The sequence below is a fragment of the Schistocerca gregaria genome, chromosome 2 (assembly GCF_023897955.1).
Source record: "Schistocerca gregaria isolate iqSchGreg1 chromosome 2, iqSchGreg1.2, whole genome shotgun sequence".
Lineage (NCBI taxonomy): Eukaryota > Metazoa > Arthropoda > Insecta > Orthoptera > Acrididae > Schistocerca > Schistocerca gregaria.
Genome location: NC_064921.1, coordinates 359,087,116 through 359,231,294, shown reverse-complemented (window position 1 = coordinate 359,231,294; position 144,179 = coordinate 359,087,116). Strand labels below are relative to the sequence as shown.

Here is a 144,179-nt window from a genome sequence, read left to right as displayed (position 1 = left end):
CGTACTCTGAAAGTTGTCACTAACTTAAAATAAGATCCGTATAACACAAATGAAATGACTCAGATTGTCGTACATAAATATTATCTACAGGTGCACCTTTCTCGAAATGTGTGAACTTTCAGCAAATTGACTGGGAAGCATGCAATTGGATAAACTACCTCACGAAGAAAGTGAAGCTTCCAGAAAAAATGGTCGGCTGTCAGCGTAACTTTGAAGATATATACATTATCGACGGGTATGTAGCGTTGTTCAGGCCGACGAAGGGAGAGGGACAGGAAGCCTCATGTGGGGCCCAAGTCTTTCAGGGATTCAGGCCTTTCAGGATGCTCATTCGGCAAATATCAGACTGATACTACAAAATAAATTTCGTATCATATAATAAAAGAACATTACCCCAACACCACCAATGGTAAGCTAGCTCTTGGTTTCCACGTCAGTTCTTCACTTGTATGATCCTTGCATACCAACTGCATACAATTCTATTTCGTGTTTAATCTTGAATGCAGAATATTCTCTTTAGACATTGTGCTCAAAGTCACCTTGCGATGGAGTGGAAAATGAACTTTCTTTATACATAGTAGTAAATCTCATAAATATTGCCTCGACAAATTTACATGGCAACAGCTGTGAAACGTCATTATAATTGAGTAAGAATACCAACAACATTCAGAGATATGGCAATTCTGATTCCATCACAAGGTAATTTTACACGAAAGATACAGAAAATATTTTGCATTCAAGAGTAAACACAAAATAAAATGTATCTATTTCAATATGGTCGTCCTGGAAGAATAGTATGAACAAATGAAAAGACATCAAACAGGTACATTGTAACGCTAATGCTAGGAATTAAAGACGAAATATTCTTTTTTTGTGCGCCCGTAGAACACCCACGTTCTATGGGAACTCTTATGTTAATTTAAGTGACATTGTTTCTTGGTCAAAGAGGCTTCGAACACGGAGGTTCGTCTCAGAAAACTGGAGATCCAAATCCAGAAACTTGGCTAGGAATATTAGAGTTCTTGAGTCACTATGATCTACTTCTTCGAAAATACATTTGCAATGTCAGAAACTGGCAAGAAGCTGTAATGTGTTTACAAGTGCATTATCACTCAGTTGCTATTCAAATGAATTTATTTCTAGTTGCACCCATCAGGTTAGAAGCAGTAACTTGGAAAAGAGAGAAAATGAGAAGTGTTATTGAATTAAAGTATTATTTATGCAGCTCCAGATACGAATAATGTTATATTTACTGCAATAAGGATAACCACAAATATGAAAAATTGAACGGTTATTGAAATTTGTGGATTGTAATCAGAAAACAGGAGTTGCTATTCCACATTTATTATGATCAGTACTCGAGAATGCCGCGAACGAGGTTATTACAACGGAGTAATATGAGTAGTTCTTTTACAGGAGCTCAAAATATCTGCTTCAGTGGAGTCCTCTTGCAAAATTTTCTCTGTGTGCTTGACATGTCCTAATATGGAGTACTTGAAGCGAAGGGTTGTCCTGGAAAAGATACTTTCTCTAAGTGATTCAAAAACTTTTCAACATATTCAGTTGGCGTCCACAACGATGGTAAATTCTGAAACAGTGTGTTGGGGGTTCCTTATATTCCATGTCCGGTATCCGTTGACGTCTAAAAACAGTTACTGCTCAGTTAGATGAGACTGCCGTTGTTGTTAAGAGTATCGATAAGTTAAATTTTCTATCAAAACTCGTGTCGCAGTACTAAGTGTTTTACATTGTGTGAGATCTTTAAAGTGTTTATTCATAGCATCAGTTTGGCGTAAGTTGGTACCAACTGGCAGCAGAAACAGATTACTACAAGCGCGATATACCCCGCACTGTTGTTGAGGTAAGACAATTTGAGAGCTTGTTAAAAGACTTAAAATATCTTTGCGAAAATTGAGACCCTCCGTCTAAAATTGTTGCGAGAACAACATCGATCCTGATTTTCTGGAGGTTCTCACTAAAAAGAGGAAGTCAGTTCGTGATGAAACCAGAAATGAATGACAAATGTGAATTCAAAAAATTTATCCATCATAAATGTTTTACGTCACTACTGACAACTGTGTCTAACTTGAAAACCTTACATGAAAACGTGAGGATTTTAGCTGAAACACTTACATTTCTATGCAAATTCTCAAAGAAGACTTGACGCATGCTAGGTATTATTAACGAATACCATAATGGCACCGCAACAGATTTAGAAGAAGAAATTCAGTATTTGAAAACAACTAATACTTCAAACTTTGAATACGTTATTTCGGAAACATACATTTTGAATTAGACACACAAACTTAAAATTTCAAGCTTACTGGCACTAGACATTGCTGCAACTCACTAATTAGTGTAATGATTAGTTTTTTAAGGTGAAGTGAAAATAAATTAAAGTAATTAAAATATTAAATTAAATAGTATGTACATTCATTTTACAATAAATCATTATTGAGTAGCTTCTGAAGTCGATCTTGTGAGTTCGTCAGTCGTATCAGTTTTCTGTCTTGCTGTGTAGGTCTCGGTCGAACTATCATCCAGTTCCGTATCTCTGGTGGTCTTGGGTTCATAATAAGTGCGTTTGTCACTACTTTACAAACCGATACTTATTACAGGCGTAAATGAGGCGATCGAAAAGTTTCCGTTTCAGGGTGTTGTTGCAGCGTACATGAAACGACCACAACTTTAATATGGGTACCGACATGTAGGCAAGAGCTTAATGTCGAAGTCATGTCTTTCCGACGTGGGTGCAGTAAGTGCGGAAACGTGAAGTGCTTTTTCTTGACTACCGAAGGACGAACACCGGTAAACATCAAGCAGAGAATGTCCTGATCTCCCATTGTGAGATTATCCGCTTTCGGTCCCTTAAGGGTCGACAGCCGTGGTGGACGAACATGTGCACCAGGGAGTTACGAGCTTCTTCACTCATTTTACCGAAGGTTATCTTCAACCTGGTGCGACTGTGGAATGCTTACATCAATACGGCGATTTTTCCTTACTAGCATACCGATTTTGGGCTGTAAGGTCTTCGAACGAAAGCTTTTTGATTCCCCCTTATGCTGTTCTTTCAGTCTCCTGCTCCGTGAAAATGGAGAGGTACTGGTGTTATGTGTCGTTATATTTAACCTTTGTATACTCATTCATGGTTCATCCCATTAGTGTGTTAGTTCATTCAAAGCCACTGTGGAAATTGGAGACATGGTTTACGATTACTTTTTATTTTACTGCATTCCAAATGATTCTAACATAATATTATAGAGGGTGTATCTCTTAACTATAGGTCTTTGAAACAACAGACGGCATGAAACTAAACATTTTTCCTAATAAAGCAGTGTCCAGTAGTATGTCGTTTTGAACTTGTACTGGGATGAAGAAAACTGTATATTGTAATAAAAGTACTGGAATGACTTCATTGCAAATGAATGTGGAATTTAGGGCACAATATTACCAATGGCATATCATGCAAGTGTGTTACAGACTGTTGTCTTTCTACAGAATCATTATAATCAAAAATAATGAAGTTTGCAAAAATATTTATAAATGTTATTTAAATCTGTACCTACCGCCAGCTAACCTAATTGTGATGACAAGTGTGCAAAACCACAAATGTGATTATAGAAAATGCACTCGAAAAAATTACGTTATGACGGCAGGAATTTTAATTTTCAATGTCAGTTCTGTAATTACGAAGTCTGTCTTTCCACACTTTCGTAGAAAAACAATGTTACGTATTTTAACACTTTGGAACTAAGTAAATAAATTTCACGGAATGAGTTCTGTTACGTATAATGACAAAGTAACTTGAGTAGTTCATTGTTTCTGTGGTAAGAATAGCACCTGAAACAAAAGCATTTAAAATCTTTGTGATGAGCACTGGCTTATGTAAAGAAAACGAATCACTTGCAGACACTATAATTCTGACGAGTACTGATTATGTGCATGACCTATACGACATCAGGAAACTGGGAACAGTTACCTTATAGAACTGTATATAAACTTTCTTCTCTGCGTCGGAATACTTAGCGCAATTTATTCGGGGGAATCTGCTTTCTAAATACAATGCAGTATCATGCCAGAGACTGTATAATTTAAATGAATCTTTGCAGGCTTTGTAATACAGACTAACACTTCATCCACTATGCAACCCAACGTATCGCTGGAGATAGTGCCTCGATGATTCACGTGTGTATACTATAGCACAAACTGATTCAACCTACTGCGCCACGAACAACCATTAGTTCGCTTTAATTCCGCCGGCAATATCTTGTGGAATGTATAGTATTGTCCATAAATTACATTTGTAAAGAAATGTTTAGTGTTTAATAAGAAATTGTAGTTATTCTATATCTCATCCCAATATTTATCTTTGGTATCTCCAATATTCCCCGAATTACGTTACGTTTAAGTAATGTTAGACCTTTAAAACAACCAAACGGGATTGCTTTGTTTGGAGAATGGGCCCAATCACACACCCTGGTCCGGGCCCAGTCTTGGCTCTCAGCGTCCCTGGTGTTGTTACTAGAGGTAGTAGTGTATCTAAAGGGAGTGAACAGCTTCAGAGGTTGAGTACCACCGCGAAGAGAGTCAATGCACTCTCCTGAGACAGCGTCATACGCACTTGAGTGAAAGTGGCCTTGCTGGCTGGCTGTCGAATCGTGAAACACCCTGATTTGTGAGATTTGCCTGATGATGGATTGCATGGGAAAGTGAGGGTTGGCTTACTTACTCTTCTTACCGATCCGATCAACAACATCAGATTATCATAAAGGTGGATAGCCGAATTATGCAACAAGCACGTCGTAACCCATTCACATCTGCGTCTGTCGTTCGAGAGCAAGTAATGGACACCCTGCTACATTCTGTTTTATTTCACACCATTGGTCTGTAACAAACAGCAGCCTGACTAGGAAATTAGTGTCCGATGAGAGGGCTGCCATTAATACCACAACATAAAAGGCTGCGTGTGGGCGTGGTGGTGCTGTGATGAGAAACATGGGCTGTTCATGAAAGACGGCGGACTGTGTTTAGTAATGAATCGCGGCTCTGTGCTACCATGGATGACCATCGGCGAATATGGTAGCGACTTGGAGAGAGGTACCATTCTTCCAATGTTTTCGAGAGGGACAGTGGTGTAGCTCCAGGCATCACGGTGTGAGGAGCCTTGGGGTATGCCTTAGATCTCGGCTCGTAATGACTGAGGGACACACGACGACACAAGGATGCATGACGGACATCCTTCTTCCTCACGTGCTCATGCGACAGTATCGTGGAGTTATTTTTCAACAGGACACTGTTCGTAAACACAGGACAGGGCACGTGTCTCTATGAACTGCCCGTGTGCGTCCGCAGGTCGTGGTCGTGCGGTAGCGTTCTCGCTTCCCGCCCCCGGGTTCCCGGGTTCGATTCCCGGCGGGGTCAGGGATTTTCTCTGCCTGGTGATGACTGGGTCTTGTGTGATGTCCTTAGGTTAGTTAGGTTTAAGTAGTTCTAAGTTCTAGGGGACTGATGACCATCGATGTTAAGTCCCATAGTGCTCAGAGCCATCTGAACCATCTGCACTGCCCGTGTGACACTGAACTTCTCTCGTGACAAGCAGCATCGACAGATCTGTCCCGTTAGAACCTACGTGGGAACAGCTCGGACGTCAGTTCCTTCTCATACCCACTGTCTAGCATATCAAAAACCAGTTAGAACAATTACGGGCCACCTTGCCTATGTAGTGGATACAACGTCTGTATGACCTCGTTCTCTACTGAATCAAGGCGTGCATCAAGGCCAGAGGGTATGTAACGTCATAGAGATAAATGGGCTCGTTCCACAAAGTTATTTGGAAATTTGGCTACATATTGTGACCACTGAAATAACATCACTCACCATTCCTACTTGTGAAGGTCTGTTTAGTTTCCTCCTCTCCATCTGGGTGCTTCTAGTTTTTGTCAGGAGTGAATATCGAAATGCAGTCACTTTACTTATCCCTATATTATTAACTCTCTTTTTCACTGCGTCGCGACTTTTCAACACATAAAACGCCTCTACTAATATAATAACACCTTAGGCCTTTTTTGGTCTACACCTGCTTTTAAGTAACTTTTCCCCTTCCTTAAATTTTTTGACACATATTTCGGAAAAGTTAGAGACACGTAAAGTCGGAAAACTGTCCAGATTGTAATTTATGTCTTTTGTACTATGTTATTCTGCGCCCAAAGGTTTGGCCTTCTCTGCAGAAATTGACGAAGGGTTTGCTCGTTGCCAAATCAAGAAAATATTCCATCCCATTAACGAACATAACCCGAGATAAAAATAACGACTACTGAGTGATATCGTTCGACATGGGTCATATTTCCTACAAGGCTGCCTGCCGGGTACACGATCCTCAGTTTCCTTCTGGAAGGGATCGTTAAGAGAACGGTCACTAAAATGCAACTTGAAAAAATCAAATATCTCGCCAGATACAGTGTTTAAGCACCAAAGTTTACATTACTACGATTCGTTAAAAATGTTATAGGTAACTGCTAAATAATCGAGAATAATTTACTTGTTACCGACGTTGAGAAACAACGTGACTGAATTCAGGCAATAATTTTTTTTAAAAAAAAGAAAAGAAAAGAAAAGAAAAGCAGGTAATCATAGATAGTAGAACTAGGAATTCTTAATGGACAAAGTTCTCGTGTTCTGTCTATAGTGCAATACGTTTGGTGCCGTTCTTTGAATGTCATCGCTATCATTCCGTGACTCACAGTACTGTCTGACGAAAAATGAAGAATGTGGCAGGTAGGATTGGTTGTCAGTGCCTCTTCGTACACATACACAACAACGACGGGTAAGTAAATGATTAAGAGCAGCAATTCCCAATGACAGATAGAACGGCCACCAGACTGCATCAGCGTTGTTCGTGGCCCGCCGTTGTGACCGAGTGGTTCTAGGCACTTCAGCGTGAAACCTCGCTGCTGCTACGATCGCAGGTTCGAATCCTGCCTCGGGCATGGATGTGTGTGATGTCCTTAATTAGTTAGGTTTAAGTAGTTCTAGGTATAGGGAACTGAGGACCTCAGATGTTAAATCCCATAGAGCTCAGAGCCGCTTGAACCATTTGCTGTTCGTGATTGGTGCTGTTACCAGGCCTGGCAGAATATATAAGGGGCGTGAACAGCGTCGGATGTTGAGTGATGCCTGTACAAGAGAGGGAGTCGCCACGTAATGGAGTAAGACAGCACTATCAGGACTTGATAGAATCTGAAAGGGGCCTGACGATGGGTCTCCATCTGGTCAGCTGGTCCAATCGTGCTATACTCAGATATGTGGGGCATTTGGATGTGACAATGGCTTAGTGATGGATTGCATGGAAAAATGAGGGCAGACATACTCATAGTCGAGTTTCAGATCGATCACGTCTGACGACCATAACGGAGTATCACCGTGTTGTGTATCGTAAACCATTCATATCTGTGCCTACCACCCGACAACACGTAATGTACTCCATGCAAACCCGGATGGTCGTCGTCAGCAACCAATGGAGAAATACCGTTATTCTAACGTTCTGTAGAGGCACAGCGGTGTTACTTCTGGCATCGTTGTGTAGGGACTTCGTGTAATACTTCTGGTAACAGCTGATAGTGCTCGATGGAGCTCCGACCAACAACAGTACGTCACAGACACATTGAGCCCTCGTGTGACAGTGACGTAGTGCCAGTTTTCAGGACAATGTCCCTCCCACATGGCACGTGCCTCTATGAAATGCCTGCATGATGGACAGATATTCCCGTAGCCAGCAAGATCCCCACATGTTCTCCCAATGGAACATATGTGAGATCAGCCCAGCTCCAATCTCAACTGAGTTCCAGTAGCCAGCCGCAGTGGCCGAGCGGTTCTAGGCGCTACAGTCTGGAACCGCGCGACCACAACGGTCGCAGGTTCGAATCCTGCCTCGGGCATGGATGTCTGTGATGTCCTTAGGTTTGTCAGGTTTAAGTAGTTCTAAGTTATAGGGGACTAATGACGTCAGAAGTTAAATCACATAGTGCTCAGAGCCATTTGAACCTTTTTTTTTAAGTTCCAGTATCTGGGATATCAAGGACCAGTTATAAAATCTGTGGGCTAGCTTGCCACTGGAGAGGATGCACTAATTTTATGACACGCTTATAATAGAATAAGTGCACGTCTACAGGGTGAGTCACCTAACATTACCGCTGGATATATTTCGTAAACCACATCAAATACTGACGAATCGATTCCACAGACCGAACGTGAGGAGAGGGGCTAGTGTAATTGGTTAATACAAATCATAAAAAAATTCACGGAAGTATGTTTTTTAACACAAAGCTACGTTTTTTTTAATGGAACCCCGTTAGTTTTGTTAGCACATCTGAACACATAAACAAATACGTAATCAGTGCCGTTTGTTGCATTGTAAAATATTACTTACATCCGGAGATATTGTAACCTAAAGTTGACGCTTGAGTACCACTCCTCAGCTGTTCGATGGTGTGTATCGGAGAGCTCCGAATTACGTATGGATTCAAAGGGAACGGTGAGGGACCTTAGGTGGAGAGAATGGAACAGCACATTACGTCCACATGCCAACACCGTTTTATTAGTCTTTTTCACTGACGCACATGTACATTATCATGAGGGGTGAGGTACAGGTAAACACGTGGTTTCCGTTTTCAATTACGGAGTGGAGTGGAGTGTGTCCCGACATGTCAGGCCAATTGATGTTCAATGTGGTGGCCATCATTTGCTGCACACAATTATAATCTGTGGCGTAATGAATGTCGTACACGCCGCAGTACACCTGGTGTAATGTCGCCGCAGGCTGCCACAATACGTTGTTTCATATCCTCTGGGGTTGTAGGCACATTACGGTACACATTCTCCTTTAACGTACCCCACAGAAAGAAATCCAGAGGTGTAAGATCAGGAGAACGGGATGGCCAATTTATGCGTCCTCCACGTCCTATGAAACGACCGTCGAACATCCTGTCAAGGGTCAGCCTAGTGTTAATTGCGGAATGTGCAGGTGCACCATCATGCTAATACCACATACGCCGACGCGTTTCCGGTGGGACATATTCGAGCAACGTTGGCAGATCATTCTGTAGAAACGCGATGTATGTTGTGTTTGTTACAACACGCAACTGAGCGTTGGAGATTTCAAGCGTCACCTTTAGGTTACAATATCTCCGGATGTAATTAACATTTTACAATGCAACAAACGGCACTGATTACGTATTTGTTTATATGTTCAGATGTGCTAAGAAAACTAACGGGGTTCCATTTAAAAAAACGTAGGTTTGTGTTAAAAAACATACTTCCGTGCATTTTTGTATGGTTTGTATTAAACAATTACACTACCCCTCTCCTCACGTTCGGTCTGTGGAATCGGTTCGTCGGTATTTGATGTGGTTTAGAAAACATATCCAGCGGCAACGTTAGGTGACTCACCCTGTATAAGTCAGAGAGAGTGAGAGCTCGTAGTGATAAGTAGGCTTTTACTACAAAATTTCTTTTTTTATCCAGATGCTGAACACTTATAAATTTATTTTTATACATATGAGAGTTAGTAACTTTCACTCATTACAGTAACAGATATTCTTCTATGGAATACACCATCACTGGGCTGTCCAGTGAAGTCTTTTGCCATCACGACCACGTGTCCAAGAGATCTATTTCTGTGGTAACATTGCATTCGAAAGGCAGGAACTGTCTAGAATGAATCTTTCTGTGTGCAGAGGAATGTACGCTGTTGTGATACACCATCACAGATGAAGACTGTGCACCGGACTGTGACTCGAATTTGGACCTTCGCCTTTTGCGAGCTTTACCCTTCCATGCTGAGCTGTCGAAAACGATCCGTCTTCACGTCTTCATTTATGCCGATACCTCTCTCCTACACTCCTCACTTCATAAAAGCTCACATACACACGTTGCTTGATTCGAAATCCAGGAAGAAAGGACTGAAGCAGGAGAGAAGTAGACGAATAAATGTAAAGCTTGGCCCTGAATGATGCCTGGGCGGCTCAGACAGTAAGAGCGTTGCCCGCGAATGGCAATGACGTCATTCTGCTTAGCTGATCACCGATCAGAATTAATGTCAAAGGCTTACTGAGGTTAATCACATTTTATTTATTTACTTATTTACTTAAACTGAACTGATTAGTACCAAGACGCCTTACATCAGATCAGAGTTTCACACATACGTCATAGTTACCTAAGAAATAACAATTTCAGTATGACAAATAGCATTAAAATGATTTGACTGCCTATGGCGACAACGTGAGTAAATATTTCTGACTATGAACTAATAAAATTAATTCTGGCAGATCAACTACTGCTACTGCTGCTTTCGCGGCGATAACCATTAATAAAATATTCTGGGGTTTCAAGCTGTTAATCTCTTGACGCGGTTTGAAACCAGAGAATATTTTATACATGATGATGATTACGAAATGATTATGATGACGATTATAGTGACGACGATGACGATGACGACGACGACGATTACGGTGAGGACGATAATGACAATAATAACAGCCATAGTGGTATATAATACAAGAATATACAGGTGTACGAAATAGGGGTTTTCTGATACTGTGAGTTCAGAGTAAAGGAAATTTAATGAGACTCCATCAGCTAAGAAGATTGGGAAATGAGGAAGATCTGGTTAGAAAGGATATACAGGGATAGCGACTGCGTACAATGATGAGCCTAGTCATTATTTATGCATCAGAAGAGATGACATTAACACTCCTCTGGAGCTGGAGACGTCATTCAGTTTTCTAATGCACCAGGGGAAGTTATTCCAGACTCGGATTCCTATTACTGAGAAGGAGAAAGTATGTGAAGGATGGAGCAGGACAGAAAGGACTTTGCTCTGATGAGAATGGGTATTTCCTCCATATTGTTCAGACACTAGGGTTAAGGTCGAGGAGAGACACGAGGGACAGTATATGTCGATAAAACAGTAGAGGAGACAGAAGGTATGGAAATATCTCTGCTTATCTGCACAGGATAGTTGTGAATATGACGGTGAAATATGATCGAAGGGTTGAACATTATCGCTATTCACAACCAGTTCTAGGAGCCGTGAGGTTTTATGGGAGAGACCTTGCAGGATGATATCGCTTTAATCAATAATTGGTAATATATTATATTGTACAGGTTTCTTTTTCAGGTCTTGACGGAAGAGGGTATAGAGAGATGCTGGTGCCTTCTTGCACAGCGCAGTTATGCGCTCATTCCAATTTAGATTTTCGTGTATATGTTGGGGAGAAGCTGCTATCTGTGTTTGTCCCATTTAGGGTGAAAGATGCTAGGGATTTCCGGTCTTCCGGTTTAATAAGCCTAAAATGATCAGTCACTTAGGTTGTGGATGGGGTGAGCTTCTATTTTGTGGCGCTTTTGGTGAAACAAACAAGCCAATACTGAGATTTTCTATAGCTGTCTTCAGGTTTATATACAGTTGGAGCTCATCAGCTCATCAGCTTATGTGTCGTATTTGCAATAGGACAAGACTGATGACACGTCATGACATACAATGAAAAGAGTATAGGAACGATTACGGAAACCTTCCCCGCATCTCGTGGTCGCGCGGTAGCGTTCTCGCTTCCCGCCCCCGGGTTCCCGGGTTCGATTCCCGGCGGGGTCAGGGATTTTCTCTGCCTCGTGATGGCTGGGTGTTGTTTGTTGTCCTTAGGTTAGTTAGGTTTAAGTAGTTCTAAGTTCTAGGGGACTGATGACCATAGATGTTAAGTCCCATAGTGCTCAGAGCCATTTGAACCATTTGAACGGAACCCTGGTGGGCGCCCGATGTGGGATACCATATACCATACGAGATACTGTAGAATTCTGTAATAGTGCCTCATAATAATGTAAAATGTGGTTGTGATTATGGAAGAAATGGGAAGCCTCAAAAGAAAATGCCGGAACTACAACCAGACAGATTGAAAGTTTTTCCGATTGCAGTATCACTTCAAGAAGATGCCTTCAGTGCAACAGAGGCAGAAAGCGACATCGGAACATCACAAAAATATTTATATACATAAATAAACTTAAAAATGAGAATTATTTCACGAAACGCGTTGACGTGTGCATGAAAAAATAAGTAATTTGTGGAGCTTTCCATTATTTAAATCAGAAATTAATCCTTGAGATACGTAATGTTCCATTATCGACTGACGTAATTCATAATAAATACAATTTTATCTACTCTTGTGGAAATGATCTCAAGGATTCAAGTTGTATGACTTAGTGGTTTTCAGTACAAAGATGAGTTAGATGAGATAATTCTGTATATAGTTTCCTGTAAACACTGATGTATACGATGAACAGAAAGTGAGACTGGAGTGAAAGAAGTGGGGTATAACAACTCTATGGTTAATTTTTATGATGATTTAACCATGCTACTGAAAAACAATACAGAAGCGAATATAGAAGCCATACCTCGGAGATTTAAGGCTTAACTTCTGGAGATTCTATTAATGTGTACTAAGCATATTTGGATGAACACTCAGAAATGAAGATGATAGGAACCCATCTCCAACAACTGTACGCAGTGTCCTCGGCGTAATGGCCAGCGCCTGCCGCTAGACAACCACATCGGCAGCAAACACGAGTTTGTGCGCTGACGTCTCGGCGTCTGTTGAGGTTATAGCTTTTTTGCTAAGTTACTGTTCGTGCTGCTCAGCGGGTGTTTCCCATTTAATGTTCACTTTGGAGAAAAAATAGACCCCAGCAAGTCTTAGCAAAGTATTAGTTACTCCATGATCTTGTTGATGCTGCAACTGTTTTTCAGTTAATGAAACGCCGTTTCACTTGCTTTTTTTAAAACTTTATTAAGTTTTGACGTTGCTTCTGTGTAGCGTAACTTTTAGATGGACTTGATAATGGCCTAATATAAAGGACGAAACCGGTCGTGCGAACTTAATAAAGTTCTACAAAAACAACTGGAACGCTGTTTCATTCATGTTAGCATATTACCTCTTGTCCTTGAAGTTGAATTTGCATTCTGAAAACTTCTTTCATTCCCTTCACTGTTTTTCTGTATGCCGGTTGTGTAACAGGGACTGTAGGCCGCATGTCTACCTACATTGAAAAATGAACTTGCCTTTCTTGATGTCGTAAGCTTAGTACTCACAACTGGTTTCTGGAGAAATTGTAAACTCGTCTCTAATTTATCCCCAACTAACTAACTATATAGAATTTCTTATTCCAGTTCCCACTGTCGAAAGCTTACTCTAGATCCATCTACGCCATGAATGACTTTTACTTTTTCTAACACAGAACTGGCAATCGGTCATCCTCTTCAATTAATCTTTAGTTTTCTGTGCAATATATATATATATCTGTGCCACTTTCAGCGCCTAGATAAACAGTGCTGCGTGGTACGGAGATGTTTTTAAGCAGTTACAGTTCATTACAAAAATCGATGTCATGATCATGTAATGCAGCTGATTAATTTCTGTTTCGATACGGTCGTTCAATTTCGGTAAACTTTTTTTTTTCATTTGTGGTACTAGAAGTTCAGAACTCAAACATTACTCACTCAAAGCAGTTCGACGCAACTCTCAAAAATTCTCGAGAAAATGGATTTCTAATTTTTTCGACCACTCCATGTTTAATACGCAAAAATAAGATAGGTTCTTCGACAAGCACTGTGACTGTAGTAGAACACTTGGTGTATGGGGGGGGGGGGTCTAGGAGAACCTTTAATAGGGTGTATGTACTACACTTCACAAAATGGACATCGTGTTCATTCAAGAAATGTTAAAAACAAACCGCTAACTTGTGCCATAATCACCGAATAAAAATTGGCACGTCACAGTGATCAGAAAGGTTCGCACCATCAAGATCTAAGGCTAGGTAGCTGAACGTCCTGCAGGGTTTTCGCTCCCAAGGAGAATGCATATAAAATCACACTAGTGCAACAGAGTGATGAGAACTGAATGAATGTGATGGCATGCAACCGAATGCGAAACAGTCTGTCGTGGAGATTATCGTGAAACGCTATCCTTTACGGAGTAGCTGCAGATAATGCTATAATATGTGTTTTCGGCACGGAAAAAACAAATATTCAGAGGCTAAATTTGTCCAGTGGCTTCCATGTGGTATGAACTGCAATGTCACACATTTTTCAGGAGGTGTAGTTTGCTCTAAAGGAGTATGATTTTGACCCCAGACTAGGAATCAAGCGAAAGCAAATTATTTTGACCAAATATTGCCCAAAAGGAGTGCTCATACTACAGCTGTTTCTGTTACACCCATTTTCCCACTCTTTCTTGCTGTGATGTAAATATTCCCTGTTGTCGTTGCAAGATCACGCACACGAGAAGGAATCTTAGGGGGTAGAGCACCTCCAACATCCGCAGCACAATAAAAAACTTTCCAGACAGTTTACCATCCAGATCAAAGCCACTACAATTATATACGAAGGTGTTAAGGCACTGATGTTAGTTGGTCTTGTTAAAACTCTCTTGATACCTCCAATTTCCAGGTTTCCTTTCACGTTCATTTCTTCTTTAAATCCGGACTAGTCAAAATTAAGAAAAAAGGCTTACAGAACGATGGGATAAGTTTGTTTATCTCGTCTACAAATTTTCGGGCCGACTCCGTGGCTTGCTGAAGTTGACGCTTTGTTTGCAATTTCATTATTTTACATCTTCCAGTTCTGCGGAACCGTTTGAAATTCCTCTGAAATCACGGCACTCTAGATAGCGGGAAATTTGATGCACACAATGTAGGTCACTATCATACACATTACATAAATTGAATCGAGCATCCTCGTCATGCAGAAATACCAGTATTTGTAACAAGTGCATGTCGAAATGTCAACTTCGGCAACTGTTGCTGTAGGTACAACGCAAAGTTTGCTTTGTTTATCGCTGCCAATGCTTTACTTTGTATCAACACCGCTTGCACTATTCTGAGTTACTAGTCGACTGAGCACTTATACTAAGCTCCGTAGCCTATTGCTGTGCTGCTCACCGCTGGATACCTCCAGTCCAGCCCCCCTGGTACCATTAGAAACCAATATTGTGGTTGTATGATAGACAATATGCCACAAACATTTCTGGCCTTTTGGGTCCTCGCACTCAAGGGGTTCCTTGCGAGAAACGGCTTTGTCAGAGAGTACAAATGTCGTACTTCCCAGAGTACATGTCGTTATTTCACGGTCAAGTGATATCATTGTGTTTAAAAATGAGCTGGTGATTTCGATTTTTATGATGAAGCAGAAAGGGAAGTTGCTTTAGTATTGATCACTGATTCTAGATCTGTGTTCTCAGACCGCAGGTAGAGAGGCCGATAACAGCCGACCACTAGTAATCGCAGGGACCTGGCTTCCGAGTGATGCATGAGACAAGGTAAAACTGGGTATCTTGCCACCACCAACTCGCTTCCTACAGCACTGTACTCTGGCATGAACATCGCTGACGTTTAGTATGCGCGACGTAACTGCTTATGGGATCTCACTTGAGCAACTCTTTGGAGTGTGAATATATGCTTACTAACAGATTTGCGTGTACATGGCTCTTTGGGTGTGTTCAGAACACTTCAATGGCAAGGCGCAGACTGATTCGATGAACTAACTGTCAAGTGACAACTGTCCATTCATACTTATTGTGTAAGTAGCGTTTTCCTTGTGGATTCACCTGCGTATGTGTCCAGTGCATATACTGAACATATTTTCTCTTCCTCTCTCTCGCTGTGTCCACCTCTTCCACCCAGTGTCTGTCAACTTCATTGTCCCACCTCTATCTTTCTCCTCCTCCCTACCTCTCTTCGTTCATTTCCTATACCCCCAGTCCCTGACCATATCTCACCTCCTCTCTCTGGCCATACCATATTCTCCTCCCCCTCTTTCTTTCCACCTTTGCCTCCCCCCTTTTCACCTGCCCACTGTCCCTCTACACCTCATGCATTTCCTTCTCCTCCCTTCTCTCTGTACATTTCTTCCTCCCCTCATTCTGTCCATCCCTTCCTCTACTCATCTCAACGTGTCCCCAGCCATGCTCATCAACACTTGCAGCCCCTGCAATAGAGTTCAGTGAAACAGTCCGATATTATTTTCACAACACACCACCCATGCAGATCAAGCTACACGCCAAGGACTTTAAAATCATTTATTTGTCTCTAATGTACAAGCCGCCATGCAAAGCAGATCAGTAATGTGGGCTGACACGCCAAGGACTTTAAAATCATTTATTTGTCTCTAATGTACAAGCCGCCATGCAAAGCAGATCAGTAATGTGGGCTGACACTTCTCTAACACAGCACACCTCCCATACAGGGCAAAATACACTACGCGATCAAAAGTATCCAGACGCCCCCAAAAAAGACCGTTTATCATATTAGATGCATTGAGCTGCCACCTACTGCCAGATACTCCAAATCAGCGACCTCAGTAGTTATTAGACATCGTGAGAGAGCAGAAAGGAGCGCTCCGCGGAACTCATGGACTTCGAACGTGGTCAGGTAATTGGGTATCACTTGTGACATACGTCTGTACGCGATATTTTCACACTCCTAAACATCCCTAGGTCCACTGCTTCCAGTGTGATAATGAAGTGGAAACGTGAATTGACATGTACAGCACAAAAGCGAACAGGCCGACCTCGTCTGTTGATTGACAGAGACCACAGGCAGTTGAAGAGGGTCGTAATGTGTAATAGGCAGACATCTATCCAGATCATCACACAGGAATTCCAAACTACATCAGTATCCACTGCAAGTACGATGACAGTTAGACGGAAGGTGAGAAAAATTGGATTTCATGGTTGAGCGGCTGCTCATAAGCCACATATCAAGTCGGTAAATGCCAAACAACGCCTCCCTTGGTGTAAAGGGCTTAAACATTGTACGACTGTACAGTGGAAAAATGTTGTGTGGAGTGACGAATCACGGTATACAATATGGCCATCCGATGGCGGGGTGTGGGGATGGCAAATACCAGCGTGTGTAGTGCCAACAGTAAAATTCGGAGGCGGTGGTGTTACGGTGTGGTCGTGCTTTTCATGGAGGAGGCTTACATCCCTTGTTGTTTTCTGTGGCACTATCACAGCACAGGCCTCCATTGATGTTGTAAGCACCGTCTTCGTTCCCACTATTGAAGAACAACTCAGGTATGGCGACTGCATCTTTCAACCCGATGGAGCAACTGTTCATAATGCACGGCCTGTGGCAGAGTCGTTACACGACAATAACATCCCTGTCATGGACTGGCCTGCACAGAGTCCTGAACTGAATCCTATAACACACCTTTGGGATGTTTTGGAAGGCCGACTTCGTGGCACGCCTCACCGACCGACATTGATAGCTCTCCTTAGAGCAGCGCTCCGTGAAGAATGGCCAACCATCCCTCAAGAAAACTTCCAACACCTGGTTGAACGTATGCCTGTGACAGTGGAAGCTGTCACCGATGCTATGGGTCTGGCAACACCATATTGAATTCCAGCACTGCTGATGGAGGGCGCCACGAACTTGTAAATCATTTTCAGCCAGGTGTCCAGATACTTTTGGTCGCATAGTTAATGTGTCTGGGGCGTAGAACCCGTTTTTTTGCCCCTGACATATTGGCTGTTCTACAAAGTAGGTTGATATGACAGACTGTCACTGTTCCCACACATATCATGCTGGTCATGCAGGGCAGCCTATATGCCAGGGGCTGGAAAAAACCATTGTTACCTGTATCTCTGCCCTTACTGGAGATATGAAGTTTTAAACCCCACAGTGCTGATACCTGCTGTTTCTGGCCAGGATTGGCACAGGGGTTTTGAAGGTCCTAGACATAGATACCTGCACTATATATATATATATATATATATATAGGAAAAAAGAACACATTGACACCGTTGTGTCAGACCCTCCATACTTGCTCCGGATACTGCGAGAGGGCTGTACAAGCAATGATCACATGCACGGCACAGCGGACACACCAGGAACCGCGGTGTTGGCCGTCGAATGGCGCTGGCTGCGCAGCATTTGTGCACCGTCGCCGTCAGTGTCAGCCAGTTTGCCGTGTCATACGGAGCTCCATCGCAGTCTTTAACACTGGTAGCATGCCGCGACAGCGTGGACGTGAACCGTATGTGCAGTTGACGGACTTTGAGCGAGGGCGTATAGTGGGCATGCGGGAGGCCGGGTGGACGTACCGCCGAATTGCTCAACACGTGGGGCGTGAGGTCTCCACAGTACATCGATGTTGTCACCAGTGGTCGGCGGGAGGTGCACGTGCCCGTCGACATGGGACAGGACCGTAGCGACGCACAGATGCACGCCAAGACCGTAGGATCCTACGCAGTGCAGTAGGCGACCGCACCGCCACTTCCCAACAAATTAGGGACACTGTTTCTCCTGGGGTATCGGCGAGGACCATTCGCAACCGTCTCCATGAAGCTGGGCTACGGTCCCGCACACCGTTAGGCCGTCTTCCGCTCACGCCCCAACATCGTGCAGCCCGCCTCCGGTGGTGTCGCGACATGCGTGAATGGAGGGACGAATGGAGACGTGTCGTCTTCAGCGATGAGAGTCGCTTCTGCCTTGGTGCCAATGATGGTCGTATGCGTGTTTGGCGCCGTGCAGGTGATCGCCACAATCAGGACTGCATACGACCGAGGCAACAGGGCCAACACCCGGCATCATGGTGTGGGGAGCGATCTCCTACACTGGCCGTACACCTCTGGTGATCGTCGAGGGGACACTGAATAGTGCACAGTACATCCAAACCGTCATCGAACCCATCGTTCTACCATTCCTAGACCGGCAAGGGAACTTGCTGTTCCAACAGGACAATGCACGTCCGCATGTATCCCGTGCCCCCTAACGTGCTCTAGAAGGTGTAAGTCAAGTACCCTGGCCAGCAAGATCTCCGGATCTGTCCCCCATTGAGCATGTTTGGGACTGGATGAAGCGTCGTCTCACGCGGTCTGCACGTCCAGCACGAACGCTGGTCCAACTGAGGCGCCAGGTGGAAATGGCATGGCAAGCCGTTCCACAGGACTACATCCAGCATCTCTACGATCGTCTCCATGGGAGAATAGCAGCCTGCATTGCTGCGAAAGGTGGATATACACTGTACTAGTTCCGACATTGTGCATGCTCTGTTGCCTGTGTCTATGTGCCTGTGGTTCTGTCAGTGTGATCATGTGATGTATCTGACCCCAGGAATGTGTCAATAAAGTTTCCCCTTCCTGGGACAATGAATTCACGGTGTTCTTATTTCAATTTCCAGGAGTATATATATATATATATATATATATATATATATATATATATATATATATATATGTATATATATATATTCTCCTGGAAATGGAAAAAAGAACACATTGACACCGGTGTGTCAGACCCACCATACTTGCTCCGGACACTGCGAGAGGGCTGTACAAGCAATGATCACACGCACTGCACAGCGGACACACCAGGAACCGTAGTGTTGGCCGTCGAATGGCGCTAGCTGCGCAGCATTTGTGCACCGCCGCCGTTAGTGTCAGCCAGTTTGCCGTGTCATACGGAGCTCCATCGCATTCTTTAACACTGGTAGCATGCCGCGACAGCGTGGACGTGAACCGTATGTGCAGTTGACGGACTTTGAGCGAGGGCGTATAGTGGGCATGCGGGAGGCCGGGTGGACGTACCGCCGAATTGCTCAACACGTGGGGCGTGAGGTCTCCACAGTACATCGATGTTGTCGCCAGTGGTCGGCGGAAGGTGCACGTGCCCGTCGACCTGGGACAGGACCGCAGCGACGCACGGATGCACGCCAAGACCGTAGGATCCTACGCAGTGCCGTAGGGGACCGCACCGCCACTTCCCAGCAAATTAGGGACACTGTTGCTCCTGGGGTATCGGCGAGGACCATTCGCAACCGTCTCCATGAAGCTGGGCTACGGTCCCGCACACCGTTAGGCCGTCTTCCGCTCACGCCCCAACATCGTGCAGCCCGCCTCCGGTGGTGTCGCGACATGCGTGAATGGAGGGACGAATGGAGACGTGTCGTCTTCAGCGATGAGAGTCGCTTCTGCCTTGGTGCCAATTATGGTCGTATGCGTGTTTGGCGCCGTGCAGGTGATCGCCACAATCAGGACTGCATACGACCGAGGCAACAGGGCCAACACCCGGCATCATGGTGTGGGGAGCGATCTCCTACACTGGCCGTACACCTCTGGTGATCGTCGAGGGGACACTGAATAGTGCACAGTACATCCAAACCGTCATCGAACCCATCGTTCTACCATTCCTAGACCGGCAAGGGAACTTGCTGTTCCAACAGGACAATGCACGTCCGCATGTATCCCGTGCCCCCTAACGTGCTCTAGAAGGTGTAAGTCAAGTACCCTGGCCAGCAAGATCTCCGGATCTGTCCCCCATTGAGCATGTTTGGGACTGGATGAAGCGTCGTCTCACGCGGTCTGCACGTCCAGCACGAACGCTGGTCCAACTGAGGCGCCAGGTGGAAATGGCATGGCAAGCCGTTCCACAGGACTACATCCAGCATCTCTACGATCGTCTCCATGGGAGAATAGCAGCCTGCATTGCTGCGAAAGGTGGATATACACTGTACTAGTTCCGACATTGTGCATGCTCTGTTGCCTGTGTCTATGTGCCTGTGGTTCTGTCAGTGTGATCATGTGATGTATCTGACCCCAGGAATGTGTCAATAAAGTTTCCCCTTCCTGGGACAATGAATTCACGGTGTTCTTATTTCAATTTCCAGGAGTATATATATATATATATATATATATATATATATATATATATATATATATATATATGTATATATATATATTCTCCTGGAAATGGAAAAAAGAACACATTGACACCGGTGTGTCAGACCCACCATACTTGCTCCGGACACTGCGAGAGGGCTGTACAAGCAATGATCACACGCACTGCACAGCGGACACACCAGGAACCGTAGTGTTGGCCGTCGAATGGCGCTAGCTGCGCAGCATTTGTGCACCGCCGCCGTTAGTGTCAGCCAGTTTGCCGTGTCATACGGAGCTCCATCGCATTCTTTAACACTGGTAGCATGCCGCGACAGCGTGGACGTGAACCGTATGTGCAGTTGACGGACTTTGAGCGAGGGCGTATAGTGGGCATGCGGGAGGCCGGGTGGACGTACCGCCGAATTGCTCAACACGTGGGGCGTGAGGTCTCCACAGTACATCGATGTTGTCGCCAGTGGTCGGCGGAAGGTGCACGTGCCCGTCGACCTGGGACAGGACCGCAGCGACGCACGGATGCACGCCAAGACCGTAGGATCCTACGCAGTGCCGTAGGGGACCGCACCGCCACTTCCCAGCAAATTAGGGACACTGTTGCTCCTGGGGTATCGGCGAGGACCATTCGCAACCGTCTCCATGAAGCTGAGCTACGGTCCCGCACACCGTTAGGCCGTCTTCCGCTCACGCCCCAACATCGTGCAGCCCGCCTCCAGTGGTGTCGCGACAGGCGTGAATGGATGGACGAATGGAGACGTGTCGTCTTCAGCGACCAGAGTCGCTTCTGCCTTGGTGCCAATGATGGTCGTATGCGTGTTTGGCGCCGTGCAGGTGAGCGCCACAATCAGGACTGCATACGACCGAGGCACACAGGGCCAACACCCGGCATCATGGTGTGGGGAGCAATCTCCTACACTGGCCGTACGCCTATGGTGATCGTCGAGGGGACACTGAATAGTGCACGGTACATCCAAACCGTCATCGAACCCATCGTTCTACCATTCCTAGACCGGCAAAGGAACTTGCTGTTCCAACAGGACAATGCACGTCCGCATGTATCCCGTGCCACCCAACGTGCTCTAGAAGGTGTAAGTCAACTACCCTGGCCAGCAAGATCTCCGGATTTGTCCCCCATTGAGCATGTTTGGGACTGGATGAAGCGTCGTCTCACGCGGTCTGCACGTCCAGCACGAACGCTGGTCCAACTGAGGCGCCAGGTGGAAATGGCATGGCAAGCCGTTCCACAGGACTACATCCAGCATCTCTACGATAGTCTCCATGGGAGAATAGCAGCCTGCATTGCTGCGAAAGGTGGATATACACTGTGCTAGTGCCGACATTGTGCATGCTCTGTTGTTTGTGTCTATGTGCCTGTGGTTCTGTCAGTGTGATCATGTGATGTATCTGACCCCAGGAATGTGTCAATAAAGTTTCCCCTTCCTGGGACAATGAATTCACGGTGTTCTTATTTTAATTTCCAGGAGTGTATTCGTACAATTCATTATCAGCTGACACAAACATGTTAACGCTGAAGCCGTGTATAAACTACTCCTGGGGTCAGACCTCACATTTGACTCTCAGGAAACACTTTTTCCGTATTTGTGACACCGTGCTAAACCATTTTCCACTCACAGCAACTACTACCACAAAGGACATAGATGAGGAACTTCTTGCATAACGAATTGGGACATATTCACGATGGTTGGCTAAATTGCCTCCCACCGCATTTCCTACCTGATCTTATGACACACTTTCCTCTCAAAAAAAGGATCCACACGGTACAGGGAGTACTAAAATTGACAACAGACAGTGACAGGTGCTGGGTGGTTATCCTGTCACCAATGCATTAAGATGTCGTAAACCTCCAGCATGTCGTCTTAATCAGCATTTCCACGCCTATCCAACGCAACTGAGCCTGTTGGAGTGCGTACGTGAGAACTTCGCCAGTCCACTCCTGCATGAGATGTGGCTAACTGTCGTTAACAGGTACTCGAAAGTCCCAGAATTTGCTCGAATGTCAAATACCATAATATCTTGCGTAAAATATTCACCATTGAAGGGCTATCAGAAGCAATCATTTTACAAATGACCCGCAGTCCTCAAGTCGTATTTCCAGGATTTCTCCTCTTGGATTCGCATAACGCACCTGACAACAGCATTGTTCCACACAGCCTCCAATGGCGAAGTTAAGCGGTTCGTCCACACATTTAAGATGCAGATGCATAAAAATGAAGTCATCTACACTAACATCCAAGGTTCTGACCCATCTCATGGCAGCGAACACATACCACTCTATGACTCAATGTGGCCGGCAACAACCCATTCTCAGCCCAACCATTGCTCCAATTGGGAACAGAGGTATGAGCTTGCACCTTCAGGAGAATTCCACAGTGGCTACCAGGTGTCATCAGAGCCACCTGATAGATGTTCACCGTGCATCAAGCCAATGGCACCAAGCTGCTTTTTTCTATTTTTTTCAATCGGTCTTCTGACTGGTTTGATGCTGCTCGGTGCAAAGTCCTCTTCTGTGCCACCTTTTCACCTCGGAGCTGCCCTTTCAACGAGCGTCTTCAATTATTTGGTAGATGTATTCCAATCGTCTACAGTTTGTACCCTATACAACTTCCTCTAGTACCACGGAAGTTATTCCCTGATATCTTACCTCATGTCATATCACCCTTTCCCGTCTACTTACCAGTGTTATTCACATATTCCTTTCCTCATCGATTCTACGGAGAACCTTCTTATTCCTTATCTTATCACTTCACCCAAGTTTGAACATTCTTCTGCAGCACCGCATCTCAAATGCTTCGACTCTCTAAAGTTTTCCCTCAGTCCATGTTTCACTACCGTACAATGTTGTACTCCAAACATATATTCTCAGAAATTTCTACCTCAAATTAAGGCCTATGTTTGATACTTGTAGACTTCTCTTGGCGAGGAATTCCCGTTTTACCTGTGCTAGTCTGCTTTATATGTTCTTCTTGCTCCGTCGGTCACATGTTATTTCGCTGTCTAGGTAGCGGAATTCCTTAACTTCATCTAATTCATGATCACCAGCTCAGAGTTTATGTTCCTCGCTGTTTTTGTTTCTACTACTTATCATTACTTTCGGCTTTCTTCAATTTTCTCTCCATCCATTCGACACTCATTAGACTGTTCATTCCATTCAGCAGATCCTCTAATTCTTGTGCACTTTAACTGAGGATAGTAATGTGATCAGCGAAACTTCTTATTGGTATACTTTCACATTGAATTTTAATTCCATTTTTAAACCTCTCTTTTATATCCGTCATTGCTCCTTCGATGTATAGACTGAACATAAAGAGGGAAAACCAACATACCTCTCTTCCACCTTTTTTAATCCGATCCCTTCATTCTTGGTGTTCCATCCTTATTGATCCCTCTTAGTACTTGACCGCATCGTATATTACCAACCTATAGTTTACATCTATTTTTCTCCGAATTTCGAACATCTTGCACAATTTTGCATTGTTGAACGACTTTTCCAGGTCTACTGATCCTATGAAAGTGGCTCAGTTTCTTCAGTCTTGCTTCCACTGTCAGCTGCAACGTCAGACCAGCCTCTCTGGTGCCTTTGCCTTTCCTAAAGACAAACTAAGCGTCATCCAGCGTATCCACAATTTTCTTATTCATTCTTCTGTATATTATTTTTGTCAGAAACTTGGATACATGAGCTGTTAAGCTGACTGTGAGATAGTTCTCACACTTGTCGGCATTTGCAATTTGGGAATCGTGTAGAAAACGTTTTTCCGAAAGTCTGACGGTGTATCGCCAGTCTCATACATTCTACTCTCCAACGTCAATAGTCGTTTTGTTAACACTTCTCCCAATGATTTTAGACATTCCGATGGAATGTTATCTATGTCTTCCGCTTTTTTGTATCTTGAGTCTTCCAACACTCTTTTAAATTCTTGATTCTATTACTAGAGCTCTTAATTCTCCCCTATCATGTTTCTTCTTCAATAACATCAGATTAATCTTCCCCCTCATAACGTCCTTCACTGTTCTCTTTCATACCAGCTCTCTGATCTGCATTTAACTATGGAATTCCTTTTGCGCTCTTAATGTTACAGCCCTTACTTTTCACCGGAGGTTCTTTTGATTTTTCTGTACGCTGAGGCAGTCCCTTTGAAAATCATTTCATTTTCGATTGCTTCACGTTCTCCAATCAGCCATTTCGCCTTAGTTTCCCTACGCTTCCTATTTATTGCATTCCTAAATGACTTGTATTTCTGTATTCCCGAATTTGCTGAATATTTTCGTACTTCCTTCTAGCGTCGATCAGCTGAAGTACTCCTAAATAAATTAAATTGCTAGTCAGTCTTGATCACAAGGATTTATTGAATATTAATAATCACACTTTAAGATGGTAACCCGTTTCAGTTTTATCAAAACTAGTCTTTAAACCGTGTCTCATCAACTGGTTAATAGAGACGATGGCTGGAGCATTTGTAAGTTTCGGAGGACACCACCCGTTACCTTTTTGACGTGTGATTATTAATTTTTAATAAATCCTTGTGAACAAGATTGATTAGTATTCTAATTATCTATCAGATCGCTGTTATTTTCCAGCAACATTTCCGAAAGTGATGAAGTATTTTTTCTGTTACTCTAGATTACTTCTCGGTTACCTTCCTTGAACCTATATTTTTCTTTCCATCTCCTGTGATTGCCCTTTTAAGAGATGTCCATTCCTAATCAGCTGAACTGCCTTTGAGTTACTCATTATCACAGTATCTATAGTCTCAGAGATCTTGAAACGTATCTCTTCATTCCTTAGCATTTCCGTATCCCGCTTCTTTGCGGATTGATTCTTCCTGGCTAGTCTCTTAAACTACAGCCTACTTTCCATCATTACTAAATTGTGGTCAGAGTCTGTATCTGTCCCTGGGTACGCCTTACAATCCCATATTTTATTTCGGAATCTCTGTCTGATCATAATGTAACCTAATTGAAATCTTCCAGTATCTCCCGGGTTTTTACAAGTATACCTCCTTTTCTTGTGATTCTTGAATAGAGTATTCGTTATTACTAGCTGAAATTTATTGCAGAACTGAATCAGACTTTCTCTTCTCTCATTCCCACTACCAAGCTCATGGTCTTCCGTAAACCTTTCTTTTCTTCTTTCCTCTACAACTGCATTCCATTTCCGCATGACTATTAGAATTTTGTCTCCCTTTACGTACTGAATTACGCAGTCAATATCCTCATACACATTCTGTATCTCCTGACATTCTGCAGGTAACGTTGGCATGTACACCTGAACTATCGTTGACTCTGTTGATTTGTCGTCGAATCTGATGAGAACAATCCTGTCATTTAACTGTCCACAGTAACTCACTCTCTGACGTTCCTTCGTATCCAAGACGAATCCCACTCCCGTTATACCATGATCTGCTACTGTTGATATTACCCTCTACTTATATGACCAGAAATCGTTGTTTTCTTTCCATTTGACTTGACTGACCTTACCCACTTATGAAATTTGTTATTAACAACCCATCACAATTCAAACATAACAGCGAAGTGCATACTTACAGCACTAGAAGAAAGGATGATCTTCACTATTCGGGATTAAATCTCACTTTGGCAGAGAAAGGGGTGAATTATGTTGCCCCAAAAATCTTTGGTAATTTACGAAAAGACAGCAAACCAAAATTTAAAAACAAATTAAAATAATTTCTGTATGATCTTCTACTCAATAGAGGAATTTTTGGACATGAAGCAGTAACTTAAAAAAATAAGTAATGTTAAAGTGATAAATTCCACATCATTACGAAATACCCTGTTCATGATCTATGGAACACGTATTCATGTATGTATGTAAGTACTATATCTATGTGGAGCCTTAGCATTTCCTTTTCCCGATTTTCCAGCTTACCTAACACGTTCAGACTTCTGACATTCTACGGCACGACTCGTGAAACGTTATACCTTAGTTGGATAAATCTTTTTCTCACGGTCACCTCTCCATTTGCAGTCAGCTTCCGAAGGTCCGAATGGGGGACTAGAAACCGGAACCTGTTTCCAGTGGAGGGATCATCATGACACCTTTTCGGTTAGAGGCCACATATCATTTGGATACACATTATGTGATTTCATTCCCTTTTGGAGCCTCATGCTGTTGATCATTGCAGCTTATTCCGCCTTGTGGGTACAGTTTCCTACCCCAGGGGAAAGCGAGTGCACTGAATCTTTGTTGGCTGCTCTTCCATCTTTGAGAAGGCCGTTGGCAGAATCAGGGTGACTTCTTGTGGCATTGTTTCTGACTATTTGCATTCAAAATGTAAGTGGTGCCGAGCTTGTTACGATTAGTAGTTACAAACGCTACCCACAGACCACAGGTGAACTGCCATGCTGGTGCGACAAATAAAAGTGCTGCACCCACAACCGCTGACTCTCACCTTGATCAACGATCACCAGCCATGGAGCCAGCTCGGTACAACTTTAGACGCCAGACGAACAGGCCAATAACCGCAGTTCCAGCGATGTTGAAGCAACCACTCCAAGCTATGAGTCCCTTTACCATCTCGACCATTAATGGCTCCCAGTAGAGATCCAGAGACCAGAATACCAGCACCGTTCGACTTGAGCATCATGGTGGAACGCTGGGAGCTAGCAGAGGAGACAGTGCAACCACAGGCAACAGCCGACGTCGAAACTGTTATCGAATCTCTAGGTGGCCTGCCCACTTACAACGCCCCTTTCCAACCAATAAGGTGTACTCCTACCGACAGGGATACTTTCCGCCCTACGGGATGTTATATTTGTGTCAGACAGCGAGATCGATTGGCTGCGATGTACGCTGCGAAACACTACAACTGCGGCCGATGAGAGGGCCAGTGAGCGATCACATGTGTTTAGCCTCTGAGATAACGCAGGAAATAACACCGAGTGCGTTGCCAGTATGAACTCATTTTCTATCGCGTTGTGCTCTGGTATCTACCTCGCTGATGCTGATCATACTTGACTGAGCTCCGTAGTGGATTCTATTTGGATAACTCTTTGGATTGTAAATATGTAGATGATGATGCACTTTTTTACCACAGAGTATTTGGATTCTTCTCTTGGTGTGTGCCTAAAACTACAAGACAACCTAGAGCAGAATGGTTTTGTGAATTGTCAAGTGGTAACTGTGTGTGTATCCATCTTTACTACATAATAGTATTTGACTTTAGTAGGCTTACTCGGCCACTGTGGCCGAGCGGTTCAAGGCGCTTCAGTCCGGCACCGCGCTGCTGCTACGGTCGCAGTTTCTAATCCTGCCTCGGGCATGGGTGTGTGTGATGTCCTTAGGTTAGTTAGGTTTAAGTAGTTCTAAGTCTAGGGGACTGATGACCTCAGATCTTCAGTCCCATAGTACTTAGAGCCATTTGAACCACTTTTGAGTAGGCTTACTAGCTATCACTCGATGCTTTTGTCAGTTAGCATCAGAAACTTCACTTACTTATACCGTAAAAAATACAGAGAACTGATAGACCAACTTTGTTTTGTGCGTAATAATTTATGTTCATAACGGGAAGTCTTTGTGAAATATTATAGCTCTTATTGTACACATTCTTCGCTGATTTTTCCAGCTGTTGTGTCATAAACTGACAACAATCTAAGAATCTGAAAATCACTGTGTAACAATACCAAATTGCTAAAAATCGTGGAAAATGTTTTATGCTTACGATGGTTATTGTTATGTTCTCCTCATTTGATTATAATTGGATGTGTTTTGTTCCCAAAAGAAGTAGGTTCAGCAATACTAGTCAAATTCTGCTATATTAATCACTAAACAATTTTTCAGATAACCACACTTATTCTCAGTCCATCAATATTTGGGTCGCACTTTCCTAAAGGGCAGCGCTAAATTTCACTTTAATTTGGAACAAAAACCACATACTGATGATAACAGTGGTAGGTAACTAACGAAAAAACAGGAATATTCACACTATCTCTTTATACCATTACTCATGGTTATCAACTTGGTACAGTGCCTCACTTTGAATTGAAAAACATTGGTAGCTCAGTAAATCATCACATCAACTAGATAAGAAAGTGGACAGCATAAGAAATGCTCTATGCTGGTTCATCACGGTTAGTTGATATACTGTTAGCTTTCAGCAGTTAACAAATGGTACACTGTGCCGTGTCGAGAAGCACATTTATTTCGCCCCCAGAGTTACAATTAGCAGCCTCGGCTGCCTGCGGACGTACGCGTCGCGAAACCAGTGCGACCGAGGCACAACGACCTGCAGGCGAGTTCCATCAGCTGGTGCAGAACCAAGAGCAGGTGGCCTCCTCCAAGTTGACACGCCAAGGGTTTGTCAACGGGACATCGCTAACGGTCGGTGCGGGGCTTGGTGTCTTTGTTAAGGTGTAACGTCAGCGACTCCAATGCGGGAGCAGACAGGGGTTTCCATATTATAAGAGGACACTAACTGGCTGCTGTAATGCCTGACTGCATTATTTTGGTCGGTCAAGTGACGCAATACAGTTTACAGTGAAGTGCACACGCTGTGCATTACGTATATCAGATGGTCTGTAATATTACATATGGAAGGTATGTTGGTACAGTGCATCGTGTCATAGTAGTCGTGCGATGGCGTAGAGAAGCTTTCCTTCAAAGCGACAACATATTGATTCTGTTATTTATACTCTGTGGGCGTGATTCGTATGTGCCACTGTACGCAAAGTGATATTATGCTGTGAGTGTTGCCGATGTTTTGTGCCATTGTACTTAAAATTATGTTATTGTTTTACTCTTAGAAAGTGAAGTTTTTTGTAAGTTATATTGAACAGAAAATTATACCGCAAATTTGCATAGGTAGTCCTGTAGATCAATGATACTAGCTTTGCTTTAGTGATTAACCCGTGACGATTGTCGCCGTAGATCTATATTTCGTTGACTGATAATTCTGAGTAGCCTTACTTAAATACGATATTTGTCTTGTACTTCCTTGTCCTGCAGTTAATTGCAGCAATTAACTTCACCATGATTCTTCTGGCCGTGGCCATGGCCAGATATTGCAATCCATTATTGTTAGCTGTTACTGGGCCAATTCTACCTCCTGGAGTGAAGCCTGTTTAAATTTGTTTTCATAGTGCCCCCTGAATTCAAGAACTGTATTGAACTGTAGTTAATTTCTGTTTTATCATCATTGCTCTGTTATCAAGAAGAATATATTCTTTGTAAAATTAAGCGCATGCCTGCCCAATTTCCAGTCTAAGAGCCACCCCACCCAAATCCTACGCTGCAAGTGCTATCTAGACTTCTCCGTAGACCACTGCTTCTTGACTAGCTTTAATTTACAAAGGTCTTCCTTATTTTTATAATGACTGTTAAGAGAACCAAACTAAGAGCCAGCTCCCTCAGACTAATACACTAAGCCAAAGATATGCAATGATAACATGTCTACCAGTTAAAAGAAATTGAAGAATAATAGTCCATTATCACCAAAATATCTATGTAGCACCTCCAGATAACCAACATAAGACAGCAATACACAACATTCTTCCTCAATAACCAACAATATACACAAAAACCAAAAATGAATGAAAACCAGCAAAGGGTACAAGTGTTTAATTTTCTCTTCAGACACATCCCACAAATTCAATAATCAATTAACCATGTTACAACTTTAACCAAAAGCAGGAGGAAAACAATTTTAGAAACGTTAAATGTTTCAGATTTCCGCATATAATGTTCACTAACACCTGATGTCTGATCAGAACACAAAATTTTTCAGTGCTAAACATCAACTTTTCTCGGTTAATAAATTCATATAAATCATGAAAACTATGTATTCCAAGGTGTTTATTACTCAAAATCATGCTTCAACTAAACCACAGGAGGGGCAAATCACTCTCCAGCTACACCATAAGCGGGGAAAGGGAGGGGACCGCGAAACTACAGTGTTCACCGAAGTTACTACTGCTCACCACAGCTAAGCAGAACCACTGAGTAAGTATGCAAAATGACTCCTAACTTTTCACTACAATGAAATTATTTGCTTCAACAATCCCCTAGAGCTCAAGTAATAAATGGCACTAAAATATTTAAGTAACTGACTGACAAAATGTAAATAGCAAATCCACAATTGCACTTCACACCACAAACAATACCACTGTATCAGTATAATAGGCTCAGTCCTAGATCTCATACTACACAGATATATTTACACTGTCGGAAGAAGATCGCAACGCCAAGAAGAAGTCAGAAACGAAATATGGTAGGCGTCTTTCGGCATCTGAAGGATGATATCTCTACAAATTTCACGATAATCGCATAATCGCAAGTAATGCCGCTGTGAGGATGGAAATCAGGTTTGCTCTAAATATACGCTGTAATGGTGGTTACTTGCCTTTGAGACTGGACGTTGTGAGTCGATATTAGTCCAGAATCCCTTTAAGGTGACAAAGATGCCATTATCAACACCTCACTGCGTTTGAAAGAGGTCGTGTAGAAGGACTACGACAAGCTGTATGTTCCTTCTGTGGTACTGCAGAAAGTCTTGGCAGGAATGTAAGCACTGTGCATGATTGCTGGCAGCAGTGCTCGCGAGACCTGCGGGTTCGCAAAAAAACCGGTCTCCGGACGGCCACATGAAACCACCGAGAGGGAAAAGCATCGTATTCGGCGTCTTGGTCTGACGCACCGTATTGACTCTGCAGCACCAATTTGAGCAGCAGTTGTCACCACAATGACACAACGACTGTTACAAATAGGTTACTTCAGGGACAGCTCCGAGCCAGACGCCCTGCAGCGTGCATTCCACTGATCCCAAATGACCGTTATCTGCGACTTCAGTGGTGTCAATCGAGAGCTCATTGAATGGCAGGGTGGAGGACTGTTGTGCTTCTCATAACAGCTGGTTCTGCCTCGGAGCCAGAGACAGCCGTGTACTGGTTAGGAGAACGCAAGTTGAGGGCCAGCAACCAACCTGTCTGCGGGCTAGGCACTTTGGACCTGCACCTGGCTGTATGGTCTGGGTTGCGATTTCGTATGACAGAAGTAGCACTCTCATGGTTATCCCACGCACCCTGATTGCAAATCTGTACGTCAGTCTCGTGATTTGAACCTTTTTTTGTGCTGCCATTCATGAACAGCATTCTAGCGGTGTTTTCCAAGTGGATAACCCTCATACACACACCGCCATTGTAGCTGAACGTGCTCTACAGAGTGTCGACATATTGCCTTGGCCTGTTCGATCATCAGATCTGTCTCTAATAGGCACATGTGGGACATGATTGGACGACAACTCCTTTACATCAACAAAGAGACAAACAGGGTTAACCATCCCTGTATTGGCCGATCAAGTGCAACAGGTTTGGAACACCATCCCACAAACAGACAACACAATGCATGCACGTTTGCATACTTGCATACAACATTCTGGCTGTTACACCGGTTATCAGCGTACCAACATTTCACGTTTGCAGAGGCTTATCACGCGCTTACATTAATCTGTGATCTTGCAATGTTAATCACTTACATGTTCATTTCCATACTTCCACTACTCTACATTAATTATTTAGTGGTGTTGCGATTTTTTTCGTCAGTGTATAATGATAAATTGTCTTTATAGCATGACAAAAAAGATTCCCAGCTTTAACTGATGCACAAGAAAAGCAGAAAAAATTTTCAGTTCACTCATCCACAAACTTGGCTTTATCAAACACTCTTTGGAAAACGCTTCTCACCAGTCGCGAAAGCAAAGACACATGTCAAGAATGAATTGATTAATAAGTGTATACCACAGAACAAATATAACTCTGATCTCAAAAAGTGTAGAAGATCATACTAAATATGCGTAAATTATTGGCTCTGTTCGCTAAAGTGTATTCGCAAAATGAAACAGTATCTTCACTTTCTCATCAGTGACATATAACTTGCAACCATTTAAATAGCACACACAAGTAAGGTGAGTTTCAGTTTACAATGAGCAAATGCTATGGAAAAAAAATCAAGTGGAGTAAGAGATTATTACTGAGCTTCATGAAATGTGTGAACAGATATGTCAAAGAATGAGTTTTTCACTCTGCAGCGGAGTGTGCGCTGATATGAAACTTCCTGGCAGATTAAAACTGTGTGCCCGACCGAGACTCGAACTCGGGACCTTTGCCTTTCGCAGGCAAATGCTCTACCAACTGAGCTACCGAAGCACGACTCACGCCCGGTACTCACAGCTTTACTTCTGCCAGTACCTCGTCTTCTACCTTCCAAACTTTACAGAAGCTCTCCTGCGAACCTTGCAGAACTAGCATTCCTGAAAGAAAGGATATTGCGGAGACATGGCTTAGCCACAGCCTAGGGGATGTTTCCAGAATGAGATTTTCACTCTGCAGCGGAGTGTGCGCTGATATGAAACTTCCTGGCAGATTAAAACTGTGTGCCCGTCCGAGACTCGAACTCGGGACCTAGTTCTGGAAGGTTCGCAGGAGAGCTTCTGTAAAGTTTGGAAGGTAGGAGACGAGGTAGTGGCAGAAGTAAAGCTGTGAGTCCCGGGCGGGAGTCGCGCTTCGGTAGCTCAGTTGGTAGAGCACTTGCCTGCGAAAGGCAAAGGTCCCGAGTTGGAGTCTCGGTCGGGCACACAGTTTTAATCTGCCAGGAAGTTTCATATCAGCGCACACTCCGCTGCAGAGTGAAAATCTCATTCTGGAAACATCTCCTAGGCTGTGGCTAAGCCATGTCTCCGCAATATCCTTTCTTTCAGGAGTGCTAGTTCTGCAAGGTTCGCAGGAGAGCTTCTGTAAAGTTTGGAAGGTAGGAGACGAGGTACTGGCAGAAGTAAAGCTGTGAGAACGGGGCGTGAGTCGTGCTTCGGTAGCTCAGTTGGTAGAGCACTTGCCCGCGAAAGGCATAGGTCCCGAGTTCGAGTCTCGGTCGGGCACACAGTTTTAATCTGCCAGGAAGTTTTATATCAGCGCACACTCCGCTGCAGAGTGAAAATCTCATTCTGGAAACATCTCCTAGGCTGTGGCTAAGCCATGTCTCCGCAATATCCTTTCTTTCAGGAGTGTTAGTTCTGCAAGGTTCGCAGGAGAGCTTCTGTAAAGTTTGGAAGGTAGGAGACGAGGTACTGGCAGAAGTAAAGCTGTGAGAACGGGGCGTGAGTCGTGCTTCGGTAGCTCAGTTGGTAGAGCACTTGTCCGCGAAAGGCATAGGTCCCGAGTTCGAGTCTCGGTCGGGCACACAGTTTTAATCTGCCAGGAAGTTTCAGATATGTCAAAGGTTTGTTACACTGTCCTGAAAGAATAAAAGAACATAGCTGGTTGTTCACACTGAAAACTGTATTTCACAGAAGATGCACCAGCAAAGAATTTATATGCAATGCTTCCTTAACAAGTAAATATTAAACGCTTATTTTTTTATTTTTATTTATTTTTTGTTTTGTTAGCAGGAGGATCTATAGAGGGGACAGCAAAGCGAAAAGTGAATTTAAGCGAATACAGATAACTATCAGGTATCCTACCAAGCATAAAGATGTTTAAGCAACATGACTTACAGGCATTTTTTGTGCATTGGGACTGTGCTTCAAGACTTCGAATAAAGACACTTTCTCTATAACAAGCATTTCTCTCTGTCACCTGCATCTGCACCAAAAGCGATCTTGCCTGCCCAAAACATCCACAGAAGATTGAGGCACATTATTTGTGGTGATTACTACTATTATTGAAGTTAACTGCAATGAGATAGTCTAAAATTTCTACCACTTGAGGTATCCCAGTAACACGTTTCTTATCAAATCATTGGGTACCAAATATTCGGTACAAAGCAGCCCAATTCTTTTATATAATAAAATGAGTGGCAAATAGAATTATTGTATAGAATGCTTAAACGTAGATTCATCTATTTGATCTCAGAAAAGTGAATAAGTCGCAACGACTCACGTACCACTCATGCTTAGAGAACACGTGGCACACAGATAGCCACAGTGTAATAAAAATCAAGTACGTTCCAATATAAATCGCAAAACACTGTCCTAAGTTCACTAATAGACAGAGAAGCTAAATTAATTGTTTCACCAATCGCATGACTTAGTAGTAAGCAAATTCTGCACCTATCCTCGAAACGTCTAGCGTCACGAAGACACAAAGAACGGGCAACCAAATGTGAGAGGCGAGTCCAACGCGGACACTTTATAGCAATTTGAAGATGCGAATTAAGAACAAGTTAAGCATGGAGCAGACGTATGTCGCGGACTGTTAACGAAAACACATTGCTAGTGTGCATTTCCTGCACACAGCCGAGCTATTATACGTTACCAGCTCGCCGTGCAGCGATACACCAAACACGTCATCTCGCCACACAATGGAAGACAAGAGCAGCTGTTCAAACCCAGCGTTCTCAGTGAGGGCAGTGAACTCATTGTTTCACTAACCCGGGACAGAAAGAAGAATTCCATGGTGCCTCCCAGACTAATCCCAAAAACAATTCTTTGTAGTCAGTACTGGGTACGGAACTACATCTTTGCAGAAACCCTGTAGGAACTGGTACGTAAAAACAATTGAATTGTAAAACAGCAAATTAAATAAAACTTCCTGGCAGATTAAAACTGTGTGCCGGACCGAGACTCAAACTCGGGATCTTTTGCCTTCCGCGGGCAAGTGCTCAAGGACGACTCATGCCCCGTCCTCACAGCTTTACTTCTGCCAGTATCTCGGCTACTACCTTCCAACCCATGACTTGTTCTTACTGTATTCGTGCCGTTTTTTTCTTGTGTTCTCGTCGAGTTGAGCAAAACCTCAAGATAATAAGGTTGATTAATAGTCTGACGTTCTAGAACCCAGTGCAGGTACACAGGTCCATGAATATCTAAAAAAAAAAAAAAATCATCATCGCCTTGAACTCTGATTTGCTCATTCAAGTTTTTGCGCTTGCTCTGAAGTTGAGCCGTTCCGGTACATGGATTGGCGCTCAGTTTCTGGATCATCAGTGAAAAACCAAGATTCGTCTCATGTTATCACTCTTTCCAAGAAATTTTGATCATTATGAATGGTATTAAATAGTCGGTACAACATTTTCGGCACCAGTTTTGCACACTTTTCCCATGTTAGATTATTTGAAATTTCCCTAACACATTCTTTGTCAATTCCTACACTTTCAGCAACCGAAGGAATACATAACCGAAGCGACCGTCAGATGGAATCGGATTACCTACTTATTGGATATTTTCACCCATTTTTTATATTTTAGGGCGTCCGCGGCGTAAGTCATCGTCAGCGTCTTCTCTGCCATCTTAGAAATGCTTGCCGCGCGGGATAAGCCGAGCGGTCTAAGGCGCTGCAGTCATGGACTGTGCGGCTGGTCCCGGCGGAGGTTCGAGTCCTCCCTCGGGCATGGGTGTGTGTTTGTCTTTAGGATAATTTAGGTTAAGTAGTGTGTAAGCTTAGGCACTGATGACTTTAGAAGTCAAGCCCCATATGATTTCACACACATTCCTTGAAAATGCTTGCACGACTCAAAATCTCGTGTACTTAATAAACAGTCTTCGCCATACACTTCTTTTAGTAAAAGATAGGTTTCAATAGCATTTTTTCTAAGTGTAATGTGAAACTTCACGACAATTCGTTGCCCTGTTATTGCACTTATCATTTTTACGGCAAAACAAAATAACAAATCTTACACAAAAAGTGGCCACATCTACACTGATTCGTGCATAGATACAATAGATGCCGATTTGACAGCTAATAGTCGTTCATCTTTGTCGCATACATACTTAGACTGTGACAGTGTCATCCCCGTGATTTGATAGGCACACATCGTCCCTCTACGAGCAACTGCATCAGATACATTTATCTTCTAGCCTCCCTTCTAGCGTGACAAACTTTCACCCCTGTGTCGACGGTGATTGGCAAGGATCGCAGGAGGTGAAGAAAGCGTTGGATAACCACACTGATCTACGAGCAAAGCCCTTAATACACAGTCCTGGGACTGAGGCGTGAGGGCCACAGACCGTATTGAGGTCAGGTGCTGTTGCAGCCTCATTAACACTTGCTCATCTATGAACTTGTAAGTTCGCTATCTAGTTTTGTAAACGGATTACCTAGAATAGCAAGTCTGAAATGTACAAACAACGGGGCTTGTAGCGCCGATGTGTCTAATGTGCGTTATGCACCCACAGCATAGCTTACAAACACATGAAATAAAATAGTCACACTTGTTACTATGAAGAACTGCAGTTCTGCCAGCTGCGTCAGACTGCATTACCTACCTTTAGTGCTGAAAAATACATACACAGAACAACGACGTGTAATGTTCATTGTGGTTGGTGTAAGACTCGAGATTAAACTGCGAATGATTTTCAGATAGAACTATCTATGCTTCCAGAATGAGCTTTTCACTCTGCAGCGGATTGTGCCCTGATATGAAACTTCCTGGCAAATTAAAACTATGAACCGGACTGAGATTCGAACTCGGGACCTTTGCCTTTCGCGGGCAAGTGCTCTACCATCTTTTCTTTGTTTTTTTTTTTTATGACGTGTAACAGCGCTTCTTCTGAATGGGAAAATAAGTATTGCCCTTCTGTCCTCTTTTGTTTGGAACATGGCTTGAATAAAAATAAATATAAATTCTATATATGGAAACGTAACTGCATATATAATTTAAAATTTATTCTGAGACACTTCATGATTACAAGCTCGCGTAACAGACCCTGTGTGTGCCTACCAATTCCACTGCCGATGTTGACAATCCCTAACTTTGTTATGTTAAGTTTTGCTTTGTTTCTGTTTGTAGTGCACTCTCTACTTCAGTACCATTCACGGCTGGGGAACCAACATCATCAGCGTACGCCTTACACACGATCTTTCCTCCATTTATTTGTAGTCCTTGTAGATGTTTCACAAGGGAGGCAAGCAGGGGTTCGATGGCGATGGCGAAGAGTGCCCCTGACAATGGACACCCTTGCCTATTGGAAGTGGTGACTTCAGTCGGGAGGCTTATGTGTCCATTGATGACAAATCTGGCTGAGTTGTTTGTTAGTGTATTGCTTACTACTGCAACGAATCTAGGTGGAAAACCTATTGCGCCCAAGGTCCGAAGGGGAAAACGGTGATTAACCCTGTCGAAGGCCTTATCAAATTCGAGTGAGATGAGAGCACATTTTATTTTGCAGACGTCGGCCGTTGAGATTAGGTCCTAGTAATCACAGAGGGCCTGGAGAACTTCCCAGTCTTTGCCCACACTTCTTTCATAAGGGCCGGTGACGCTGGGCATTGTGGTTTCCAGCCTGCGAACGAGGATTCAACCAAAGATTTTGTAATCGCTGTTTAAAAGCGTATTGACCTCAGAGCGCTTACAGTTTTCATGTTGGTATTTTTTGGCACTAACACTACGTGTCCCTCTCAAAATTCTTTCTGGATGTCATTTTCAGGGTTTAGTAGTTCGTTGCAGATGAGAGTAAACTTGACTTTTACGAGGTCACTAAATTTGCTATAAAATTCTGCTGGAATTCCATCTGCTCCTGGAGTCTTATCTTTCATTCTTCCATATATAGATTCTTCGACATCATCTCCAGTCACTTGCGAGATGAGCGTTTGTGCTTCCCCGTGGTATACTTTGCCTTGGAGGTTAATCATTAACTCGTCTTGAAGCTGTTCGTCAACTGGTTGACTAGATATTAAGGATTCACAATGCTGTACTATTGCCTCTGTAATCTCTATTTGCTTCGTCAGCTTCCTTCCACCATCAGTTGTTATTCAGATAATATCTTGTGAGACGCCCTTTTGCTTTCACGAATGACGTGATTAATGGAAGTGACTTCGTGTTGTGCTATATTCTGAGCACGCGACATTATTTGGTAGCCTTTCAGTTGTTTACACCGAAGTGCCAAAATTGTTGCTTTAATTTTGTTAATTCTTTGGTAGTTGTCCACAACTGTGGCATGGGACTTATACAAATCCCTTAGACACTGAAAGTAGAATTCTATAGTTTACTTGTACAAAACGTTTTTGTCTTTTGGGTAATTTATGAAAAAAAAGGCACTCCGTCTTCAGGCCACGAGTGGCCTACCGGGTCCATCTGACCGCCGTGTCATCCTCAGGGGAGGATGCGGATAGGAGACGCTTGTGGTCAGCACACCATACAGCGTTATGATGGTATTCGTGGCCGAAGCCGCTACTATTCTGTCGAGTAGCTCCTCAATTGGCATCACGAGGCTGAGTGCACCCCGAAAAATGGCAACAGCGCATGGCGGCCCGGATGGTCACCATCCCAAGTGCCGACCACGCCCAACAGCCTTAACTTCTGTGATCTCACGGGAATCGGTGTATCCACTGCGGAAAGGCCGTTGCCCAACTTATAAAAAACTTCCGTATTTTATGTTTGGCATGTTTCAGCAACCAGTCAGTGCCAGAGTTGTACGAGCTATATTTGCTTTCACACTCTCTCCATACTTTGTAAAATGCCTCCTGACAAGCATGGTCTTCCAGATGTGACACGTTGAGCTTCCGTGTGCCTCTGCCTCGGTAGGTCCCCTGTTTTAACAGACCTATTGTGCACACGTTCGCAGCATGACCCGAAAAAACGGTAAGCCATACTTCGGACTGCAAAATGAGTTGTTTCAAATTGTGCGTTACGTATATCCTGTCTAGGCGGCTCGCTGTGTGACTTGTGGTGTAGGTGAAGCCAGGAGCTGCAGCGTGGATATGCTCAAATGAGTCTATTAGTCTTAAGCCATTAATTATACGTTACAGTTCAGTACACTTGTTGAAATTAGGAGTTTGGTCTTTGGCATGAAAAACAGTTAAAATCTCCTCCCAGAATAAGGTGTTCATACCGAGTTCCAAATAGAGAGGGCTCCGCTCATCGGTGCCTCTTGCTGGATCCTGAATGGGGATATACGTTAATGAGTCGTATTTTATTTATTGTGGTCGCTATGTCTTTATTGTTTGGTGGTTTTACCACATCTTGCACTACTATGACCCCCTTTGTGAGCAGAGCTGTGCCCATTTCCGTTCCATACCCTGGGTTTGTTATGGCGTTGAAGCCGAGCTCAATATCTGTCACTTCTTATAAAAGGATGATGTCACTGTCAGAATCATATGTAAAAACTGTTAAGTTCTGTAATTTAAAGGAACTATGAATCTTACTAAGGTTTACTGTAGCGATCTGGTTTGGTTTGTATGTCAGACATTGTTCGTTCTACTTGATCAAACTTTAAAAAACATTCTTTCGTTCTGTATCGCTAGAGTCAGCTTTAAAACGCATTTTAATAATATACACCGGTTGCAAACGTTTCAGTGGTGTGTCCCTGTTCTTTAGAAAGTTCGTTCACGGAGACGTATTCGCTGAAGAAATCAGCCTACTTTGGGCCTGGTGTACAGCCTGTTTAAGTTTCGGAAACTTCTTTCTTTTCTTCATCCGCATTGTTATGGTTGCTTCCGTCTGCCCAGCTGGTTGAATTTGTCGTCGTGGGTAGGACGAGTGAATCTTCAGGAGAGTGGCTCGTTTCTTGGAGGTGGGTGGATGCTATCTTTGTTAGCTGTCCTCGGACGTCTCGTTTTTCCAGCGCAGAAGGGGAACGCTCCTCAGAAACTGGTGTCACTTCCGTGTTGTTATCTATCTGTTGGCTTAAGCTGCTTCCTATTCCCCCTCTTTTTGTCGCGGTATGGGGGCTGTCTCCTCTGCACCTTTGCGCGCCAGCCGGCGTTTCTTATTTTTCTTTGGAGGATTGCCTCAAGACGGACTGCATTCAGTAGCCAAGTTAGTTTTGCTTTCCTGCAAGGTGTTTCGGTCTTCAACTTCTGCTTCCTTTACAGTTGGAGGTGCCTGTTTCGGTGGAACTTCGACGGTTTTTGTAGACTGGCGGGACTCTTTTAGGTAGTCAGCTATGATGGCACTGTAGTCCATCGGAATCTCAGTGTCTAGAATACTTGTATTTGGCCGGCCGGGGTGGCCGAGTGGTTCTAGCCACTTCAGTCTGGAGCCGCACGACCGCTACGGCCGCAGGTTCGAATCCTGCCTCAGGCATGGATGTGTGTGATGTCCTTAGTTCAGTTAGGTTTAAGTAGTTCTAAGTTCTAGGGGACTGATGACCTTAGAAGTTAAGTCCCATAGTGCTCAGAGCCATTTGAACCGATACTTGTATTTGCACACGATTCAGGGGCTGAGGAAGTAGTCGGCCGTGCGCGTGACACGGCGGCGTAAGTTCCCGGCAGTGTTGTCATCGCCGGGGCCTGGCGGCCTCGCCGGCCGGCAGCTGCGCCACGCGCCGCTGTATACATTCTGCGCGGACGTGCCCAGGCTTGTTATAGGCCGCATAAGTTCGCGGTCGGTCGTCATAAATTACAATCCCTCTGTACCCGCAGACATTGATGTACGATGGGATGTGCTTTTGTAACTCTACTCGAAGCTGCCGTACTCCGTTTAGTACTGGAAACTTGTGCGCTCTTGATCATTTCTCGGCAAAGTTGCTGAGGACTTTCCCGAAGGGTGAAATCACGGCATTTATTAGTTTTGCTGTAATCTCAAACGGCAAATCGAAGATTCGAACTGTGCGAATGTCGAAACCAGCATGTGCAACGGTGACTTCACCAACGTTTCCATCAAAATGCTTAAATTTCATGACACCTCCGGAAGACTTAACTATTTTCTCGCACAATTCGGCACTACGCAATTTTACAAGCACAACACAAGCAGCAATCGACAGGCGGATTCCTATTATATCATTAAAGGAATTCTCTACTTCTCGAAGCGTACCGCAAACAGAGCTATAAGCTGGAGCAAGCGGAGTACTTATCACGCGGAAGCACAGACGGCACAGCGTACACCACACTACGGTTTACCTCCACGCCGTCCGCCGGCAAACTTGCCATCTGAGCTACCCAAGCACGACTCACGAAGCGTCCTCACAGCTTCAATTCTGCCAATACCTCATCTCCTACCATCCAAACTTCACAGTAGCTCTTCTGCGAACCTTGCAGAACTAGCACTCCTGGATGAAAATGGAAGAGTATTGCGGAGGCAAGGCTTAGCCACAGTGTGGAGGGGGGGGGGGGGGGGGGGGGGGGAGGACAGATGTTTCCAGAATGAGATTTTCACTCTGCAGCGGAGTGTGCGCTTATATGAAACTTCCTGGCAGATTAAAACCATGTGCCGGACCGAAACTCAAACTCAGGACCTTTGCCTTCCGCGGCAGTTGCTCTACCATCAACGCACACTCCGCTGCAGAGTGAAAATCTCATTCTGGAAACATCCACCAGGCTGTGGCTAAGCCATGTCTCCGCAATATCCTTTCTGCAAGGTTCACAGAAGAGCTTCTGTGATGTTTGGAAGGTAGGAGACGAAGTACTGGCAGAACTGAAACTGTGAGGACAGGTCGTGAGTCGATACATGCTGATCGCAAAGTACTGCACCTTCTATCTAATGGCGTTGTGGGGTGCAGCTCGGTCTGAATTTATTTATACGGAAAAGTGACGGCAAGGAAATTAGATTTCAGTAGAACAGCGTATAATTACTTATCACATGTAATTACGCCACGATAGCACAAACAAAATTGATGCTCTCAACACTTGGTACAAAAAGCTTCAACACGCGAGAATTTGAAACAAAATAATGAGAAACACTGAATAGAGTTCATCGGCAGTGAGGTATCGTCCAAAGATAGCGAGCCCACACCAAAGTCAGCGAAGTGCTTCGATACAACAGACATTAGAGATGTCTGGCTGCAATTCGACTCCCTCTCCCAGCATCGCAATGCCATCCTACTGAGGTTGATGTAGAGGCAAGCATGGACTCTCTCTGCCGAGTCCGTGGCCTCTGATCAAGCAGTCAGCATCATCTAGTTCGGGCACCTATTCAGCTGTCATCAAGTGATGCTTTACTGTTCAAAGACAACTGTAAACATTCGGTTCATTCCTGTGGCAATGAACTGTCGAAAGTCAAGTACATAGTTTTATCATTCTTGTAATGAAGTGAGCTGATGTAGTTCTGATCATTCCTGTCGCAGAACAAAGACCCAAACTTATGCCCTCACAACTGTAATTTCGTCAGGTCGTAACAGGCAAGAAACGTGACGAATGTAAATCCCTACCATTGAGATGGATTAATAGCAAACCGATTCTGTACCGTGCATCGAACACAAAAGCACAAACACAGCATCTCCACGCAAGAGACACCTTTTACAGTTAGGAAAGATTCGTTCGATTCTCCACTTCTAACCTCGCAGTAAGTAAGCGTGAACCACACGACGTCTGTAAATGAATAACAGACTCGTATTCCAAACGAGCTCATTCTCTACACGGGCAGACACGATCTTACCAAACTGCAGTGCCCTGTAAATCTAACCACACCAACACACAGACCAGGTCATGACACCTCCAAATAACTCCACACACTTGTGTTTTAACCACGCTACCCACATAACGTTACGTTACGTTGCATGAATCTCATTGGCTGGAGCAACCGGAACTGAGCAAGTCCTTGCGACAAAGCTTATTGACGTCGCAAAGGCACTTACGCTTGTAAAAATCGACAGATAGGTACAGATGCGCATCTTTGCGGTGATTCAGCAGCTTAAGTACAAGCATAATAATTTCAGCAGCGAAACCACTCAGACACAATTTGGACTTGGTTTGGTGAAGCACTGTGTACCTGAAAGGACAACTGACTGCCACCTGCTCAAGCAGAGCCAACGGATCCACCTGATAGTACAGTAGGATTCTGTACTACTATGTGAGGCAGGCGTCTCAGTGATCTCGTGTAATCCCAAGTGAACACCCCCCACACGAGAATACGTCCATAACCTGTCTGGATTGTGTTCTGTTGGCAAGCAGAAATGCTTATATCGATTGGTTTTCTTACCATCGACATGTACGAGCCGCAAAACACCAGTTCCAGAGCGTCCAGTTGCGGTATTTTTGTGACCAAGCTAATCTCTGTGCCACGAAACGAGGATTGAAGTGGGGTACAGGTATGGAACTGTGGATTCTGCACCCAACAGCAATAAAGAAGTGTGTTGACAATATGGTCTGTCCCCAGTTGTTGCTGCCAAATATTGTCTTCGCGAATGGTTTTCTGCTCTGTGTACTTTGTTTTTGCTTTTACAATAGATAACAGTCGACAGCGACAACCTGTCATCAACGTGTTGTTGCCACGGTTGTTGACAACGGTGGCGTTGCCTTCCCTTGATACGCAATTGTAGTCTAGTACCGCTTTCGATCCTTAAGATGCGTCGGGCACCTACGATCTGACATCCGATGCACTAACATCACGCATTTCTTCTTGCTGATCGTGACTGTGTTGCCGACGACCAGCGAACCAGTTTAACATCAAAGTCATGTGACAGACTGAACTATGAAATTCTCCAGCCTCACGGAAGCACATTCTCTTCATCAAGGCATTTATCTCTGGTTGAGCTACCCGTGAGTGTATTAGTTCAGCTACCCTGATAGTCTGACTTCATTGTAGAACTTCAGCTAGTGTGTGTTTCGATTGGTACGCGCTGTATCGTCTAAACAACTGATTTATTAATAACCATACATGTCATAATATGTGTGAAGTTATAGATGGCTAACGCCCGTTTAAAAGGACCCCGTCCTTTTGCATTGTATTGGTCTTATTGTCTCTGCAAACAAGTAAGTTGTTTCTGTGGTGCTAGTCCAGGTATCTCTAATGTCTGCAAGCGGGTATCTAGTCGGATGAGTATCATAATATTTACATAACACCAACTACAAAGACAGCAAGTACCTCAAGGTTATGCAGTGAGAGGGACGCCATAGCAGACAAAGGAGAAGGAAGTAATTAGAGGTCTATTATGCTTCCTCTGTCAGTCTAACAGCAGGAGTCATTCTAAAGAATATGACAGAACTAAGATATTTGCCTTTAAATGCAAAAAAACTCTAGCTTACCATGAAGTAAAAATGCACTATAAAACAAACGAAATCCATTATATCCTGAGGAAACTATAAATTACTTTGCCGGAGAGTATGAATTTAAAAACCGTTACGAATGGAATCGTGTCAAATGACTCATTACACATTTCGCATATTTTAAAATTATCTCTGATGCCATATTAGAGTTCATCCCGCATGTACTAGAAATACACGGGAACTCTTCACCTCGCTGGACACGTTAGGTCGTCCAAACTCCTGATTATGTGAAGCAGCATCAGTGGTCAAAATCTACAGGTAAAATTTAAATAGTCAATTTTTATTGAAAATTTACAATACTCATTTATTTACATATGACATACTCGTGTATGACGTACAACTAGTAAATGAAAACATTATTACAACAGGAACAGTCATGTATGAATAATTCTTTTTCCTATTCTTCATCCGTTTACAGTTATTGCAAGTGCGAAAGGATAAAGAACGCTCTTTGGTACGTATTTTAGATTATCATTTACGGGACTTAGGTGCTATAGGCGTACATGTGTGCATGGGTAATGAGGCGATGTGATAGTAATATTGAATCAATGATTTCAAACGCTTTAGCAAAATGGTCATTACGTATTTCCGTAAAAAGGTAAAACATCTTTTTGTAACATTTTGCTTTAGAAATATACAATATTCAATGATTGATGTGGAAACGATTATCACCAAGCTTCCTCATGGTACAACTAATTGTAAGACTCTGCTCCTTGGTAGCGTGAATTCTCTGATTATTTCTTCGTAAGAATATTTCAGACTCAACGAAGAAATGTGGTAACACTTATCATTCAAATGGGACGACGTTTGTGTAGGCATCTTTGCAAAGAAGATACCCATTGCATAGTTGCAGTATCTCACAGCATATCTAGAAGCCATATTCAACGCCTATAAACTTTACCAGTGGCTGGACGGTAATCTGCAGCGAACAGTCTGAAGCAATCATGTAAATAAGTCTTCCGTAAATCAGTCAATACGAGATCCGTTGCAGATGTCGCAAGCAAAGCGTAAAATTAAATACATACAAGAGTACTCTTATCAGCCAGAACATTATGACCACCGACCTACTACCTATATAAACCCGTTCAGGCTACAGTAGCCTCACCACTAAGGAGCTACCTCTATTCAGACGGACGTAAGGTGCATGTGGTATCAGTGAGCCTGCTGTCAGTGTGTAGAATGGAGAAGACGCGCCATCTGAGTTTGAGCGAAGGCAGACTGTGAAGGTCCGTAGGCTCGGAATAAGCATTTCGGAAACTGCACGACTTGTCAGGCTTCGAGGGATGCTGTGGTGAGTGTCTTCAACACGTAGAAAAACCAAGGTGAAACAGCATGCAGCCCTCGTGGGGTTGGACGGCCACCTCTCATTACATATGTTGGACATCGTATGCTGGGCAGACTGGTAAAACAGGACAGGTGGCGGAACTAACATCAGACTTTGATGCTGGGCAGAGTAAAAGTGGGTCTCAACACAAAGTGCACCGAACTCTCCTAACGATGGGCCTCCGCAGCCGACGACCCATGAATGTGCCAAAGTTACACCGCAGCGTCGGCAACTACGACTGACATGGGCACGTGCCCATCGGCACTGGACCATGGCGCAGTGGCAGAGTGTTGCATGGCTCGATGAATTCCATACCTTCTTCACAATTCTGATGGAACGGCGTGAATCTGTCGCCTTCCAGAAGAACAGCTCCTTCACACCTGTACTGCTGGACGGAGCCAAAGAGGCGGTGGCTCTTTTATGCTCTGGGCGTGGGCGTTCATGGGTCCAGTGGAGCTCGTTCAAGGCACCATGACGGCCAGGGAGTATCGTACACCAGTTGCAGACAACGTACACCCCTTAAAGACGATCATGTTTCCCCACGGCAATGGCGTTTTTCAGAAAGATAATGCGCCATGTCACAAGGCCGGCAGTGTGATGGAGTGATTCGAGGACTACAGTGGTGGGTTCCAATAGATGTGCTGGCCCCCCAACTCGCCAGATCCAAGATGTGATTGAACATGGCATCAGAGCTTATCGTCCCCCTCCCAGGAATTCACGGGAATTAGGTGACTTGTTTGTGCAGATGTGGTACCAACTCCATCCAGCGATCTACCAAAGCCTCACTGCTTCCATACCAACATGCGTCGCAGCTGTTGTCCGTTGTAAAGGTATACATACCCGTTATTATGTAAGTGGTCATAAAGTTCTGAATGATAAGTGCAGTTGAGTTTTGAATTTGAATTTCAATGAAAACACAGAGAAAAATAAAAGATTAGTGATTCTCGGCACTTTTTTGATCACGAGCGATGTTGCATGGCAAACGAACTAAAAAAAAAAAGCAATTGTTCGTCACAAACTACCGCCTGCTGCAATGTAAAAGCTAAGTATGGCCACGGAGGCTAAACTGGCTAATGACGATTCGGGATTAAACGGGAACATCGTCCTCGCCAACGGCAGCTATCGACTCCCGCCAGAGGGCAGCCAGATGTCGAGCGGGATGTGGGTGAAGATCTGGTTGACGAGGTCGATGAACACCTCGCTGAGCGCTTCGCCCAAGGGTTCCTCCAAGTCCGCCAGCACCTCCTGCCCGTTCTTGTTGAGGAACGTGTTAAGCGTGTGCCCTGCAACAAGCCGGTGATGCGTAACTACGTGACCTCTAAGCCGGAGAGCAAGATTTTTTGCATCTCTCTGTAAAACAGCATTGCAACAATACAAATAAGAGTGTGAGAGACTTGTTCTCGGCGGGCACGTACAAAGTCATACGCGCATGAGGCAAAGTGGGCACATTTGTGGTGTCTGTGAGCCAAGACAAAACATAACCCTAGAGAAGGTGAGGTAAGGTGACCTAAATATGATACTAAACACAAAATCTGTATTTTTAAAGTAAAAGAGTAACTTAAAATTGTAAATATTAGAGAATACAAGCTGCTTTAAAATGCATTGCATCTAGTTCTTTAAAGTTACTAACGTAGACTAGAAAAAATAAGCGAAAGTGTATCATTTGGTACTGAAATTCTTAAATATGATACGCCCTGTTCAAAATATGATTCTGGTGCAATACTGTAATGTACACTGAAGATACAATGTTAATGTCTTGTAAATCAAACTCAGAGTAGTCAGAACAATACATATGAATAAGTACGATTTTTCTGTGGGGTATGTTTCTAAGACATTTATGGCTTAAAAGGTGTGTTGCAATGAACTAAAGAAATTTATTTAGCCGATTCTCCTATTTTTAACAGTATAAAGCCAACCAGTAATGAATAAGAAGTTTTTTCAATTATATTTAATAAAGGGCACTAATGCATGAAAGGGGAATATTGTCTTTTTTCTTTTCAAGAACATCAACAGGATCGTTAAACACAAAGCAGATTCATCGTTTGATATGTCGCACCTCAGTAGAAATTTGAGAGTTTGGCAGTTTTCCTGTTACTGATTTGAATGGAAATCATTGAATTCCATACGTATACGTAATGTTCACAATAAGGACTGGTTAGACAAATTTGTAATGGTAATAATGATGCTCTATTGCGTTTTTTATTTATGGCTATATCATTGGAGGAAATTGTTAGGATAATTTAACGCTTACAGGCTCTGCAAATGAACCACGATTTAAGGTGAATGAGTGTTCATATGGCAACAAGTTATAAAATATATTTGTTTCTTCGCTCTGATTGTGATATAAGAAACGAATTACTGCTAATACATTTACTTACAGACGGCCACCATGGTCGAATGGAGACGGCGCTGTAGCTTAGCGTCACTGCTCTTTGTAATCAGAAACTAAGTGAAGTTTCTCGTCACTGGCATTTAAGAGGTGTCGTGCTCCATCCGCACAGAACAGCTCACTAGAGCTGCACTCTACCAAAACTACGGTACACTACATAAATGAGGTAGTAAATGGTAGGATTACCCATAGTATTGGTACAACGGGTTGGGGAGGAAACGTAAATGAATGTTTAAGAGAGAAAATGGAAGCCGATGACTTCTCTTTGTGTTTTGTTTGTTTGGTTGTTTGTTTGTTTTGCACATAATTAGAATCAAACATCAGTTGGTGTTAGTCCATGTGTATTTTGTTTCCTTACAGAATATAAATTGCATTTTATAAGTTATAAAAACTAGATGATCTCGTAACTCTTGTGGTTTTATGATGTAAGCAAAGCAATTACTTTTGATGGAAGGAGAATTTCATTGCACAAATACAGCTGTTGTTACTTTGTAGTCCATAGAATTTTTTTCATCATGATCAATTGCAAGAGTTTTCTGATAAAAGCGAAAGATGCTTACGAATAACAGAAACGTGTTTTACAACATTTCAATGAAGCTTTGTGCCAATATTAGTATGTATTTGGTCAGCGTTCTTTTTTTATCTTTCTGTTGAGAAAATAGCGTTTTCTAGCGCTATCTGGTAAATCTGTATTATTTTCTTTATTTTTACCACAACATCCCACTGTTTCACCAATTTTCGAATAGAATCTCAATTAAATATTGACAGTCTCAGTTTTACTATAAATACTGTTTGTTCTCAAGTAAATGACCGGAGGACAACCATGCAGCACAAAAATTTCCATAGATTACCCTGTCCATTATATATCCTCACAAAGTTTGTAGATGGCTCGTCACTTCCGGCTTTTAGGGGATTCTAGTAAGACACTGATCGCATACGCGAATAAAGCTATCGTTATAAGATAACGCGCGATAGGAATGCAACACACCTAACATACAGATAACATGAGTACGTCGTTAACTCACCAAAGCTGCTAGGAAAACTACCGAAGTAGCATCAGAGAAATTATCATTCACTTTTCTTTTCTCCCACATGTTTGTGTTTCATGAAGGATCAGTCAATTCTCATATCATATGACTGTTCTTTACAAGCATAGACAGGTGGACTGATGAAGTAAACAGTACTTTCATCACGTTGTCACGGAGCAAGATAATTAGTGACTCACCTAACACCTTGTTGCCGTTGAACAGGTTGTAGAGGTGGATGTGCATGGATGCGACGGTGAAGTCGACCTTCATGGTGACGATGCGCATCACATCGCGGCCACGAACGCTATCCACCACGTACCTCGTGGACACCGTCGTTGTCGTATTGCCTGAAAGAACATAGGAACCTGTTATTTCTATAGCTTCCCGTCAGTCTTTGAATAAGAAGCACTGGAGGCGGACACTGCACACAAAAGTTACACTTGTAACACATACTTTGTTCGTGAAAGAAGACTATACGTATTTGTCACGTTAGAAACACATAACACATTTTCAAAATGCTCGCCGCTCGCTTTCACACATGCGTGTAGTTGTCTGGTGACTGAGTGTTCCATCTTTACAAAGGCCTGTTCCGGAGTCCACACTTTAATGCTACGTTGAATGTTTTCCAGATAAACAATTGCTCTAGGTGACACTCCAAACAATCGAGATCGGGAAGCGTGCTATCTATCACCAAAGACACCTTTGATTACGCAACTGAAATACTCTGGATCTCTGCTTTACACAGAACACGAACTGCTACTTATTGGGAAGGGCAAGTTTCTCTGTTTTGTAGTCTGATCTGTAGCATAAGGATTTTCAGCTGGCTACCAATAATGACTGAAAAAATCTACCATTTCATCTCTTCCAAATGTTGGCTCATCTGTACATAAGACAGAAGATAAAGTTTAATAACAGCTCATGGGGGAAAGTTCTCCAATGGATCTCGCACACACTGAAAATTAGATGGACGAATGAACTGCCCGTAATGTGCTCTCCGTGCGCTACTATGATATGTATCGCTTCCTATAGCGATGTGTCGTTTGTTGATACACACCCCATATTCTTCGTCAGTCTGCAGAACGCACTCTTTCTGGTCACGAATATGAATGAGTTTTGATATAACTCAAACCATAATTTGTCGTGCTATCAACCAATGTCTCAGTAACATATGCAGTGATTATTTTCGATGCGTACGTAAATATTACATGTTGAAAGTACGGACAACTTGCAAAGGAAAATTCGTCTTTTTTACCGACGGCCGAGGCAACAATTAATAGGAAAGTTTTCTTGTATACAAAAACAGTTTTTGGGCGGAAATTTCATGCACAGTTATCGAACAGACAGTCTGAATAAGCAGCCGTGCGCGACGAGTCTTGATAATTTGTTTAGTGGATATGGCAGGTGAGTGTTCCGTGACGCATCACAACGCTCTCTGCTAGTGAATGCAAACCTGAAACTGGAAGAGGAAATCTAAGAAACAGAAGGCAAATATCGTGTTCATTTGTTAATAAAGGTTTACGTGTAATCTTTATCGAACTGAGTTACTGGTTCTTCACTTTGTCATATCGTATGAAGCAAACACCAATTACTTGGTCACTAGAAATGCCGCATAAGTAATCCTACATCACCGTATCTTTCTGCAGAGGCGTGGGATTCCCCATTTACCAGATAAGAGCATCGTGTGCATTGGAAAAACCATTCATGTGGAGAAGCCGCTTCATCAGGAAACATGACTTTCTTCGGCAATGAGCCACCATTAATGTATGATTGTCAGATCCATCTGAAGGAAGCAGAAATTAATTTGCTTTTCAGAGTCTACAGGCACACGTTTTAGTAGATCCTGCCTATGATACGGATAGTATTTTGTTTCTTTTAGAGTGCACCGAACAGAAAACGGGGTCCTCTGTATCGATTTGATATGTTTCAAATGCTTGCCCGTTGTTCTTCCATACCTGGCATGCCCTCTTCTTTCCTCAGATCCGCGGCTTGTTCGTTGTAACATCACACGGGGGATTCTTCCTTTCTTAAACATATACCGACAGAAAAATGTATCATTTTTGGAAGCCACTTCCTTCTATAGATGAAACGCTGCTTCGCAATTGCCGTCAACCAAACGCACATGTGCATGAATGTGCACTCCTTACTTGAAAATTTCGTCATAACTAACGTCATTTCACGATTACTGGAAACAACTTTTGATGTGGAGCTCACTACATCACCTTCCTGCAGAATGAGACAGGCGAAATACTGATTTCGCCCAGGAGCGCTGCCGGCCAAGCCTACAGGAAGTTCAGTGTTTCTAAGGTTTCGAGTCTCTTTCGAAGGTTATATCATTGACACTTTAAGTGTAGATTGCAGTTAACGTGCTTTGTTTAGAAAAAGCAGATTCATTATATCATGATAATGCGATCGCTACACGTATGAAATACTTCATTTTATGTTCTTGCTACATGTCATTTGTGACGTACATAAAAGTAACAACAGCCGCGTAAATGTTTCTGAGACTTGGTACCAACGAAGGCAGGATTGGGTTGCGATTGTGGGCTGGACCAAAATCAATTACTGTTGGTTAGTTTATATTTCAGTCACAAACACTTTACTTGGAAATAACAACAAATGAAAGGTGACAATAAACTAATAAATGTTCCACGACTGAAGACCTTAATGACAACAAATTCAAATTCTTTCTCAGCTGAAAGCTCCAATAGTGATAATTTAAAACTGTTTCACGGCTGAAGGCCTGACTATCAATCCTTTTAAGAACCAGTTAAACATCTTAAAATTTGAAATGACAGTCATTACAATATTAAAAAAAACAGTCATCAAATCTGACCATATTAAGAGAGGGGGGGGGGGGGGGGCGAGGCGCAGACGTTGCCCTAAGGATCGACCTGGTTGAGTAACTCAACTTCGAAAGCGATGAGACAGGCAGCCAAGAGTTGCAGTCACTTCACGAGATGGTAACTCAGACTAGAGGCAGTATAAACGCGTGACCATAATCATTTGCCGATCTACCTAACGTGCGATGACCAATGCAACGATGGAATAACACACCCAAGCCGGAACCAGTGGTCGGCACTACGTCTCCAGACTCCGGTGTTTAGAGCATCCACTACTACCAGAGTAGGTAAAAAATAAAAAAAACACCACCTGGCCCAGAAATCAAGGAATATCTTGACCTACACGCGTCACCGGACAGCAAGGGCAAGGCGAGGAAAAGTACACTGCCGTAACATACACTAAGCTCCAGGTAACTGGAGCGTTAGCGGCCACGAGGCAGGAAAAATACCACTGGTTGAATTTTACAAATAATAACGTACAGAATGCAACAATTAATAATAAGAAGTTGGGGAATGCTAATTAGGTTGGCCTTCCCCAAAGGCTCAACTCACTCCTCTTTGTCTCGGTGACACTGCGAGCAGCAACACGCAAGCAAATGGCGAGGTCTCACATTGGTGGAGGTTTCACTACTTGAATTAAGGCCCACTCAACTTGAACCTCCTGGGTCCGGTTGACAAAGAGGTTGTACCCCTTGCCACTACAGCCCTTCCATCCGGCAGTGCATGCATGCCACCAGTGGTCCCGGCTTGTCCTCGCGCTGCGCGGACCTGGCTGCTCGTCCGTCCCTAACCGAACTGCCGACTCACACGACGCGGGAACACCACAACGTCGCCCCCAAAGATAGTACCACCATTACTGCTGTCACTAGCGGAGAGAAAAAGCAGGCAAACGGAGAGGCGCCACTGAACACAAGAAGAAGACGACAACCGTAACTGTACCAACTAAACGATGCCAACCTAGCAATGACACCAACGCGAGCCCCAGCACAGCTCAGTTGCTTTGCGTGGTAGATGATCCATGGGTTTTCCATGATTTTTTGCGTCTTCTGTACATAACTGATTGTCCACACAAACCAAATACCGAAAAGTAATAGAAAATTTTAAAAACTCGTGCCGTATTAGGGACTCGATTCTACGTTAAGATCTCCCCTTCACAAAGACCGATGAGGATCTTGTAGATAAACAAGTGAGATCGCAGGCCCTGCTTCCAGTACTTCCTCGGTGGAGGGAATTGACAGAAAGTCACTCAGTCTCATAACAACGATTGACAGAGAAACAGTGGTCTGGCTTAGAAGACATAGAAAATGCGACTATGCTTATCTCCTGGCTCTCTTGTATCACGTCCAGTAAGTCAATAAGCAGAGTGGACTGCCGGCATCATGACGGTCTCCAGTAATCTCTACAGTGTTTAGATATTTGGAAATGGGTATACAGAATATTGAAGAGTGACATTAGTACTTTTACGAAATATAATTTAAGTCTGATTGTTAGTAAAACTGTGGAGTTGTAATACGGGGTCGCACAGGGTACAAGAGAATGACAGAGACTGAGAAACACTACTAAATGTCATAGAGGTAGGAGTCTCCCCTATCAGCTGTCATCCTGCTTTCTCTGATGACCTTAAAAGAAAGAAACTGTGGAAGAGGTAATTCAAATACAAAGGGCACGCCCCAAAGTGAACTAACTAAAGTCTATTATTAAACAGTAGAATCGTGTCTATGAGCTGCGTTTAGGTTTACAAAAAAATAGCTCTGAGCACATGGGACTTAACATCTGTGGTCATCAGTCCCCTAGAACTTAGAACTACTTAAACCTAACTAACCTAATGACATCACACACATCCATGCCCGAGGCAGGATTCGAACCTGCGACCGCAGCGGTCACGCGATTCCAGACTGAAGCGCCTAGAACCGCATGGCCACACCGGCCGGCGTTTAGGTTTACATTTTTACTTGTCCTGCGTAGGATAGTCATACCTACTGGTCTGCGCTTTACGAGCATGATACACTAAACCACGAATTCTCTTTCGTGCAAATTATTCCTCATGCCAAAATTCAGTTTTAACACCGTAATATTCTAAGACGCATAGTCCTTACGAGGTATTGCACCAAGCACTTTAAATGGCAGAAAGAAAATAATTTTACTACGGCCCAGATTTGGTCCCAAAATTTTACCGACCTGAGACTTACAGCTACATACAAAACTATCATTTGTAGGGTTGCAATAGCATGTTTAGCAAACAAATAAAAGACGAAGCAATTGAAAGAAATTTCTTATTTTAGACAACGCACTATAACAAGTCTCAAATTCCGTATATGTAGGGTGCGGTAACAACTTAAAAACTATAATGATATTCATGACAAAATTATTAAAGTTCAGCACATGTATGGAATTATAAACAAAAACTTAGCAAGTAAGATGAGGAAAGACACGAGATTAAAGTTTAAAAGAAAAACGACTTTGCCTTTCTCAGTGGCAGTCTTGAACTGAAAAACGAAAGACAAAAGCAGCGTACAGTCGGCTGAAATGGTATTTTTGAGATAAGTCAAATGTTACTCAAGGAGGGATCTTATAATAAATAAGAAATACGGGAAGAAATAAAAATATTTAAATTAGCCGACAACGTGGAAGCAACAACCTATAGAGAAGACAGAATTCCAGTGAATGTAAACAACTACAAGCCTTCAGGAAAAAAAGACACGTTGGAAGACCTAGGAAAAGGTGATCTTAAAATCGAGAAGTTGGAACAGGCATATTGCGTAATTTTTGAAATGAAGAAGAAAGTAAACATGATGATGAGCTGCCATACTCCGAGGAGCGTAGGGGACGATGCGGGAGACCCGCACCACCGGCTAGGCACGGTCCTAGGAGAAGTTTTTTGCCATTACCTTCCTCCGACCATAACGGGAATGAATGATGATGAAGACGACACAACAACACCCATTCATCTCGGGGCAGGGAATCGAACCCGGGACCCCGTGCGCGGAAAGCGAGAATGCTACCGCAAGACCAAGAGCTGCGGACATGAGGTAACATACTCGCCCCATACTAGTTGCAATACAAGATTTCCTTGTGATAAAAGAAAATAACCAGAAGAGCGGAATGTGAAGAAAAAGAAGCAAATACCATTGTTTACGTAGTTCATTGGGTAACAAGTAAAGGAATTTCACCGGTCTTTCCTCTGAGTATTTCCTCTTTCATTGTAAACACGTGTAGCTCAGAGTATTACGTAATGGAAGAACGGCGTAAGCTACACCCTTGGTATTCCACTTAGATACAGCGGCATGGATCTAACTGCAGATTGTATTTTTGGGGGTGGTTGGAAATTGCGTTTATCGTATTATCTGTCGTCGTGGGCGTCCTGTAAACTTTAAAGACGTCGCAGTGATAGTGTTTTCTTAAGGTCTCTTGTTTAATGTGCTCGATTTATTTCTTTATGAGTGTTTTAATCAGTTCTGAGGTTCATCTTCCAGCATACTATGTCATTCGTTTCTTCTACTTGGTTCGCTGTTCGAATAGTATTCTTGAAATAAGTAAATCCAGAAATAGAACTTCTTCCTGAACGTAACAATCCAAGCTATATTCAAAATCCGTTGAGATACCAGCTTCAGTACTTAAGATTTACCATACTGTTTTCTTCTAAATGTTTCATGATTACATCAAAAGCTACATAGGCTACAAGCTTTCTTCGTCAAAGAACAGCCGTGCTGTTGTTCAGGAAATTTTAATGTCTTATGAATAATTTATTAGCTGAGTAGTGTTTCTAACTATTCTGTAGTCACAAAGTCTGTAATACCGGTTGAAAAGCATTTGCTTTTGTTTTACCAAAAGGTATGTAGGGGACTCCCTGAAATTAACTAATGCAGTGATTAGTTTGTCTACCTCAGGTTAGCATGTTAGGTGTTTTGTGTTACTTTAGTGCAACTTTTTATGTTTTCATAAACTACATACCTGAGGGAGATTAAAACCGGTGCGGAAGATGATATTTCAAGCAATATTTACAAACAAAAAGCACATCCCAATGTACGCAGGGAACAAATGACGAAAAGAACACTGACAATAATTCGGTAAATGAGTTGTCTTTGGACCTTAAACAGAACGAAATTGTAAAATACGTGTTATTTTCAGGAGAATGACAGTTTAACTGTATAAAACGAAACCCGTATGGTGCACAAAAGAGGGAATTACTATCTGCATATTATAGCGTTTTACTATTTGGGGTGTGGAATTTCAGAAGTTTGAAAGTGGTAGGGAAGCTAGAAAATCTGGAAAAGGGAAGTGCTATGGCTCAATATAGATATAGCGACGGACAGTGAAGTGAAATGGAAAGAAGAGAAGGATTTCTGGCCATATGAGTATAGGGTAATATCTAAAGCAGCAGAAAATGGTATAACGGAAGTGGGTTTCATTATGAATACGAAGGTAGGGCAGAGCAAACCAACACAGACAAAGATAATTTAGGTGTTCGTGCAGACATCGCAAGCCGAAGATGGTTTTCATCTTCACCGCACTCGCTGCACAAGTATGCTGCGACAAAATTCTGGCACGAATATTTTCAGCACATATTGCCACTAATCTCGCTGGTCTCTTTTCCCTCATAACACAGAAGTAGCATCTTCCATGATGACTGGTTTCTTTTAGTGCTGTAGGAGGAGATTCAGCTTTCGGTAATCCCAAAATTTCCGTGGTACAGATGTTGATGTTTGTTGGAGTATTTAGCTAGTTGACCTTCAGTGCCAAATAATCATGCAACAGTTTTTTGGTAAAAACTTTTACATAGTCTTTTCTGGGAATGGTTGAACAGCATGGAAGCTATACTATCACTGGAAACAGATGCCAAGACGGCACAGAAAACATGCGCATAAGACCCAAATATAAGATCAAGGAATCTAACTGGGAAGAACTCCATTACTGGGAGATAGAATAGATCTTAAAGTGCAAGAACTGACAGTGGCTATACACAAAGCAATGCAGGCATCTATACCTATAAGCAGAGATTATTCTAAAGGAGTACCTTGCATATGGACAGAGATGTTGCAGAAATTAAGACGCGAAACAAAAAGAGCTAGGAAGCTATATCAGAGGAGCATGAGTCAAGAAGAATTATAGAAGACAAATGTAATGCGAGCCTCCACGAACTTGAGGAATGGTGTCGAAGTGTTAAGTTGCCACTAGCACCTCACAAAACAACGTATCCCCTGCTGAAAGGTAACCTAAAAAGAAACCCTAAAATAAAATTCCCCCCCTCCCCCCATGAACCAAGGACCTTGCCGTTGGTGGGGAGGGTTGCGTACCTCAGCGATACAGATGGCCGTACCGTAGGTGCAACCACAACAGAGGTGTATCTGTTGAGAAGCCAGACAAACGTGTGGTTCCTGAAGAGGGGCAGCAGCCTTTTCAATAACTGCAGGGACAACAGTCTGGATGATTGACTGATCAGGCCTTGTAACACTAACCAAAACGGCCTTGCTATGCTGGTACTGCGAACGGCTGAAAGCAAGGGGAAACTACAGCCGTAATTTTCCGCGAGGGCATGCAGCTTTACTGTACGGTTAAATGATGATGGTGTCCCCTTGGGTAAAATATTCCGCAGGTAAAATAGTCCCCCATTCTGATATCCAGGCGGAGACTACTCAGAGGACGTCGTTATCAGGAGAAAGAAAACTAGCGTTCTACGGATAGGACCGTGGAATGTCAGTTTCCATAATAGGGCAGGTAGGTTAGAAAATTTAAAAAGGGAAATGGATAGGTTTAAGTTAGATATAGTGGGAATTAGAGAAGTTCGGTGGCAGGAGGAACAAGAATTTGGGTCAGGTGAATACAGGGTTATAAATACAAAATCAAATAGGGGTAATGCAGGAGTAGGTTTAATAATAAATTAAAAAAATAGGAGTGCGGGTAAGCTGCTTTAAACAGCATAGTCAAAGCATTATTGTGGCTAAGATAGACACGAACCCCATGCCTGCTACAGTAGTACAAGTTTATATGCCAACTAACTCTGCAGATGATAAAGAAATTGATGAAACATATGATGAGATAAAAGAAATTATTCAGGTAGTGAAGGGAGACGAAAATTTAATATTCATGGGTGACTGGAATTCGAGCGTGGGAAAAGGGAGAGAAGGAAACATAATAGGTGAATATGGATTGGGGCTAAGAAATGAAAGAGGAAGCCGTCTGGTAGAATTTTTGCACAGAGCAGAACCTAATCAAAGCTAACACTTGGTTCAAGAATCATAAAAGAAGGTTGTATACATTGAAGAATCCTGGAACTACTAGAAGGTATCAGATAGATTATATAACGGTAAAACAGAGATTTAGGAACCAGGTTTCAAACTGTAAGACATTTCCAGGGGCAGATGTGGACTCTGACCACAACTTATTGGTTATGAACTGTAGATTAAAACTGCAGTAACTGCAAAAAGGTGGGAATTTAAGGAGATGAGACCTGGATAAACTGACTAAACCAGAGGTTGTAAAGACTTTCAGGGAGAGCATATGGGAACAATTGACCGGAATGGGGGAAATAAGTACAGTAGAAGAAGAGTGGGTAGCTCTGAGAGATGAAGTAGTGAAGGCAGCAAAGGATCAAGTAGGTACAAAGACGAGGGCTAGTAGAACTCCTTGGGTAACAGAAGAAATATTGAATTTAATTTATGAAAACAGAAAATATAAAAATGAAGTAGGCAAAAAGGAATACAGACGTCTCAAAAATGAGATTGATAGGAAGTTCAAAGTGGCTAAGCAGGGATGGCTAGAGGACAATTGTGAGGATGTAGAGGCTTATCTCACTAGATGTAAGATATATACTGCCTACAGGAAAATTAAAGAGACCTTTGGAGAAAAGAGCGCCACTTGTATGAATATCAAGAGCTCAGATGGAAACCAGTTCTAAGCACAGAAGGGAAAGCTGAAAGATGGAAGAAGTATATAGAGGGTCCATACTAGGGCGATGTACTTGAGGACAATATTATGGAAATGGAAGAGGATGCAGATGGAGATGAAATGATGCATACGATACTGCGTGAAGAGTTCGACAGAGCACCGAAGGACTTGAGTCGAAACAAGGCCCCCGGAGTAGACACCCTACCATTAGAACTACTGACAGCCTTGGGAGAGCCAGTCCTGACAAAACTCTACCATCTGGTGAGCAAGATACCCTTAGACTTCAAGAAGAATATAATAATTCCAATCCCAAAGAAGGCAGGTGTTGACAGATGTGAAAATTACCGAACTATCAGTTTAATAAGCTACAGCTGCAAAATACCAACGCGAATTCTTTACAGACGAATGGAAAAACTGGTAGAAGCCGACCTCGGAAAAGATCAGTTTGGATTCCGTAGAAATGTTGGAACACGTGAGGCAATACTGACCCTACGATTTATCTTAGAAAATAGATTAAGGATAGGCAAACCTACGTTTCTAGCATTTGTAGATTTAGAGAAAGCTTTTGACAATGTTGAGTGGAATACTCTCTTTCAAATTTTAAGGGTGGCAGGGGTAAAATACAGGGAGCGAAAAGCTATTTACAATTTGTACGAAACCAGATGACAGTTATAAGAGTCAAGGGGCATGCAAGGGAAGCAGCGGTTGGGAAGGAAGTGAGACATGGTTGTAGCCTCTCCCCGATGTTGTTCAATCTGTATACTGAGCAAGCAGTAAAGGAAATAAAAGAAAAATTCGCAATAGGTATTAAAATTCATGGAGAAGAAATAAAAACTTTGCCATTGTAATTCTGTCAGAGACAGCAAAGGACTTGGATGAGCAGTTGCACGGAATGGACAGTGTCTTGAAGTAGGATATAAGATGAACATCAACAAAAGCAATACGAGGATAATGGTATGTAGTCGAATTGAGACGGCTGATACTGAGGGAATTAGATTAGGAAATGAGACACTTAAGGTAGTAAATGAGTTTTGCTATTTGGGGAGCAAAATAACTGATGATGCTCGAAGTAGAGAGGATATAAAATGTAGAATGGCAATAGCAAGGAAAGCGTTTCTGAAGAAGAGAAATTTGTTAACATCGAGTATAGATTTAAGTGTCAGGAAGTCGTTTCTGAAAGTATTTGTATGGAGTGTAGTCATGTATGGAAGTGAAACATGGACGATAAATAGTTTAGACAAGAAGAGAATAGAAGCTTTCGAAATGTGGTGTTACAGAAGAATGCTCAAGATTAGATGTGAAGATCACATAACTAATGAGGAGGTATTGAATAGAGTTGGGGAGAAGAGGAGTTTGTGGCACAACTTGACAAGAAGAAGGGAGCGGTTGGTAGGACATATTCTGAGGCATAAAGGGATCACAAATTTAGCATTGGAGGGCAGCGTGGATGGTAAAAATCGTAGAGGGAGAGGAAGAGATGAATACACTAAGCAGATTCAGAAGGATGTAGGCTGCAGTAGGTACTGGGAGATGAAGGAGCTTGCACAGGATAGAGTAGCATGGAGAGCTGCATCAAACCAGTCTCAGGACTGAAGACCACCACAACAACAACGAAATAAAATTAAATTATATAACGATTAGAAGAAGCGCAGTAACTAGATATCTAGGGGTATTTCTCGACGAACGTCGTAACTTTGCACATCGTGTAGAAGATACAGGCAGGAAAGGTACCAGTGTAATGAATAAAATTATAACCATTGCAAATATCCAACTTCGGCTTCCCTTGAAGACAGAGTATATGACCAATCTATATTAGCATCAGCAGTAGGATATTAGCTCATAGACTGCAGCTTGAGAATCCAGCCTCAGTAATGAGAAGAGTTTAACGAGGCGTGCTTCTAAGCACCATCCCGAATGGTTAGTAATTGTAGGAAAATGTCCACTGGACTTGGAAATTACGAAAAGGGGAGCCTTTATTGGTTATAAAAGGCAATCAAATGGAAGTACGAAGGCTGCTTGGAACTGAGGCCAGTTCGAAAAAGGCAATAAAAGGTCGTATATTACAACTGTGGAAAAATGAATGGGCTCTTCAGGCACTGGCAGGAGAACATATGAATTTTTCCCTGACGTCAGGGAGAGATTCAAAATGGGATTTCTTAATCCATCGAGTGGGCTGATACATTACATGAGTGGCCATGGCCCTTATGTCACGTGCCTGTACAAAATCAGAAGACTGATGAATGACAGCTGCTGCGCCTGTGGCAGTGGGGGCCCACAACACACACATATTGTGGGACTCCGCGCTCTATGAAGATGCAGCGGGTAATGGACATCAGGTGACAAGGATGTCGGATCCCAAAGCACCACTAAGGAGTGAGTCGACCTGGCGCATTATCGACGATACTGTAGCCGCAGTATCCAGGAAGGCCAAGGAAGACTTCACGATGCATTCAACCGTAAGTCGTCACACTTCCATCTTGGCTAGACAACATAATCTGCAGATGGAGAGAAGATGACTGAGGTTGGCGACCACCAAGTGAAATCCTGTACCAAGAATCCACATTGCGTTGATGCAAGTGATCATGGAAGTGTGGACTTTAGGAAGTAACAGTGACAGGTGGAATTACTCGCTACAGTGGAAGCGCTGATGTCGTGCTGCCCGACGCCCAAGGAATCCATCAGACTATCGCTGTTGACTGGGGTACCATGAGGGCGGATCCAGTAGCGGGAACAACGACGCACAAGTTAAATGCACCAAAATAACTGAAGAAACAGAGAACAAATTCTAGTGCTTGAAGTAGATTAGTACTTGGGTAATTCGTTAAGGGTTTTAATGTAGTTTTGCAGTAGCAGAAGTAGTTGTAGTTTTTTGTAATCTCTGTGTTTAAAAAAGAATTAGGTATTAAAAGTAAATAATTAATAGGTAACTTATAACTATCCAAGGATATGTATTTTTATGTCGTATTTTAGCTGTTTAGAAGAATAAATGAATAAAATATTCAGATCAGGAAAGGAAGGTCAGCTTAGTGTCCTTTATTTATTTTGTTTGGGAAATTGAAGTAAATATCGGTCCTAATTACTTAATTAATCATAAATATCGGGCCTAATTATACAAAGCACTGTACTCGAATGCGCCCAGTCACTCACAACCAAATATTCTACAGATGCAGTGCATTAGCTCTATTTTTGTATGTCTGTGTCCATGAGTGTGTTGGGAGTGGCTCCAATAAACCCGGCCCAGTCCTCTCGCTGGTGGATCCACCACTCATTAATACCCAAAACGGTGTGTAGAGGGTGATACGCAATGCAGTACATCTGGGATACGGTTCGAAGATGGATATCCTAGCGAGAGGACGCTCGCCTAGACACACACATGCAGAAAACAAAGGAAATACACTGCATCTGTCGAATATATGATTGTGAGCGACTGGGTGCTTTTGACTACAGTGCTATACTACATCATCCGACAAATGTGGCGTTATATCTTGCACATAAGAACATGAGAATAACACTCACGAAGGACTGTCTCCTTCCATCCAACGGATATCTATCACACAAAGTAGCGGAATTGCGATGATTATGTACTGTCACTGTCGATCTTTAAGAGTATAAAAGGCGACGTGATAGGCGCAGCAGGATGCCTTGGTTTCTTGTTATTACTGTAGAACTAGGCAATATTTTTACAAAATGACGGTAATATAACTTCCGTCGAAGATTTTATCCTTTTTAGTAGGGTGAATTTAAATGTGCTTACATCCCGTACGGAATGGATTTGCGAAGACCCTTTCTCTATTTGCGGGACTGTAGCACTGTCGAAAATAACGTACAAACCGCTGAAATCCAGACTTCACGATTGGTAACATATATGCATAGTCTCTCTATGTTTGTATGTAGAGCTGTCAGTGGCACACGGTTGCGGTTCGAACGCATAACTTGCTAACTGTTCGTCTATAAATTACTTTGCCTGGTGTGCGCACTCTAAAGGTACGGGGAAGGGAAGCTCTCACGTTCCAAAATGCTAATTGCAGTTGACACACTGTCTACTAACGAATAATTTATCACTAGGATAAAAAAATCAAATCTAAGTTTGTAGATGTCCTGACATAGTTGTGGGAATGTATCAAAGTTGGAAGCTGTAAACAAAAGTAGCGAAGCTCATCTGGCAAGCAATAAGAGCACATACGTTTGAGAAAAAATATCAATGCAGAAGTAGAAATCATGTCTGTACATATATCAACTCCCTGTTGCAGATCCCTACATGGGACAACCTCTCTGTTGTGTCGTAGCAATACACGAATTTGTTTCCAATCTGCACCACTCCTTGAATCTCATCTAGCTATGAGGTGAATGATCTTCCTATTCAAAATGCATGCATAAGATTATCAGGAGGATGGGAATTCTTAGGAGTTTTAATAGGCTGTTGTATAGCACACGCAAATATCGTCATATACAATTAAACAATGCATGAATACGCCAGCAATATGATCATACATATACGGAAATATAGAAAAAATGACAAAATCGGAAAAAATCGAGGAAAAACTGGTATAATGATGACAAATTGATGGGAAATACGTAAAACTGAGGAAAATACGACGAAATATGGAAATCACGGAAAAAACGTGGAAAATTACGCAAAATCAAATGAGAATAAACATAAAATTAAAGAGAAAGTACCATGAAATGCGAGGAACTGAGGGTTGGTGTACCTAGACATTGAAGACTGAAAAAAGCTGAAAAATTATGCTTTGGCTGCATTCAGTTTTAACCCTCCCCCTTGAACTGAAGCGACATAAGGATTACACAGAGGCACTACATTAAAGCAACCGAAACATATGTATCCCAATCCATAACTGTGTTCTTGAACATGCAGTTAAATATATACACTGCTGGCCATTAAAATTGCTACACCACGAAGATGACGTGCTACAGACGCGAAATCTAACCGACAGGAAGAAGATGCTGTGATATGCAAATGATTAGTTTTTCAGAGCATTCACACAAGATTGGAGCCGGTGGCGACACCTACAACGTGCTGACATGAGGAAAGTTTCCAACCCATTTCTCATACATAAACAGCAGTTGACCGGCTTTGCCTGGTGAAACGTTGTTGTGATGCCTCGTGTAAGAAGGAGAAACGCGTACCATCACGTTTCCGACTTTGATAATGGTCGGATTGTAGCCTATAGCGATTGCGGTTTATCGCATCGCGACATTGCTGCTCGCGTTGATCGAGATCCAGTGACTGTTAGGAGAATATGGAATCGGTGGGTTCAGGAGGGTTATACGGAACGCCGTGCTGGATCCCAACGGCCTCGTATCACTAGCAGTCGAGATGACAGGCATCTTATCTACATGGCTGTAACGGATCGTGCAGCCACGTCTCGATCCCTGAGTCAACAGATGGGGACATTTGCAAGACAACAACCATCTGCACGAAAAGTTCGACGACGTTTGCAGTAGCATGGACTATCAGCTCGGAAACCATGGCTGCGGTTACCCTTGACGCTGCATCACAGACAGGAACGCCTGCGATGGTGTACTCAACGACGAACCTGTGTGCACGAATGGCAAAATGTCACTCTTTCGGATGAATCCAGCTTTTGTTTACAGCATCATGATTGTCGCATCCGTGTTTTGCGACATCGCGGTGAACACACATTTGAAGCGTGTATTCGTCATCGCAATACTGGCGTATCACCCTGCGTGATGGTATGGGGTGCCATTGGTACACGTCTCGGTCACCTTTCGTTCGCACTGACGGCACTTTGAACAGTGGACGTTACATTTCAGATGTGTTACGACCCGTGGATATACCCTTCATTCGATCCCTGCGAAACCCTACATTTCAGCAGGATAAATCACGACCGCATGTTGCAGGTCCCCTACGGGCCTTTCTAGATGCATAAAATGTTCGACTGCTGCCCTGATCAGCTCATTCTGCAGATTTCTCACCAACTGAAAACATCTGGTAAATGGTGGCCAAGCAACTGGCTCGTCACAATACGCCAGTCACTACTCTTGATGAACTATGGTATCGTGTTGAATCTGCATGGGCAGCTGTACCTGTACACGCCATCCAAGCTGTGTGTGACTCAATGCCCAGGCATATCAAGGCCGTTATTATGGCTAGAGGTGGTTGTTCTAGGTACTGATTTCTCAGGATCTATGCACCCAAATTGTGTGAAAATGTAATCACATGTCATTTCTAGTATAATATATTTGTTCAATTAATACCCGTTTATCATCTGCATTTCTTCTTGGGTTAGAAATTTTAATGGCTAGTAGTGTAGATATTACCAAATTACAGTTGGTTTGCACAAGCAATGTTATTCTTCGTAAGTGTTAAGGAGAAGAATCAAAGCGTTTATCATACTTAAGGCATTCCCTAGAATGTTCTCTGGAGAGGGGACCGATGTCACACATACCACCTCTAATAACGTGAGGAGGGTGTATTCGAGAGACGTAGTGGTAGCATAAAACTGCTGTGTTGTTCTACACTTGAATACAACTACCTAAAATCAGACCAGGACTTTCTTGTGCAAGAGGAATGCTACCAGAGCCGCGGTGATGCTACTGTAAACAGTAATAAGTCTGTTACTTCTCCTCTGGCTACTGATTGTGATGCTCACTCCTTCTTAAGAGTTTGCTGCTTCGTCGTGGAAATTTTGGTGCAGCAGGGCATGAGTGGTACCTCAATGTATCAACCACGGACAATATTCATGTCGTTTTCTCCCCGCTCTATTTCCTATAGAGACATAGTCGCATCTGTCAAAAACGATACTACGACTAATAATAAGCACGACTGAGGTGGGACGTATGATTGAAGGTACATAGGTTTCTGACTTAAAAAGACGTATAAAATCCATTAATTTCCTAAGGTACAGAACAGCAATCTCCTGATTTCGTTCTAGCTGGCTTATAAGCAGCTCGAGTGGCTGATATACACTGACTATGCCTTCCTAGAACTCCAGAATAGTGTAGATGGAAGTAATTTTATCATTTTAAGTTCTCCCATTTGGATGGTCATTGTATTTATGATGTTGGACAAATATATCCTGTATTAGCGTATTTAGAGCGTTGCATTCTGCATGACTAATACTTCGGAAACCATATGGCTTTAACAATGTAGCAGTTTTTGCCGCAGAACCGTGTAGCCATAGATGTGTGTTTATGCTCTACAATCATTTGTCTCATCCCCGGATCTTCCTGGTACTGACTCCAGTGGAATAATACTTCAGAACTGATAGCACAGTTGATTTACCTGTAAAGTTTCAAACTCCATCCGTCTGGAGCTCCATCATGTATAAGCCACACGTTTCTTCTTCACTGTCTGTTGTATCACCGCAACACTCTCATGTCTACTATACACTGATAAGAGGTCCTACCCTCCTCGAAATGCACGGATCTGAAGAGATCTTGTCCATTTGGATGGGTGCCGTAGGTAAGATTGGTATACAGGGAGGATTGGTCAAGTACAGCGTTGGAGACGATCTGTCAATCTCTGACTTTATCCTACGAATGCGAGAGTACTCTGTGATGGCCAGCCGTAATCCTAAATTCTGAACTTTGATGAGCTGGAAATATGTAGATAACATAATTGCACCGAAATAGGAAGCTGCCTGGTATACTTTGATGTATATGACCGAATGTACGTACTGTACAGTCATCTATGTGCATTCTCAATCTAGTATATGGTACTTGCAAAACAGTCGACGGGGGATTTAGCAATCTGCTGTGTCATTGGCTGCCGTTGAAATTACGGAAAAACTGGTAAAATCGCTAAAATTGATCCTTCTATGAACTGCGGTGCGTATTAAATCATCTCGTATCAACGGTGTCTTTCCCATCCATCTGTCAACGGGTACATTGTTGATTACCACGTAATGACTGACTGACGCCAGCCGTGGTGGCCGAACGGTTCTAGGCACTTTAGTCCGTAATTGCACTGCTGCTACGGTCGCAGGTTCGAATCCTGCCTCGGGCATAGATGTGTGTGATGTCCTTAGGTTAGCTGGGTTTAAGTAGTTCTACGTCTGGGTGACTGATGACCTCAGATGTTAAGTCCCATAGTGCTTACAGCCATTTTCACCATTTGACTGACTGACACCACTTGGTTGAGATGGTGAGAGTCTTGACAGAACATTGGGTATCTGCTACTTGTCACTGTGGCGCATGAGATTAAATGTAGAGATCACCATTTTCAGACAGTTGTTTGAAAGCATTTCTCAATGCTGCAGGCTTATCCTATTTATATAGGCTGATATGCCTTACACATGTTTTTTTTCACCAATAAGTTAACAGTACCTCTTTTTATTTCTTCTGCAGAGTGTATAATAATTATGTATAGTAATTATGTCTTATTTATGGTTGTTCAAAGTAGAAAAATAAGTAAAGACTTATTATAGGTTAAGTGAATATTTTAGAGACGATGACACATTTAGCCACAATATTCGTAAGCAGCAGCAGTCTAACAAGGAAGGCTGGCATGTGTGTGTCATTCATCATGTTTCTGCCCAACTACGGAAGGCCGATGACGGGCGGAGTTTGCACAGCAGCATTGCTGTTCGCACATCAGTGGTCAATGTTCCAAGAACTGTCAGCATACTGAACTCATGTGCATGATGTATCTGGTGACGTGGAGGAGACGAGAAGGCATTGCCTGACCTTAGGAGGATCGAGGTAAAACAATGGAAAGCCGGCTCTGGTGTCAACATTGGTCACATTTCTGTCCAACATGAGAAGCATAGATCAGTGACCAAAGAGTCAGTCGCCGCCCTAGAAACTTAGCGACGTGTCAAAATCACAGAATAAATACACTCCTGGAAATGGAAAAAAGAACACATTGACACCGGTGTGTCAGACCCACCATACTTGCTCCGGACACTGCGAGAGGGCTGTACAAGTAATGATCACACGCACGGCACAGCGGACACACCAGGAACCGCGGTGTTGGCCGTCGAATGGCGCTAGCTGCGCAGCATTTGTGCACCGCCGCCGTCAGTGTCAGCCAGTTTGCCGTGGCATACGGAGCTCCATCGCAGTCTTTAACACTGGTAGCATGCCGCGACAGCGTGGACGTGAACCGTATGTGCAGTTGACGGACTTTGAGCGAGGGCGTATAGTGGGCATGCGGGAGGCCGGGTGGACGTACCGCCGAATTGCTCAACATGTGGGGCGTGAGGTCTCCACAGTACATCGATGTTGTCGACAGTGGTCGGCGGAAGGTGCACGTGCCCGTCGACCTGGGACCGAACCGCAGCGACGCACGGATGCACCCCAAGACCGTAGGATCCTACGCAGTGCCGTAGGGAACCTCACCGCCACTTCCCAGCAAATTAGGGACACTGTTGCTCCTGGGGTATCGGCGAGGACCATTCGCAACCGTCTCCATGAAGCTGGGCTACGGTCCCACACACCGTTAGGCCGTCTTCCGCTCACGCCCCGACATCGTGCAGCCCGCCTTCAGTGGTGTCGCGACAGGCGTGAATGGAGGGACGAATGGAGACGTGTCGTCTTCAGCGATGAGAGTCGCTTCGGCCTTGGTGCCAATGATGGTCGTATGCGTGTTTGGCGCCGTGCAGGTGAGCGCCACAATCAGGACTGCATACGACCGAGGCACACAGGGCCAACACCCGGCATCATGGTGTGGGGAGCGATCTCCTACACTGGCCGTACACCTCTGGTGATCGGCGAGGGGACACTAAATAGTGCACGGTACATCCAAACCGTCATCGAACCCATCGTTCTACCATTCCTAGACCGGCAAGGGAACTTGCTGTTCCAACAGGACAATGCACGTCCGCATGTATCCCGTGCCACCCAACGTGCTCTAGAAGGTGTAAGTCAACTACCCTGGCCAGCAAGATCTCCGGATCTGTCCCCCATTGAGCATGTTTGGGACTGGATGAAGCGTCGTGTCACGCGGTCTGCACGTCCAGCACGAACGCTGGTCCAACTGAGCCGCCAGGTGGAAATGGCATGGCAAGCCGTTCCACAGGACTACATCCAGCATCTCTACGATCGTCTCCATGGGAAAATAGCAGCCTGCATTGCTGCGAAAGGTGGATATACACTGTACTAGTGCCGACATTGTGCATGCTCTGTTGCCTGTGTCTATGTGCCTGTGGTTCTGTCAGTGTGATGATGTGATGTATCTGACCCCAGGAATGTGTCAATAAAGTTTCCCCTTCCTGGGACAATGAATTCACGGTGTTCTTATTTCAATTTCCAGGAGTGTATCTTTGATAAACGGGCATGTTGTGATCCTTTGAGGTGGTTCTTTGGAAGGTCTTTTGAGGGGAGAAAGAATACATGAAGAAACGTCACCTGGATGGACAGACCGATGGTTGTTAGCGGATGTCATACGCAACCACAACAACGTAGCCACTACGCCGCTCAACAGAGGAAGATGTCAGTACCATGCCAATAGGTCAACGTAGGAGATGGCATTCCAGACGTTACCAGAAAGAATTTCGTGTGGCACTTACCCAGGTGGCTGGTGAAGACAAAGGGACTGAGGCCTCATCAAATGGATCACCTGTGAACCTAGGGGTTGATGAACTCCGCTGGAAGACGCTGAACCTGAGAGTCAATGGTTCGATTCTGGGACAGAGCACTCCATGCCTCGCTTTAGTCGCTAGTTAATAACGCAAGGAGCGAATTCGCAAGGAGAAGACCACACCCCTGCCTCAGTGAGTCACGGGAACTATACTGAATAGAAGAATAAGCCACCAGCGCGCCGCTGCAACACGAGCCGTCGCTGCATCAGCTGTCACTGGAATATGCATGCTACGACTCTGACGCTCCGCTGCTGTGAGGGACTGGGTGAGTTGAAACACAATGTATTAGTCTGTTTGTTTAAATGGTCTTATGTCTCAGTAAATGTCAGTCATACCTCACCCAGTGAGCCAAAGAAAGAGCGCACTCCACCACCCACAAAGTGTCACTTCTTTCGCACCATCCCTGGCAAAATAATGTCCTTTCTCCCCTCTGTCACTGACACGCAATATCTAGTGTCACTAAACCCTAAACCACTACGCTATTACCTCATGCATGATGTGAACAGTACCTTCCAGCGATGGTCAACACTGGAATGGTAACCATGTAAATTACTGCAAAATGAGAAACAATGCTCTTCGAAACAGAAAACTGAGACATCTGCTACCCCATCACTGTGGAAGATGAGATTAACTGTGTAGGTCATCACCTTCAGAAATGCCCTACAATGATGCACTCTCTTCCAGTTTCCATATGTTGGGATGTCTTCCACAGTTTTGTTAATGAGAAACATTGCAGCCGCGTTTTATTTCTTGCAATCTGTGTGTTGTGGGATCTGCATAGTTTACGCCATGTGATTTTCAACTTTCTGTGCAAGCCAATGGATCGAAATGTGTTAATGTCGGTTTAGCATCTGACACAGACCTCGAACTCATGGTAGAAAAACAAAATTTATAGCAATGTACAAAACTGTTGGCATACACTACTTAGATGTGTTACAGCTGAAAAAACAATATATTAAGCTACTTATAAACGAACAGTACAGGAACCCCCTCTTGTGATTGATGGCCTGTTGGATGTGGTCTTCCGCCAGTACAGTCAACAAAATTTTGTGCTGGTCTGTGCAAGCAATTTCAACCACTGACCACCTGCTCCAGTGGAACGATACATGTATGTCTAATATGCTAGATGTTAACAGTTTTTAGACATATTGGAAGAGAGAGAGAGACATGATAAAATCTTGTAGAAGGTTCTGTTACAGTGAGTGGTATAACTGGTTAAAATTTGGATGCATATAGGTTTCTCGAAACCACACAGATCTTGCTCATAAAACTAACAGAAATCAGCTGTACTTATTCTCGTGGAATCATAATTGTTTTTATTATTATCGTCATGACTGCATGTTTAAAAAGAGGTGTTACCACATTTCCTATGTTATTTCATACCTCATAACCTCTAATTATAGAGCAGATTGAGTAAAACAGGTCATGATGACCAAATTGCTTGAAAAACTAGAACGCAAGGAGCTGCTTCTATTGCGAATTATTGTCTGTTCTATGACAGAAACTTTAGAGGCAGGTCGGTAGAGGGGATTTGTGAAAGAAAGCTGTCAAATGTAATCACACAGACGGTATCTGTTTTCGTTGGATCGGAAGAGAAAAACGTGGTAAAGTTTTCCACGAGGTTCTCACGTAAGACAGGCTCGTAAACGCCACTGTGATATAGCATCGCACTAGTAAAACGGGACCTGCCCTAGTGTAGAAAACAGCCAAGTCCTCTTGAATAATAGGTTGTTGTTGTCGAATGTAAAACAATTGTGTTTTTTTCCGACATGTGAACAAATGGCATGAAAGGCTGTATTCTGTAATGTTATTTCCCATGTCTGAAATGTTTGTAATATACACGTGCATGACATTTATCTACACACATTGATCTGAACGTGAGAGAAGCTCTCAGGTCTTGTAATTTGTCCATCAAGCTGGAAGAAATTGCTTAACAAACATGTTTTTTCTTTGGAGTCTAAATTCTCACTTTTGTCTTAACTCTGATGATGGTTTCAAAATAACGAGGAGCGGTGTGATCGGTAGTCTTTGCAGAAAAATAACGATGGAGCATGTACACACTCAATGCTGATGTCCACCAATCGGTGTCTGGTTACTTTTGGCAAGGTAGTGTATGTTAGGCTAACAGCCACACGAACATCGCTAACCGTTCATGACAGTAGTCACGTATGCTGCACTAGATGTTAATGGCATTTGATTTAGCAGAAGAATCTCAGTTTGAACTAAAAAGTGGTGGTAAGATAATTCTGATTTGATGAGAAGTTGTAATTCATTACGATAAACCGGTATTTCGAGGAAGTGCCTGGGGCATCATTCATTCTGTTGACTCACAGACCTTTACATCTTCCTATGTGGTCTGTGGGTGATACGATCTATAGATAGGTTATGTGGGACACATAGACTCATCAGTAGACCTGTGTATTGAATGATAATCTGTCCAACCGTGAATGAAAATCTTAAGAACAAACAATTCAGTCTTGTGAGTGGCTAGCTCGATTTCCCGATGCTGATCTTGTATAGTGTTTTTTTTTTTTTTTTGTTACTCTTGGGACACCCATTTTTCCACACAGACTTTCTACCCAATCCTTTGACGTTGGAGTTAATTTGTAAAAAAAAATAGAATTCACTTCCTGTGGAGTTCATAGACAGGATCATCAACAGCATACATACAACGTTGTCTCCAGGAACATTACTAATAGTGTACCAAATGTACAAAATTTCGTACTATTCTAATGTAAATATTCTTCAATCTCAGAAATAATTTATTTGTTTGGCGATTAGGTATTATGTTTTGTTATGAGATTATGATTTGTGCGTGTCATCACATTCGATAAAAATCTTCTTAAATTATTACTTTTGTAGTTTATCTTGTTGCGTTGTATCCATGACTGAATTTTATCAAGATCTGACGATATGCGCATTAACTACGAAAACCTCATGTTACTATTAATATTGCCTGCAGGGCCATTAATATACAACATGAGCAAGAAGGATGCCACCACACTTCCCTGGGAACACCCAAAGTTACTTCTACATCTATTGATGACTCTTCATCCAAGATAACCTCCTGCTTCCTCACTACCAAGAAGTGCCCAATCCAATCACAAATTTCGAATGGTACTGCATGCGATCCTGCTCGCTTGATAAACATAAAAGCAGTACTGAGTCTAATGATTTTCGAACATAGAGAAATATTGCATCTTTATGACTGCCTTGGCCCATGACCTTCAAGATGGCATTGAGAAAAGTGCGAGTTGAGTTTCACAAGACCGATTTTTTCGGAGTCCATGCTGGTTGACATGGAGGAAAACATTCTGTTCGAGGGAGCTCATTACATTTGAGCTCAGAATACGTTCTAAGATTCTAGAACAAATTTATGTCAAAGATACCGGACGGTAGTTGTGTAGATCACTTAAGTTATCCTTCTCTTAGATGGGTGCGAACTGTGCTTTTTCCAACTATTTGGCATGGATTTTTGTTCGAGGAATTATCGTTAGAAGATGAGCGAACTCAAAAGGAAATTTTGTCAAGAATTTGATAAGTGTTCCATTGTCCCCTGAAGCTTTTTCAGGTTTACAGTTTCAGCTATTTCTTCAGAACACTGTCAGAAATTTTTCCATATTGCAGAAGGAATTGTCAAACAGATATGATATCAGCTTGTATTTGAAGTTGATTTTATTAGCCATTAATTTCTTTGTATCACTGGGTTAATCTTCAACGATTTTTATTATTAAGTAGCACACTGACTTCTGTGCCACAGTAAGGCTGGATAATGTAAATCATTTCTCCTTCTAGTATTATACTGTATGTATGAATGTTAGTGTGGTTTTTGTAAGTGGATAAAAAATTGGAGGATTAACCCAACTTTTATTTAGATTTTCATCGTAGTTTCAAGCCATTAGGATTGATAATACTTACATCATCAGCAAAGAGAACTACTTCCACTTCTTTAGGTGTACAAGGTGTGTTGTTGTTGTTGTGGTCTTCAGACCTGAGACTGGTTTGATGCAGCTCTCTACGGTCGCAGGTTCGAATCCTGCCTCGGGAATGGATGTGTGTGATGTCTTTAGGTTAGTTAGGTTTAAGTAGTTCTAAGTTCTAGGGGACTGATGACCACAGATGTTAAGTCCCATAGTGCTCAGAGCCATTTGAACCATTTTGATTCAGCTCTCCATGCTACTCCACCCTGTTCAAGATTCTTCATCTCCCAGTACTTACTGCAACCTACATCCTTCTGGAGCTGTTTTGTATATACATCTCTTTGTCTCCCTCTACGATTTTTACCCTCCATGCTGCCCTCCAATGCTAAATTAGTGATCCCCTGATGCCTCAGAACATATCCTACCAACCGATCCCTTCTTCTAGTCAAGTTGTTCCACAAACTCCTCTTCTCCCCAATTCTATTCAATACCTCCTCATTAGTTATGTGATCTACCCATCTAATCTTGAGCATTCTTCTGTAGCACCACATTTCGAAAGTTTCTATTCTATTACTATCCGAACTATTTATCATCCATGTTTTCACTTCCATACATGGCTACACTCCATACAAATACTTTCAGAAACGACTTCCTGACACTTAAATCTATACTCAATGTTAACAAATTTCTCTTCTTCAGAAACGCTTTCCTTGCCATTGCCAGTCTACGTTTTATATCCTCTCTACTTGGACCATCATCAGTTATTTTTCTCCCCAAATAGCAAAACTCCTTTACTACTTTAAGTGTCTCATTTCCTAATCTAACTCCCTCAGCATCACCCGACTTAATCCGACTACATTCCATTATCCTCGTTTTGCTTTTGTTGATGTTCATCTTATATCCTCCTTTCAAGACACTGTCCATTCCGTTCAAGTCCTTCCAAGTCGTTTGCTGTCTCTGACAGAATAACAATGTCATCGGCGAACCTCTAACTTTTTATTTCTTCTCCATGGATTTTAATGCCTACTACGAACTTTTCTTTTGTTTCCTTTACTGCTTGCTCAATATACAGATTGAATAACATCGGGGAGAGGCTACAACCCTGTCTCACTCCCTTCCCAACCATAGCTTACCTTTCGTGTCCGTCGACTCTTATAACTGCCGTCTGGTTTCCTACAAATTGTAAATAGCTTTTCGCTCCCTGTATTTTACCCCTGCCACCCTTAGAATTTGAAAGAGAGTATTCCACTCAACATTGTCAAAAGCTTTCTCTAAATCTACAAATGCTAGAAACGTAGGTTTGCCTATCCTTAATCTATTTTCTAAGATAAATCGTAGGGTCAGTATTGCCTCACGTGTTCCAACATTTCTACGGAATACAAACTGATCTTCTCCGAGGTCGGCTTCTACCAGTTTTTCCATTCGTCTGTAAAGAATATGCATTAGTATTTTGCAGCTGTGGCTTATTAAACTGATAGTTCGGTAATGTTCACATCTGTCAACACCTGCTTTCTTTGGGATTGGAATTATTATATTCTTCTTGAAGTCTGAGGGTATTTCGCCTGTCTCATACATCTTGCTCACCAGATGGTAGAGCTTTGTCAGGACTGGCTCTCCCAAGGCTGTCAGTAGTTCTAATGGAATGTTGTCTACTCCCGGGGTCTTGTTTCGACTCAGGTCTTTCAGTGCTCTGACGAACTCTTCACGCAGTATCGTATCTCCCATTTCATCTTCATCTACATCCTCTTCCATTTCCATAATATTGTCCTCAATTACATCGCCCTTGTATAGACCCTCTATAAACTCCTTCCACCTTTCTGCTTTCCCTTCTTTGCTCTAAACTGTTTCTCCATCTGAGCTCTTGATATTCATACTAGTGGCTCTCTTTCCTCGAAAGGTCTCTTTAATTTTCCTGTAGGCAGTATCTATCTTACCCCTAGTAAGATAAGCCTCTACATCCTCACATTTTTCCTCTAGCCATCCCTGTTTAGCCATTTTGCACTTCCTGTCTTCCTCATTTTTGAGACGTGTGTATTCCTTTTTGCCTGCTTCATTTACTGTATTTTTATATTTTCTCCTTTCATAAATTAAATTCAATACTTCTTCTGTTATCCAAGGATTTCGACTAGCCCTCGTCTTTTACCTGCTTGATCCTCTGCTGCCTTCACTACTTCATCCCTCAGAGCTACCCATTCTTGTTCTACTGTATTTCTTTCCCCCATTCCTGTCAGTTGTTCCCTTATGCTCTCCCTGAAACTCTGTACAACCTCTGGTTTAGTCAGTTTATCCAGGTCTCATCTCCTTAAATTCCCACCTTTTTGCAATTTCTTCAGTTTTAATCTACAGTTCATAACCAATAGATTGTGGTCAGAGTCCACATCTGCCCCTGGAAATGTCTTACAATTTGAAACCTGGTTCGTAAATCTCTGTTTTATCATGATATAATCTATCTGATACCTTATAGTATCTCCAGGATTCTTTCATGTATACAACTTTCTTTTATGATTCTTGAACCAAGTGTTAGCTATGATTAACTTTTGCTCTGCGCAAAATTCTATCAGATGGCTTCCTCTTTCATTTCTTAACCCCAATCCATATTCACCTACTATGTTTCTTTCTCTCCCTTTTCCTACACTCGAATTCCAGTCACCCATGACTATTAAATTTTCGTCTCCCTTCACTACCTGAATAATTTCTTTTATCTCATCATACATTTCATCAATTTCTTCATCCTCTGCAGAGCTAGTTGGCATATGAACTTGTACTACTGTAGTAGGCATGGGCTTCGTGTCTATCTTGGCCACAATAATGCGTTCACTATGCTGTTTGTAGTAGCTTACCCGCACTCCTATTTATTTATTCATTGTTAAACCTACTCCTGCATTACCTCTATTAGATTTTGTATTTATAACACTGTATTAACCTGACCAAAAGTCTTGTTCCTCCTGCAACCGAACTTCACTAATTCCCACTATATCTAACTTTAACCTATCCATTTCCCTTTTTAAATTTTCTAACCTACCTGCCCGATTATGGGATCTGACATTGTTCGTTCCGATCCGTAGAACGCCAGTTTTCTTTCTCCTGATAACAAGGTGAATCAGAAGGAAAGGTACACACTTTGAGGGGTGTTAGTATTAGTGGTTCTAAACAAGAACTTCAAATGGACATGTGCCCCATTCCGAATTGTTTCCCAGAGAGTTCACAATTAAACCTTGCAAAACCAGTGAGGAGTGGCGTACTTATTCTCAACTTTTGAAAATGTAATCTAGTCAGATATTTTATATTTTAAAATTTCTAAAAGTATTTATTGTTTTTCATGAATTTTTGACAAGATTTCATACATTTTTTTAATTTTTCAGTTTAACTTAACCCAGAAGTTTGAGTCTTAGTAGCAGATTTCACCGTCCCTAATATCTTCCCCGTTCAAGATCTTACCTACATAACAGTAAGTCTTTTGAAAAGTATGTTGCGAGTAAAAATCAACTGCAATTCACAAAATATGTATTTTTTAAATTTATTTTACGTTAGGCATGAAGTCTACATCTACATCATATACATGATTACTCTGCTATTCACAATAAAGTGCCTGGCGGAGGGTTCACTGAACCACCTACAAGCTGTCTCTCTATCGTTCCACTTTCGAAAGGCGAGCGGGAAAAACGGGCACTTAAATTTTTCTGTGCGAGCCCTGATTTCTCTTATTTTATCGTCATAATCATTTCGTCCTATGTAGGTGCCTGACAACAGAACGTTTTCGCAATGAGAGGAAAAAACTGATGATTGAATTTTCATGAGAGGATCCCGGCGCAACGAAAAGCAGCTTTGTTTAACGATTGTCATTCCAATTCATGTATCAGGTCTGTGGCTCTCTCTCCCCTATTTCACAATAAATACAAAACGAGCTGCCCTTCTTTGAATCTTTAAATTTTTTCGATGTCAACCGTCAGTCGCACCTGATGCGGATCCCACACCGCACAGCGATACTCCAGAATAGGGCAGATAAACGTGGTGTAAGCAGTCTCTTTAGTAGACCTATTGCACCTAATGAATCGCAGTCTTTGGTTTCCTCTACGCACAACATTATCTACGTGAACATTCCAGTTTAGGTTATTTGTAATTCTAATCCCAAAGTATTTAGTTGAATTCACAATCTTCAGATTTGTGTGACTTATCGCGTAATCGAAATTTAGCGTATTTCTTTTAGTACTCATGTGAATAACTTCACACTTTTCTTTATTCAGAGTAATTGCCACTTTTCGCACCATAGAGATAACGTATGTAAATCATTTTAGAATTCCATTTGGTCATCTGATGACTTAACAAGACGGTAAATGACAGCAACATCTGCAAATAATATTAGAGGGCAAAATCTAAAAATATGGAATCAGTTTGACATCCCCTGTCGATAGCACTCATTACTTCATGAGTATAAAGAGCTAGTTGTGTTTCACAAGAACGATGATGTTTTCTGAATCCGTGCCGACTATGTGTCAATAAATCACTTTCTTCGAGGTACTTCATAATGTTCGAACACAGAATACATTCCAAAATCCTACTGCAAATCGAAGTTAGTGATATGGGCCTGTCATTCAGCGGATTACTCCTACTTCCCCTTTTGGGTATTGGTGTGACATGAGAAATTTTCCAGTCATTACGAACCGATCTTTCTATGAGCGAGCGGTTGTTTATAATTGCTAAATATGGAGATATTTTATCAGCGCACTCTGAAAGGAATCTAACTGGTATACAATATGGACGTGAAGCCTTCCCTTTGCTAAGTGATTTAAGCTGCTTTGCTACACCGAGGATATCTACTTCTATGTTTCTCACCTTGGCAGTTGTTCTTGGTTGGAATTCAGGAATATTTACTTCGTCTTCTTTGGTGAACGAGTTTCGGAAAACCATGTTTAATAACTCTGCTTTAGTGTTATTGTAATCCGTGACTTCACCTTTGTTATCGCGCAGTGACGGTATTGATTGCGTCTTGCCACCGATGTGCTTTATGTACTGCCAGAATCTCTTTGAGTTTCCTGCCAGATTCCGAAACAGAGTTTCGTTGTGGAAATTATTAAAAGCATCTCGCATTGAAGTAGGCGCTATATTTCGAACTTATGCAAAGCTTTACCAATCTTGGGGATTTTGCGTTCTTTTAAATTGCTCATGCTGTTTTCATTGCTTCTGCAACAACGATCTGACCCGTTTTGTGAACCATGGGGAATCAGTACCATCACTTATTAATTTATGTGGTATATATCTCTAAATTGCCGTCGACACTATCTCTTTGAAATCATTCCATATCGTTTCTACGCTTACGTGATCAGATCGGAAGGAGTGAAGATTGTCTCTTAAAAAGGCGTTAAGAGCGTTTTTATCAGCTTTTTTAAATAGATATACTTTGAGTTTCTTTTTGATGGTTGTAGGAGTTACGGTATTCCGCTTAGCAGCAACTGCCTTGTGGTCGCTAAACTCTGCATTCGTCATGATAGTCCCTATTTGTCCAGGATTATTTGTTGCTAAGAGATCAAGTATGCTTTCGCAAGCATTTACGCTTCGGGTGGACTCATGAACTAATTGTTCAAAATAATTTTCTGTGAAAGCATTCAGTACAATTTCGGATGGCGTTTTATGCCGGCCGCCGGCTTTAAACGTATAATTTTTTCAGCATATCGAGAGTAGATTGAAGTTACCACTGACTATAACTGTATGGGTGGGGTACCTATTTGAAATGAGACTCAAGTTTCCTTTGAACTGTTCAGCAACTATATCTTCTGAGTCGGGGGGGGGGGGGGGGGGGGGTTCGGTAAAACGATCCAATTAATAGTTTAGTTCGATTGCGAAGTATTACCCTCTACCCATACTATTTCGCAGGAACTATCTAGTTCAATGTCACTACAAGACAAAGTACTTCTGACAGCAATAAGTACTACACCACCAACTGTATTTAATCTGTCCTTTCCGAACACTGTTAGATTGTTTGAAAAAAAAATTTGGCTGGACTTATTTTCAGCTTTAGACAGCTTTCAGTGCCTATAACTATTCGAGATTCAGTGCTTTTTATTAGGGCCTGGAGCTCTGATTTTTTCCCAGTATAGCTACGACAATTTACAACTACAATACTGATCGTTCCTACAACTACCTTACTGTGTTTTACCCGTCTCCTTTTAGACGGATGCCCTTTCTGGAGTTTCTGCAGACCCTCTAAGATAAAAAAAACCGCCCAGTCCCTTCCACCCAGGGCCCGCTTCCCGTGCAGTCACTTCTTGTGTGTAGTGGACTCCTGACTTGTTAAGGGGAATCCGGAAACCCACCACCCTATGTCGCAAGTCAGGGAATTTGCAGCCTACACGGTCACAGAGCCGCCCGAGTCTCTGATTCAGACCCTCCACTCGGCTATGCACCAAAGGACGTCAGTCGGTTCTATCGACGATGTTGTAGATGGTGAGCTCCGGCTTAATTTCGCAAGCAAGACTGGCAGTCTTTGCCGTTTTCGCTAGCCGCCCGAAACCAGAGAGAATGTCCCCCGATCGAAAGCGACACATGCCATTGACACCGACATGCGCCACAACTTGCACTTGGCTGCACTCTGTAGTCTTCATGGCCTCCGGAAGCACCCTTTCCACATCCGGAATGAGTCCCCCCCCCCCCCCCCCCAGTATACTCAAAGAGTGTACACTGGCCTCCTTCCCCACCTTGGCAGCCATGTTCCTCAGTGGTTCCATAACGTTGGAACTCCCAACTATCAGCAAACCCACCCTCTGCAAATGCCCAGACCATACGGGCCGAAAAGCTTCCTCTGGAACAGGGTGGACGACTGCATCCGGCTTAGATACTTCGTCAGCCACAGATAATGCCCGAAACCTGTCCGTCAAACGGACCGGGGAAGCGGTACCATCTGCCTCTCCCATTCGACCATGGGTGAAGGGTCAACCTCAGTGCAGGCAGAACCGAGGGCGGCCACAGCAGTGGCCGATCGGGAGACACGTGGGATGTGCTCGGCCTCCCTACCATCCCCTCTTTCTACCCCCCCCCCCCCCCCCCCCCACAGCCTCAAGCTATGTGACAGGAGCCAACACAGCCTGAAGCTGTGAACGAAGGTTCACCAACACAGCTCGCATCTACAAACAACAATCACAGTTCCTATCCATTACCGAAGTTGCTCCGGTTTCAAGCTCGTAAAAATATGTAACAAACGGACAGTGTACTCGCCTCATTAGTAGCAGGAACTTGGCGGTATAATCGTTCATAGTCCATGTTATTTAAAGTGCATTGATATCGCTAAGAACGTGTTAAAAACATTTTCTGGTTCTAGACCCTACTCTCAGTTTCGCTTTAAAAAGTGTGCTGTTAACGTATATCAACAACAATTAGCGAATTTTGTTTTCTAAAGTGGGCACAAAGTACCCCCCCCCCCTTTCCCAGTCCCCCTTGTGGTAGTACTTGTTACGGAAAATATGTTGGTACTGAAGGCTTAATATCACTTTCTTACGTTTTACTTGAATAACTCGAAAAATGCATCCTCCAGTGAAAATGTGCCGTAATATTGAATTAAACAACCTTAAATCTCCTACAAAAAAAGTCCTGTTAATTTTTTCTCTGGAAATAATAGTTTTCCAGGAAAGAGCTTGAGAACATTGCAAATCTCTCGCGGCGCGGATGCGCAGTAGCTTAGGCAGTTTCTGTAGGCCAGTTTGAGGCAGTTTACTGACTTTATAGATCACACATATCCTGTGTAACATTGTTCGTTTCAAGTTCCTCAACACTACTGTGATGGATTGTATACAATGTCTGAATTATACAGAGAACAATTGACAATGTACATTATTTATGTTCATAATCACTAATACTATCACCCCTCAGCGTGTACATTTCCTCCTGACTCACGTGCCTGTAGTGATTATTGCCTGTGCTGAAAATGCTGTTTCCTTGCGTGTACTCCATGAGTTCCCTAATGTACCATCGTACATTCTTTTAGTTACCAGCAACATCTCTAATACCATAATATTTGAGTTCCTCTAGGAGAATTCTGCAAACTGCACTGTCGAGTGCATTTGACAAGTCACAAACGATACGAGATAGGAATTTTTTGTTGTTCAGAATTTGTGTTGTCTGGTTAGTTAATTGAAAAATAGCATATTCTCTGAAGAGATCCTTGTGAAATCCAAATTGAGGCTGACTGAGAACTTTATTTCGTGAGAGGTGTGTTACAGTTCTTGCATATATAGTTGTTTCAAGCGCCACGAGGAAACATAGATCAAATGAGTAGCTGCATTTCCTCTGTAGCGAGAGTGCCAACCAGTCGCCGATGTTTGTGTCATATGACTATCTCTACACCAATTTTAAAAAGATTCAGTCAATCTGATAACGGCGCCCCCCCCCCTCCCTACAAATTGGTAAGAATCGTTTGATGTGTTATATGTCAGAATGAAGCAAACATTTGTTCAGTTTTTAGTCTTATTTGCTGAACTCTTATAAACAGTGGTTAGCTTAATTATCAAATTGGTTTCAACCTGTCAACGGTTCCGATTTCAGAGTTCTTTGAAATTAATTACAAATTTTAAATTGAAAATATTTTCCTTATCTACTTTTTATTATTTTTATTAATTTATTAATTTAATTTAGCTTATATGGTAACGGACAAAACTATGCCACTAGTCCTTGAAATAAAGCGACAATCGCCCTAAGAGAAGGTAAAATTACTACGTTACAACTGCACCTGGTAAATTACAGAGAGCGAGAACACAGAAGCAGCTCTGCGAGGAGACATGGGTCAGCTTACCGAGCCTGAGGGTGGCGCGCCCGTTGCCGACGAGCGGCAGCAGCAAGATGTGGCCCTTGAGGTCGTAGTTGCCTTCCAGGCGCAGGTCCGGGATCTGCAGGCCGAACTCGAGGCGTTGCTGCTCCGTGTCCAGCCTGTAAACCACCGCCACACGTACATCAGTGACATCGACAAATAAGGCTTCGACGCTGGTTTGGGATTTACTTTTTTTAGACAGGAGGTCTGCAGTACACTCAACAATTGGTCTGCTAACTTTTACAGACGATGCATTGACTGCACAGAATCTCAGAGAAAAGGAATCTACAAGGATTAGGATTGTAGATTTTCTACACTGCGGCACACAATTAAAGGGTAACTTTTTCGAAACACCGTAATTGTCTCCCATTGCGACTCACAAGTTTTAAATTTGTCTTAAACCTGCATACAACCTGCTGTGTTGTTCGAACAAGGCACAGGCTGGGCAAAAGCGCCACAGGTGGAAATATTCGGTCTGGTGCCAGTGTGAATTCTACCATCGCCGCCGGCGGTGCTGACGATGGAGATATCGACTACAATCTGCCAATGACCGGACGACAACGGTCAGAAGCCCACTGGGAAGACAGAAGAGCTGCTCTCGCCCACTTGGTTAAAGATCATCGTTAAGGGCTGACTTAGACAGGAAACTTCATTTAATGAACTCTTAGAAGTGAACAGACAGTTGTTGTAAATTGCATTTGCTATTTCGGCTGTTGTGGCGGAGCGGTTCTAGGCGCTTCAGTCTGGAACTGCGCGACCGCTACGGCCGCAGGTTCGAATCTTGCCTCAGGCATGGATGTGTGTGATGTCCTTAGGTTAGTTCGGTTTAAGTAGTTCTACGTTCTAGGGGACTGATTACCTCAGATGTTAAGTCCCATAGTGCTCATTTGCTATGTACTGTGATGTTTACCTACGAATATTTGCACCTAGCCATTGAGGGCCAGCTTGTGTTATAGTACATGAAGTGTTGCAGACTTCATTATTCGACAAATCACAAAGATAAGTAAACCTTTTTATCTCTTTTTTGTGACTTTGTTACTAATTTGTGGGAGCTTTGTAGAACCTTTGTTCTCCTATCCCTGGGGGATAGCAGTGTAATAGCGTCAGGGAGAAATCGTCTTAGCAGCGTACTGCATCAGAAGTCGTTTCACGAAATCACAAACTCGGCGTACTGTAACAACAGTGGCGACTCGGCCTTCACAGTAATAGCGACGAGGCCTTTACAGAACTGGTGACGAGTCTTTACAAAGCAACCCACCTCTGCAACGGTGCAAAAGCTTGGCCCGCTGCGACGTCACTCTCGGGCTACGTGACGCTTCAAACAGAATGGTGTCGATACGTACGAAACAAAAGCCATAGTTCAGTTCAGGTGAGCAGTAAGGTAGGCTATTGATGTCACACTCGCACCATATTTCACTAAAATTCTGCTGAACGCCACGGTGGACGTGTCACAGCTACCTTAACCACATTGCAACCGTTCTTTCGATACTTTTGCAAGGGAGAACAGAAGCGCGACATCCAGCGTTGAAACCGCACAGTTTTCTTATGGATGGCCTAGGAAAAAAATTTCAGAGTCACCACCGTTCAGTACTGAGACGAAAAGGTCTCAGGGGGTGGCGTAAAGGGAGGCAATGAAACCACAGCTTCCCTTGGGACGATGACTCCCACACATTTCGCGGTCGAAAACGACAATTATCAGCGCGACATCGTCCTTGGACACATTTGACAACGCTGACACCCCCGGAGGCTCTACCCTTCCGCTACTGACATCATCAGCATGCAGTCACATCTTTGCTCTGGTATAGAGGGTGGAGCCACTAGGAACCGCTCAAAATCATTCGACGCAATTTTAACGTGATCCGAAGCAGCAAAGTTGATACTTATTCAGCCCTCTTATTTCGCACCCTCCTGAGGCATGTTGTCGGGGAGATGAAGAGAAGGGTGGGGAGGGGGGGGGGGTGGTTTATAGTGCGACAGTGCTGCATGCGTAAACAAAACCCCAAACGGGTCCTCTAAGACCTCCCCCTGCCCCCCCCCTCCCCTCCAACAATTCACCACACCCACCGTGACACCCGAGCACCTTTGTTCAGCACTTTAAAAATGTGCCTGTACAGAGACACGTGGTCATTGATCACTAGGCGTCGATGTGACAGGCAACGATTTCGACACACCTGAGTTACGTCGCTGAACTAGGGTCAGCTGGCCGCATGCTCAATCGCTACTGGAGTACACGTTATTCCTCGCCTTTTACCGTTACTGTTAATACATAGGGCCTATCGACAAAAAGTACAGCGCATTAGACTGTGTACGTAACTACGTCAACGTCGGACATTGCTTTATATTTCTGTAGCAATCGCTGATAAGAATTACGACATTCTTCGGTAAATGTGTGAGACACGATTCGCTTCCTGTCTTTTGTCATCACTTCTTCTTCGTTTACCTTCTTGCTTGCGGTAGAATTGCGTGTAAGCATCCGTATACTAGCTTATAACGAGTTCAGCTGTAGTAATTGTAATCTATACCTTTCTCTTTGTTTCACTGTCAAAGCAAAGTGCTAAACCTTATCAATAATTAGATTTATCTTATTCAGTGTAATTGAAATTGGAAGGAGAGCGATTTTGTGACGTATCGATTAGCGCACCAACTACGCACCATCAGAGGCAGATTTGCACACATCAGAGAAGTCGAACTTTTGCAGTCTAAATTTGCTTGACGAACTCCGCTTTACACTATTCCACATAATGCAAAATTATTTGTCGCATCACGTTTAATACAAACACGGTCCAGTGTCATCAAACACATCTGCTAGCCAACAAAGGTTGGGCGCTTGATTACCAGCACATCCGGTAAACGAAGCGACAAAATTTACCATTCTCAGTAGTAAGTTTAATGTATCAGCATTGCTTGATTCAACTCTGATTTATGTATTTCATTCCTGTGTTGGTCATTGTGACCCATACCGACTTTCAAATAAGCAATTTTAGTTTCTTCCATATCTTCTTATTGGGATCGGTTATAACTAATATTGGACCTCTCTATCGAATAGGCACGTCAAATTCTCGTTTAAATATCGTTTTGTTTGTAATCAGAACCAAACTGACGTTTTGCGTTGGCACTGGGCGTTGCATGAACCATGTTGTGAACAGTAAGTGCTCGGGGTGACTCCAGCTACACATTGCTAAAACTAATTGCAAATTCCTCAACTGCAGAAAAAATGAGCCTGACGACTGATAGGTGGGGCACCCGCCATATTTCCATACATGTTATAAAAATTGATTATATGTGTGTGTTTGTGTTTGGATGTTCCACATCTCTTCTAAATCAGTGGACCCATTCCAACTATACTTGATACACATATCCCTTATGTCGCCAACAATCGCTGTAGGAGTAAGAACCACCTATCTGTCATAGTTCTGGAGATAAGATGTCATAAACACTGAGATGTACGAAAAACTGCCTCATTGTGCACGGCGTTTAAATTTATTACTTCTTTTGCTACTAACTCCACTCGCAACATATTTTGCTGACCGTATCCACATATGCCGCTGAATGTACCTACACAAACACATCGCTGTACGACACATAGTTCAAGAGATATGACGCCATAAACAATTAGATGCATGAAAAAATACTGCATCATTCACGGAGTTTTAATACAGTTATTCTTCACAGCTGAGACACTGCTACAGTCGTTTCAGCTTACAGAAATCCCTGACACTTGGCAGCACTTTTGTCAGCAATGCGCAGACGGCTGCAGGCCATAACGACAGCCGTCTTTAGAGCTAATGGCTCTGAGCACTATGCGACTTAACTTCTGAGGTCATCAGTGGCCTAGAACTTAGAACTAATTAAACCTAACTAACCAAAGGACATCACCCACATCCATGCCCGAGGAAGGATTCGAACCTGCGACCGTAGCAGTCGCGCGGTTCCAGACTGTAGCGCCTACAACCGCAGGGCCACTCCGGGCGGCTCTTTAGAGCTATGAAGAGGTGTTGCCGTAAAGACATTTACAAAATCGCTTTGTAGCTCCTGGGCATGTAACTAGAAATACTGCTTGGAATCACGTTTGAGTTAAATAAACATTACAGAAAATTTGTATTTTGCACACTACGTTTCTTAATTTGGATATTGTACTTAAATGTTTGTATGTTAAGCATGTTTCTCTGTACCACTGTTCTATAATTTGAGAGGTGTTTACACAAATAAGTGGAAATGTTTCCGATTTATAATACATACAACACACCCATAGTTCATTTTTTTTGTTCTTCGGTTCGGAATTTGTCACCTAGTATGTACATGGTGTTTACGTAAGAGCAAGAATGTAACAGAACATAGAGGATGTCCCACTGAAAAATTTGAGGTTGGGAACCTGGAATCGGAGAAACCAGCTGGAGGAGATAATAGGAATAAAATCACATTACTGTGTGACTATTTATTTACATTAGATACAGTTAACTGCAAATACCATCATTGACGCATTGAACACACCATTTGTACTGTATGTTATAAAATGTGCTGAAACTGACGGCTATGAATCTAAATACAAGCATGATATCGGCGAACAGGATTCTGAAGCACCCTGAAAAATATCCTGGTGCCTTTCGAGTCACATCATAGGCAACCGCAATTCTGCCAACTAATTCCATCTCCATATCCACTGCGGACTCATACACAAGCGATTTTTGATATCCGGATTGAAAATAATCAAGGCGATTCACGTCACGCGACCTGGCTGGACATGGAATAGGACCTCCTCCTCTTCCAGTCCAGTGACCAGAAAGTATTGGCCGGTACTGCCCCATTGTATTGTACTGTACACCTCTGAATAGCAACAGTAATGAGTGGGTATGTCGTTGATTCATAGAACGTTCTGTTCCAGTACAATGTAAATACGATACAACAGAGCCACCTTGCGGACAAGTAAAGCAAACAAAACCTGCATCATGACTTCCTGCTAATCAGCCTCGTCTTCATTGTTTCCTTGCAGGAAATAAACAATGTGCATGTAAATAAACAGCACAGTACACGCAAACTTGCACGTATGTTAGTTTAAATGCTGGAAAACAGTAACGGAAGGCAAAATGGTAGAACAGTTCACTTACATATCTCCTTAAGCTGGCTTTTCCGAACCCAGGGCCGGCCGCTATGGCCGAGCGGCTCTAGGCGCTTCAGTCTTTAAAAGCGCTGCTGCCACAGTCGCAGGTTCGAATCCTGCCTGGGACATGGATGTGTGTGATGGCCTTATGTTAGTTAGGTTTAAGTAGTTCTAAGTCTAGGGGAGTGATGTTCTCAGAGCCATTTGAATAGCTTAGAGCCATTTGAACTTTGCACGACACAAAAGTTTATGCCTCGCCTGTGCCAGTCAACACTGACATTGGGCTGTTGATGACTAAAACATATTAGCTGGTCGGACAAGTTTCGTTTCATATTGTTTCAAGCGGATGGACGTGTACGGGCATGGAGACAACATCATGGATCCATGGACGGTGCATGTCAGGAGGAGACTGCTCAAGCTGGTGGAGGCTCTGTAATGATATGGGACCTGTGCAGCTGGGGTGATATGGGACCTCTGATTCGTCTAGATACGACTCCGACAGGTGACACGTACTTAAGCATCCTGTCTGATCACCTGAATCCAGTCATGTCCATTGTGCACTCCGGTGGAATTTGGGCAATTCCAGCAGGGGCAATGCGACACCCAACACGCCCAGAATTGCTACAGAGTGGCTCTAGGAACACTTTTCTCTGTTTAATTACAGTCCCTGGCCACCAAACTCCCCAGACATGAACATTATTGAGCATATCTAGGATGCCTTGCAACGTGCTGTTCAGAAGAGATCCCCACCCCCTCGTGATCTTACGGATTTATGGACAGCCCTTCAGGATTCATGGTGTCAATTCCCTCCACCACAACTTCAGATATTAGTCGAGTCCATGTCACGTTGTGTTGCGTCACTTCTGTGTGCTCGCGGGGACCCACGATATTAGGCATGTGTACCAGGTTCTTTGGCTCTTGTGTATGTGTGTGCCTTTCATCATCTGGCACCTAGGATATTAACACAAAATGAGTAAAGTCATCTATACATCCATCAGGGTTGGAAATACAGAGTGAAAGATACTTACACATGCTGTAGTAGACATACTGTAGTGACGTGGCTTTCATAGTGAAGAGAATAAACGTTTCGTTACTCTTCTCAGCTAGTGTACATCCAGAAACATGGAGGGATCAACATTAAGCTTTCATACTTTTATCCGAGGTCATCAAGGTGGCCGGCAGGCATGCACGCTGGAATCAGCGCGGCGGCGCGCGCAGCTCTCACCTGCCGAAGGTGGTGGTGGCGTTGGAGGGCCCCCGGACGACGATGTCGGAGAAGCTGCCCGAAATGAGCACTGCGCCCTGGCCCTTGCTCAGCGCCAGGCGCGGGATGCGTAGCGGCTCGTACGGCGCCACGCCAATCTCGGGAATGCCTGCCGACACCGTAACAAGCGGCCGTGCTTACTCGTCTATCGATCGGCATAGCAGTGCGAGGGCTGCCATCGTTCTGAAATTGAAGTCACGGCGAGTCACTGCTCTTCTCAGCGAGCTCGTTCCGGGGCGGTAATGATATCAGTAGCAGCCATCTTGTGATACACTTCCCCACTCTTCTTCTCGATTTCAACCACTCGATCAACTTCTGGCTCCTTATTCACCGTACACTATAGTTCGACGTATTCAAAGTTGTTTCGATGTGGCATACGAGGATCGTTCGAAAATCTTGCACACTGTGCATGGGCACATCTTCTGCGGCCTCCTGATCTTGCATCAAGCTACACTGGTGCTACTGTTCACTTCCTTATTTCTACGAATTATACAGTTATCACTACCGCCTGGTAGCAGCAACGGTTGAGCTTAGTTTCCGACACTACACAGAGTTGTCAGTCCTATGAGTATAAGGTCTTTCTCGGTCACACTATGTCATTATCTATTCTGCGCTACCCTAAAAAAGTGCTGAGGCCGTCTAGTTTCGACACCAGGTCCCTGAGTACCATTCCCTACAAATTGCTGCTTATAGTGGCTCGTACTTTTCATTTAGTCACTCAGACACACTGTACGACAGTAAAAGTTTAATTTGTAAGATTTTTATTCCTCACTTATCATTTTGGTGAAGAGGACAGCAATCCCTTCCATTTTTAGGAACATGATTCGAATTTAATGTTACTACTTAAATATTTAATATTAAGTAAATTGGATAATGGTACACCACGCAAGATAAACGTTTCGCCAGTCCTTTTGAAAAAGAAATGGCAACTGCAGAATATTTTATATCATAAAGAACACTATGTATAACTAAATGCTTGGAACAAACGTTTTGCCTACTTGGAAAATGGCCATTGTGCGTGTGAACCTTCTATCCTACATGACCTGCAGCCGAGAACTTTGTGTATAACCGAAATTACAAATATTTTTTACTTTACGAATCTATAGCTCTTGGTTACAGTATTTCATACTAAGAGGCGAGCCGAACATTGTCAGTTTCATATTAGCTACCAAGATGATGTGGTTGCGAAGAATGGGCCGCCTACAAACTCAACTAAGTTATGAACAGTTCAAAATTATAACATTTTATGGCGCGTTTTGGTTCAGTTATGTGAATAAATCTTTATAAGATTTTTAAACCCTAATTAAAAATTTTTCTTCATATTTTCACCACACCCAAATTTTATATGTCACATGTTACACGTAACCCAAATTGGCAGAAGTTCAGCCAATGTGTCTGTAGATTTCGTGTCAAACTAATATTAAGGTATTATTTTCTGACGTACACGTACCTTTTGCTAGATAAGGAAACATGTGCTGGAACAGTTCCCTGATGCAACCATTGGCATTAGGATCCTTCCGTGGACACGGGCGAATGTACTCGGCTGAAAAAAGAAGGTAAGCAAAGATTACTAAACAATTATTTCCAGGAATAAAATGAGATAAGGCATCTTCGACACTCCTAATGTTATTTATTGTAGTGTTCGATTCTCAGCCTTCTCGGCTGTGAAACGCACAGTACTTCACTGTAAGTTTGCCTCCTTGCTTTTTCTAGCAAAGAGACCGATGTGTAACTATGGAAGGCAGTTAGAGGAAAGAGCAGTCTTAAACAAAAATAGTCATGGGGACGGTATGGATAAAGGCATAAAGAAATCAGTAACAGAACTGTATTTCAGAAACCCAAAATAATTAAGGAGAGTCAAAAGTATTATATTTTTAATACTTGAAAAATAAATAAATAAGTAGCCTTCAAAGCTATTAACAGGAACCGATGACCTCCGCAGTTTGGTCCCATAGCAAGTTACAGCCTGCCAAAAGCTAAAAACCATAGAAAACATGAACACAAAGAGAAATTATCGTTTCTTCCGGGATAAACACGGCCAATGCAATTACCCATATTGATTATTGTAAATTATTTTCATGCGGAAGCTCAAACCCAATAACAGATTCAAGGGAATAGGCAAATTATACAGTTTTTCTACATACAAAATTCCCAAAGAATATAAATGTTGCATCGCCATAACTAATAAATAAGAATTAATTCAAAAAGATAGTTTTAGGAAAGATGCACAAAAGTGACAAGCGTGAGTTGTTTGCTTGAAAATAACTTTTCAAATATCAACAAAGGTACTGTCGCATACGCTACTGGACTAGCAACTCCACCAGGAAAATATATTTGTTTAGAGAAGTATGTAGCAGAGCCAACAATGGATGTAAAAAGTAGAAAAGCATTATTACATAAATTCGTTAAGAATTGTTTGCAAGCCTCTGAATTCGTATCTCTCTCCAATGCAATTTCAATAACAGGCTATTAAGATCAGATATGTGAAGTATACGAGAAAGAGGAATTAGCGTACTGATGGTTCGTACGCAGCTGCAAAACTGGACTTCAGAAAATGAGAATGTTTGCGACTTGGAAACGAGGGGAGCGAGGGCCAAATGCAGACAACAGTGTTGCTGCGATTCAAGAAGACATTTTTGGCAGCGATGACAGTTATTTTTCAGAAATTTTACAAATAGTTACCATTATAGTCATAAATATTCCAAAAATGAAAGAGTATAGAAAATAACTGGAAAACGCTCACTGAACTGTGTAATAAAGTCCATAGCTATTATATGAATTTAACCATATTTTTATTTTAATGGTCCTCAGTGTTTGAGTTACTGACCTAAGAGATAATACAATACTTTGTAGTACCGGTACTGGTAAGAGTTAAATCGTGAGATGTCCTCTGTCTTGAAGCAAATGATAGAACGCAGTCTGTTTCATTAGGATACTGTCATAAAGAAGTTGATACTCCCAAGAGTTTCCCGGCATCTTGCCGGGAGAGAGAGTGAGGTGTCCTTAACGACGTACATACTTTCTCCAGAAACCTTCCGCTGCGACACGCGCGTTTTCGTGCATTGTCCTTCCGCTCTCGCCACTCATTACACGCAGGCGTCCTGGCTGACCGCCGAAAGCGTGTGACAGTCTTCCCAGGCCCGACTGCGTAGAAAACTCAAGCAAACGCCTGTGTATCTCGGTCTGTGAGAGCCGCATTTCAAACGACATTAAGTTTGGTAATGGCAGAAGGAACACGACACTCTTCCATTACAGGCAGTCTAAAACTGTTTGGTTGATTTTTTCCCTATATAAAAGCTCCATCTGAAACTATTCATATATAAATTGCATCCAGCGCTATGTATTTGTTGTTAATAATAACAAATTATCTTTATTGTAAGTGTCTTTAAAAATATCAATCCAAAAAAGACAAGTCCATAATTCTGATTTCACATGGCCATTGTATTTATGAACTCTGAAGGACTGTCTAGGGTTAAGCCAGAGAGTGCTTCATATCGAGACCGCAGGTATATGCACAAGTTTCTGTGTTGTTAGCCAGAAAGTGTAAATTATGCTCCTCATTGCCACGTTTTCGAATCAGAAATCAAAATGTGACTCTTCAGTACAAACGTATTTCACGTTATGGCTCCGATGTATCTCAGGCGAAAGTTTAACTGAAGGGAAAGTTCGCATTAGGCTATACAGTCACTCGTAGTAACGTCTTCGTGATGAAAATAGGTACACAAGAACTATGTGTATTAGAATCAGAATCAAAGTTAGAATTCATGGATAAGGTTACAATAATTTTTGTGTAGCTAGCTATCTCACAAAACGTAATGCGAAAAAATATTCTATAAGAATTATTCAATGATTTACTAAACGGTTTCTTACTTGTTATGACAATTTGGAAGATTATAATTATTTGTCTATAGTTTTATGAAACAAAAACTATGTGAATATTTCATACTGATGCTGAAATAGTCTTCCAGCGCAGTCGGCAGTACTGGGGATGATATGTTACATCTTATGAAATGGTCAATTCGAGCCGAAGTTATCCCAGACGAAATAACATTGGAGAAAACATCAGATTTCTGGTATCTTTCGGGGCAGTGTACATTTCATAATAAACATTAGAGGAACATAATGTAACATAGGATATCATTTACGGTTGCGGAAACAAAGTGACGAAAGACCCCCAGTAAAATTCCATGAATAATGAAATCTCCATTTTCTCGTGTGTCAAAGCTTCTATCCCCAAAATAAGGAGTTATTAGGCGATAATAAGGATACCTGCAACCCTCCGCCCTCACCACCAGCCCTCACACCCACCCCTAAGTCCCGATTCTTTAAAGAATATAACTCCTGTGTGCAAAACAGCTTTCAACGACTAATTTACAAATGAGCGATCGTGTTTAACATTTCAAATATATTTGAGGTTTTGTTTAAACTTTGTATGAAGTCTCTAAGTGCTCTCATGCACTAATACTTGATGAATATAGTCTGGGTAATTTGTGCGCCGTGAGTTACGCCGTCTCAAGACATTTACCGTTCCTAAACTTTAATACATGGTTTACTGAGTTAAACATTTTATCGTAAAATTAGACATTTTAAGGAGTAGATTATGACTGCATCTTGAATTTTTAAAGTCGGTCATTGATTACATGAAACACTGAAAGTCAAATGTTTGGTTGCCCCTGAGAGTATCTGTCACCGGATAATGGTTTTAGGTGTTTAATATTATAGATGACATTCCTGGTGAGAACAACGTTTGAAGCAGAGCAAACAGAAATCAATAACATTTACTTAGGCTCATAACTATGCAGGACACATTAATGTGACCGCCGTCTGTGTTCGACGTCCAAGTACAATAACCATTCACAGATGGCAGGTGACAGCACTAACAATGGAGAGTATTTTATTCATTTAGAATATGGCTAACACAGACATAACAAAAAATTAAATTACATATACATATGTACGTATTTCCACACAATGAACTTAAGTTTGTCTTTACAACTGAATATCCAGTCCTTCAATCCTGCGCACTGCATCTGGAGTTGCTAGCAGGAAATCCTCTTCGGCACCGTGATAGGCTCGAATCCTGCATTCACAGACAATGTGGTGAACAGTCGGGTATGGAGCCCCGCAGCCACGTACTGGATCAGGCAGCTTCTTCCACTTAAAGCGAGTATCCTTGCATCGGCCATGGCTGGTACGGATTCTGTTGAGAGTAGTCCAGGTCTTGCTTTGTAGGTCGAACCCACTTTGAAATCCTTAGCAACCATATCAGCAGCATCGCACAGAGTTGCTCACGTCCGTAGGTTTAACCTTAAAATACCCTACACGTGCCTCCTGGGTGGTGCTAATTAAGCAACACTGATTACAGGCAATGACATGTCAACTAATTAGCAGAATGGAGGGTATACAAAGCGTGTTCGAAAGATGCAGGAAACAGTGCAGCCGTTGTAGTAATGCGGGAACTGAGAGGTTTATCTGACGTCCAAATGGGCTTGATCATTGTCTTTCGGCCCATGGATGGAAGAATTTTCGGAACGGCTAAGTTTGTAAACTGTTAGCGTGTCGCCGTGGTTAAGAGTATACCATGCATGACAAAAAGGCGCTATCGGAAACCGGCGCAGAGCCAAATGTGGTGTACGAACGGCCGTAGATGACAGGACTGAACTATGGCTGCGGAGATGTGTACAGGCGAACAGATGAGCAAATGTTGAGCAGCTGACGGCCCAAATGAACCAAGGGGCTACCAACAGTGCCAAAGACCGTTCAGCGAACGTTGCTGTTATGGGCCTCCGCAGAAAGCTCCTGGTTCATGCACCCACGCTGACTGCTGTTCATCGGCGACGAAGGGAGGAATTTGCACCCCAAAACCGCAACCGGACGTGCACTGTGTGGCGACACGTGGTCTTTTCAGACGAAATGCGTTTTATGTTCCATCTGATATATGGTTGCTGGCGTATACGTCATGAAACTTCTGAAAGTTAACATCCTGCCACAATCGTATGAAGGTTCCTGGCCGGAGACTATTCACTGGGAGATCTCGTCATTACGGAAGTCACAATGGACCCTTGGAGACGATGTCCACCCTCACATCATTTTTATTTTTCTTCACCGTGATGACATCTACGAGCAGGACAATTCAATGTGTCAACTCGCAGTAAAAATGTAAATGTCGTGTGACTAGGGCCTTTCGTCGGCTAGACCGTTCGCCTGCTGCAAGTCTTTCGATTTGACACCACTTCGGTGAGTTGCGCGTCGATGGGGATGAAATGATGATTAGGACAACACAACACCCAATACCTGAGCGGAGAAAATCTCCGACCCAGCCGGGAATCGAATCCGGGCCCTTAGGATTGACATTCTGTCACGCTGACCACTTTTTTTTCTTTTGCGGTTCTCCTTCCTCCCCTTCAACCCGTCCTTTACGCTCTCCAATTTTTGCACGCGCTTCTCCTGAATAACAAACTAAGTATGCCCATTCAGCTGCCTTTGTTGTCAATATGGCTTGAATAAAAATAAATGTAAATTGCGTTGCATTGAGAAGGCATTCACATTATTGTCATGGAAACGTAACTGCATCTATAACTTACTTTCTCCGTGCGTGGAAAAACGGAAAGTTTGCTTCAACTCATTGTTGCTGATAAGTAAAACTCTCTTCTTCAGAAAGGTAATGAATTAAAATAGGCTTCTGCTGCTTGATTTTACACATAAATACCATAAATATGTCTTCCTGTGAAAAGAAGGAAGGAAAGAAAGAAACTAAATAAAGGGTATACCCCAGTTTCATCACAGTATGGTACGCTTCCCGCAAGACAAAGTAATATATACATATAGGCTTAGCTGGTTTATATTGATGATCTTCTCTGATTACTTGCTGTTGGAAGTCATCCTCCTGCTACGTGAATTTCAACCTTGTACCACAAAGCATTCGTCTAATATACGAAATGAATGGGTGGATAATGTAAATTACGCACTTCTATTGGTTACAGTATTGTTTTATTAAAAAAAATTTGCGTAGTTTGCTTCGTATTTTTTATTACACATCAACTTGTGGTGCTCAGGTATACCCAGAAGTCCTCCCTATTGCTTGATTCTTTTGTTAAGATGTAATAAATCGTTTGGCCTTTCAACCAGTTGATTGCGTTTAGTTTTGTTTTAGGGTAAGGTATACTGTCAGAGTTTAAAAATTTTGCAGGCGTAACGGCGTTTGGCGTAGTTCTGCTGATGCTCGCTATCTTTTGTCTTATGTAGAGCCATATGTCTTTTACCTCGTTACACAACAATCTATGCTCTTCGATATCTAGTATATTACATAATGTACACAGCGGTGACTCGGCCATTCGAATAGATTGAAGGTCAGAGTTCGTCGTAATTTTCCTGTTTACATCAAAGTACCAGGTCGATCTGACATACGTTGGCAGGTTCCGGCAGTGAATATTTTCCCATATTGCTTCCCAGTTATAACAAGGATACTTTTGTTTTACGTCGTTTCGGGGTTTGTCTTTCATCAAGTTATTGTAAAGTTCTTTCACTTTCATTATGTCTTTTTCAGGGATCCTTGCCTGTATGAAGCTGTATTCCACAAAAAAGTATTTCAAGTGGTATAGTCCGTTGGGTATGTGTAGGACATTTATATGTGCACTGATGTCAGCAGAAGCTATTTCATTTAACAAATGTGCACCAAGGGTGCAACGTGGTTCTTTCCACTGTTTGTATGTTGTAGGCTTGCGCTTTTTTGCTGATATCGGTGAGATTTAACCCACCACATTTCTTAGGGAGCATTAGAATGTCATATTTGACTTTGAAAATTCGCGGCTGACAAAATGTCCTACTGCAGGTGCGATACTCAGCTACCAGGGGCGGACAACCCGCAGTGTACGTGCATGGTTTGAAGAGCACAAGGATGAGTTTACCACACTGCCCTGGCTACCAAACTCCCCGGATTTGAACGCAATCGAGAATCCTAGCGCAGCTGGCCACGGCAGTGAGCCGGAATGGCTCCACATCCCTGTCGGTACCGCCCAGAACCTCACTGACGTTCTTCCTGCACGCCTCGCAGCGGCCGGTGCTGGAAAAGGCGATATATTCATACTTTTGACAGATGGTCACATTAATGTGACTGGAAAGTGTACATTGCGCAGGATCATATGAAGGTGGTAGAGCACACAATAGCGAATGCAGGAAGGTAGCTTGAAACAAGCCTTTCGCTACAGTTCGGCACGCAGAACTGACAACCGCAAGCCGAGAATTACTTATAGAGATTAGTACAAACTGTCCCAATCCACGCCCGGAACGTAAGAGCAGGACGAAGAGTCTACATAGAGCGTTAAAGTATAGGTTCGTGAATAAGGTTGCGTTGAGAAAAGGTAAGTGTTACAGGAAACGACACCCGAGTGCTGGCGCTGCTTCTCCTGCGTCGTTGTGGTAGCCCCGGTCGTTCAGCTAAAGGAGACGGGAACGTGTATCAAAACAAAGCGGACTGACTGGTGGCGAGCGCTAACGACAGGTGCGGAGAGCAGGTCAGGACTGAATAGGCGCGCCCGCAGCACGCCGTGGCGTAACGAGCGCGCAGGCGACTGCGGCCGCCTCGCCTGCAGTTACGCAACGCGGGTTTCTCCTTTCTCCGCGAAGCGACCACTTGCCGCTTTGGCTTACGCAACGGTGCAAATCCAGTGGCAGGCGCTGCTGATTTCATCTTACTTTCCCAAATGTCAATGTCATGTCTGGCAATGAGCTTTTTTCTGCTATCTACCTTCTTAACCAGATGGCAGTTATAAGAGTCGAGGGACACGAAAGGGAAGCAGTGGTTGGGAAGGGAGTGAGACAGGGTTGTAGTCTCTCCCCGATGTTACTCAATCTGTATATTCAGCAAGCAGTAAAGGAAACAAAAGAAAAATTTGGAGTAGGTATTAAAATCCATGGAGAAGAAATGAAAACTTTGAGGTTCGCCGATGACATCGTAATTCTGTCAGAGACAGCAAAGGACTTGGAAGAGCAGTTGAACGGAGTGGATAGTGTCTTGAAAGGAGGATATAAGATGAACATCAACAAAAGCAAAACGAGGATAATGGAATGTAGTCGAATTAAGTCGGGTGATGCTAAGGGAATTAGATTAGGAAATGTGACACTTAAAGAAGTAAAAGTGTTTTGCTATTTGGGGAGCAAAATAACTGATGATGGTCGAAGTAGAGAGGATATAAAATGTAGACTGGCAATGGCAAGGAAAGCGTTTCTGAAGAAGAGAAATTTGTTAACATCGAGTGTAGATTTAAGTGTCAGGAAGACATTTCTGAAAGTATTTGTATGGAGTGTAGCCATGAATGGAAGTGAAACATGGACGATAAATAGTTTGGACAAGAAGAGAATAGAAGCTTTCGAAATGTGGTGCTACAGAAGAACGCTGAAGATTAGATGGGTAGATCACATAACTAATGAGGAAGTATTGAATAGGATTGGGGAGAAGAGGAGTTTTTGGCACAACTTGACCAGAAGAAGGAATCGGTTGGTAGGACATGTTCGGAGGCATCAAGGGATCACCAATTTAGTATTGGAGGGCAGCGTGGAGGGTAAAAAATCGTAGAGGGAGACCAAGAGGTGAATACACTAAGCAGATTCAGAAGGATGTAGGTTGCAGTAGGTACTGGGAGATGAAGAAGCTTGCACAGGATAGAGTAGCATGGAGAGCTGCATCAAACCAGTCTCAGGATTGAAGACCACAACAACAACAACATCTTCTTTTATCTCTCGCTATACCATATAAAATTATAGTCTCCTGCTGCTGTTCTATCTATATGATCAGGCTAGGAACTACTGTAGGGATTTTGATACGTTTCGAATAGTTAAACGGATGCGCGAGGACGATTTGTGTACGAGATGTGATCAAAAAGTCCGCTTCAAAGTTATCCCCATCCTCATAAGATATAACTCACTTGTACCAGAGCTTTTTCGAATCTTGGAAGCACTTCTGGAACTCAATTTTCGTTATGGTGTTCAGCCTCTTTAGCAATTCTATCACATCAGTGATGGCAAAATGGCGTCCTTTCAAGGTTCTCTACAGCCTCGGGAACCGGAAGAAATTGCAGGGGGCCATGCCCGATGTATATGGTGGCTGAAGCAACATAATGGTTTTGTTTGTATCAAAAAAACCACGAACAAACATTGATGTGCGACCGGTAGCCATTATCGTAATGCAATTTTCACAAGTGGTATTGCCACAATTCTGGCCGTTTCCTTCGGACTGCGGCACGCAAACGGGGTACAACGTGCAGGTAGTATTCCTTATTGACCGTACGACCAGAAGGCAGGAATTACCGAGCGAGGTGACACAGTGATTAGCACAATGGACTCGTGAGGGTGGCTGTACAATCTCATGTCCTGCCATCCTGATTTAGCTTTTCCGCGATTTCCCTAAATATTTGCAGGCAAATCCTGGGATGGTTCCTTTCGAAGGGCATGGCCAACTTTCTTCCCCATCCTCCCCTAATCTGATGAGACAGATGACCTCGCTGTCTGGTCTCCTCCCCCCCACCCAAAACAAGCACCCAACGAGGAACTCATGATGGACTATCCCACTGTAATTCTGAGAAACTTCACATGTAATCGAACTTTTCACTTTTTTCGATCTTGGCCCTTTTTGGCAGTTTCCATTGGGACGACTGGGCCTTAATTCGATGTCATACCCGTATACCCATGTTTCGCTACCTACTACACCTTCTTTAAAAGTGCTGGATCGTTGTCGACTTCATTCAGCAATTCCTGAGCTATGTCTACGCTATGTTATTGTTAGTCAAAATTCAAGAATTTCGGAATAAACTTTGCTGCTATAGTTTCATGTTCGATACACCAGAAAAAATTGATTGTTATTAGCCATCAGTTATGTCGACTTCATCACAAACCTCTCAGATGGTGAGTGGGGCATTTTCCAGAACCATTTTCTTTACTTCTTCTACAATGTCGCCAGTAATTGATGTGCTAGGGCGTCCAGGGCGGTCATTCTCTTCAACCCTCTTTGGAATTTTTGTGTTATTGCTGTTGTGGTATTCAATCCAAAGACTGGTTTGATGCAGATCTCCATACTACTCTATTCTGTGCAAGCCTCTCCATCTTCGAATAACTACTGCAACCCGTACCCTTACGAATCTGCTTACTGTTTTCATCTCTGTCTCCCTCAACGATTTTTGACACCCCCGACCCTCCCACCCGTCACACGTGCACACATTCCTCCTGAACTAATTAGGCGATCCCTTGATGTCTCAGAATATGTTCTAGCAGGTTGTGTCACAAATTTCTTCTCTCCTCAGTTATGTTCAGCACTTTCTCATTAGTTACGTGATTTGCCCATCTAATTTTTCAGCATTCTTCTGGATCACCACATTCCGAGATCTGCTATTCTCTTCTTTTCTAAACTATTTATCGTCCATGTTTCACTTCCATACATGGCTACACTCCACACAAACTCTTTAAAAAAGTGTTCCTGACACTCAACTTTATATTATATATATTAAATGTTAACTAACTTCTCTTCTTCAGAAAAGCTTGTCTTGCCATTGCCAGTCTACATTTTATATTCTCACTACTTCGGCCATCATTAGTTATTTTGCTGTCAACATAGCAAGACTCATCAATTACTTTAATGTCTAATTTCCTAATCTAATTCCCTCTGTATCACCTGATTTAGTTCGACTACACTTATTGCTTTTGTATATGTTCGTCTTATATCCTACTTTCATGACTATGTCGATTCCGTTCAACTGCTCTACCAGGTCGTTTTCTGCCCCTAACAGATTTACAATTTCGCTGGCAAACCTCAAAGCTTTTATTTCTTCTCCCTGGACTTTATTTTCTATTTCAAATATATCTTTGGTTTCCTTTACTGCTTACTAATTGTGCAGATTCACAAACATCATGGAGAGTTCAAAAATGGTTCAAAAATGGCTCTGAGCACTATGGGGCTATGGGGCTTAACATCTGTGGTCATCAGTCCCCTAGAACTTAGAACTACTTAAACCTAACTAACCTAAGGACATCACACACTTCCATGCCCGAGGCAGGATTCGAACCTGCCACCGTAGCAGTCGCGCGGTTCCGGACTGAATCGCCTAGAACCGCTCGGCTACCGCGGCCGGAATCATGGAGAGTTGACGGTCTTGTCTCATTCCCTTTCATGCCTCTAGACTCTGATCTGCCATCTAGTTTCTGTACAAGTTGTAAATAACCTTTCGCACCCTGTATTTTATCTCTGCTAACGTTAAGAATTTCAAAATCAACACTGTCAAAAGTTTTCCCTAAATCTAGAAACGTAATAACAGTAGTTTTGCCTTCCCTTACCTATCTTCTAAGAGAACTCGTAAGTAGTGATGTAATGGAGGTACCACCCCAAGTTTGATATCAAACTGAAATAAAATTAATTAATTGATCGATTAACTACCCAAAACAAGCCCAGACGAAATCATAGGCTTTCCTCATCCCACATGTGGGTCCCCACTTCCACTCCTCCCCTCTGCTCCACTCCCCTCTCCTCCCCACCACCTGCACCTCCTCCAGCTGTCCTATTGCCAGGAATTTCAATTTTTGGAGGGAATTTCGAATTTTAACAGGAATTTCAAATTTGGTGGGAAATTCAGAAATGATGGTAAGAACAAAAACGGCCGGAACTTCTCCATCGCAAGCCCTTGCTGACTTCCCGCCCCACCACCAGCCAGGAATTGGCAGAAAATTCAAAATGGTAGGTTCTCTTTTTGGGACCGAACCACAGTCCATCTGGGTGGAAAGCCAAGTGCATCCACCTACACTGGGAAATGATTAGTCTATGTCCAGCTCCAGGAGAAGAAGGCTGAGGAAGGTGTCTGTAGCGAATTTGAATGTCAAATGGCGAGGCATAGACGCGGTTAGTGGCCTCTCGGGGTTGTGGAATAGGACGAAGTTGTCGAGAAAGGAAGAGACTACCGTTTATTTGAATTCTGAGCACAAGGCCTTCAGGGTGATTGTCGAGCAATGCAGCGGGAGGCAATCTGTAGCAAACTGCGACGTCAAATGGCGAGGCACAGTCGTGGTCAGGGAAAAGGGGTGGCGGTTGATTGACCGCCCATTCCAAAAATACAAACAGCTTCAGCGCAGACACTATTGTTCAAAAATGGTTCAAATGGCTCTGAGCACTATGGGACTTAACTTCTGTGGTCATCAGTCCCCTAAACTTAGAACTACTTAAACCTAACTAACCTAAGGACATCACACACATCCATGCCCGAGGCAGGATTCGAACCCGCGACCGTAGCGGTCTAGCGGTTCCAGACTGTAGCACCTAGAACCGCTCGGCCACCCCGGCCGGTGACCTATTGTCTCGGAGCTGTGAAATACATCTTCAGTCCGTCGCATTGTGTCACCATTATTTGCTGAGAAGTATTCCTCTATGCTCATCTACTATCACACCCTTCCATTCATCATGTTGGAGGCTGTAGACAGAGTCCTCTGCTGTATGTTTACAGGTAATACGCTTATTAAAGTCTTCTCGGTCTGTCACCAACATCTCGTTGGTTCAGCACATTTCCCACCAAAAATAAAGATAGCATATTCCACTCAAGCCTTTTTCCCTCTAGTTCACAAGGGAGTGGAGATATTTGTTGAGACTTGTATGTAAAGAGATCATCCTCTGTAGAATTAATTTTGAGTACGTCTACTTCTGCTACTAGTTTCGAGTGGTATTGTGAATATTTCTTCAGAGCAGGAAAACAGCAGTTGTATGACAAGTCAATTTTTGAGTTGTATTGCCATTTTAGGCGCTCCTTTGGATATAAATGTGTAATTAGGTCCGATCTTTATCATTAATTAAGACTGAGCCTTACTTCAGTGTCCATCCCAAAATAAATAAAGTACACTAACGCAACCTTCCTCTCCTGCAGCTCAACAGAGACTAATCATTTCCCTGTGTAGGCGGGCGCAATTGGGCTTTCTGCCCAGAAGGACCCACTATTTTGAATTTCCAGTCAATTTGTGGCTGGGGTTTAGGGGGGGGGGGACGTTATGAAAGCCTAGGGCCAAAGAAACTAATGTCATTTTTCAAATTCATGTAGTGTCAATTATAAACTAAATATTCAAAACAGTTGAAAATGCAAACATACGTCAGGAACATGTGTACCAACAAGATAAAGAGAATATTTGGAAATCGGATGTATAAAGCCAGCAAAATAAAACTTTCTCTTTACTTTTCGATCACATCTTGCATATAACGTATGAATATTTCCTGCAAATTTAATGAACTTCGACGAACTTAAGTACATCGTCGCTTTGAAATCGATGCCATTGCCACTTTGCATATTTAAATATGTTACCTACGTTTCGTGCAGAGTAGTGCATATCGTAAAGTTTACCACTTGGAAAGCAGAAGCATTTGTCTTAAACTTTTGTGAATTCTTGAGCTTCTTAAAGAAGTACACGAACTTTGGCACCATCTTCATGACACCTTAAAAATACATGATGAAAATTTCTTGCGGATGAATACAGATGTTTCCGAAAGACACCCACTATTGGTTTGGGAGGAAGCATTTGCAAGCAAGACGACAATTCGAGACTCCAAATTTTTGATTCGCTCAGATTAATTATCGCAGTTCACACTCATAATTCACTGCAAATTCTCGGGACAAAAGACAGTGAATTACGTATCTTAATAAATAGCACCAAATTTAGAAGGCAATAATTGAACCATCAATCTGTGATATACTACGAAGTGCAAAAAAATCGAATACTTTTATAGAATAGTTTCTGTGGAATCGTATGAGAACAGTAGCATAGTGAAGGACATGTAAATTAAAAACCTGTGGTTTTTAATACTGTATGCAGAAAGTAAAACTTTTCTGAAAAACTAATTCAGCGTGAGATGTAGCTTTCTTTGGTTTACGTAAAGAAAAATTTCTCAACTGCGCAGCAGATGACTCAGCTTCAAGATATCTGCTTTCCCTGAAACAAACCTACATTCTATACTATTTTTTGTGTTAGAAGGCGAAAAAGCCTGCCGCAGAACGTCTGCGACAAATAATTGTGGGAATTAGTCTGAAAAAAGAATCAATGCAAATGGGTTTTACAAGAGAAACACAAACACACACACACACACACACACACACACACACACACACACACACACACACACACACAGGCGCGCGCGCGCGCACGCACGCCCACACACCACATATGGACCCATGATTATCGTAGAATATATACATTTGTTGTAAACACATTTAATTAAATCATGACGTCTACCCATCATTATCACGTTACGTAGCCTCAAACGTCAATTGAACATGGAGCAAACAATATTATTAACTCCAGAGAACTTTCCTGGTATGCGCTGTTTGAATCGTTTAACTTTCATGTAGCCATGGTAATGAGTTACACTACAGGCCATTAAAACTGCTACACCAAGAAGAAATGGAGATGATAAACGGGTATTCATGGGACAAATATATTATACTAGAACTGATATATGATTACATGTTAACGCAATTTCGGTGCATATATCCTGAGAAATCAGTACCCGAACAACCACCTCTCGCCGTAATAACGGCCTTAATACGCCTGGGCGAGTCAAACAGAGCTTGGATGGCGTGTACAGGTACAGCTGCGCATGCAGCTTCAACACGATACCACAGTTCATCAAGCGTAGCGAATGGCGTATTGTGGCGAGCCAGTTGCTCGGCCATCATTGCCCAGACGTTTTCAATTGGTGAGAGATCTGGAGAATGTGCTGGCCAGGGCTCCAGTCGAACATTTTCTGTGTCCAGAAAGGCCCTTGCAGGATCTGCAACATGCGATCGTGCACTATCCTGCTGAAATGTAGGTTTTCGCAGGGATCGAATGAAGGGTAGAGCCACGGGTCGTTACATATCTGAAATTTAACGTCCACTGTTCAAAGTGCCGTCAATGCGAACAAGAGGTTACCGAGACGTGTAACCAATGGCACCCCATACCATCGCGCCGGGTGATACGCCAGTATGGCGATGACGAATACACGCTTCCAATGTGGGTTCACCACTATGTCGCAAAACACGGATGCGACCATCATGATGCTGTAAACAGAACCTGGATTCATCCGAAAAAATGACGTTTTGCCATTCGTGCACCCAGGTTCGTTGTTGAGTACACCATCGCAGGCGCTCCTGTCTGTGATACAGCGGTAAGGGTAACCGCAGCCATGGTTTCCGAGCTGATAGTCCATGCTTCTGCAAACGTCGTCGAACTGTTCGTGCAGATGGTTGTTGTCTTGCAAACGTCTCCATCTGGTGACTCAGGGATCGAGACGTGGCTGCACGATCCGTTACAGTCATGCGGATAAGATGCCTGTCATCTCGACTGCTAGTGATACGAGGCTGTTGGGATACAACACGGCGTTCCGTATTACCCTCCTGAACCCACCGACTCCATATTCTGCTAACAGTCATTGGACCTCGACCAATGCGAACCGAAATGTCGCGATACGATAAACCGCAATCGCGATAGGCTACAGTAATTTACTCATTAGTTCATGTAACTCCAAAATGCAGTCAAGAGGAGCGCTAAGTGCTGCCACGAAAATGAAAACCGCACCAGAAGATTCCTTGTACATTTATTTATTTTATTTGTTTATTTATTTAACGAGATCTGATTAGAGCCATCAGCCCCTCTCTCTGGCATCGAACCACGGTTTCATACATACGGTACCTGTTTCACAACACTGTGACCTAATAAATAACAATTTTAATATGACAAATAATAATAAAATGTTTTGAGGGGCTATAAAGACTGTGAGTAAAATAATAGTGACTATAAACTAATGAAGTTATTACTGGCAATATTTCTGGTACTACCATTAGTAATAATAATAATAACAGTAATAATAATGGGATTGAAAAGCAGGAAATGAATATTTTGAGGAAAATATATGGACCAGTGTTTCGGGAAGGAATTTGGATGAAGAAGCCAACTAGAAAGATTTAGAAAGACATAGAAAAAATAATAGACACCATTAGCAAAAGAAGGATGAAATTTTATTGACATATCAGCAGGATGAATAAAAGCAGGCTCACAAGACAATCTTTGAGATAGTAAACAAGAGCAAAAACAAGACAAAGTGGATCAGTGAAGCAGAAGAAGACATTAAAGAACTGGGGATCACACAAGGCAACATAAAGAAACACACACTTAAACAAGAACATTCGGAGAACAGAACGGGAAAAAGATGGTTGGAAGAACGCAAGAGAGAACAAAGTGAACGTACGAAGAGAATTAGGGAAGAACGAAGAAAGAAGAAGAAATCACGACTACTCAAGTTCAATCTCTCTCTCAAAAGGGAATAATCGAAAATAATAGTAATGAAAGCAGCAGATATAGAAAGAATTTCTTCGTGTATAAATATAGATGTCATGTGATATAGCGAGTTCTTGGGAAAAGGACCGAGCGAGGTGGCGCAGTGGTAAGGCACTGGACTCGAATTCGGGAGGACGACGGTTCAACCCCGCGGCCGGCCATCCTGATTTAGGTTTTCCGTGATTTCCCTAAATCACTGCAGGCAAATGCCGTGATGGTTCCTCTGAAAGGGCACAGCCGACTTCCTTTCCCATCCTTCCGTACACCGATGAGACCGATGACCACGCTGTCTGGTCTCCTTCCCCAAACAACCAACCAACCATCTTAGGAAAGGAAGTTAAAGGAGAACACATCAACTAAGAATATTGGGTAATTAAGAAGATCTGGTTGAAAAGAAGGATGTGCAGGGGTAACGAGGGGTACAGGGACAATGGGAGTCGTCGTCGATTCAGTAGATATGTCACTAACTGTCTTCTGAAACTGGATATGTTATTCAGTCCTCTAATACGAGGGGAAGTCAAAAAGTAAAGGCCTTTTACTATTTCTTCGCATAGGACTCGGTAACACTACTAGCATGCAGGGCTGAAGTATTGTAGTCTGTAACAATTCTATATAACGTGTCACTCTGTTCACGCGTTAGTTGTTGTATTGTAGTAGATCGTGAAACAGAGCAGCTACATTGTCGATCTGCACCAAGGAGGAAATAGGTTAGTGGTCCGCTTTTTGTTTCATCTACCTCTACATGATTACTCTGCAATTCACATTTAATTGCTTGGCAGAGGGTTCATCGAACCACAATCATACTATCTCCCTACCATTCCACTACCGAACAGTGCACGGGAAAAATGAACACCTAAACCTTTCTGTTCGAGCTCTGATTTCTCTTATTTTATTTTGATAATCATTCCTACCTATGTAGGTTGGGCTCAACAAAATATTTTCACATTCGGAAGAGAAAGTTGGTGACCGAAATTTCGTAAATAGATCTCGCTGCGGCGAAAAACGTCTTTGCTTTAATGACTTCCATCCCAACTCGCGTATCATATCTGCCACACTCTCTCCCCTATTACACGATAATACAAAACGAGCTGCCCTTTTTTGCACCCTTTCGATGTCCTCGGTCAATCCCACCTGGTAAGGATCCCACACCGCGCACCAATATTCTAACAGAGGACGAACGGGAGTAGTGTAGGCTATCTCTTTAGTGGACTTGTTGCATCTTCTAAGTGTTCTGCCAATGAAACGCAACCTTTGGCTCGCCTTCTCCACAATATTATCTATGTGGTCTTTCCAACTGAAGTTGTTCGTAATTTTTACACCCAGGCACTTAGTTGAATCGACAGCCTTGAGAATTGTACTATTTATCGAGTAATCGAATTCCAACGGATTTCTCATGTGGATCGCCTTACACACTTCGTTATTTAGTGTCAACTGCTACCTGCCACACCATACGGCAATCTTTTCTAAATCGCTTTTCAACTGATACTGGTCTCCGGATGACCTTACTAGACGGTAAATTACAGCTTCATCTGCGAACAACCTAAGAGAACTGCTCAGATTGTCACCCAGGTTATTTATGTAGATCAGGAACAGCAGAGGTCCCAGGACGCTTCCCTGGGGAACACCTGATATCACTTCAGTTTTACTCGATGATTGGCCGTCTATTACTACGAACTACGACCTTCCTGACAGGAAATCACGAATCCAGTCGCAAAACTGAGACGATACCCTATACGTCCGCAGCTTGATTAGAAGTCACTTGTGAGGAACGGTGTCAAAATCTTTCCGGAAATCTAGAAATACAGAATCAACTTGAATCCCCTGTCGATAGCGGCCATTACTTCATGCGAGCTAGCTGCGTTGCACAAGAACGATGCTTTCTGAAACCATGCTGATTACGTATCAATAGATCATTCCCTTCGAGGTGATTCATAATGTTTGAATACAGTATATGCTCCCAAACCCTACTGCAAACCGACGTCAATGATATAGGTCTGTAGTTCGATGGATTACTCCTACTACCGGTCTTAAACACTGGTGCGACCTGCGCAATTTTCCGATCTGTGGGTACACATCTATCGGTGAGCGGACGGTTGTATATGATTGCTTAGTAGGGAGCTATTGTATCAGCGTAATCTGAAAGGAACCTAATCGGTATACAATCTGGACATGAAGACTTGCCCGTATCAAGCGATTTGAGTTGCTTTGTCACCCCTTCTAAGAAACTCATGCTAGCAGCTGTTCGTGTTTCAAATTCTGGAATATTCCATTCGTCTTCCCTGGTGAAGGAATTTCGGAAAACTGCGTTCAATAACTCCGCTTTAGCGGCACAGTCGTCGGTAACAGTACCATCGGGACTTCGCAGCGAAGGTATTGACTGCGACTTGCCGCTTGTGTACTTTACATACGACCAGAATTTCTTCGGATTTTCTACCAAATTTCGAGACAGTGTTTCGTTGAGGAACCTATTAAAGGCATCTCGCATTGAAGTACGTGCAAAATTTAGCGCATCTGTAAATTTTCGCCAATCACCGGGACCTCGCATTCTTCTGAACCTTGCATGCTTTTTCCGTTGCTTCTGCAACAGCGTTCGGACCTGTTTTGTGTACCAAGGGGGATCAGTTCCATCTCTTACCAATTTATGAGGTAGGAATCTCTCAATTGCTGTTGCTACTATATCTTTGAATTTGAGCCACATCTCGTCTACATTTGCATAGTCAGTTCGGATGGAATGGAGACTCTCTCTTAGGAAAGCTTCTAGTGACACTTTATCCGCTTTTTTTAAACGAAACTATTTTGCGTTTGTTTCTGGTGGATTTGGAAGAAACGGTATTGAGCCTAGCTACAACGACCTTGTGATCACTAATCCCTGTATCAGTCGTCATGCCCTCTATTAGCTCTGGATTGTTTGTGGCTAAGAGGTCAAGTGTGTTTTCGCAACCATTTACTATTCGCGTGGGTTCGTGGACAAACTGCTCGAATAATTTTCGGAGAAAGCATGTAGGACAATCTCGGAAGATGTTTTCTGTCCACCACCAGTTTTGAACAAGTATTTTGCCAACATATCGAGGGTAGGTTGAAGTCCCCACCAACTATAACCGTATGAGTGGGGTATTTATTGGTTACGAGACTCAAATTTTCTCGGAACTGTTCAGCAACTATATCATCGGAGTCTGGGGGTCGGTAGAAGGAGCCAATTATTAACTTAGTTCGGCTGTTAAGTATAACCTCCACCCATACCAATTGGCACGGAGTATCTACTTCACTACAAGATAAACCACTACTGACAGACACAAACACTCCACCACCAATTCTGCCTAATCTATCTTTCCTGAACACCGTCTGAGACATCGTAAAAATTTCTGCAGAACTTATTTCAGGCTTTAGCCAGCTTTCTGTACCTACAACGATTTCAGCTTCTGTGCTTTCTATTAGCGCTTGAAGCTCAGGGACTTTCCCAGCACAACTACAACAATTTACAACTACAATTCCGACTGTTCCTTGATCCAAGCACTTCCTGTATTTGTCATGCACCCTTTGAGATGGCAGCCCACCCAGTACTTTTCCGAGGCCTTCTAACCTAAAAAAAAGCGCCAAGTCCACGCCACACAGCCTCCGCTACCCGTGTAGCCGCCAGCTGAGTGTAGTGAACTCCTGATCTATTCAGCGGAACCCGAAACCTCACCAAGTGGCGCAAGTCAAGGAATCTGCAGACAACACGGTCCCAAAAACGTCTGAGCCTCTGATTCAGACCCTCCACCCGGCTCAGCACCAAAGGTCCGCAGTCGGTTCTGTCAATGATGCTGCAGATGGTGAGCTCTGCATTCATCTCGTAAGCAAGACCGGCAACTTTCACCAAATCAGATAGCAGCTGGAATCCACAGAGAATTTCCTCAGATCCAAAGCGACACACCTCATTAGTGCCGACATGTGCCACCACCTGCAGCTGGCTGCACCCTGTGCTCTTCATGGCATCCGGAACGCACATGGAGCGCACGCTGGATTTCTTCCCCTCCTTAGCCGCCATATCCCTAAAAGGCCCCATTACGCGCCTAACATCGGAGCTCCCAACTACCAATAAGCCCACCCTCTGCGATTTCCCGGACCTTGAAGGCTGAGAATCATCCTCTGAAACAGGGCAGGCAGCTGCATCTGGCTCAGCCAGAGACAGTACCTGAAACCTGTTTGTCAGACGCACCGGGGAGGCTTTCTGATCAGCCTCCGGGGACGTCTTTCGCTGCCTGCCACGCCTTGGAACGACCTCCCAATCAACCACAGGCGAGGGCTCAGCCCCACTGCGGGCAGCAACCAGGGCAACCACAGCGGCAGACCGATCTGGGGACAGACGCGAAATACAAACGTCAACTATCAGCTGTTAAGATTATGCTAACATTATTCTGCGACATGGAAGGTGTGGTAGCCGATCATTTCACTCCGAGGGGCGAAACTTGGCGAGAACTACGGTGATGTGTTGCGGACTAACCTGAAACATGCAATTAGATCCAAATGCCGCGGAAAACGGAGAAAAGGTGTTATCCTGCCACAAGATAGCGCTGTGCTACATTCTGTAAAACGAACGGCCGAAACAATGAAGGAGTTGGGATTCGAAATACTGGTACATTCACCATACACTCCAGACCTGGCTCCAAGGGGTTTCCATATGGTTGTACCATTGAAGGAAGCGCCCTGGAGAAGACCTGCAACCGACTCAAAGTCACTGATGCGGTGAAAAACTTGTTAAACTTGTTATAGGTGTAATCAAAAGACTTGTGAAACGTTAGACAAAGTGTGTTGAAGTTCATGGAGGTTACGTATAAAACTAATGTATGTTTCAGACTTCTATCATTAGAATAAAATTTCCTTTTCTCACAAATCCCTTTACTTTCTGACTTCCCTCGTATAATGCGAGAGGTTATTCCAGAGTCGGATCCGTGATCCTAAGAAGGATTACGAGAAAGTGACCGAACGATGGAGAGATACAAAGAGGATTTAGCTCTCATGGAATGTGTGTTTCTGTCAGGTTGTTCAGAAAAGAGCGTTGAGGTCAAGAACAGAAATGAGGAACAGTGTACGTTGATAAGACAGTGTAGGAGTCAGGGGGTATGGAAATCTCTGCGCTTGTCTGCACACATCCACGATGGCTGGGCATATGATAGTGAAATTCGTCAAAGTATAGAACATCACAGATAAAACGGACACAGGCATTCATAATCAGTTTCAGGCCCGTGAGTTTTCCTAAGAAAGATCCTGCAGGATAACAATTTTACAGTACGATAAATTTTTAATACTTTTCTTCGCAAGAGAAAGATGGAATATAGATTAACATCTCGTCAACAATGATACCATTACAAACGGAAAACAGTGTTTGCGAAGGAATTTGGCCGTGTCCTCTCTATCCTCCATTTGCTTTCAGCGATCTAGGAGAAACCACTGGCCACTTAAAACTACCTGGTCGACCGGGAATTTGAACACTAGTGCTCCTAAATTACTTTATTTCACGAGTAATGCAATATGTTACCGTCGGGAGCAGCAGCTTGTAATCGTTTTGAGTTACGAAGCATATAGTTTTCATTATTCACCTGTGCCCCACAACTTGGACTTATTGTGCTTTCTACAATCAACTGTGATGTCTACTTCCCTTTATTTAAAATTGGACAAGTTTTTAAAAATGGAATCCGACGAACTAGAATAACCGTATGACATGCGTCTGATTCGACTAAACAGATATCAACAATCACCAAAAAGAATAAGTCACTGAGTAACAAAAATTTAATTATCACATGTACAAAGATATTTTATTTTCCGACGTAACGTTCTGCATTGGAACGCAACTGCTTTTTTGTTGGTGTATAACACAACCAGACACTTTGAAAATGCTTTACTTCAATGCCATAACCGGTTTCGGACTATCATGTCCATCTTCAGATGACTAACGTTTCCGATCATATTAATGGTTTCGTCAGCACCAAGTGGACGGTGCTTTGTCTTGCTACGGTTCTTACGCTTTTCCACGACAATGTATAAACTGTTACAGTGCAAACAGCACGCATTCTCTAAGTAAATTTCAATGCCACACAACATTATGTTCTACGTGTCATTTTGAGCTCCACACATGTGCTTTAGATCCAACTGATTCACCTTTCCGCAAATTTGAAGATGCTTTACAGAGGAATATAAAATTTTTCGCATGGTCGATAACTATCTTCGAATCCCTTCTAACCTCGTCGTCATCTGCCAAAACATAAAGCGTCCGAACAGATGATAATCTGATGGTATAAAATCCACCCTTTTTGTCGGATGATTCAGAAACTGAAATTCCAGATCATGCCCTTTATCGTGTGTGGATCACAAGTATCAAATTAGTAACAAAGCTGATCAAATCAACATCGAGACCTTAACTTCAAACAGATTACATTCAATCAAAATATTCGGTTGCTGTACACTAACTAAAGTAAAAGGGGATGAAATGCTCACATCCGAAAACTGAATCGATATAGTGCGATGGATATTCCAAAGTATCGACAAATGGCTTTCTCCTAATGGGTGTTTGTCTCGACTCTTTTTTTGACAGATGATGACGGAATCCTCTCCACCGTTCGTCTCTTATTAACTGATTTGTAATAGTGCAGCCAAGACTAATTCCCTGTCACAATTCCATCGAGAAAAGTGTCTCTTCCGATGACATAACCGCCCAAGCGCTCCTGAGGCTTGATCTGCCGCGCATCTTGAGATTATCTGACACCTGCCTTATTAGTATTCGGTTATATACTTCCTCATAGCTGAGGAGAGCATGAATGAAGTATAGAGATCAGTGATGCACGATTAATTCAACTGTAATTTCATCAATAAACACGCATCTTTTAGCAAGGATTCGCTCGTCTATTTGTCGTCTCACTGCCCCAGTTCACATTCAATTATTCGTTACTAATATGTTGCAGTACTTTTAAGAAGATGAAAAAGTTTGCTCAGGAGAAATTAACGTGGTGGGCTAAGCCAAACCAGTCTTCGGGCACAACAACAAGCACCTGGAATTGGAGCAGAATGGATTCTTCTTCTTTAACTATGTTTTGGCACCTTTGACACAGCTGAGTCTCAGAAATGACCGGAATTGGATTAGATACATTTCGATCGTTCCTTCTTGAAGGTAGCCATTCAACTATTACTGGCTATCCACCGCAAGAGGTCTCAGATGCACTCACTGATGTGACAAATATGCACACCATGAACCTTCAAAGACTACTCTACGCCGCTTCAGAGCTTGAAGTACAAACCACAGGTAATTGGCAACAGGCGGATTCCATTTTCCTAGATTTCCGTAAAGCATTTGACAAGGTGCCTCACTGCCGCCTGTTAACAAAAGTACAAGCTTGTAAAATAGGTTCGCCGAAGGCGAGTGCAACGAAGAAGCAACAAATAATATAATTGAAGGATAATTAAAGTGATGACAAAAGAAAAGGAAAATATCAGTGATGTAATAACTAATACTTCAATATCAAAATTGGAGATGACTAAAAAGAGAACAGAAGAGGAAGTAGTTCCGATATCTAAAAAGCACTATTGAAATGAGCGAAGCAAGAGAAACGCACAAAGCAGACTAGTACATGGGAAGATCACTGTCATTACCTACAGAACTCTAGTTATGTTGCCTTAAACCGACGAAGAGTCTGAAGCTAAGTTTCTTAGTTCCAAGATAGGAGGAAGGGCAGCACCGGTAGTACATTTTAGTTTGTTTATTGCGGGTTGATTCCAGCTATCATGTAGCTATGTTCAGTGCAATTATATCGAAGACATGCAGGCTCCCGAGTTGGCCTTCGGCTCCGAAAGCCCATATTGATGATTTTTCGTTGAATGGCTCACACGATGGCACTTGTTGATGGTCCAGCATTGAAATCTGCAGCAATTTGCGGAAGGGTTGCACTTCTGTCACATTGAATGATTCTCTTCAGTCGTCTTTGGTCCAGTTCTTTCAGGATTTTTTTCCTTAAGCAGCGATGTCGGAGATTTGATGTTTTGCCAGATTCCTGATATTCACGTTACACTCGTGAAATGGTCGTATGGGAAAAATCTCTCATCAACGCTCCTTCGGAGATGGTGTCCCTTTGCTCGTGCGCCGACTTTAACACCACGTTCATACTCACTTAAATCTTGATAATCTGCCATTTTAGGACCAGTAACCTTTCTAATAACTACGCCAGACACGTGTAGTCTTATATAGGCTTTGTCGACCGCAGCACCGTATTCTGCCTGTTCCATAGCTCTGTATTTGAAAACGCATCCCTACACCAGTTTCTTTGGCGCTTGAGTGTAGTTTGTTATCTGTAATGCCATTGATGCTTTCGGTTACAACCATAGGCCCCGTGGAAGACCTGATGAATATCACCTGTACTGCCCCACGAACCTGCACCCTCGTGCAGGACATGGCTCGAGCAGCTGTTCGCCTGGATGACGCCGCATCCGGACACTACCACCGATCTGGTGTAGTAAAAAACGTGATTAGCCAATCTCAATCATCCCTCATCCACTGCTGCGTCAACATGGGGCCAGGTGGAGGTCCTGTGCTGTGAATCTACGCGTTCAACCATTTGCGCTCAACGGTGTACCCTGAAACACGTGTGCCTGTACCAGTATTGCACTCCGTCGTCAGATCTGCCACTGAGCACCACCTATCCTGTCACTAGTCTCCGACTTCCACGTTCTGTGATGAGGCGTGGACGTCCAACACCTTGTCTTCTGCTCGTGGTTACGCCGTTCTTCAATCACTTTCCATAGATGCTCACTACAGTGGTACTCGAACAACTGACCAGCCTCGCCGTTTCTGACATTCTTGTTCCCAACCGCCGGGCCGTAACAGTGAGCTCCTTGTCAAAGTCGGCTGTGTCAGCGCATTTCCTCTTTTAAGGATCGCATCTTCGCTATAATCACTGCCTGTTCGTCTTTGTTTCGCTTATTTACTTTGCTTTGCCTGTAAGGCCACCAGGCGGCAATCGATCTCTTGACAAGTGTTCATAATCTTTTGGCCCATCACTGTATTTTTCCAACGGACTGGCCGACAATCTGTGCGGATCTGACTGCTGTTGAACGAGTGTTACACGTGGTCGACAAATTAACTGAACCCATTACCTACTGTCCAGGAATTTATAACAACCTTTGGCTCACTGTCAAGACGGTTCTTGAATTACCAATCGCTGCGACGTATGTGATTCGTATTGTGAAATCTATATCTCAAACTTACTAACATATTATTGATCGAAACATTTTCCGATTTCGTAGATTGAAATTCATATCTGCAGATTAAAAAAGGAATTTCAGTTGTATGTTTTTGAGTTTTTCAAGAACCCCGATTTTACTCTTAAGTTTTCAAACGGAAGCTATCATCTGCTGCAAAGCACACGTTCCGTGTCGAGAAAATGCACTGTGAATTCTATCGATGTTGTCATAACATTTGTAAGCGCCGCCTAACAAAGGACTACGGAATTGTAAACACTTGTGTCCTTGATTTGAAATCGTTTGCTGTTCACCGTTACAGTGAGGAAGCATTGTCGTACGACCTCCTCGCGCCCGCTACCTTTTATCGGTCTGTGATGGGCCTCTCTAGCGGCGACTCACGTGGGCCAGCGGTCGGCGCTGGAATACGAGAGAGCCTCATTGGCAAGAAATCCACATTCAGCAACGGATCAGCTGCCCGCCAAGGGGCGCCACCTCTGTTGTCCTGTAGTAATCTTCCATTTGTATTGCTACCCAGGCTCTTGTGGTTTCACTTTTCTTGTTTGCATTACGAAACTTGGGAAGAGGGACGCCCGTGCAGAAGTTGAGAACGACTTGGGTGTTCTATTCTGTAAGTGTATGGGTGTGCTCATCATACATCTTCAACGATGAGTGACAGCAACAGAACGCTCTGCATTTTAAGTAACACGTAACGCAAAATTTTGTAATTTTTGTTCGTTACATATAAAGAGCTAACATTTTTATTTTAAACACGTATTTGATATACTGTAGACGCAAAGCTACGTATTTTTTCTTTCGCATTTATCCGTTCAGTGCTGAATGAGGGGGCTACACCATACTCTTATTTCACTAGGTTTATACCGTCCATTTGCACCATGTTTCAGCAGTATTATTTGTGTTAATTCTTCTTTCATGTGTATTACGTATCGAGTGAACCATCCTTTGGTTCTGACTGTAGGAGACTTCCTTCGTTGTTTCTCGTTCAGACAGTTCATTCTGACAGCTTTCTGGTGCATAACTCTTACTCATATTTTCTAATTCAGCCTCCGAGAGCAGCATGCTGTGTGTCTATGCACCCAAAAGTGAGAGCCAGAAATTCTAAATTGTAAAGTGTTACCGGGACACGCTCGTACTCTACAATTCTGTATTCAGATACACTGGACTATACAAGTTGACCACTACGAACGCTGAACGTTGCTACACAAGTGAGAGCTACTGTGTATGAAATTTGCACCATTCGAGTTATATCTGTTAGCTAAATTTGTTTTCAGGCATATCCATCTGTTTCAAGGATGTAGTTCATTATTACAGCCTTCTGTCCTCCTATTGAACTTTATATGCTTAATTCAGTAGTTAAGTCATTTCATTGACGTCTTATGATAATAAAAACATTTTTATACTGACCGTTAGTTTCCTTTAGTAGTTAGATAAGCTCCTTCTAAATCGTTCAAATGGCTCTGAGCACTATGGGACTTAACATTTGTGGTCATCAGTCCCCTAGAACTTAGAACTACTTAAACCTAACTAACCTAAAGACATCACACATATCCATGCCCGAAGCAGGATTCGAACCTGCGACCGTAGCGGTTCCGCGGTTCCGGACTGAGCGCCTAGAACCGCTAGACCACCGCTGCCGGCTATAGCTCCTTCATTAATATATCCGTGTCAGGTGTGGTGTCCGTAGTTTCATGCTTCACTGACCCACCACTAACAGTTTTCATTCAATAAGAAAAATGGTTCAAGTAGCTCTGAGCACTATGGGACTTAACATCGCGGTCATCAGTCCCCTAGAATTTCGGACTACTTAAACCTAACTAACCTAAGGACAATCCGCACATCCACGCCCAAGGCAGGCTTTGAACCTGCGACCGTAGCAGTCACGTGGTTCCAGACTGAAGAGCCTAGAACCACTCGGCCACAGCGGCCGGCTCATTCAATAAGACGTTATCCTTTGGACGACATTGTTTTTCTTCAATTTGCCTTTTTAAGGGAATCTTCCCTTCATCGAAGGTCATCGGGAATTGGACTTCAGCACACCAGGGCAATGCTAACCAGCTCAACTGACAACTCACAAATCCAAAACCGCCTGACATCTCTTAACGGCCATAAATGAGATTTACAGCAGACGAAGTTTCGCAATTAAGTCTCAAAGTTATCCTGAGACCAGACACAGTAACTACAGTACTCATAGCAGATTTGGATTAGTTGTCATTTCTGCACAGACTAAGATAGTGCCAACTATAAGCCTCAGTCAGAAGTCTTGGACGTCCAATAAGGTATCAACCGACACTACGTTACATGGGTACATAACCCGATGGATACATGACCCCATGACAAGAACCCCATGACAAGCACATCACCAAGGATGTTGTATGTTGTTATTGTGGTCTCCAGTCTGAAGACTCATTTGATGCAGTTCTCCGTGATGTTATATCCTTTGCAAGCCTTCTCGTCTCCAAACAACTACTGCAACCTATATCCATTCGAATCTACTTAATGTATTCATCTCTTCCTCTCACTCTACGATTTTTACCCCTCACACTTACCTACAGTACTAAATTGGTGATCCTTGATGTCTCAGAATGTGTCCCACCAACCAATCCCTTCTTCTGGTCAGTTAGTGCCACAAATTTCTTTTCTCTCCGATTCTGTTCAGTACCTCCTCATTAACTACGTAATCTAACCACCTAATCTTCAGCATTCTTCTGTAGCACCACTTTTCAAGAGCTTCTGTTCTCTTCTTGTCTAACCCATTTCTCGTTCATGTTTCATCTCCAGAAATACTTGCAGAAAAGACTACCTGACACTTAAATCCATATACGATGTTAACAAATTTCTCTTCTTCAGAAACGGATTTCTTGTCATTTTCAGCCTAGATTTTAAATCCTCTCCACTTCTGCCATCATTTATTTTGCTGCCCAAGTAGCAAAACTAATCTATTACTTTACGTGTCTCGTTTCCTAATCTAATTCCCTTAGGATGGCCTGATTTGCACTGAAGTGATGGAAGTCTCGGGATAGGGACACGATCGTATATAGATAGCGGTAGTATCGAATACGCAAGCTACAGAAGGGTTGTGCCTTGGCGGAGTTGTCATTGACTCATGTGAAATGGTGTCCGATGAGATTCTGTCCGCAGGACGGGAATTAACAGGCTCTGAACGCGGAACGCTAATGATAGCTAGACGAATGGGACATTCCATTTCGGAAATCGTTAGGGAATTCAATATCCGAAATCCACAGTGTCGAGATTGTGCTGAGGAATCAAATTTCAGGCATTACATCTCACCACGGACAACACAGTGGCCGACGGCCTTCACTTAACGACGAGAGCAGCGGCGTTTGCGTAAAGTTGTAAGTGCTAACAGACAAGCAACACTGCGCGAAATAACTGTAGAAATCAAGATGTGGTGTAAGACGAACGTATCTGTTAGGACAGTGCAGCGACATTTAGCGTAAATGGACTATGGCAGCAGACGACCGACGCTAGCGTCTTTGGTAACACCACGGCGTCGTGTGTAAATCCTCACCTGGGCTCGTGATCATATCGGTTGGAACCTAGACGACTGGAAAACCGGGGCCTGGTCAGATGAGTCCCGATTAAAGTTCACAAGAACTGATGGTAGGCTTCGAGAGTGGCGCAGACGCTACGAAGCCATGAACTCAAGTGGTCAACGAACTGTGCAAACTGGTGGTTTCTCCGCAATGGTGTGGGCTGTGTTTACATGGAATGGACGGGGTCGTCTGGTCTTACTGCACCGGTAATTGACTGTAAATGGTTATGTTCGGCTGTTTTGAGCCATTTTGCACCAATTCGTAGACTTCATGTTCCCAAACAACGATGAAATTTTTGTGGATGACAATGCACCACGTCACCGGTCCACAGTTGTTCGCGATTTGTTTGAAGAGCAGTCTAAACGATGATATGGCCACCAAGATCGCCCGACCTGAATCCCATCTAATATTTATGGGAATTTATTTAACTGAAAGGTCAGTCCGTGCACAAAACTCTGAACCGGCAATTATTTCGCATTTATGGCCGGTTACAGAGGCAACATGGCTCAAACTCTCTGCAGGGGGTTTCCAATAACTTGTTGAGTCCATGCTACGTCGAGTTGCTCCATTACACTGGGAAAAATGAAGTCCAACACGATGTTAGGAGGTAACCAATGATCTTTTCCAGCTCAATGCAATTCGACTACATTCCATTATCATTGTTTTGCTTTTGATGGTGTTCATCTTATATCCTCTTTTCAAGACACTGACCATTCCGTTCAACTGCTTTTCCAAGTCCTTTGCTGTCTCTGATAGAATCACAATGTCATTGGCAAACCTTTCGTTGCTACTTCTTCTCCATGGACTTTAATTACTACTTCTTTAGTGCTTGCTCAATATACAGATTGAATGATACCGGAGATAGGCTACAACCCTGTCTTACGCCTTTCTCAACCATTGCTTCCGTTTCACGCCCTTCGAATCTTACAGCTACTGGGTGGTCTTTGCACAAATTGTAAATAGCCTTTCGCTCCTTATATTTCACATCTGCTACCTTATTGTAGCTAAAATCTTCAATGAGCACTTTTTAACTGTTGCTGAGAAAACAGCATGGAAGGGTTCTTCATAAAAGGCAATAAAAACTCTGAAAGTTTTCCCTAACTCTATAGAAGTGAGAAAAACCATAGTGTCTCTAAAAAGTAAAAATTCATCGTGTGTAGACATTTTTCCACCAAACTGCTAAAAGCCAGTTGTAATCAATTCTCTAAAGTTCTACCTCATATATTCAATTCCTCTCTAAATCAAGGTATCTTCCCTGACAGAATTAAGTATGTTACTGTGAGGTCCCTCTACAAAAAAAGGTGATCCCAGAGATGTTTCCAACTATCGTCCCATCTCTCTTGTAACATCATTTTCTAATGAAAAATTTGCACTAATTAGTAAACAACAATTTGGTTACAGATCAGGTATATCTACAACCGAAGCTATTTACGCACTTACAAATAACGTTTTAGAATGCCTTGATAAGAAAAAATTATCCGTTGTCATATTCTGTGACCTGACAAAGGCTTTCGACTGCGTCGATCACAGAATACTTTTAGGAAAAGCAGCCCAATATGGAATCTGTGGGCAAATGGGCAACTGGCTCAGATCATACCTAGAAGACAGACAGGAAAAAATAGTATTAGATGTTAACAATCTACAAGTAGAAGAGGTAGAGTCTGACTGGGAAACCGTACATCATGGTGTCCAACAAGGGTCAGTCCTTGGTCCCGTCCTATTTATTATATATATTAATGACCTACCCCTGTCCTCAAATAGTGCTAGCAATATCAGAATGTTTTCAGACGACGCAAGTATAGTGACAGCCAGCAAAACCTCCACTGACGTAGAGTTAAATGTCAACCAAGCACCTGCAAATGCTCTGAACTGGTTCACGGCAAATTCTCTAGCAATAAACCTCAGTAAAACAAATTAAGTGCAGTTCCAATCCAGTTTATTAGCCCAGAAGAGATTGACACTGCATATGAGAGCCAATAGTTACAGAACATTCAGTGCACAAAATTCCTAAACGTTCACATAGATAACCGGCTCAACTGGGAATTCCACAAACTGAAAACACTAAAAACGCTTAGCTCAGCAACATTTGCCATCCGACTAATAGCAAAAATTGGAGACATCAACGTATCAAAGTCTGCTTATTTTGGCTACTTTCATTCAGTGATGTGCTATGGAATAATCTTTCGGGGCAACTCACCACTTTCAAACAAAAAATTTGTAAGCCAGAAAAAAGTAGTCTTAATTATATGTAGTGTTCATCCAAGAACCTCATATCGCAGTCTTTTTTAAAAAGCAGGGTATATTTACTACCTCTCACTCTTATGGCTTTCACTCTTCTCAATTCCTCTGAATATGAAACAAATGAGGCATACCATCATTATAACACAATACGGAAAGGTGATATGCACTGTGAAGGGAAAAATCCCTTTCTGATACAAAAAGGGGTAAAGTACACAAGTACAAAAATGTTTAACACACTCCCGAGTAATATAAAGTGTCTAAAAGAAAAGAAAATGCTATTAACAAAAAAAAGAAAAAACTAAAGGAACTCCTACTGAAAAAATATTTTTATTCTTTAGATGAATTCTTCAGCAAAGATAAATAATTTGAGTAGTAATTCAGATTATTTCCTTTGTCATTGTTATCTGTATTGTTTTGATCACTATTGTATTTTTGTATTGTATCGTTTATTATCTTGATTATATTATTGTATTGTACCAGTTTTGAATCATTCATCTACCATGTGTAATATACCAGTATGTATTGTATTGTATGATATCTATATTGTATCTGCTTTGACTCGTTCTACATCCATGCGTAATCACGCCATATTGAATCTATGGAATATGTATCTCAAATAAAACAATTAATAAATAAATAAGTTAACCATCGGTGGGAGATATTGACCAAGTGATTGCATGCTCCATTCCGAAACTAACCACACTAATACGGAGAATGGGTGGGTGTTCACGGCGGTAGGTGAGAGCGGCCATTGTACCCAGGCTGGTGAGCCGAGTTGTTGGTAAACAAGAAGCGATGTCGCTGTGTTGCTCGATCGGCGCACAGATACGGGCGCCTGGAGCGGCGGTCGAAGTCGCTGCCACTTTCACCAGCAGCGTGATCGTACTGCACTGGGCCTCGCAGGGAACCAGTTTCGTGTCTAATCATAGCCCTATTGACGTCGCTGCTGCAGCAGGTGGGTCCGCTCTCTGGTGAGGACATGCAGGCAGCTACATGAAACATTTCAGAGACTGATTTGACAGAATTGCCAAAAAAAAGTAACTTTTTATTCTTTTATTTATACCCAGTGTTCGATAGATTGCTTCACCGATGTGAATGCAAGGTACTACAGGGAAATATCTCTGTAAGACTCTAATCTTATGTATTCAATTTGTGCTTGGAAAGACTATAAGTGAATAGAATACAAATATCATTAAATGTGTTGGTTACAAAATAAATAGTTGTTTCTGCATCTTGTAAGAATGGAAGCTTACGTAAATGAACCTGCTACTTATGGTAATGACAATGAGTCTACATCATCTAGTCTAGGTTTGAGTCTACATCATCTAGTCTAGGTTATCAGATAAGCTGTGGTATTAGCCTCTAATAACGAAGAATGACTAACTCACGTTGCTGCACCTGAACACATGAACTCGTTAAGCAATTTGTCAGATTTTCGTGTTATGTTATCTGAAAATAGCTAATCCATTACGTGATACTATCTAATTTGATGAGTACGAATGAAGACAAATATAATGACGAGAAAGTTATTAATTACAAGGAGTAAATAACATTCTGATATTGCCTGCGGAGTAACAAGAAATCTATCCGAAAAGCAAAACAACTTTAAAAACATTTGCTGGTAGCGTCAACGGAGATCTATAGATTTCAAATGAAGTGAGACGACATCCGTTTCCTTCCACAGGCGTTCTATTTGCAAGTAGTTAGTTCCAAAGCACTTAATAACTGGATCGCGCTCTTAAAATTAAGTTTAAATTTTAGAATTTTTTCGTTGCAAGAAACAACAGGATATAGTAACGTATTACACAATAAATTTTCAAATGATTTCAATTTCCTTCATTCCATACAGACTTCGTCGGGACCAAAAAAATTCTCAGGGCACGCAGACTTTGCAGCCTAGCGTGTTTTATTTGTTGGTCACGGTAACCACTTCTCCATAATTCTACGAAGCCATTAACAGATACATCTAAATCCATACTTTGCAAATCACCATAAAGCTCATGGAGAGGACCTCCTCCTATCGTTAAAGAATGAAGCACGGGAATAATAATTGTTTTGGTGTATTTTTATTAGTCTTACGTTATCCTCAAGCGTTTGCGGGGCCATATGAAGAAAAGGGTAGAATGTTTGAAGATTCTGTTCTGAAAATTGATTATTGGAAGTTAGACAGAAGCACTGCCCTTTCGCCATATGTGAACGGTTCAGGTTTTGCAGCACTTCTAATAAACGCTCACTGAAAACACAATAAGTGTGACTATTTGCGTTGTCCTCCTGTACGTAAGTGCCGTGTCTCTAAACTGGGTGGATCTCGAGCATTGGAGCAGAGTCCAGAACAGACTGTGCAACACTTTCTTAGCACATAACGAAATAATAAGCGGTTCGTTTCATAAAAGAAATTTAATTCTCTTACTGGTTTCGGGCACGTACTACTGTTCTTCAGAAAGTTAAATGTATCTCATTATTTGCGAGTGTTAATAAAATTTGTATAAAGAAGCGTTTCACTTCATTTTGTACAGACACTATGAACCACATGACCATGGCATTTTACTGTATACACCTTACTGCTGGCTTTCGCAAATAATGCCACAGGTATAACCTGAAGAAAGGCGCAATGTGTCCGATGATGTATTAAAGATGTATTAAAGCTGAGGATGGATAAAAAACTAAACTTTCATAGCATATCTATTTTATGAAAACACGGCAGTTTCGTAGAATCTTACCAATGTACTGAAGACCGATATTTGCTGTACCCACGCCTGAACATATGTTTCATCTCCCATCGATCGAGGTGACGCTTTCGAGAGAAGTTGGTCTCAAATCTTGATTTTAAGCTCACTTTGTCATCCCTAAACCACCTGAGTGAATATTTGGATAATTCGTAAAGACAGAAGACAAACATTTCATTCGTCAACCGTGTTCAACCAGGGCTTTTGTTTCTGTCTTCTCTCTGTGATGATCGTTTCAGTTCAAATCACAGAGCAATATATTACGCAGGTAGTTGTTCGACTTGAATGACGCAAACTGCGACTCATTAGTCGAGATATTAATGTACTGCAAATTTTCACGTTTCTCTTAATCTTGCAAATTCGTAATTTACGTTATTGGATGATAGTAGTTATTCTGCGTTCCGTTCTTTGTATCACAGTAACACCATTTCTCAAGACCAAAAGAAGGACATCGTTTTACGTTTATATTCCAAGATCCATCCTGTGTGACGGAGTGTCCGTTCTGTACCATTGTCACTCACCCACCTCCTTTTCCCTTTCCAGTCGCGAATTGTGCTCGCGAAGAACAACCGTTGGTATATCTCCGTGTTAGCTCGAATCTCTATTAGTTTACTTTACCGTTGGACGCAGCAATATATTGGTTGACTCTTTCAGGAACGTACACTCTCGGAATTTTAACAATAAACCACACTAATGCACAACGCCTTCCTAGTAGAGAGAGGCGCCGGAGTTGGATGAGTGCTTCCGAGTAGCTTTCGCGCGTACTAAACCAACCTGTCACCAACGCGCTGCTCTTACTGGAGTCTTCTCTAGTTCCTCTATCAGTACTATCTGCTAATTGTTGTATTTGAAGAGCCACTCTAGCCTGAAAGTTTAAAAAAATTGCAACTCTTAACAATACATCAAGTGACTTATCCTTAAACGTACTGTAATTTATCAAAAAGCTTGTTATGCGATTTTGAAATTTCTATCAAAACCTTGGAGCCCTAGATACCGTCTTACTGTTACGAGAGGCTGATTCGCTCTACCACTCAGCATACAACGATGAGAACTTTAATTCTAGGATGCAGGGATGCAGGTGAACAGGCAGATTGCACCTTCCTGGATTTCACGGAGGAGTTCGATACTGTGCCACATCGTCGACTACTGACTGAGATAGAATCATACAGAGCATCCGCGCAAACATGTGATTGGCTGAGGAATGTTTTCCTTACAGAGCACAATACGATACACTGATCGGCAAATATTTTACATAAACGAAAGCAAGATCGGATTCGTCCAAAGGAAGCGTAATGGGGCCTCTAATCTTCAATGTGAATTAACGATTTGTCGAATGGCATCAGCAGTAGTACGAGATTTTTGCTCACGATTCTGTTGTCTGCAGGAAAGTATCGTCACGAGACGATCGTAAGGATATGTAGAAGGACGTTGAGAAAATTAACTCTGAGTTTAATGAACGGCGGCTCCTTTTAAATGTGGTTAAATGTGAGATAATACACACAAAAAAGAAAAGGGACGCGGTAGTTTCGACCATTTTGAACACGTAACATAATATATTAAGAGCTATTGCTAAGAAGCGATATGAAATGGGACAATCACGTAAAGTCAGGATTAGAAAAGACAAATAGAAAAAATAGATTTGTTTCTGAAGTTTTGAAAGTGCGGTGTACCTACAAAGGAAATAGTAAACAATGCGCTGCTGCGCCCAGTTCTGGAGTGTTGTTCCAGTGTGTAGTATCCTTATCACGATTGTATTACAACAGGTACCAGGAACGTGCTGCTGGAACCCTAAAATTCCGGTGTAGACCATATCAATGTCTAACAGAAATGCTCGGAAATTGTTGAAAGAGCGGAATATTGTTGAGTAAATTTAGGTACCCTGCACTGACGAAGACTTTGTGATCATTATGCTACCATCAGCATATATTTCTCGTAGTGATCGTGAGAATAAGATAAGGAGTACTAGAGTGGGTACACAAGTATATAGATAAATACTTTTCCATCGCTCTTTAAGCGTATGGAATAGGAAACAAAATCGATGATATTGGTGTGATACATCGTCCGGTGTATTTATATAGATGTAAAAGCCCTTAGGCGAAGTATTCTCGACAGCCCACCATGGGCCTGAACAGTTCTTGACACGGCAGGTAAAAAGCATTTGGGTTATGATACGCTGAGAAAACAGCGAAGGAAACCTTTGAGAAATCTGGAAAGGGAAGTAAACTACACGAAGAAGAAATTAAAACTGCGAGGTTTGCCGATGACATATTAATTCTGCCAGTGACGGCAAAGGACTCTGGAAAGCATTTGTACGGAATAGACAGTGTTCTGAAAAGAGGCTGTAATACAAATATCAACCAAGTAAAATAGAAGTAATGGAATGCAGTCGAATTAAATCAGGTGATGCTTGCAGTATTAGACTATTATATTACGCACTAAAATCAATCGATCAACTTTGCTATTTCAGCAGCAAAATAGCTTAAAATAGCCAAACTAGGGAGAATGTAAAGCGAAGGCTGGCAACAGCAGGAAAAGCGATTCTGAAAAAGAGACATTTATTAATATCAAATATAAATCTAAGTGTTAAGAAGACTTTTATGTAGGTTTTTGCACGGAAAGCAGCCTTGTAGTGAACTGAAATGTGGGCCATGAGCAGCTGTGATAATAAGCGAATAGAAACCTTTGAAATGTGAAGCTGCAAATGAATGTACAAAAATAGAAGACTATATCAAAAACTTAATAACATGCTACTGAATCGAAATGAAGAAGAAAGTGATTTCTGGCACAATTTGACTACAAGAAGAGATCTGATGATACGACATAACCTATCGTTTGTCATTGGCGAATTGTACATATGGTAACGGAAAGAAAGGTGGGAATCTGCATCAACACTCTGCAAACCACTGTGAACCGCCTGGGAGAGGGCACGTCCCGACAGTTTTTAGAGGTGTTCCCCTTCCATTCACGTATGGAGTGGAGGTAATACGGTTGTTTAAATGCCTCTATGAGCGCTGTAGCTAACCTAGTCTTGTCCGCTCGATCCCTACTGGAGCTACATGTACGGCGCTGTAACATATTCCTAGAATCATCATTTAGAGCCGGTTCTTGAATTTTTTTTAACTAGGCTTCGTCTGCGTAGTCTACACTTGTCTTCAAAAGTCTGCCAGTTAATCTTCTTCACCATCTCCGACTCTCTCCCATGGATCAAACAAACCTTTGACCATGTGTACTGCCCTTCTCTGTATACGTCCAATATCCATTGTTGGTTCCACTTGGACCGATAACACAAACTTCAGTAATATTCTAGAATAGGTGGCACGAGTGATTTTTAAGCAATCGCCTTTGTTGATTGATTGCATTTCACTAGTACTCTACCAATAAACGGAATCCGCTATCTGTTTTATCTTCGTGACCGTTCTATTTTATATCCCTACTCGTTGTTACACACAGGTATTTGTACGCGTTGGCCGATTGCAGCTATGATTTGTTGATACTGTAATCATAGGACACTATGTTTTCTTTGTTTTGTAAAGCGCACTGTTTTACATTTTCGAACATTTAAAGCAAGTTGCCAATATTTGCCCCACTCTGAATCAAAATTTGTGCAGTTTTTTTTCAGATAGTGCTTCATCATATATAACTGCATCGTCTGCAAAATGAGTTTTCTGTTATTCTCCGCCATGTTATTAACATACAACACGAGCAGAAAGGGTTCCAATACACTTCCATACCATCAAAGATCTTGCAGACATCTTCTCTACCAAAAAATCAGCATTCGATTCACAAATTTCGCTTGATTCTCCTATGATCGTAAAATAGTTCAAATGGCTCTAAGCACTATGGCACTTAACCATTGAGGTAATCAGTCCCCTAGACTTAGTACTACTTAAACCTAACTAACGTAAGGACATCACACATATCCACGCCTGAGGCAGGATTCGAACCTGCGACCGTACCAGCAGCGCGGTTCCGGACTAAAGCGCCTAGAAACGCTCGGCCGTAGCGGCCGGTCCTATGATCGTACTTTTGATAGTAAGTGTAGATGGTAGTGACTTAAAAATTACAGATGTATTAAAGCTCGAATAGAGTAAGCAGATTGAAATGAACGCATACTGTAGTACGAGGGCTGTCCAGAAAGTAAGTTACGATTGATCGTGAAATTATAGCACAGTGAAAATCAGAAATGTTTCATTTGTAACAGTTAGCTACACCTTTCAGCTACTTCTCTACGGAGCCGCCATTCTGACTCAGACATTCATAGTAGCGTTGCACCAACTTTCCAATACCCGCATCATAGAAGGCTGGCACCAGTGCTTTCCGCCAATTCTGTACGCTGCCCTGAAGCTCGTTGTCTGTGCCAAAATGTTGTCTTCATAGCCAGCGGTGTGTTTGAGCAGAGATGGAACTCAGTGAGAGACAATTACGGGCTGTATTGTGGGTAACCAGACATTTCCAATTGAAACGATGCAGGAACATCTTCATTGCCCCTGCAGAATGAGGCGAGAATTGTCTTGAAGAAGAAACCGCGGGAGACACTATTTTCTATAACATCTTTACGCGCTCACGAATACCTCAGGAATGAAAAGAGCGACATAATTCTACCTAGAGTCATACTAGACACACTGACCAACACACCTTTGCAAAGCTCTATCGGATTTTCATAGTAGTTTCCATTTCGCGACCGATCGTAACTTGCTTTCTGGACAGCCCTCGTAGTTACTCTGAGATGAAGTCGTGCAGAGCTGCATGAAACCAGTCTTTGGCCTCAACACCACAACAAAAGCGCCGTCCCGTGTGGCCGAGCAGTTCTAGGCGCTTCAGTCTGGAGCCGCGCTACCGCTACGGTCGCAGGTTGGAATCCTGGCTCGGGCATGGATGTGTGTGATGCCCTTGGGTTAGTTAGGGGACTGATGACCTCAGATGTTAAGTCCCATAGTGCTCAGAGCCATTTGAAGCACATCAAAAGCAACAAGTGTGAGAAGCGAACAGAATGGAGTGTTTGTGAGCTCACGTGTGTGCTCGACGATGTCGACGACGGCCGTGCAGAGGGTGGCGGCGGTCGCCAGCGCCAGCACGAGCAGCGGCAGAGACAGCGGCAGCGGCAGCGACGAGCTGGAGGCGGGCGGCGGGGCCATGGTTGCGCGCCGAGTGCCGAGCTCCGCGACTCGCGCCCGAGGGAGCGCCCGCCGGAGAAAGCGCCGCTTGGGGGGGCGGCGAGGCGCCGGCTAATGTGACCCTCTCCGTCGGCGCGTCCAGCCAGGCCCGCACTCGCTTTCGCCCGTTGTCCTGCAGGCGCATTACTGTCACCGCCCGTCTCAAACAAGTGGCTCCTAATGGATGCAGACGGAGGACACGCTCTTTATCAATTTTCATTTCTGTCTTAATCAGGCTACAATTCAGGAGACTTACATCAATGTGGTTCGCTTTCGTTTACAAACCGTCACCAATAGCTTTTGACATTCACACTGCAGAGCCAAAAAAATAGGTACACCTGCCTAATACCGTGTAGCGGCGCCGCGAGCACGCACAAGTGCCGCAGCACGACGTGGCATGGACTCCACTAATGTCTGCTGTAGTGCTGGAAGGAACTGACACTGCCGGGCTGTGTGGCCGAGCGGTTCTAGGCACATCAGTCTAGAACCGCACGACCGCTACGGTCGCAGGCTCGAATCCTGCCTAGGGCATGGATGTGTGTGATGTCCTTAGGTTAGTTAGGTTTAAGTAGTTCTAAGTTCTAGGCGACTGACGAACTCAGATGTTAAGTCCCATAGTGCTAAGAGCCATTTGAACCATTTTTGAACTGACACCAAGAATCCTGCAGGGCTGTCCATAAGTCCGTAAGAGTACGAGAGGGTGGAGATTTCTTCTGAAGACCACGTTGCAAGGCCTCCCAGATATGCTCAATATTGTTCATGTCGGGGAGTTTGGTGGCCAGCGGAAGTGTTTAAACTCAGAAGAGTGTTCCTGGGGCCACTCTGTAGCAATTCTGGGCGTGTGCGGTCCTGCTGGAATTGCTCAAGCCGTCGGAATGCACAATGGATATGAATGGATGCACGTGATCAGACAGGATGCTTACGTGTCTGTCACCTGTCAGGGTGGAATCTAGACGTATCAGAGGCGCCATACCACTCCAGCTGCACAATCGCCATATCGTTACAGATCCTCCATCACCTTGAACAGTTCCCCACTCACATGCCAAAATGTGTGTTAAATCTTATGGGACGTACCTGCTAAGGTCATCAGTCCCTAAGCTTACACACTAATTAACCTAAATTATCCTAAGGACCAACACACACACCCATGCCCGAGGGAGGACTCGAACCTCCGCCGCAACCAGTCGCACTGAAGCGCCCCAGACCGCTCGGCTAATCCCGCGCGGCCAGCTGATATGCAGGACCCATGGATTCATGAGGTTGTCTCCATACCCGTGCACGATACAATTTAAAATGAGACTCATCCACCGGTGCAACATGTTTCCACTCATCAACAGTCCAATATCGGCGTTGACGGGTCCAAGCGAGATGTAAAGCTCTGTGTCGCTCAGTCGTCAAGGATACACCAATGGGCTTTCGGCACCGAAACCTCATATCGATGACATTTCACTGAATAGTTTGGACGCTGACACTTGTTGATGGCCCAACATTGAAATCTGCAGCAATTTGCTGAAGGCTTGTACTTCTGTCACGTTGAACGATTATTTTCAGTGGTCGTTGGTCCCGTCCTTGCAGTATCTTTTTCCGATCGCAGCAATATCGGAGATTTGATGTTTTACCGGATTCCTGATATTCACGGTACACTCGTGAAATGGTTGTACGGCAAAATCACCGCTTCATCGCTACCTCTCAGTTGCTGTGTCCCATCATTCGGTCGCCGACTACAACACCTTGTTCAAACTCGCTTAAATCTTGATAACGTACCATAGTAGCAGCAGTAACCGACGTAACAACTGCGCCAGACTCATGTAGGAGTTGCCGACCGCCAAGTCGTATTCTGCCTGTTTGCAAATCTCCCTATTTCGATACGTGTGCCTTTACCAGTTTCTTTGGCGTTTCATTTTATTACTCCTTTTTAGACGTTTTGAAGTCGACAGATCTTCTCCAGCATGGCCAGGACAGTTGCTGTCAAAACGAGGGAAAAACTGTCGGTTTCAAAATACGTAAGGCGGAGGAATAAACGCCAACGACCACTGATGACCCTTCCCTGTTTAATGACCTCTCGTCTGTTACATTGCCAGGTGCTAAGTTCTTTTTTTTTGTAGTAAATGATACAAACATTGAAATAAATAGCAAGTCAAGTACAGATTTAGAAATGGCTGATCAGATTTTCATCGACATTAATCACTGATTTAAAGTTTATTCACTGTCATTAAACTTTGAAAAGACCCACTGTATGCAATTCAAAACCTGTAAGAGATTTCCTTCCAACCTGTGTATAACATTTGAAGACGTGCAGATAAAAGAGGTTGACAGTGTTACATTTCTGAAACTACAAGTGGATAATAAATTCTGATTTGCCGGAGCGCCTAAACAAGTCTGTGTTTACGATACGAATGATGGCGGATGTGGGAGATACAAATATAAAGAACTACCAAACTTTGCTTACTCTCATTCTATTATGTAATATGGGATCATATTTTAGGGTAACTCGTGAAAACGATCACAAGTTTTTAGATGGAAAAAGAGTGTAGTAAGACTCATTTGACATGTAAATTCAACAATATCCCTTAGAAACCTCGTCAAGTGTTTCCAACCAATACCTCAATACATAGTATCAATACTAGCAATAAGAACACTACTTAATAACCTGAAATTACTTACCTTGGTCCAAAAAAGGGTCCAGTGCTCAGGAACATACATTTTCAGTTAATTGCCAGCAAACATTAAAAACTTGGTTTCCGATAAAGCACAGATTAAAGAGAGCTTGGAAGACCTTTTGGTACGAAACTCTTTCATAACAGGAACAGTTAGAACAGTTTAAGTAAAAATGTCTGTTAGATTTCTGTTTTGTCAGCACTTTGGCACAACAGTCAAGATTGCGTATTTTGTGTAGGATAAATTTATTAAAAGTGCAGAACTATGTATCATTCAGACAGCGTATTAATTGTTAAAATATTAGCAGTCACATTTTACTTTAATGTATTCACATATCACGACCAACTCCTGACAACTGATCAGGGAAGTCAGTATTATATTCAAATGTTCTATGCTTTTGTAATGTTATACTTTCTCAAATGTTCCAACTCAATTTAATCCTAAACGATAGAGAAACGAGGCTGATATAACACAACTGAGTACGCTTAAGTCACAAGAAAAAACAAGGAATACGTGGTCAAGTCACATTAATGTGACCATCTGTCAAAATCCTGAATACCCATCTTTTGCACAGTGGACTTGCGTAAATAGAAGGAATGAGGTTCTGGAAGGTATCGGCAAGAGTGCAGAGCCACGCTGACTTCAGTACCGTGGCAAGCTGCGCTAGGTTTCACAGTCGAACCATGGTGCGAACAGCCCGACCGATATCGCTCTACAGATTCTCGACTGGGTTTTAATGCAGCGGGATCGGTGGCCATGGAAGTACGGTGAACTCATCCTCGTGCTGTCCGCCCTCGGTAGCTCAGTGGTCAGCGCGACAGACTGTCAATCCTAAGCCCCCTGGTTCGATTCCCGGCTGGGTTGGAGATTTTCTCCGCTCAAGGACTGGGTGTTGTGTTGTCCTAATCATCAAAATTTTATCCCCATCGACGCGCAAGTCGCCGAAGTGGCGTCCAGCTTTGGGCTACCAACGTGAAGCCAGCACGGGTCACTAATATAGATTAATACAGCATTTTATTTTAATTTGGCTTAGTGTTTTCCACAGTAAATGTTCCATATGAGTTGCAGAGTCCTGTCACGTTAATGTGACCACCGCCAATGTTAGACATCAACGTGAATATCCGCTCACAGACGGCAGGCGGCAAGCACTACCAGTGGAAGGTATATGATGTGTGTTGGAGAACGCAGGAAACAGTGCAGTCGTTGTCGTAATGCGAAAATGGAGCCATTTATCTGACGCCCATAAGAGCATGATCATTGGCTTTGGGACAAAGAGCAGAAGCATTTCCGAAATGCTAAGATGGTCAAATGTTTGCGTGCCACTATAGTTAATCATGCACAGAAAAATGGCCCCATCCAAAACCAATGTTGACGGAATTATGGTGCACCACGAGCAGTAGAAGACAGGGATGAATGACAGCTGCGGACATGTGTAGGTGCGAACAGACGCGCAACCAACCACCCAGATGAATGACAATTCGTGGTAATGATGCGAGCTGCGCGCTACCATTCCACTTCGCCCGGCTGACTGCAGCGCCATTTAAGAGCCGGCTATCGTCACCTGGCACTCACCCTACTCCAGCACCAGCCCAGTGCTTGATCCATTTTCTGTGTGCCTTTTTTCTTCATTTTCTTTCACACACCTTAAACTTTTAGCTCTACACAAAAATATTTGTCCTTATCAGGTTAACATCTGGTCTGACTTGCATCACATTTTATTTAGGAAGTCGGTGGTAGCTCTCACCAGCCACCTTGTCTACAACGGCCTGGCACTGCTTTCGCATGGTCTGATGCCTGTCTCTTGTGCCCACAAATCTTCCTTGTGGATCAGTCTCTTAGTGAAAACTGTATCAAAGTCCCTGCAGTAGTTCCTGAGATTACCTCGAACATACAGAAACCGGGGCAGCGATTTAATTTTATATACTTATAGATGCATGCACGTAAAAGTAACATTGCACGTGTTCACTACAATACTGAAAGATTATTCTCTTTTCGACAACAGTGAGTAAACACAGCCATTAGCCCATGCCATATTTACTCTTATTATGATTTAACAACATCATTAACCTATGAATCTATCTATTCATTTATATAAATCATTATATGTCCGTTCCACATGTCCTCCTAATCCAAGGGATCAATTTCAACCAATTTTGGTGCGTATATCACTTAGTTTCTCGAGACAGGCACTGTGTGGATAAGAACCGCCTAACCTCCATAGAGGGGCGAGAGGGGGAGAGTGTAGGGGGAAGAGAATGACACAAAAGTAGAACTCAGGAACATTTAGAGAAATTTCAACCAAATTCTGTATATACATGACTAGATAGTAATATCATTTGCATAATTATTTGTATAAAAATACTGTGGGGGTAATACAACCCTAGAACCCTTGTGGGGTTCACTGAAAAATCGTGAAATGTAAAAATACTCGTATACCGTAATGACCAGTGTTAGTATTCATTCCACAATTTTCAGTATTACTAGCCTTAGTGGTGCAGTACCGATGACGTTTCACCACTAGGGGCGGCGGAAGTGTGCAAAGACACTAACATATCAGCAATTTCTGTAATGCCTGAAGCAATTTGTACTAGACTTCTCACTCGTATCACCTGCTATCTGGTAAACATTATTGTGGCAGTAAGACACCCCTTTCCTACCCCCTTACCCCTGTCCTTCTTGTGGCTGAAAGCAGGCATGAAAATGTGTGACATAAAAGCAATAATACACGAAGGCCTGAGGAATATCAACCAAATTCCGCATTCATTATTTATATAAAAATAATCTGGGAGTAAGAAACCCCTACTACTCCAGAGATTGGGGTGATAATTTTAATATCCGGCAGCGATTTTGATTCCCCACCCAGCCTGAGTATAGTTATTGACGGAAGGTCAGAGGTACTCAAGCTTCGTGGCTCGGCGCAGCTTGCTCCTGTGGGGGCGCCGCAGCGGCGCCCGACGTATCACGACAGCCTGTCCATTCATGTGGCAAGAGTCCATAAATACTGAGGCCCCGCGCTTGCCGGGAAATTCTCGCCACTCTATGAAGCCTTCGGTATGCCCCATTGATAGTAGAGTCACTGACATTCCCTATATTTTCGGCTTTAGATTCGGATTGCTCTCTGGATTGTTTGCGCAAGCTTACGACGACTTTCTCTACGCTCTGGAGTTTTCTTGTGGCCAGCCACTGACTTCGTAAAATTCCGCCACAATCGACCACACAAACCATCAATTTGTTCCACCGGTCTCTGTATCACAGCCAGAGCGAGTAATCGTAAACTGAGTTCTGTCTCCGCAGAGTAGGATGCAAAAGGGATGTGCTTCATGTGAGATGAAAATCTTGGACGTGGATCGAAGGCGAGGCTTGTGTAGCAGGAATAAGACAAGTAGGTACTTTCACAAACATAACGAGTTCATTTCTTTTTAGAGTATTGTCTGTAAATTGAAATAAATGGTGCCTTCGAAACTCTTCGTCTTTTCGTTTATACCCAGAGTTCTGCGATAAATAAAATTTAAAAAGGAGGAATGTTCGAAAATATGAAGAAATAAAGTAAACTACTCAAAAGGGGTGTGCTTCATGTGAGATGAAAATCTTAGACGTGGATCGAAGGCGAGACTTGTGTAGCAGTAATAAGGCATGAAGTAGGTACTTTCACAAACATAAGGAGTTGATTTCTTTTTAGAGTATTGTCAGTAAATTGAAATAAATGGTGCCTTCGAAACTCTTCGTCTTTTCGTTTAAGCCTACAGTTCTGCGATAAATAAAATTTAAAAAGGAGGAATGTTCGAAAATATGAATAAATAAAGTAAAATACTCAAGCTATTACAAAGTAAAAAATCACATCTTCCATTTTCATACCTAAAAAGTTGAACCATTGTCCACTGTATTTTGCAAAATTTGCAACGTACCTTTCCATGCGGGTAGGTAAAACCGAGAGAAATAGTTAATTCAATAAAAAAAATATTTTACGCATGAATGTGAGTTTGCCTCCAGAAAGATACACCAATAATGCGATGGCACGATGTAGTTAGCATTTAACACACCTCATTTTTTTTAGTACACTCAGTCACTATTATTTTTAGATTTCTGTGCCATCGACGATTACATCCCTTCGATGTATGACGCCCTGGTGATTATTGAGTATCACCACTGCTTGAAGGCTCGTTCACCTTAAAATACTACTGTCACTTCCTCAAAAGAGGTGGTAACGAGTAATCGATAGAATTTTGTGAAAACAGAGCTGCGGGTTCGACCTGTGAACAATACTTAAACTCACGATGCGATGAGCAATTGGTCGCTTTGCCTTCAATGTGAACACAATTTCCCGACACGTTCATTTGTAAAATACATATTCATTACGCAACACAGTATTGTGATTTCAAATGATTATCTACAATAGCTGGCAGACACTCGAGTCTCTGCTTCCCTAAAAAGGCATTTGTTTCTTTAAGAAAAATGAATCTGACTCTTCAACGGACATCGGTTTGCCTTTCATATGTATAGCCTCTGAATTTTCTTTAACATTTGGTAATCAACCATTATATTACACAGTACGCGTAACACAATAATTTTTAATGGGTTAATAGTAGTTCGCGTTTTGTACTTCCATTTTAACTTCTTTCTGAGACACACTTACACGTGTCGTCAGGATTCAGATGAAACTGCAGGTCGAAATTCGCTACAGCTACAGGTGAAATATGTGTAGAGATGTGTCATAATTTTTGTAACACTGATGTATTTGTTATTTCGATTCTTTTGTAAAGCCTGTATTACTGCAAATGTTATCTGTACTATTATGTTCTTTAATGATATATTTTGTACCTTTGTTATTGTATTCTTATGTTATAAAATTGTAATTGACACCAGTTCATCAAATTAAGTAACTTGTAAATTACTTTTCACTGCACACGTTTCTGTTGGTCATAGTATATGGGCAATATGTTAGGGACTGTTAGTGTTTGGACGTGTGTTAATAAGTCAGCAAGGGACTGATTAACAGCATTGCTGGTTCTAAGGACAATTCCAAAAATTTTGCGAATGCACAAGTGGTGGTTTATGGACTTGCTATATTCTCCGCAAGATTCTTCGATGGTGATTGTGCACCTGCACAGTCACAACAGATGGCTGTTGGCCGTCTCTACAAGGTCTACAGTGGGTCTGCAGCTTTGGTGGCCCACCAATACCATACTCTCTACCAGGACTACAGTGGGTCTGCTCTGTGATGACCTACCTACCAATAGTCTTCAACATCGACTGACTCTGCGGTGGGTTTGCTCTATTGTGGCCCATTACCTGTCAGCATGTCAAGAGTCAGCACTGTCTTTCCGTTGGAAGGACAACACTACTTCTTCAAGACTGCATGGAAATCCACTACTTCCGTGTGCATTTTCTTTTACTGCTCAGACTTTGAGAAAAACACTGCTATTTCACTGTAATGAATGATCAGGACTGTCTTTATGGACTGTGAGAAAATTTTAGCTTTTGTTCAACATTGTATCAATAAGTGTGTGCATTTGATATCTTTGTTATTGTAATTATGAAAAATAGTATCAAATCATTATTGGGCACTGCCCAAAACAATTTGTAAAATTTTTGTGGGAAGCATGGGGGCTATGTAAGTAGGCTGTTTAGGTTTTTTATATTGGTAACGCCACGTAGCGCTCTGAAAATCACTGGCTGTGCTGTGTGCAGTCTGTGGCTGGTTTGCATTGTTGTTGGTTATTGTAGTGTTGGGCAGCTGGATGTTAACAGCGCGTAGCGTTGCGCAGTTGGAGGTGAGCCGCCAGCAGTGGTGGATGTGGGGAGAGAGATGGCGGAGTTTTGAAATTTGTAAGACTGGATGTCATGAATTGCTATATATATTATGACTATTAAGGTAAATACATTGTTTGTTCTCTATTAAAATCTTTCGTTTGCTAACTATGCCTATCAGTAGTTAGTGCCTTCCGTAGTTTGAATCTTTTATTTAGCTGACAGTAGTGGCGCTCGCTGTATTGCAGTAGTTCGAGTAACCAAGATTTTTGTGAGGTAAGCGATTTGTGAAACGTATAGGTTAATGTTAGTCAGGGCCATTTTTTGTAGAGATTACTGAAAGTCAGATTGCGTTGCGCCAAAAATATTGTGTGTCAGTTTAAGCACAATCATGTACAATTTTTCTAAGGGGACGTTTCACGTTAAATGCTTAGGTGATTATTTGTGTGCGCGGGCGCAACCTGGGGCAATAATCTAGTGTTCTATACAAATGGTGAGGCACAGACCAGCTGAATGGAAGCATCATGTGCGCAGATTACATCACAGATCAAGTAAAGAACTTAAAAGTGATTTATAAAAGGATCTCTAAAGACATTGATGTTCTCTTTATCCATAATAACTAAAACAAACACACAAAATGTCCATTCGAAACGCATACTTGTTCTTTCCAATTTATAAACATACTTTTAGCCCAGGCTCTTGTGCTTGGACCACTGCCGTACACCAGTGCAACAAGCACTGTTCAGATTTAACGCAGGAAGTCGGTCTAGAAGGCGTACAGGGTGCGTAGCTTAAATCCGGACAAATTTCAATTTGAGTTTCCCGCAATATCGTAGTTACATCGGAGGTCCCAGTTCTTGAAAGTCATAGGCATCTATTAAACAGTTAGACCCTCAAAATGATATAGATGTTACGGACAAGTGCGGAGTACAACCGAAGAGCTGCGACTATCGAAAGTCTTCCAGCCGGTCGTTCGCCCATTGCAATACTCCGATTCTTCGTGTACCCGAGATGGTTTACGATACTGTGGCCAAGTATAATGCTTCGAAGAAGTCTAGGGTCCACATCCTAGGTGTCGTGACCAGTGGGGGCGATATCATGCCGCCACATTTCTTTGAAAACGGACGAACTGTCACAAAAGAAATTTATCTGCAAGTTTCGACGAACGTCGTGAACCGTGGATGGTAACAATGGCCTCGGGGAGACATATGTTTCAACAAGACGGTGCACCGGCTTATACGAACATGTGGTCCAAAACTGGCTCTTGTATAACGTTGACATGTTGGTCGAAGGAGTTCTGGCCCCCGAATTGCCAGGATCTGAACCCCCCTCGACTACTACGAGGGCTATTCGGAAAGTAAGGAACGATATGTTGCGGAATGGAAACCACAGTGAAAATCAAAATTACTTTATTTGCAACGGTTAGCTACACCTTCCAGCTACTTCTTTACACAGTCACCGCCCAGACTTAGACATCTGCCGTAGCGTTGTACCAACTTTTCAATTCCCTCGTTATAGAAGACAGCCGCCAGTGCTTTTCGACAATTTTCTACTCTGGATTGCAGCTCGTTGTCTGTCTCAAAATATTGTCTTCATAACCAGCCGTTCATCTGCACAGAAATGAACCTCAGGGGTAGCCAATTACGGGCTGTATGTTGGGTGATCAAACACTTCACATCGAAAACACTGCAGGAGCATCATTGCCCCTGCAGAGTACGGCAAAGAATTGTCGTGTAGAACGAACCGCAAGACGGTTATGGTAAGTGGATTGCATAGCTTCAGGCGAAATCTTTCACCAGGCCATCATACTTGGTGGGAGATGATAATTTCTAGCCATCTTTACGTTCTCTCTGTGAGCTCAGAACTGAAAAGAGCGACATAATGCGTTCGACGGGCGTTCTAGATAGACACAGTGTCCAACGCATCTGTGCAAAGCTACGTCAGATTTTCACAGTATTTTCCATTTCGCGACCGATCGTTCCTTACTTTCCAAATAAGCCTCGTATGTTTGGAACGTAGTCGAAAGAGTTACCAATAAGATGAGGTAGACTAAGGTCGCATTATTCGCACCGCTATCGAAGCATCATTCGCGAATGTAGACAGCGCTAACTTAAAGAGTGCGTTCGTTCGCTTCAGGACAAGACTGGAGACTGTCATAGTGGCTGTAGGGGGTTACGCCGAGTAATGGTACTCCTGAATCGCACAGCTACTTATATGTAAAAGGATTTTCATGTGACCGGATTTAAGCGTCGTACCATGTATTACGCATAGCTGATTAATAAACTTGGGGGCCACAACCAGACCCCCTGAAGACGCCTACCTTACTCGTTGTTACTGTGCACATGCGTGCCCAACTTAAGCCACGTATTGCTACTCGAAGACGGTAGACGTGGCTCTCGACGAAATACGCATGTTTATAACGGATTGTATACAACTTTCTCCACACTACTGAGTAGCTGGCGTAGCATCTATTCACTTTTTTGTCATTAGTCTTTTGATATGCTTCATGCAGCCCACCACCACTTCGTCTCTTGCGCTAAAACCTTCATCTCAGTAGTGCTGGTATAAAACGTGTCGTTCTAGGCGCTTCAATCGGGAATCGCGCGACCGCTACGGTCGCAAGTTCGAATCCTGCCTCAGGAATGGATGTGTGTGATCCTTAGGTTAGTTAGGTTTAAGTAGTTCTAAGTTCTAGGGGACTGATGACCTCAGATGTTAAGGTCCCATTGTGCTCAGAGCCATTTGAAGCATAAAACGGGTCCTGAGTTGTTTGCGGGATGTATCCTGAAAGCTGTCTTTTCCATCTGGGGTTCCCTAGTATCTAGTAAATTATTGTCTAAAACATGCCCTGTTATCCTATCCCCTTCTCAGATTCTGCGGATAATCTCATCTCCTATCAGTCCGTTTAATTTTCAGCATTGTTCTGAAACACTACATCTCAAACCGTTTCTCTTCATCACGAGATTTCAGAATCTACACTCCTGGAAATTGAAATAAGAACACCGTGAATTCATTGTCCCAGGAAGGGGAAACTTTATTGACACATTCCTGGGGTCAGATACATCACATGATCACACTGACAGAAGCACAGGCACATAGACACAGGCAACAGAGCATGCACAATGTCGCCACTAGTACAGTGTATATCCACCTTTCGCAGCAATGCAGGCTGCTATTCTCCCATGGAGACGATCGTAGAGATGCTGGATGTAGTCCTGTGGAACGGCTTGCCATGCCATTTCCACCTGGCGCCTCAGTTGGACCAGCGTTCGTGCTGGACGTGCAGACCGCGTGAGACGACGCTTCATCCAGTCCCAAACATGCTCAATGGGGGACAGATCCGGAGATCTTGCTGGCCAGGGTAGTTGACTTACACCTTCTAGAGCACGTTGGGTGGCACGGGATACATGCGGACGTGCATTGTCCTGTTGGAACAGCAAGTTCCCTTGCCGGTCTAGGAATGGTAGAACGATGGGTTCGATGACGGTTTGGATGTATCGTGCACTATTCAGTGTCCCCTCGACGATCACCAGAGGTGCACGGCCAGTGTAGGAGATCGCTCCCCACACCATGATGCCGGGTGTTGGCCCTATGTGCCTCGGTCGTATGCTGTCCTGATTGTGGCGCTCACCTGCACGGCGCCAAACACGCATACGACCATCATTGGCACCAAGGCAGAAGCGACTCTCATCGCTGAAGACGACACGTCTCCATTCGTCCCTCCATTCACGCCTGTCGCGACACCACTGGAGGCGGGCTGCACGATGTTGGGGCGTGAGCGGAAGACGGCCTAACGGTGTGCGGGACCGTAGCCCAGCTTCATTGAGACGGTTGCGAATGGTCCTCGCCGATACCCTAGGAGCAACAGTGTCCCTAATTTGCTGGGAAGTGGCGGTGCGGTCCCCTACGGCACTGCGTAGGATCCTACGGTCTTGGCGTCCATTCGTGCGTCGCTGCGGTCCGGTCCCCGGTCGACGGGCACGTGCACCTTACGCCGACCACTGGCGACAACATCGATGTACTGTGGAGACCTCACGCCCCACGTGTTGAGCAATTCGGCGGTACGTCCACCCGGCCTCTCGCATGCCCACTATACGCCCTTGCTCAAAGTCCGTCAACTGCACATACGGTTCACGTCCACGCTGTCGCGGCATGCTACCAGTGTTAAAGACTGCGATGGAGCTCCGTATGCCATGGCAAACTGGCTGACACTGACGGCGGCGGTACACAAATGCTGCACAGCTAGCGCCATTCGACGGCCAACACCGCGGTTCCTGGTGTGTCCTCTGTGCCGTGCGTGTGATCATTGCTTGTACAGCCCTCTCGCAGTGTCCGGAGCAAGTATGGTGGGTCTGACACACCGGTGTCAATGTGTTCTTTTTTCCATTTCCAGGAGTGTATTTCCTCAAATTAAGGCCCATGTTTGGTGCCAGTATAAACAAGGTGAGGAAGCTAAGTCTTAACACCTCTTGTATCTCCCCAATTGTAATAGATACAAATAGCCGGCTTGTGTGGCCGAGCGGTTCTAGGCGCTTTAGTCTGGAACTGCGCGATCGCTAAACTCGCAGGTTCGAATCCTGCCTCGGGCATGGATGTGTGTGATGTCGTTAGGTTAGTTAGGTTTAAGTAGTTCTAAGTTATAGGGGACTGATGACCTAAGATGTTAGGTCCTATAGTGTTCAGAGCCATTTTTGAGATAGAAAGATGCCGTTTTTACAGTGAATTGCAAAGACATGAGGTACTTGAATACATCACATTTCGTGTTTGTGCTATTTTTTATTACAGAGATATGAGGCCCTCTTTGGTTTTTTTTTTTTAAATGGAACCCTATGTTAAATTTTAGCGTAACATGATGGGCTTAAAAAGATGGTTTCAAATATGTGTACATCATAATATTTAGGCGAATAGTTTCTGAGACACATATGTTCTCGTATCGTGTTCATCCTTCGAAGCGCGTTGTCCAATGCGACTTTTCCTGTTGACCACTGAGGAACTTTACAGCGAAAGCGTTGTTTTCCTGCTTCTCGATAACGCCGCAAGGTGACGCACGAGGGAGCTGGAAAGAAGGATATAAATGTGCTGCTGAAGTAATGAATCATCGCATTTCCGTCACAGTTTCTTAGTGCAGACATGTACCCAACGACGAAAAGTTAAATATGCTTCTAGTCCATGGTGATAGCAGAAGAAATGCTGTAAGAGCAATAAAGCGATATGGCGAGCTGTATCCTGATCGTGAGCCAGCTTCTTGCACGTATTTGTAAGAAACTACTTGAATCGGGATCATGGAACGCGATACAGACGACAAGGCAGAAAACTGCAACCGGCGAGGTGCATGAAAAGGGCATTCTAGCGTTGGCGCATAACGACCCTTCTGTTTCGTCGTGACGTATCGTCTCCGAATGTGATATAAGTCAGAGAAGTGTTCTACGCATATTGCACAGGCACAGATTTCACCAGTTTCACCTCTCATTACATCAAGCACTCTCCGCTGTGGATCTCGGACGCCGCCAGGAATTTTTCCGGGTTGGTCTGCAGCGCCTACAAGATGCTCCAATGTTTTCTCAACGGGTTCTTTTTACTAATGAAACAACTTTCGCCAAACACGGTAATGTGAATTTGCATAATATGCATTACTGGTCAATAGAGAACCCTCATTGGCTTCGACAGGTACATGATCAGCAACCGTGGAGTGTTAACGTGTGGTGCAGCATCGTCGGAAATGTCATTGTGGGGCCGTACGTCATTCCGGGTATACTAAGTGGCAATAACTATGCACAGTTGCTGCGAAACGTTCCGCCCATTTTGCTGAAAGAGGTACCACTAACTTTGCGTCAGTGCGTGTGGTTCCAACATGACGGCTGCCCTGCTCTCTCTTCACGTGTGGCTACAGAGCTGTTAAATGAAAAGTTCTCTGATTTTTGGATAGGAAGACGTACTGAAGTGACGTGGCCAGCCCGGTCTCCTGATCTGACCCCTCTTGATTTTTCTCTGTGGGGAGCAATCAAACAAAGTGTATGCTCAGATACCAACTACGCCAGATGATATGAGGCAACGTATCATCGAAGCGTGCGCTGATATCTCACGTAGCACCCTCGTAGCCGTTCACAAATCATTCGAACGGCGACTACAAATGTGCATTGCAGCAGAGGGGACGCATTATGAGCACATGCTTCGGTAAAGTTTTGTATCATGTACAGTATGTATTTTGCCTCTTTGTGTGTATTTGCTTCTTATTGTTATCAATAGTAAATATTTTCAATTAAAAAAACAAATACGTATGAAATAATTGTGACCAATAAGGGCCTCCTTATTTAAATTTGTATTTCTGTTACTTAAAATGTATTAACGTCAGTGTTTTAACACTGTACGTTGTCTACAATTTTGGTATCTCAGTTGTCAAATAACTGAATAATATTTGCGCTAGATCATCAGTTACGTTTTGCGCAAAATACTGCAGTGTGTATTTTTATTGTTGGGTAAATGAGCGTATTTGTGTAAGGACGAACTCGCGACGTTTACCATGTACTCTGCACAACAGGAAAGGTCGCATTGGACAACGCCGCTTCGACGGACGAACACGATACGAGAACATATCTGTGTCTCAAAAACTATTCGCCTAAATATTATGATATAAAGTATTTGAAACCGTCTTTTTAAGCCCATCATGTTATGCTAAAGCTTAACAAAGGATTCCATTTTTTTAAAATGGCCTCATATCTCTGTAATAAAAATAGCACAAATATGAAATGCGATGTATTCAAGTAGCCCCTGTCACTGCAATTCACTGTCCAAACGGCATCTTTGTATCTATTATGTTTGGGGAGATAGAAGGTTTGTTATAT

General features: G+C 43.0%; 1 protein-coding gene and 1 non-coding gene across 2 annotated transcripts; both read right to left on the bottom strand.

Moving 5' to 3' along the window:
- Window positions 1-32,817: 32,817 nt before the first annotated feature.
- On the bottom strand, window positions 32,818-32,892 carry Trnar-gcg (transfer RNA arginine (anticodon GCG)). Its single transcript has one exon. It is a non-coding gene; the product is annotated as a tRNA-Arg (tRNA).
- Window positions 32,893-44,859: 11,967 nt separating this feature from the next.
- On the bottom strand, window positions 44,860-128,990 carry LOC126337065 (protein takeout-like). Its single transcript, XM_050001394.1, has 6 exons — window positions 128,790-128,990; window positions 90,155-90,247; window positions 88,666-88,813; window positions 82,328-82,461; window positions 49,539-49,688; window positions 44,860-47,207 (listed from the first exon to the last, which is right to left on the bottom strand). Exons 1-6 carry the CDS (start codon window positions 128,911-128,913, stop codon window positions 47,044-47,046), a joined length of 813 nt encoding a protein of 270 aa, XP_049857351.1. The 5' UTR covers window positions 128,914-128,990; the 3' UTR covers window positions 44,860-47,043.
- Window positions 128,991-144,179: the final 15,189 nt, after the last annotated feature.

Coding starts and splice junctions, on each gene's coding strand:
- LOC126337065 (XM_050001394.1), bottom strand. CDS start 128,913: ATGGCCCCGCCGCCCGCCTCCAGCTCGTCGCTGCCGCTGCCGCTGTCT. Junction 90,248..128,789: donor CGACATCGTCGAGCACACAC/GTGAGCTCACAA, acceptor TTCTTTTTTCAG/CCGAGTACATTCGCCCGTGT. Junction 82,462..88,665: donor GCCACCACCACCTTCGGCAG/GTGAGAGCTGCG, acceptor GGTGGTTTACAG/GCTGGACACGGAGCAGCAAC.